Below are 144179 nucleotides of genomic sequence, written 5' to 3'. Positions count from 1 at the left end.
GGGAGAGAGTGTTCTCAAGAATTTGGGGTATAATTCTTGAGGGTTTGTAAGGTTATTCTTTGTCCTCAAAAGAAAGATAAATTAGTGAATTTGTGAAATATCCTTAGTGTGGATAGCTAAGGTAGTGGACTTAGACTTTGGTTGAGAAAGTTGAACCACTCTAAATCGCTGTGCAAATTTCTTTCAATTTTCTGCAAAAGCTTCCACCAAAATTTTTATTGCCAATTCACCCCCTCTTGGCCATATTCGTCAATCGATTAACTCAACAATTGGTATCAGAGCCTAACTCATTTGAATGTTTAATCGCCTCTTGATTCGATTCGGGAAGAGTTACATCGATAATCAAAGTCATCAATGGCCTCTACTTCAAACTTCGACTCTGGTCTCGATTCGATGCCCATCAACAAGCCTCATTTCTTCAATGGGGCTAACTACGCCTACTAGAAAAATAGAATGATATACTTCATTCAAGCAAGTGACATGGGAGCATGGAATGTCGTAGAAGAATGATACTTCAAGCCTCTCACTCATCCAAGATTATGGAGTGAAAGAGACAAAAATGTTCCAGCTCAACTCCAAAGCCATCCATATTATATTTTGTGCTCTTGGACCAGATGAATACGGAAGAGTTTCATCTTATACAACCGCCAAAGAAATATGGGACAAACTTCAAGTCACTCATGAAGGTACCGATGAGGTAAAGAAATCTAAAATTAGTATTCTAACGCATAGCTGTGAAAATTTCAGGATGAAACCAAATGAAGATATCAAAGCTATGACGGATAGATTCTCAACGATTGTCAATGGTCTCAAATCATATGGAGAGATCATTTCAAATGAAAAGCTTGTGAGGAAGTTAGTTTACTCCCTTCCAAAATCATGGCAATCAAAGAAGACGGCAATCATCAAGTCTAAGGATCTAACGTCCTTAACACTTGAAGAGTTAATCGGTTCACTCCTCACTCATGAAATGATGCTTGAATATGAGGTGGACCTCGATAAGATTGAAGAGACACCAAAGGAGAAAGAGAAGAAGAAAAACATTGGAGTTGCTCTCAAATCCACAAAAGATGAGAGTGATTCGGATGAAGATGACGATGACGAGGAAATGGCATTGTTTGCCAAACGGTTTAGAAAAATGATGAGACCTTACCGAGGAAGAAAATTCAAACGAAATGAAGGCCTAAAAAATGAACCAAAAGAGAAGGACCCAATCATTTGCTATGAATGCAAAAAGCTGGGGCATGTCAAATATGATTGCCCACAATTGAAGAGATGAAGAAGGTTCTGATGAAGAGGAACAAGAAGTAGCAAACTTGTGCTTGATGGCAATCGAGGAAGATTTTAAGGTAACCTCTAACTCATCTGATTTTGATGATATATCCTATGATGAGCTATTAGAGGAATATAATGGGTTGGCTTCGGATTATGAGAAATTGTTTTTAGAATATAAAAATGATGTTTCAAAATTGAAAAATGAAAATAAACTCATATCCAAAACCAACAACGATCTTGAAAGTAAAATTAAAGATTTAAAAATCAAACTAGAAGAGTTTGAAAAGAAAAAATTTGGATTTGCAAAATTTACTTTCAAAGGTCAATGATGATCATCAAAAGAAATTTGATGATCTTAAAGCTTCTTTTGATAAAGTTGGAACAAAACGTTTTGAAAATGGAGAAAATTCAAAATCCAACTTTGTTAGAAAAAGTTTTAAAAACTACAATCATAGAGGTCCCCAAAGAACCTCTAATGGAAAAATTATTAGAAGTTATGGGTTCCTAAAGAGCTCATTACTACTAAAGATAAGATATCCTACACAAATGGATACCTATGGGGACTAGGATTTTGGAAACTAATGAATATGGACCCAAAAGAATTTGGGTACCAAAAATTAGAAATTAATCTATGTTTGTAGGAAAAGGAGCATTGCTACAAGACACATGAAACAAATTCAAATTCATGGTACCTTGATAGTGGATGCTCAAGACACATGACCGAGACAAAAGCCGATTCATTGAGCTTAACGCCAAAAATGGAGGAGAAGTGACTTTTGGTGATGATTCAAAAGGTCACATTGAAGGTATTGGTACTATTGGTAATACCTCTTCCATACAAATTAAGAATGTTTTATATGTGAATGGATTAAAGCATAATCTATTGAGTATTAGTCAATTTTGTGATAAGGGATTCAATATCATGATTGATATTAATGGTTGTAAAGTCATTGACATTGCATCTAATCGGATTATGCTTGTTGGTCATAGAATAGGAAACATATACATGGTGCATTTAGATTCTATTGATATGACTAATTTGTGCCTAGTTGCTTATGGCATAGGAGACTAGGACATGCTAGTATGAGTGTTTTGCAACGGCTAATTCAAGGTGATTTAGTTCGAGGGTTGCCTAAGCTTAAATTTGATAATAATAAAATTTGTGATGCTTATGCTAAAGGAAAACAAAAGCGAGTTTCTTTTAAATCCATTAATGACGTATCAACTAGTAGAGTATTACAATTGATCCATATATATCTTTTTGGGCCAACTAGGACTACTAGCTTGGGTGGAAAACAATATGCATTTGTCTTGGTAGATTACTATTCTAGATATACTTGGGTTCTATTCTTAAGTACTAAGATGAAGCATTAGAAAATTTCATCACATTTTCAAAAGTAATCCAAAATGAAAAAGGTTACTCTATCACTAGTGTTAGAAGTGATCATGACACTGAATTTGAAAATCTTGGATTTAATGAGTTTTGTAATTCTAATGGTATTAGCCATAATTTTTCAGTACCTAGAACCCCTCAACAAAATGGAGTTGTTGAGAGGAAAAATCAAACTTTAGAATAAATGGCTAGAACCATGCTTTGTGAAAATAATTTGCCAAAATATTTTTAGGCGGAAGCCACAAATACCGCTTGTTATGTTGTAAATCGAGTAATGATTAGGCCAATTTTAAAGAAAACTCCATATGAAATTTTCAAAAATAAAAAGCCTAACATTAGCTATGTTCATCCTTTTGGATGTAAATTGTTGAAAACATTTTAATATTTCGATATAAAAAATTAAGATAAATGAATTTTAAGATTTTCCAAAAAGATTTTCTAAGTATATTCGACATAATTATTCGAATATCAAAATATTACTCCAAATCTTTCAAAAGTCATTTTTAATCCATACTCAAGTGTAAAATTAAGTTTTAATCTTAAAATTATTTCAAAATAATTTTACAAAGTATTTCGAACCGTTTCAAAGTCAAAAATTCCAGAATGTCTAGAGGGAACCGATTCCCCCCCCAAGGGGGTACCGATTCCCCCCTGAATGGTTTGGCTCCGAGAAAAACAGAATGCTCGGAGGGAACCGATTCCCCCCAGGGGTACCGATTCCCCCCACTATTCAATGGTCGAATATTTGAATTTTACACTTAGGGAACCAATTCCCCATGAGGGGGTACCGATTCCCCCCACGCTCCAAGCTGTTGTATTAATGGTTTTCACACTTAAACGGCTCCATTGACTCCACTAATCATCCCCGACAGAATCAATTGAGGGAGTATTTAAACAAGTTCTGAAGCATTTGAACAACAAGAAAGCATAGAGAAACAAGAGAGAAAGCATCAAACACCAAGTTTGTGCAAATCAAGCCAATTTTCCTTTCAATATTCATTTTGCTTTCAAGAACACCATTTGTGCTCATTTGTAATTATTTTTGAGTGTTCTTTTCTTGTTCTAGAATTGTCCAAACATCTTACCTTGTGAGGTTTTCCTTGTAAGTTTGCAAATTTGTGTATTTCTCTTTGAAGAAAAGTGTGCTCAAGAATTTGGGGTATAATTCTTGAGGGAGTTGTAAGGTTACTCTTTGTCCTCAAAAGAAAGAACAAATTAGTGAATTTGTTGGAAAATCCTTAGTTTGGATAGCTAAGGTAGTGGACATAGACTTTGTTTGAGAAAGTCGAACCACTCTAAATCATTGTGCAAATATTTTCAATTTTCTGCAAAAGCTTCCACCAAAATTTTAATTGCCAATTCACCCCCCTCTTGGCCATTTCCATAAATCGATTAACTCAACAATTGGTATCAGAGCCTCACTCATTTGAAGGTTTAATCACCTCTTGAGTCAATTCGGGAATAGTTAAATCGATAAAGATGTCGTCTACTTCCGGTTCATTCTCCATGGAAGAATCCAGACCTATTGACGTGCCTCCACACTTTAATGGAACAAATTATCGTCATTGGAATAGGTGTATGATGATATTCATCAAAACATTTGATATGGAAGCTTGGATGATAATCAAAAAAGGATATTCCTCTCCTACTAAGAAGGCAAAGAAGTGGAGTGTTCAAGAACAGAAGGAAGCTCAACAAAACTCAAAGGCTATGCACATGTTGTGTTCTGCAATTGATCCTAATGTATATAAAGGAGTTTATTCTTGTTCAAGTGCCAAGGAAATGTGGGATAAGCTTGAGGAGATCTATAGAGACAAGGAAGAAGAAGAACAAAAAAAGTGATGTCTCTATTAGCTCTCACAGAGCCAAAGGTATATTCTAACTCAAATAGATTAAATTCAAAATCTTTTAATGAGTTACAAGGTGCTTATGATGAATTATTTTCGGAGTTTGAGACCATGAACTCCAAATACAATAAAATGATTTCTAAATTTATTGCTAAAAATGATCTTCTTTTGAAAGCTAAAACAGACTTGGGAAATCAAAATGAAATGTTGAGAAAGGAGTTAGAGCTTTCAAAAATAAAATCTGAAAACTTTGAAAAAGAAATTTCAAATTAAACAAACTTCTTCTAGAAACGAAAATGGATTTTGAAAATCAAAATGAAATCTTGAAGAAGAATTTAGAGCTTTCAAAAATGAAATTTGAAAGTATTGAAAAAGAAAATTTTGATTTGAAAGTTAAGCTTGAATGTTTAACAAAAGAAAAAGATATCATTTTAAATAATTCATCTAGTTTAATAATGACAATATGTTCACATTGTCATTATCATGGTCATAAGGAACATACTTGTCCTTTAAAGAAAGGAAAACGATTTAAAATTAGACAAGTATGGGTTCCAAAAGGAACAAGAGGCATTGAAACTAATGTTCAAGGATCCAAAGCAATTTGGATACCAAAATCTACTTAAATGTCTCTTGTAGGTATGTGGGAGCAATGGTGATGAAGATGATGATATTCAAGATGCTCTAGCCACGCATGAAAAAAAGAATGGGTAACCTCTAAACTTAATGTTTTTTTATTTGGTTGCTCATTTAGTTTATGCATGCATGAGGTTTTAAATGTTAAATAATTCTAAATGATTATGTTTTGTCTCATGTATGTTGAAAAATATTGTATGATGAACATAATAATTTTTGGTAATGTTTTATAAACTCTAGTTCATCATATTAATTTTGGTCAAAATTGTTTTTAAAATGTAATTGATATCTCTTTAACAATTGATATCGATTTTTCAAGAACTTTGGTTTTGCAAAATTTTGACCTTAAATTTTTCTTAATGATTATGCATAGATTTTTTTTAATATTATAAAGTTTTAATGCATAACATTTTCAAAAACTTTATGCATGTGCTCTTAATCTCGATTATCAACATTGCATAATGTTTTGTATGTGAATGGATTAAAGCATAATCTGATTAGATGAATTTGACAAAAGATACAATGTCTTATTTTTAAATTAAGTGTCTGCAAAATTGATTGACATTGCATCTACTTTGATTATGCTTGTTGGTCATAGAATAGGAAACATTTACATGGTGCATTTAGATTCTATCAATTTGACTAATTTATGCCTAGTTGCTAAGGATGAGCATGATAGTTGGTTATGACATAGGAGACTAGGACATGCTAGTATGAGTGTTTTGCAACGGTTAATTCAAGGAGACTTAGTAAGAGGGCTGCCTAAACTAAAATTTGATAATGATAAAATTTGTGATGCTTGTGCTAAAGGAAAACAAAAGTGAGTTTCTTTTAAATCCATTAATGACTTATCAACTAGTAGAGTATTATAATTGATCCATATAGATCTTTTTGGGCCAACTAGGACTACTAGCTTGGGTGGAAAACAATATGCATTTGTCTTGGTAGATGACTATTCTAGATATACTTGGGTTCTAATTTTTAAGTACTAAAGATGAAGCATTAGAAAAATTCATCATGTTTTCAAAAGTAATCCAAAATGATAAAGGTTACTCTATAACTAGTGTTAGGAGTGATCATGGCACTGAATTTGAAAATCTTGGATTTACTGAGTTTTGTAATTCTAATGGTATTAGCCACAAATTTTCAGAACCTAGAACCCCTCAACAAAATGGAGTTGTTGAGAGGAAAAATTGAACTTTAGAAGAAATGGCTAGAACCATGCTTTGTGAAAATAATTTGCCAAAATATTTTTGGCCGGAAGCCACAAATACCGCTTATTATGTTGTAAATCGAGTAATAATTAGGCCTATTTTAAAGAAAACTCCATATGAAATTTTCAAAAATAAAAAGCCTAACATTATTTATTTTCATCCTTTTGGATGTAAATGTTTTGTTTTAAACAACGGTAAAGAAAACCTTGGCAAATTTGATGCTAAAAGTGATGAAAGAATTTTTCTGGGTTATTCCTTAAATTTCCAGTATTTAATAAAAGAACTTTAGTTGTAGAAGAGTCTATACATGTTGTTTTCGATGATAATCCCCTTCCGAGGAAGGATTCTTGTGTGAATGATGATGTAGGTGTTATAAATACAAATGACGTTAGACATGATGTTGGAGAACCATCATCAAAGGAAGAAACGAAAAATGAGGAAACTCATGATCCTCTTGAAAATCCAACTATTGAAAAAAGGGAAGTATATTATCCAAGAGAGTACAACTATGTCAAGGATGGTGAGATTATAGGTGATCCATCCAAAGGGGTAACAACTCGATCTTCTCTTAGAATATTTGTAATTATGTTGCATTTATTTCATGCATAGAGCCTAAGAATATTAAAGAAGCATTAAAAGATGAACATTGGATTATGGCTATGCAAGAAGAATTAAATCAATTTGAGAGAAGTAAAGTATGGACATTAGTTGAAAGACCTAGTAATAAATCTACTATAGGTACTAGATGGTATTTAGGAATAAACTTGATGAGAGTGGTAATATAGTGAGAAACAAGGCTAGACTTGTTGCTCAAGGGATACTCAAGAAGAAGGCATAGACTATGATGAAACATATTCTCCCGTAGCTAGGATGGAAGCAATTAGAATGTTATTAGCATGCATGTTTTCATGAATTTAAATTATATCAAATGGATGTTAAAAGTGCATTTTTAAATGGTTTTATAAAAGAAGAAGTGTATGTGGAAAAACCTCCAGGTTTTGAAGATTCAAAATTTACGGATCATGTTCTTAAATTGACAAAAGCACTTTATGGTTTAAAACAAGCTCCTAGAGCTTGGTATGAAAGATTGTCAAATTTTTTAATTGAAAAAGGTTTTTCAAAAGGGAAGGTTGATACTACATTGTTTTTAAAGCATAGAGGTAAAGATTTATTAGTAGTTCAAATTTATGTTGATGATATAATATTTGGTTCTACTAATGATGTTCTTTGCCAAGAAATTTCTAAACTAATACAAAGCGAATTCGAAATGAGCATGATGGGGGAGCTCTCATTTTTCTTGGGACTCCAAATCAAGCAAAGAAAAGATGGCATCTTCATCAATCAAGCTAAGTACGTCAAAGATATGCTCAAGAAGTTTGGACTGGAAAATGGCAAACCTCATGACACTCCAATGAGCTCTTCAACAAAGCTTGACTTAAATAAAGGAGGTAAATGTGTAGATGTTAAATTATATAGGTCAATAATTGGCTCTTTGCTTTATCTAACTGCCAGTAGACTGGACATTATGTTTAGTGTTTGCTTATGTGCTAGATTTCAATCATGTCCTAAGGAATCACATTTACTAGCTGTTAAGAGAATCTTTAGATACCTTAAGGACACTCATAGTTTAGGACTTTGGTATCCTAGAGACTCTAGCTTTAGCTTGCATGTTTTTTCTGATGCGGATTATGGAGGATGCAAATTTTGGAAAAGCACCTCCGATACTTGCCAATTCCTTGGAAATATGTTGATTTCTTGGTTTTCAAAGAAACAAAATTGTGTTGCATTATCTACCACTGAAGTCGAATACATTTCAGCTGGTAGTTGTTGTGCACAAGTTTTATGGATGAACAACAACTTTTTTATTATGGAATTGAAGTAGGTACCATTCCTATCAAGTGTGACAATACTAGTGCTATTTGTCTCACTAAAAATCCCATCCAACACTCTAGAACTAAGCACATTGAAATAAGAAATCACTTCATTAGAGACCATGTCACTAAGGAAGATGTAGTTCTAGAATTTGTTGATACTTTGCACCAATTAGCGGATATTTTTACAAAACCCTTAGATAAGGAAAGATTTTGGACACTTAGGAGAGAATTAGGTTTAACTGACCTACCTTCACTTAGTGTTTAAAAATAATTTTTAGCACTTTTAAGAATAAATGAAAAATGCTTAAAATAATATTTTTGATTGCATTCTTGTTATTAGTTAGGGGGGGTTTATGATTATTAGTGAAAATTAATTGTTTTTTCAAATGATTTTTAATGACAAATTTAATTGTTTGAACATAGTTAATTTTCGAAATATGAGTTGCCAATACCACTAGGATTAATTAATTTAGCACTATTGGATGTTTAAAATACCGTTTTTTAAATATTTGGCAGAGGGAATTGATACCCCCATAAGGGAACGATTCCCCCTTTGAATGGGAACCGATTCCCTCCTTGAGGGAATCGATACCCCCCACAGGTTCTGGATATATCACGACCAGAAAACCCATTCTCTCAAAACCTCTCTTCTTTCTTAAACGTCGTTCATCCTCTCTTTCTCTCTAAATCTCCATTTTTGCCAAAATCATCAAATCCAAGTCGGAATTAGATCGTTCTTCAACTTCTAATCCTTGCAAACAACATCACATTCTCATAAAATCCAAAATTTCAAGGTAATATTTCAAAATCCTCTATTTCATTGATTTTTGAACTTAGGACTAGTTTTGATTTGTTCTAAGATGAACATTACATCGGGCATTGGTTATATGATGATTTTACAACCAATTTCGTCAAAACACTCAATTTTTAAAAACTATATTTAAATTTCGAAATAAAAAAATTGAAAATTGTTGTTTTAATTGATGTTTTTGATTCAATTATGTTTTCATAAAATTATACGTATTATGATTTTCAAACATTATTTTCCAAATAGTTTTTCAAAACATTGGCCTTTAGGATTCGGTTTAGAGAACTTGAAATATTGAGGACTCATTTGAGTTTTGGGTTTGATTATATTGCATACATGTGTTTAAATTTGCAGGTTACATATTCTATTCTGATTCTTAAACCATGTCAAATCCTAAACGACCTAGGACATTGTCTAGTAGCTCAAGTCAAAATCGACCTCTTATTCCTCCACCCAATCCAAATAACCCAAATATGACCATTATGAACTCTTGTTTCAACGTATCTGGTTGTGGACAAGATCTATACCATATGTACCATACTTGTTTTGAGTCATATAAAATCTTGGAAGAGTGTATCCCTTTGATCCAAGCTATAGAAGATATGGACTTCAAATATCTTCCTACTCTTAAATCCTAGAAGTTTGATAAACTCTTTAAACTCAAACCTTTGGTTTATCATCAATTAGTCCACATTTTTCTATTCCAATGTGGTATGTGTCCGATATGAAACTATAGGAATTCGATCCTATCTTTTAGGACAATTCATTTTTATTGACTCCGGCACAATCGCTACCCATTTTGGACTAGATAACTCAGGTTTAATGAAAAAGAGACTATGGATTCACCCTATAAGTCTAAGGATAGTGAGAGTACCCTAAGAACTCATCGTGATAGATTCCTTCATTATTTGATCTCTTGGTGGTTTAGACCATCCGGAGATAGGTACTCCTCCCTTAGAAACATAGATATATGGTGGATATATTGTATCCAACATAAACAGAAGATTAATCTGCCACAGATCATCTTTAGTGAGTTTCCATAAACATTGTTCCTTCCAAGAATATAGAAACCTTGGTTTATGGTTGTCTCCTTAGTAATTTGTTTATCAAACTCGGTCTTTGGGTCAATGGGTTTATCATCCCGAACTCAGAACTTTTAATTGTGAAACATTTTGATGTTCATGGATTGTTTTATTTTGGGTGTTTGAATTTGTTGGATAATTGTATATTTGAACTTACATGCTTATATATTTGGTTTGATTTTCAATATCATTTTGAGCTTAATGTTTATTTTTGCATCATTTACATATTAGTTGCATTATGACCAATTTTTGTCATTTCACATTATTTATGAATATTGGATTATGGAACTAATGGCTAATCTTTCTCTTGATTATGATCTTAGCAGCTTACGCTATATTTAGTTATCAATTGACTAATTGTTTTTCAAAAACTTGTTTAAAATATTTTAAAGGTCTTTTTGATTTAACAAAAAGGGGGAGAAATGTTTATGTTTTTAAAGGGGAGAAGTGTTAGAGTAAGGGGGAGTAATTTCAAAACTTGATTTCAAAATCTTAAAATTACTAAAATGTTTTGTTATATCAAAAAGGGGGAGATTGTTGAAAACATTTTGATATTTCGATATAACAAATTAAGATAAATGAATTTTAAGATTTTCCAAAAAGATTTTCTAAGTATATTCGACATAATTATTCGAATATCAAAATATTACTCCAAATCTTTCAAAAGTTATTTTAAATCCATACTCAAGTGTAAAATTAAGTTTTAATCTTAAAATTATTTCAAAATAATTTTACAAAGTATTTCGAACCGTTTCAAAGCCAAAAATTTCAGAATGTCCAGAGGGAACGATTCCCCCCCAAGGGGGTACCAATTCCCCCTGAATGGTTTGGCTCTGAGAAAAACAGAATGCTCGGAGGGAACCGATTCCCCCCAGGGGTACCGATTCCCCCCATTGTTAAACGGTCGAATATTTGAATTTTACACTTAGGGAACCGATTCCCCATGAGGGGATACCGATTCCCCCCACGCTCCAAGCTGTTGTATTAATGGTTTTCACACTTAAACGGCTCCATTGACTCCACTAATCATCCCCAACGTTCAGAATCAATTGAGGGAGTATTTAAACAAGTTCTGAAGCCTTTGAACAACAAGAAATCATAGAGAAACAAGAGAGAAAGCATCAAACACCAAGTTTGTGCAAATCAAACCAATTTTCCTTTCAATATTTATTTTTCTTTCAAGAACACCATTTGTGCTCATTTGTAATTATTTTTTAGTGTTCTTTTCTTGTTCTAGAATTGTGCAAACATCTTACCTTGTGAGGTTTTCCTTGTAAGTTTGCAAATTTGTGTATTTCTCTTTGAAAAAGACTGTGCTCAAGAATTTGGGGTATAATTCTTGAGGGAGTTGTAAGGTTACTCTTTGTCCTCAAAAGAAATAACAAATTAGTGAATTTGTTTGAAAATCCTTAGTGTGGATAGCTAAGGTAGTGGACATAGACTTTGTTTGAGAAAGTCGAACCACTCTAAATCATTGTGCAAATATTTTCAATTTTCTGCAAAAGCTTCCACCAAAATTTTAATTACCAATCACCCCCCCTCTTGGCCATTTTCATAAATCGATTAACTCAACATAAATGTTTTGTTTTAAATAACGGTAAAGAAAACCTTGGCAAATTTGATGCTAAAAGTGATGAAGGAATTTTTCTGGGTCATTCCTTAAATTCTAAAGCTTATCGAGTATTTAATAAAAGAACTTTAGTTGTAGAAGAGTCTATACATGTTGTTTTCGATGATAATCCCCTTCCGAGGAAGGATTCTTGTGTGAATGATGATGTAGGTATTATAAATACAAATGAAGTTAGACATGACGTTGAAGAACCATCATCAAAGAAGAAACAATAGATGAGGTAACTCATGATCCTCTTGAGAATCCAACCATTAAAGAAATGTAAGTATCTTATCCAAGAGAGTACAACTATGTCAAGGATGGTGAGATTATAGGTGATCCATCCAATGGGGTAACAACTCGATCTTCTCTTAGAAATATTTGTAATTATGTTGCATTTATTTCATGCATAGAGCCTAAGAATATTAAAGAAGCATTAAAAGATGAACATTGGATTATGGTTATACAAGAAGAATTAAATCAATTTGAGAGAAGTAAAGTATGGACATTAGTTGAAAGGCCTAGTAATAAATCTACTGTAGGTACTAGATGGTATTTAGGAATAAGCTTGATGAGAGTGGTAATATAGTGAGAAACAAGGCTAGACTTGTTGCTCAAGGGTATACTCAAGAAGAGGGCATAGACTATGATGAAACATACGCTCCCGTAGCTAGGATGGAAGCAATTAGAATGTTATTAGCATTTGCATGTTTTCATGAATTTAAATTATATCAAATGGATGTTAAAAGTGCAAGGAAGAAGTGTATGTGGAACAACCTCCAGGTTTTGAAGATTCAAAATTTCCGGATCATGTTCTTGAATTGACAAAAGCGCTTTATGGTTTAAAACAAGCTCCTAGAGCTTAGTATGAAAGATTGTCAAATTTTTTAATTGAAAAAGGTTTTTCAAAAAGGGAAGGTTGACACTACATTGTTTTTAAAGCATAAAGGTAAATATTTATTAGTAGTTCAAATTCATGTTGATGATATAATATTTGGTTCTACTAATGATGTTCTTCGCCAAGAATTTTTTAAGCTAATGCAAAGTGAGTTTGAGATGAGCATGATGGGGGAGCTCTCATTTTTCTTGGGACTCCAAATCAAACAAAGAAAAGATGGCATCTTCATCAATCAAGCTAAGTACATCAAAGATATGCTCAAAAAGTTTGGACTGGAAAATAGCAAACCTCATGACACTCCAATGAGCTCTTCAACAAAGCTTGACTTAGATGAAGGAGGTAATTGTGTAGATGTTAAATTATATAGGTCAATGATTGGCTCTTTGCTTTACCTAACTGCAAGTAGACTGGACATTATGTTTATTGTTTTCTTATGTGCTAGATTTCAATCATGTCCTAAGGAATCACATTTACTAGCTGTTAAGAGAATCTTTAGATACCTTAAGGATACTCCTAGTTGAGGACTTTGGTATCCTAGAGACTCTAGCTTTAGCTTGCATTCCTTTTCTGATGCGAATTATGGAGGATGCAAATTAGATAGGAAAAGCACCTCCGGTACTTGCCAAGTCCTTGGAAATATGCTGATTTCTTGGTTTTCAAAGAAACAAAATTATGTTGCATTATCTACCACTGAAGTCGAATACATTTAAGCTGGTAGTTGTTGTGCACAAGTTTTATGGATGAAACAACAACTTTTTGATTATGGAATTGAAGTAGGTACCATTCCTATCAAGTGTGACAATACTAGTGCTATTTATCTCACTAAAAATCCCATCCAACACTCTAGAACTAAGCATATTAGAGACCATGTCATTAAGGAAGATGTAGTTCTAGAATTTGTTGATACTTTGCACCAATTAGCGAATATCTTTACAAAACCTTTAGACAAGGAAAGATTTTGGAAACTTAGGAGAGAATTAGGTTTGACCAACCTATCTTCACTTAGTGTTTAAAATAATTTTAAAACTTTTAAGAATAAATGAAAAATTCTTATAATAAATTTTAATTGCATTCTTTGCTATTAGTTAGGGAGAGTTTATGTTATTTGGTGAAAATTAACTTTATGTTCAAATACAGTTAAAAGAGTATTTTTTATTGAACATAATTAATTGATGTTATATGAGTTGCCAATACCACTTAAGTAGTTTAATTTAGCATTTTGAGTGTTCAAAAACGGATTTTTGACATTTATGTGCATAGAGTATCGATACCCCTGATACAGGTATCGATACACCCTTTGAATAGGTATCGATACCCATTGAATAGGTATCGATACCCTCTTTGAATGAGTATCGATACCCCCTGATGGTATCGATACCCCCTGTCGAGTTTAGGTATTAAATCCCTATTTTCTTCTTCATTCTCTCAAACTCTTTAAACCCTCATACCCGCTGTTTGCTCTCTATCTACCCATACGCTCAAATCTTGCTCAAAATCTTCGTTTCTAGTAGATTTAACTTGTTTCTCAACTCCAAATCCTGCTTGCATCATTAAAACGTGCAAAACATCACTACATTCCACTCAAATCCGATTTTTCAAGGTATTATTCCAAAACTATTACTTTATTGATTTTTGAACTTAGAACTAGTTTAAATTAGTTCTAATTTGAAATAATTACCGGGCATTGATTGTTTAATGATTAGAAACTAGATTTTACAACAAATTTCGTCAAAAACACATAATTTTTTTTCAAGATTTTCTTTGAATTTCGAAATACATAAAAAAATGGAAATCTTTGATTCATTCATATGTTTTTTATTCAATTATGTTGTTTTCATGAACACTATACATTTTATGATTCTCAAACAATATTTTCAAAAGAGTTTCAAAACTTTGCCTATTAGGATTGTTTTAGAGAACCTTGAAATATTGAGGACTCATTTGAATTTTGGGATTGATATATTTGCAAACATGTGTTTTTCAGAAATGCAGGTTATCCTTTTTGTTCCGATTTCAAACCATGTTAAAACGTCCTAGGTCTTCCTCGAGTCGTTCGAGTCGATCTAACCAACCTCCAAACTCTCCTCCAAATCCTCCATCTATTCCTCAAATTCCTAATCCTAATCCTGATGATCCAAATATGACCATTCGTAATTCTTGTTTCAATGAACCCGGTCCTAGGAGAAGTCTTTTCTTTAGGTTCTCTCAATACTTTGAGTCCTACAAAATTTGGGAAAAAAGAATTCCATCTCTTCAAGCCATGTTAGATATCAATTTTCGATATCTTCCTACTCTTATGGAATGGAAATTTGACAAGCTCTTTGAACTAGAACCAATTGTTTACCATCAACTTGTTCGTATATTCTATTCTAATTTCGTTTGTATTAAAAATCAGGATCAATCTCATACTATAGGAATTCGCTCTTACCTTCTAGGGTAATTTATCTCTCTTGATCTGGTTTACATAGCTAATGCATTAGGTCTAGATAATGATGGTTTATCCAATGAAAAACAAACTGTAGGTTCTAGATTCAAAAGAGGGGATAGTGTAAATGTTTTAGATCTTCATGATCGTTTCCTTCATCTTATGATCTCTTGGTGGTTTCGACCATCCGGAGGTAAATACTCTACCCTTCGTGCTTTAGATCTTTGGTGGCTACAGTGTATCCAAACCAAAAAATAATTAACCTTCCTGAAATTATTTTTGCCGAGATTGTTGAGACCGTAAACCTTGCTCCTAATAAGAAACATTGTTCTTCTCTTGTTTACGGTTGTATTCTTAGTAATCACTTTTCTAAAGTCGGTCTTAGAGTTGGACTTGATGCTGCCTTTCCACTCAAAAATCAAATTAATCTCATTTCCTTAACTCGATCGGGATGGACAAAGGATTCGAAAACCGGTGAATGGGTTCGGTCCACTGAACAAACTCCGGAGCTAGCTCTTCACGAGCACCTCTAGCTCATTCTGACGATGAAGATGTACCGGAGTAGCCTGCAAAGCAAGTACAACAAATGGATCAAATGCCTCCTTATTTTCAATCTTTTATGGAGACATTTGATTTCCGATATGCATCCATGGATTCGCGCTTTACTTCTATTGAGACCCATTTATCCATTACGGGAGCTCAACAATTGGAAATTCTCCGGGAGATACGTGCGAACAATGAAGCAACAAACACTCGTATTGATGCACTCTCACATGAAATGGCAGCTATGCGAGCTCATTTCTTTCCTCCCGATCCGCCTACGGATGCTTGAACTTTGCTTTGCTTTAAATGTTTGGATTGAACTTAGGTTTATAGATCTTTGAATTGTTAAAACATTTTGAATACTTTTGGATTGTTTTACTTTGGTTGTTGGATGTTTTATGAATGTTTGAACTTTTGTTTAATTATTATTGTATCATTAGATATATATGACCAATTTCCATTACATATTTATGAATATTGATTATGGAACTAATGGCTAATCTTTCTCTTGATTTTGATCTTAGCAGCTTAAGCTTTATCTAATTAAAATCAATTGGCAAAAACTTGTTTTTTATAAAAAAAATTAGTCTTCTTTTTGATTTAACAAAAAGGGGGAGAAAATATTAAAGTTTTTTTTAAAGGGGAGAAGTGTTAGAGTAAGGGGGAGTAATTTTTAATCTTGATTTTCAAAAATAATTTTCAATTAGAAAATCTTAAAAATACTAAAATGTTTTGTTATATCAAAAAAGGGGAGATTGTTGAAAACTTTTTGATGTTTCGATATAAGTATTAATGAATTTTAAGATTTTAAATTGAAAATTAAAATATATATTCGATTAACTTTTTCGAATATCAAAAATATTACTCCGAGTTTTCAAATGTCTTTTTCAATCCTTACTCAAGTGTAAAATTAAGTTTCAATCTTAAAATAATTTTGAAACAATTTCTACAAAGTATTTCGAGCCATATTCGAGCCAAAAATAAGTTTTATTTAGTATGGTATCGATACCCCCATATAGGGTATCGATACCCCTATGAACATTTTGGTTCCGAGAAATAACATAATGCTCGGATGGTACCGATACCCCCTATAGGGTATCGATACCCCTATGAACATTTTGATTCCGAAAATAACAGAATGCTCGGATGGTACCGATACCGCCTAGTAGGTATCGATACCCCCATGATATGGTATCGATACCCCCTACTTAGGTACAGATACCCTCAGGCATTTAACGGTCGAAATATTTGAATTTTACACTACAGGTACCGATACCCTATGAAGGGGTACTGATTCCCCCCAAGCTCAAAGTAGAAATATTTATTGTTTTCACACTTAAACGGCTACTATAACTTCATTAATGATCTCCAACGTTCAGAAGTGATTCAAGGTGTATTTAAGCAAGCTTAGAAGCCATTGATCAATAACAAGAAACATCAAGCAACTAGAATCAAGAGAGAATCAAAGAGAAAGCATCAAACCTCAAGTTTGAGCATTTCAAGCCTATTTTTCATTCAATATTCATTTTGCTTTCAAGAACACTTATTGTGCTCAATTGTATTCATTCTTGAGTGTTCTTTTCTTTGTTCTAGAATTGTGCAAACAATCTACCTTGTGAGGATTTCCTTGTAAGTTTGCAAATTTGTATTGTTCTCTTTGGGAGAGAGTGTTCTCAAGAATTTGGGGTATAATTCTTGAGGGTTTGTAAGGTTACTCTTTGTCCTCAAAAGAAAGACAAATTAGTGAATTTGTGGAAAATCCTTAGTGTGGATAGCTAAGGTAGTGGACGTAGACTTTGGTTGATAAAGTCGAACCACTCTAAATCGCTGTGCAAATTTCTTTCAATTTTCTGCAAAAGTTTCCACCAAAATTTTTATTGCCAATTCACCCCCTCTTGGCCATATTCGTCAATCGATTAACTCAGCACGCGGTGTAATCCCTGCATTTTCGAGATAAAAACCCAGGGATTACTATGCTTCTTCAAGCATAAGCCTGCACCTCTATCATTGTCGCCGTACAACCATTGTCGCCCATGCAGCGTTCATGCATGCAGTCCGTGAAGCATGGGTCCGTGTAGCACAACTGCCTGCAACATGTCCGTGATGCATGCAAAGTTTATAACACCCCAATTTAAGGGCTAAAATTAAGAAATTATAAAGTGTTGGATTTAATTTGGTATTTTGAAAGAAGCAGTGGGTTAAATTGCAAAATTTTAAAGGTTGCAGACCGTTTTATGAAGTGCAGGAAGTTCAGTGGCTAAACACTTGGTTTAGCCATTTTTAATTATGAGATGTTATAAACCCCCCAATCTTCTGTATGTTTCTGGAAATTTTTCCAGTTTTCCTCTCCCGTCAACCCTTTTTCAACTCCGATCTACTCGTCGTCCGACCTCCGATCAACGAGCCAAAACCAACATCGTGTTCGTTGTCAACCGAGGAACAAAACCCCTCAAACCTTTCGTCGTGAATCGTCGCCGTTCGTCGTTAATTTCAGTCAGAAGTATCGTCGGTAATAACTCGATTTCAGTTGGTTTTTCATCGATTCACGACGATCTGAGCATCCGTTTACGACACCTCCCGCACCATCGTGTTCCTTGCATCGTTCCGAGTTGTCGGTGTAATCCTTGGTCTCCGTCGACGGCAGCGCGTGAGGAGGTGAAGCGGTCAAAGCTTTTGATTTGTTAAAATCGAGCTCTTCGCCGTTCAAAATTATGAACCGAGCTTTGTAAGTATCTCGAAATCGTTCAAAATAATTTTTAGAAAATTTTCCGGGAATTTAGCATTATTCACGCGTCCCCATGCGCCGCCACTGCTCGTGGGGAAGAAAAAATGACGATTTGACCAGTTTTGCAACCCGTTTGACCGGTCACAACCCGACCTGACCCGTTAACCCGGCCTGTTGACTGACGTTGACCATTGTTGACCAAAACTTTGACTATCTTTGACCGGGCATTAAATGACCTTTGACTTTGACCGAGTATACCTATCCTAACATTTTTCGACGTTCCAAATCCGATTCCGCGGTCCGTTTTTCGAAATTCGAACCCGAAGGCCTCAAATTACCGGTCAAACCTGTTGACTTTGATTTTGACCAAAAATTTCAAATTTCCGAAAAGTCAATTTTATGCTTTCGACATACTGAATATGAATTCGAAGTCAATTTTGCCAAATTCGAACCCGGTAAGCTGTTTTTCATTGATTTATCACCCGATTCGATCCGTTTATCGCAATTAAGCTTCGTTTATGATATAATTTATGTTGATATGTATCTGAGGAATTATTGGAAGTTGAATTGAAGATCAAAGGCGTTCGAATGGAAATGTTATGGTCGATCAGTATTGCAAGGAAATCAAGGTAATACTTTACTACCTCTTTATGCTTTATGGAACATGTTGTTATTAGTAAATGCATGAATAAGATAATGTTGGTCACTTTTGTGGAGTTGAATAATTTATTCACTCGATATGAATGTGGAAGAAATTTGTAACTGAATACGGATCGAATAACTAATATAAGAGATTGAAAGATTGTTAGAATTAAATTACAAGTTTGTGATTAGTGATAAATAAATCAGACATGGATTTGTAAATTATATTTTATATCATCAAAGGTTAAATGTTAAAGGTACTTGGATGGGAAATTATGAGAATACTTCAGTAGGGTAAAAATACGAAATTACCCTTATATTGGAAAATGATAAGAATTGTCCCTGGAAGTGGATTAATAAATCTGAAAAGACATTGATCTGATAAATATATTGATGTGCATAAGAAATGTTAGTTGTACTTGGAAATTATGGATAACCGGTTTTTAACCCAAGAGGGCTTATGTAAGATACTAGAAGTCTGTTAAGGGAATTATTTCAAGATCAGAGAGTGTTCAAGAAAGCAATTAATCATAGGATCTCTAAATTATATTATTTTCGTTAAGAGATAATATCGAAATTATCTGGTTAAGAAATTACGGAAATGCCCTTAAGAGGTAGAATAGTCTGAGTTAACCCTAAATGAGAAAATACTTAGAGGATTCATACTTAACTCGATTAAGTACGGATTTGATTGTTAAAATCCTGACTTAGTGCAGGAAAATTCCTGATGTTCCGTTCGTAAAATCTGAGAAGGCACTTGACCCAGAAATATCCGAGTTATGAGTAAATACCTGAAGAACAATTTGTCGGGGGTGTTCTGTTGTCAGAATTGTTCGAAAGGACTGAAATAAACGATAAGATTGAATTTAATAGTAAGATCAGACGGAAGGAAATAATTAAAGTACACTGAATCTGTACAATGACCAAAAATACCCCTGTAATGGAAATGACCCAAGAATATCACCAAGCTTATGAATGATTGGATATCATCGAGCTCTGAAATGAATGGAATAAAACTGAACACAAAAATTACCAAAATACCCTCATGACCTATACCAAGTAAATACGTTGGATTAATTAAGGAATCCAAATAAGCATAGGTATTGGCCTACTTTTAAAAGTAATGGAACATAATTTAAGTGAGTAGATCAACCCTAAAGCTATATCAATACCTGAATAGCATAGATATTACTGGAATGCGTGTTTGTCTTTCTAAGTTTGACTCGATGATAATTTTGGAAGTATTCATCTTAGCTCAACTCTGGATCACATTCAGTACAAAGAATTAGATGTTTGTTCGACAAATCAACCACGAATACCGAACTGAATTGAACGAAAGTATAATATGTATCTAAAATTCAGGAATGCTTGAATTACTCTGGAAAATCCCGAAGTATCTGGAATGGACTTGAATGCTAAATAAATTAAGTAACCACAAGGACTGAGGATTGAATAAGTGAGTTGGATGAATCTGGAAATGTTAATGAACATACATGATGTAATGTTCTTATGGATCATGAACTACAAATCAAGCACGTCAGCATTTCATGATATAGTGAAAGCGTGAACATGAAATAAAGACATTGAAAGATTTATTTAGCGATGATTCCGAAGATGATATATGGACTAGAAATTATGGTATTAAAGAGTAAATATCCTGGAAGAATGATGAATTGACCAATCGATAAGTATTAGTTCTAGGAACTATTCATCTAAGAGTTGTTCGATAATCAGATCAAACGACATATTTTGTATAAAGATTTCTGAACACTTTCATGATTCATATGAATCATATCGGAATTCTAAAGTATCAACCTTAAATGTCGGATTAGATTTGTTAGCAATCGATTCCCTTCAATAGGACCTCATTTTTAGAATCTGATCAAATTACATCAGTTTCATGTTATTCATTCTGATAACTACTAAGTGTCTTGAGAAATACTTGGATATCCTAGTGTGTTCCACATGTACCATATGACGATTTTATATGTTTTTAAATGAGTTTCACTGAAACTATTGATTTACTGGTTTATGAACCATGACAACATGTTATATGTTTTCCGATTTCGGGTTTTACCAAAAAATATGAATTATTCTTGATTTATGACATCATGGAATCTATTGGTTTTATGAACTATGTTTACTTGAAATATGTTATCGGGTTTCCTATTTTCATTGGAAAATATGATCTTGCTAAATCACGTACTGAATATTTTTATGAGACAATACCTGATGTTCTGAATACAGTTTATTTTGATATCTGATTTACCACATATTTTGATATGGTTTCTGGTTACGGTATTTTTGTACATGATTTCTAAATATGGATTAATTACCGTTACAGTTACCCCAGGTCCCTTTGCTGTGTGCAAGGGTAAGCCTTACAGTTCCCCCAGGCCCCTTTGCTGTGTGCAAGGGTAAGCCTTACAGTTTCCCAGGTCCCTTTGCTGTGTGCAAGGGTAAGCCTTACAGTTCCCCCAGGTCCCTTTGCTGTGTGCAAGGGTAAGCCTTATAGTTTCCCCAGGTTCCTTTGTTGTGTGCAAGGGTAAGCCTTACAGTTTCCCAGGTTCTTTTGCTATGTGCAAGGGTAAGCCTTACAGTTTCCCCAGGCTCTTTTGCTATGTGCAAGTATAAGACCTTATCGTTTTTGCATGCTCCTCTACTTTGTGCACAGGGTAAATATGTTTTAAACTGCTACTGTTTTAAAATATATGTATCTTTTCACTGGTTTTACGGGAACACACTAGATAACCTATTCTGATCTCCTGAACTCAGTCATCCGAAATATTTCTCTGAACTGAAAGCTCATTGTCCGTTATCACCTGAAATATCAGTAGGATCTCTGCTCAACATAAAAATCTGTAAATGTTTGGAAACAATAAGGATATATATATTTATCTGTATCTGCACGTTCATCAGCATCATCTGGCAGTTCTGTATTACTGAGCTTTCCAAAGCTCACTCTATTACTCACCTTTTCAGGTTAAAAGAATTGTACCAGTGCATCTATCGACTTCAGTAAGGGAGTTCTTCCGGCGTTGTTGCAAAGTATGGTACATGTGATTAGGGGGTATGTAATTGTATTTTGATTTATATACGAGTCTGGAAATCTGTTTTATTTTTAAATTGTGATAATTGATTTTATAAGTTACATTTAATAAAAGTTTTAAATTTTCCGCTATTTTTACAGTGGGTCACTCCGGTGGCCCTAATGTGACTTCCCAGATCGGATCGATCCTCCGCATCGGTCTGGGGGGTTACAAAGTTGGCACGTGAATGGGAATTAATTGTTTGGTTTTGTTGAGTTGGCGAGGGTTTTAATATCATATATTGGGGTGGGGATAGTTTGTTTACTTACTCGGTAAAGACATAAAAAAAATTGTGTAGTTGAAAAAGAAGAAAAAAGTGGGTGTTGAAGAAACAAGTGAAAGCAAACAAGTGGGATATCAAGCATGTTTATTTAGTTGGCCATTATTGTTTGGTGATCGGTATATTCGTTCAGAATATAGGGTTGTAAGTATAGTTTTTTTAATTTCTTTTATTGTTATGTCTTAATTTATATTTTTTATTCAAATTAATTTTGGTTAAATTTTTTTCTATAGATTTGTTGAAGTATGGCAGCACACAATAATCTTTTGAGACTAGATGATCGACATATTTCTTCTCATTTTGGAGCGTTGGTATTAGTATTTAATAATACATTTTTTAGAATGAGTTATTAAAAACAAAATTTTTTTATGATTAATTCAATGGATTAAAAAATTACATGAAGACGAGTAAGAACACCTTCGGTAACGAATCGATGCTTGTGAAGAGCCACGCGATTTTATTATCCATAATTTGAAAGTGGCTGGATTTTATGATGTCACTATTGTTCGAGGCTTCAGGCTGGTCCCTAGTTTGATCAGTGCATTATTTGAACGATGGAGACCTGAAACTCATAAATTTTACCTACCGTGTGGAGAATGCACAATCACTCTCGAGGATGTGACCCTACAACTCGGGCTCCCAATAAATGGGATGACAGTGGTAAGGAAAAATGAAAGGAACCCGAATTTAGTTTGTGAGAAGTACCTCGGGAAGAAGCAACCACCAAGAATTTAGTTGAGTTAATCGATCGATGGAATCGACTAAGAGGTGGGTGAATTGGCAATAAAAATTTTGGTTGAAGCTTTTGCAGAAAATTGAAAGTAATTGCACAGCGATTTAGAGTGGTTCGACTTTATCAACCAAAGTCTACGTCCACTACCTTAGCTATCCACACTAAGGATTTTCTAACAAATTCACTAATTTGTTCTTTCTTTTGAGGCCAAAGAGATAACCTTAAAACTCCCTCAAGAATATACCCCAATTCTTGAGAACACTCTTTTCTTAAAGAGAAGATTACAAATTTGTAAACTTACAAGAAAAACCTCAAAAGGCAAATATGTTTGCACAATTCTATAACAAAGAAAGAACACTCAAGAATAAATACAATTGAGCACAATAAGTGTTCTTGAAAGCAAGATGAATATTGAATGAAAAATAGGCTTGAAATGCTCAAACTTGAGGTTTGATGCTTTCTCTTTGATTCTCTCTTGATTCTAGTTCCTTGTGGTTTCTTGTTGTTGATCAGTGGCTTCTAAGCTTGTTTAAATACACCTTGAATCACTTCTGAATGTTGGGGATGATTAGTGGAGTCAATAGAGTCGTTTAAGTGTGAAAACAATTAATTAAAGCAGTTGGGAGCCTCAGTGCATCGATGAAATACCCATGGTGCATCAGTGTAAAATTCAAATATTTTGACTGCTGGATCCTTAGTGCATCGGTGCACTAAGAGTGCAGCGATGCATCAAGTACATTCGATGTTTCAAAATAGCCAGAGTGCATCGATACATCAAATGCATTCAATGTTTTCATAAAATCCTCAGTGCATCGGTGCATGGTATGTGCATCGATGAATGAAATGCATTCGATGTTCAATTTAATTCATGGTGCATCGATGCATGGATTGGTGCATCGGTGCATCACTCTGAAAAATTGATTTTAGGGTTGATTTTAGTTCAAAATACTTCGTGAAAATTGTTTCAAAAATATATTAAGTATAAAACACAACTTTTACACATTTAGTAAGGTTTGAAATTGATCTTAAAAGACTTGGAGTAATAATTTGATATTCGATTAATTGAATCGAATATACTTTAGAAAATCATTTGTAAAATCTTAAAATTCATTTAAACTAATTTGTTATATCGAAACAAAAATGTTTTCAACAATCTCCCCCTTTTTGACATAACAAAAAATTTGTGTTAATTTAAGATTTTCTAAAAATTTGAAATCAATTTTGAAAAATTACTCCCCTTGCTATAAAATTTCTCCCTGTTAAAAACATTAACACTTCTCCCTTTTAAAAACCCTTACTATAGCATTTAACACTTTTCCCTTTTAAAAACATTTTTAACACTTAACATTTCTCCCCCTTTTTGTTAAATCAAAAAGACTTAAAAATCGATTTAAACAAGGTCTGCTAAGATCACAATCAAAAGAGAGATTAGCCATTAGTTTCATAATCAATATTAATAATAAAATGTGAAATGGTAAATTGGTCATATTTCAACTAAAAAGTAAATGATGCATATATGGAAACAAAATAAATGTTCACATATCCATCAAACAGACATCCAACAATCAAAGAAAGACAATCCAAAATGTTTTAACAATTTAAATTCAAGTTCAACCCAAAAACAATCAAAGCAAAATAAGTCTATTCATTCATCGAAGGATCGGGAGGAGGAAAAGGTAACGAGCTCTCATTTTAAGCGTGAGTGCATCCAAACGATCATTTATATCTTGTTGTCGAGCTCCCAAGGTAGAGAGCTGGGACTCAATGAATGTGAAGCGTGAATCATGGACGCATACCGTAAATCAAATGTCTCCAACAAAAATATGGAGGTATTTGATATTATTGTGGAGTTGGTTCCGGTGCAGGCTCGTCATAAGGTACGTGGTCATCGATGTCTTGCATAAGTTGTTGAAATTCAGGATCATCATCATCAGCCAGATCCGGAGGAGGAGGAGCACGAGAGGAGCTAGGAGCTGTTCGTGAGGAACTAGCTCTCGGAGTTTGCTTGTCGGGTCTAAAAACCCATTGACCGATTACCCGTCTTGTTTCCAATCCACTTTCTTCAAGGATGTGAGATTGATTTGATTTTGGAGAGGGATAGGATTGTCGAGAGAGACTCTAGACCAAGTTTGATAAAGAGATTACTAAGAAGACATCCATAAATCAATGTTTCAACATGTTTTGAAGGAACAATGTTTACGATGTCCACTAGTTGACTGAATATAATATGGGGCAGATTTATTTTGATTTTATTTTTAATACAATACATCCACCATAAATCCCTAGCACGAAGTGTGGAGTACCTACCTCCGGATGGTCTAAACCACCAAGAGATCATCAAATGGAGAAAACGATCATGATGAGATCGTAGAGTACTAACACTGGAGTTTGGACATAGGGATATTTCACATTTTCATTCTCATTATATACACCACTATCATCTAACCCAAATCGGAAAGCTATAGTCTCGGGGTCAATATTAATATATTGGCCTAAAAGATAGGATCTAATGGCTATAGTTCCACATTGAGTTTCATTTTGAATACACACCGCATTGGAATAGAAAATGCGGACCAATTGTTGATAGACGATAGGTTTAAGCTGAAACAATTTATCAAACTTCCAAGCTTTAAGAGTCGGAAGGTATTCGAAGTCAATGTCAACCATGGTTTGAAGCAAAGGAATATGCTCTTCGCGAATTCTATAAGTTTGGAAAGAATTTCTGTACCTAGAGTACAATTCGTCTCTACGACGCTCAAGCATGTTAAAACAAGATCCTAATAGAGATGAAGGTGGAGGAGGAACGGGATTAGGAGGTTGGTTTGAACGAGAATGGCTCGATGAAGTTCTAGGACGTTTAGGATTTGACATTGTTTAAAGGAAATCAGAATAAGGAATATCACCTGCAATTTGAAACACATGTATGCACAATCAATCCCAAAACTCAAATGAGTCCTCAATAATTCAAGGTTCTCTAAACCATATCCTAATGGGCATGTTTTGAAAAACTATTTGAAAACAATATTTGATTATAAAATAGTTTTTATGACAAAAACAATTAAATCAAAAATATTTCTGATTTTCAAATTTTGATTTTTTTTAATTTCGAAATTCAAATCAATTTTGAAAAATTGTGTGTTTTTGATGAAATTGGTTGTTAAAACTTGTTTAAATCAACAATCAATTAATGCCCGATATAATGTACATTCTAGAACTAATTAAAACTAGTTCTAAAATAAAAAAATTTTAAAATCGAGGTTTTTAGGAAAAATACCTTGAAAATTCGGATTGAGAGGGATGAGGAGTTGTTTTGCACGATTTAATGATTGAAGTAGGTTTGAAAGTTGAAAAGCTTGAAGATTCCGACGAAAAATAATTGATTTTGAGCAAGAATGAATATTTTTAGAGGGATGAACGGCTAGAGAGAATAGTTTTTAGGGTTTGAGATAAATGAAAAAAAAAGCCTTTAAAACCCCAAAACCTGACAGATGCATCGATGCATGACCCTGTGCACCGATGCACATTCAAGGCGTGCATCGGTACATCAACATGATGAATCGATGCACATTCAAAGGGATGCATCGATGCATTGTTAAGTGCATCGGTGCATGAAGCACAAAAAGTCAAAAATCCGTTTTAAATACTCAAAATGCTAAATTAATTAGCTCTAGTGGTATTGGCAACTCATATATTAAAAATTAATCATGTTCAATCAATCAAATTAATATTTATTTGAACATAAAATTAATTTTCATCAAGAATCATAAACTCCCCCTAACTAATAGTAAGAATGCAATCAAAAATATTATTTTAAGCATTTTTCATTTATTCTTAAAAGTGCTAAAAATTATTTTTAAACACTAAGTGAAGATAGGCCAGTTAAACCTATTTCTCTCCTAAGTGTCTAAAATCTTTCCTTATTTAAAGGTTTTGTAAAGATATCCGCTAATTGATGCAAAGTATCAACAAATTCTAGAACTACATCTTCCTTAGTGACAAGGTCTCTAATGAAGTGATGTCTTATTTCAATGTGCTTAGTTCTAGAGTGTTGGATGGGATTTTTAGTGAGACAAATAGAACTAGTATTGTCACACTTGATAGGAATGGTACCTACTTCAATTCCATAATAAAAAATTTGTTGTTTCATCCATAAAACTTGTGTACAACAACTACCAGCTGAAATGTATTCAGCTTCAGTGGTAGATAATGCAACACAATTTTGTTTCTTGAAAACCAAGAAATCAGCATATTTCCAAGGAATTGGCAAGTAGCGAAGGTGCTTTTCCTATCTAATTTGCATCCTCCATAATCCGCATTAGAAAAAGCATGCAAGCTAAAGCTAGAGTCTCTAGGATACCAAATTCCTAAACTAGGAGTGTCCTTAAGGTATCTAAAGATTCTCTTGACAGCTAGTAAATGTGATTCCTTAGGGCATGATTGAAATCTAGCACATAAACAAACACTAAACATAATATCCGGTCTACTTGCAGTTAGATAAAGTAAAGAACCAATCATTGACCTATATAATTTAACATCCACACATTTACCTCCTTCATTCAAGTCAAGCTTTATAGAAGAGCTCATTGGAGTGTCATGAGGTTTCCTATTTTCCAGTCCAAACTTCTTGAGCATATCTTTGACGTACTTAGCTTGATTGATGAAGATGCCATCTTTTCTTTGCTTGATTTGGAGTCCCAAAAAAATGAGAGCTCCCCCATCATGCTCATTTCGAATTCGCTTTGCATTAGCTTAGAAAATTATTGGCAAAGAACATCATTAGTAGAACCAAATATTATATCATCAACATAAATTTGAACTACTAATAAATCTTTACCTTTATGCTTTAAAAACAATGTAGTGTCAACCTTCCCTTTTGAAAAACCTTTTTCAATTAAAAGTTTGACAATCTTTCATACCAAGCTCTAGGAGCTTGTTTTAAACCATAAAGTGCTTTTGTCAATTTAAGAACATGATCCAGAAATTTTGAATCTTCAAAACCTGGAGGTTGTTCCACATACACTTAAAACCATTTAAAAATGCACTTTTAACATCCATTTGATATAGTTTAAATTCATGAAAATATGCAAATGCTAATAACATTCTAATTGCTTCCATCCTAGCTACGGGAGCGTATGTTTCATCATAGTCTATGCCCTCTTCTTGAGTATACCTTGAGCAACAAGTCTAGCCTTGTTTCTCACTATATGACCACTCTCATCAAGCTTATTCCTAAATACCCATCTAGTACCTACAGTAGATTTATTACTAGGTCTTTCAACTAATGTCCATACTTACTTCTCTCAAATTGATTTAACTCTTCTTGCATAACCATAATCCAATGTTCATCATTTAATACTTCTTTAATATTCTTAGGCTCTATGCATGAAATAAATGTAACATAATTACAAATATTTCTAAGAGAAGATCGAGTTATTACCCCTTTGGATGGATCACCTATAATCTCACCATCCTTGACATAGTTGTACTCTCTTGGATAAGATACTTCCCTTTCTTCAATGGTTGGATTCTCAAGAGGATCATGAGTTTCCTTATCTTTCGTTTCTTCCTTTGATGATGATTCTCCAACGTCTTGTCTAACGTCATTTGTATTTATATTACCTACATCATCATTCAAACAAAAATCCTTCCTCGGAATGAGATTATCATCGAAAACAACATGTATAGACTCTTCTACAACCAAAGTTCTTTTATTAAATACTCGATAAGCTTTAGAATTTAAGGAATAACCCAGAAAAATTCCTTCATCACTTTTAGCATCAAATTTGCCAAGGTTTTCTTTACCGTTGTTTAAAACAAAACATTTACATCCAAAAGGATGAAAATAGCTAATGTTAGGCTTTTTATTTTTGAAAATTTCATATGGAGTTTTCTTTAAAATTGGCCTAATCATTACTCGATTTACAACATAACAAGCGGTATTTGTGGCTTCCGCCAAAAATATTTTGGCAAATTATTTTCACAAAGCATGGTTCTAGCCATTTCTTCTAAAGTTTGATGTTTCCTCTCAACAACTCCATTTTGTTGAGGGGTTTTAGGTGCTGAAAAATTATGGCTAATACCATTAGAATTACAAAACTCATTAAATCCAAGGTTTTCAAATTCAGTACCATGATCAATTCTAACACTAGTGATAGAGTAACCTTTTTCGTTTTGTATTACTTTTGAAAATGTGATGAAATTTCCTAATGCTTCATCTTTAGTACTTAAGAATAGAACCCAAGTATATCTAGAATAGTCATCTACCAAGACAAATGCATATTATTTTCCACCCAAGCTAGTAGTCCTAGTTGGCCCAAAATGATCTATATGGATCAATTGTAATACTCTACTAGTTGACACATCGTTAATGGATTTAAAAGAAACTCGCTTTTGTTTTCCTTTAGCACAAGCATCACAGATTTTATCATTATCAAATTTAAGCTTAGGCATCCATCGAACTAAATCACCTTGAATTAGCCGTTGCAAAATACTCATACTAGCATGTCCTAGTCTCCTATGCCATAACCAACTATCATGTTCATCCTTAGCAACTAGGCACAAATTAGTCATATCAATAGAATCTAAATGCACCATGTATATGTTTCCTATTCTATGACCAACAAGCATAATCCGATTAGATGCAATGTCAATGACTTTACAACCACTAATATCAAACATGGCATTGAATCCCTTATCACAAAATTGACTAATACTCAATAGATTATGCTTTAATCCATTCACATATAAAACATTCTTAATTTGTATGGAAGAGGTATTACCAATAGTACCAATACCTTCAATGTGACCTTTTGAATCATCACCAAAAGTTACTTCTCCTCCATTTTTGGCGTTAAGCTCTATGAACCGGCTTTTGTCCAGTCATGGTCTTGAGCATCCACTATCAAGGTACCATGAATTTGAATTTGTTTCCCGTGCCTTGTAGCAATGCTCATTTTCCTACAAACATAGATTAATTTCTAATTTTTGGTACCCAAATTCTTTTGGGTCCATATTCATTAGTTTCTAAAATCCTTGTCCCCTTTGGTATCCATTTATAAAGGACATCCTTATCTTTAGTAGTAATGAATTCTTTAGGAACCCATATACTCCTAGCAATTTTACCATTCAAGGTTCGTTGAGGACTTCTATGATTGTAGCTTCTAAAACTTTTCTTAACAAAGTTGGATTTTGAATTCTCATATTTTTTAAAACTTTTTGTTCCAACCTTATTAAAAGAAGTTTTAAGATCATCAATCTTCTTTTGATGATCATCATGAACTTTTGAAAGTAAGTTATGCAAATCAATATTTTTCTTTTCAAAATCATTAATTTTGATTTGAAATTCTTTGATCTTACTTTCAAGCTCATTGTTGGTCTTGGATACAAGACTATTATCGTTTTTCAATTTTGAAATATCATTTTTGTATTTTGAAAATAGAGTCTTATAATCCAAAGCCAACCCATTATAATCCTCTAATAACTCATCATAAGATAATTCATCCAAATCGAGTGAGTTAGAGGTTACCTTAGAATCTTCCCCGATAGCCATCAAGCACAAGTTTGTAACTTATTGTTTCTCTTCATCGGAACCTTCTTCATCGCTCCATATAGCTACATGAGCCTTGTGCTTCTTTTTGGATTGACCCTTTTTCTTAAATTGTGGGCATTCATATTTGACATGCCCAGGCTTTTTGCATTCATAGCAAATGATCGGGTCTTTCTCATTCGATTCAGTTTTGACGCCTTCATGACGTTTGAATTTTCTTCCTCGGTTGGGCATCATCAACTTTCTGAATCGTTTGGCAAATAATGCATTTCCTCGTCATCATCATCGTCATATGAATCACTCTCATCTTTTGTGGATTTGAGAGCAACTCTAATGTTTTTCTTCTTCTCCTTCTCCTTTGGTATCTCGTCAATCTTATCGAGGTCCACTTCATATTCAAGCATCATTTCATGAGTAAGAAGGGAACCGATTAGTTCTTCAAGAGTAAAGGACGTTAGATCCTTAGACTCGATGATTGTCATCTTCTTTGATTGCCACGATTTTGGAAGGGAGTAGACTAACTTCCTTACAAGCTTTTCATTTGAAATGATTTCTCCATATGATTTGAGACCATTGAAAATCGTTGAAAATCTATCCGTCATAGCTTTGATATCTTTATTTGATTTCATCCTGAAATTTTCATAGCTATGCGTTAGAATACTAATTTTAGATTTTTTACCTCATCGGTACCTTCATGAGTGACTTGAAGTTTGTCCCATATTTTTTTTGCATTTGTACAAGATGAAACTCTTCCGTATTCATCTGGTCCAAGAGCACAAAATATGATATGATGGCTTTGGAGTTGAGCTGAAACATTCTTGTATCTCTTTCACTCCACAATCTTGGATGAGTGAGAGGCTTGATGTATCCTTCTTCTACGGCATTCCATGCTCCCATGTCACTTGCTTGAATGAAGTACATCATCCTATTTTTCTAATAGGCATAGTTAGCCCCATTGAATAAAGGAGGCTTGTTGACAGGCATAGAATCGAGACCGGAGTCGTAATTTGAAGCGAGGCCATTGATGACTTGATAATCGATGTAACTCTTCCCGAATCGACTCAAGAGGCGATTAAACCTTCAAATGAGTGAGGCTCTGATACCAATTATTGAGTTAATCGATCGATGGAATCGGCCAAGAGGGGGTGAATTGGCAATAAAAATTTTGGTGGAAGCTTTTGCAGAAAATTGAAAGTAATTGCACAGCGATTTAGAGTGGTTCGACTTTATCAACCAAAGTCTACGTCCACTACCTTAGCTATCCACACTAGGGATTTTCCAACAAATTCACTAATTTATTCTTTCTTTTGAGGCCAAAGAGATAACCTTACAACTCCCTCAAGAATATACCCCAATTCTTGAGAACCCTCTTTTCTCAAAGAGAAGATTACAAATTTGTAAACTTACAAGAAAAACCTCAAAAGGTAAATATGTTTGCACAATTCTAGAACAAAGAAAGAACACTCATGAATAAATACAATTGAGCACAATAAGTGTTCTTGAAAGCAAGATGAATATTGAATGAAAAATAGGCTTGAAATGCTCAAACTTGAGGTTTGATGCTTTTTCTTTTATTCTCTCTTGATTCTAGTTGCTTGTGGTTTCTTGTTGTTGATCTGTGGCTTTTAAGCTTGTTTAAATACACCTTGAATCACTTCTGAATGTTGGGGATGATTAGTGGAGTCAATAGAGTCGTTTAAGTGTGAAAATAATTAATTAAAGCAATTGGGAGCATCAGTGCATCGATGCATACCCATGGTGCATCGGTGCATCAGTGTAAAATTCAAATATTTTGACTGTTGGATCCTTAGTGCATCGGTGCACTAAGAGTGCATCGATGCATCAAGTGCATTCGATGTTTCAAAATAGCCAGAGTGCATCGATGCATGGCTGGTGCATCGATGCATCAAATGCATTTGTTGTTTTCATAAAATCCTCAGTGCATCGGTGCATGGTATGTGCATCGATGCATGAAATGCATTCGATGTTCAATTTAATTCATGGTGCATCGGTGCATCACTCTGAAAAATTGATTTTAGGCTTGATTTTGGTTCAAAATACTTTGTGAAAATTGTTTAAAAAATATATTAAGTATAAAACACAATTTTACACATTTAGTAAGGCTTGAAATTGATCTTAAAAGACTTTGAGTAATAATTTGATATTCGATTAATTGAATCGAATATACTTTAGAAAATCATTTGTAAAATCTTAAAATTCTTTTTAAACTAATTTGTTATATCGAAACAAAAATGTTTTCAACAATCTCCCCCTTTTTGATATAACAAAACATTTGTGTTAATTTAAGATTTTCTAAAAATTTGAAATCAATTTTGAAAAATTACTCTCCCTTACTATAACATTTATCCCTTTTAAAAACATTAACACTTCTCCCTTTTAAAAACACCTTACTATAACATTTAACACTTCTTTCTTTTAAAAACCATTCATCGTTATCCTGTTTCTGCCAATATGATTCATTTGGAATCTGCATGAACTCATAGTTGTAGACATTTAATATCTTCTGCAAATAGAAGCACTCGTCAACATAGGTGTATGTGTTTGTTCCAATATGCATACATATAGAGACTGCATGAGCACACGGATATCTCTAAGCCTAAAAGCAACCACAATCATATCATCTTTATCGTAAATCAACTATAAATGTTTCTCATTCTCCTCATTCATTATGACGTATGTATAAAATGACAATAAAAGTATGTCTAATTCGATCAAAGTCATGAACAAACATTGATATTGTCAATCGCTCATTCGCTTGCATTATTTCCACCACTGTAGGAGCCCAAACCTAACCTTTATTGATCAGACACTCAATCTATTTCCCTTCATCAGACCAAACTTTAGCCAACCTAAAGTAGGTATCTTTCACCACACTCGCTATTGGGAGATGTCGTGTACCTTTTAGTACTAAATGAAGGCCTCATCAAGGTTTGTTGTCAAGTGTCCATATCGTCGACGGATATCATATGCCTACAACTATTTTTCTCTAGGGATTTCTAAAGCCCACTTCCAAACACACTCATCATGCTCCCACTTCAAATTATCCAACCTCTTATCAAATTTTGGTTAGCGTTGTTCATATCCTGTTTCATAATATATATTGTGTTAACTTCAATTTAAAAAACACATAAATGAGTACAGATGTTGAAAATAAAACTTACCTATACTGACTATCTCGCTACGAATGCGACCGTTATGAAACTTCTCGATGCAGTTCTTACCAATATGGCGAATACAATATGAAGCATATATGTGTGGTAATGTCCATCGACTTCTTGGTCGTTCAATTACCGCCAAAAGCCCTGTTCCTTGATCGGATATCAAGCACACTCCATCTTCTCGAACAACATACTTGCGTAGATTGGTCAAAAAGAAATCCCAAGCCTCTGTCATATCTCCTTCAACAATGGCGAATGCTATTGGAAAGATATTTTGTTGACCATCTTCTGCAACTGTTATCAGTAGTATATACTTATATTACCCGTACAATCACGTACCATTTACTTGGACCAGACGTTTTCAAAATGGAAATCCTTCAATGCATGACTTGAATACCCAAAAGAGTCTATGGAATATTCTCTTCCCTTGAAGAATTTGACCTTCTAGGTTGTATGCAGGCATAGTTTGAGATTTCATTGTGGTTCTTGGGATGAACTGTTTCATAGCTTGGAAAAAATATGGTAGCTCATTGTATGATGTATCCCAATCGTTATATATCAACCTCCTTTCCTTCTCATTCACATACCAAATCGGTTTGTATTTTACGTTGTATCTGAACTAGTCTCGAATAGATGCAACTAAGACTGAACAAGGGATCCTAGGGTTTTGTTCAACCAACATATTCACATATTGGCATTTTACATCGGAAATTAATAGTTGATGGTCTTGTTCAATGAACTCCGTAAACATGTGTGATGACCATTATACCTTGTGATGATCCGAGCATATTGCCTCGACATTTTGGACACTCTGATCAGCCACTTACACTCGTGGTTATATTTAACACACTTCGCATACAAAGTTTTTTGGTTGGATTCTGCAACCTTGTAATCTACATGGTCTTTTATGCAATACTCTTTTATCGCCAATGTAGCTTCATTTTTCCTCTAAATTGTTCCCAATAGATAATTCACATGAGTTTTCCAATGATTCGGTTACATAGCCTGAAGTCAAATGTGACATCTCTGGGAATTCAGGTGTTCTCATCGCATCATAATCTATATCGAACATGTGAGAAGTAGGTTGATACGATGTCGGATGTTCATCATTAGCCAAATCAACTTCACCACCATCGAAAATAGTGTCATCGTTAACCAAATCAGGTTCTTCAGTTTCTTCATCATCTCTGAAATCATCATGTGTTTCTCCCCAACGATTTTCAGCGTCAATATCAACAGTCTATTCCGGAAGATGTATGCTTCTTGCCCCATACTCTGCTGTTGTCGATGTCCCACCGAATTCATTCGCATTTTCCAATATCGCCATAAAATTATTTATCGATCTATATATCGGGTCCTCAAACTCACTTCCGAAAGACATTTTAGATAAATTTCCAACCACATTTCTTGACTACCCAGGAACATCAAATATATTATATACCTCAACAAATAACTCAATAACTGAAATATTTGTTGATTCATATACTTCAATCATGGTTCTAATATCATCATCTTCTTCAAGTGGAATTGCAACATATGTGACTGGATTAGGACATATCATAAATTTGTACCGCAACCCATCAATTGTAGCTTGTATTTTTCTTTCTATCTTTTCCTTCATTTCTATAAATGTGATGTCTCTTTTAAACATCATATTTATAGGTCTTTTATATTGATGATATAATTGTTTTATCATTTAATCTAAATACTAAATCAATACTAACTGTTTTATCACAAGTCAAATAAAAACTACAAAAATTACAAGACTGATATACACATTTAACTAAACAATACGAGGTAAAATATTACTCAACAATATCATTTAGCAAAAAATATCTATAAATGAACTCAACATGATCATTTAATAGAACAATACGATATAAAATATTACACATTTATATAAAGTATTTGAATACTACTTAAGAAAACGAAATAAAATTTCGTTCTTCAAGTAGGCTTTGCAGTGTTCCTATTTCAATCTTTCTATTTTTATCAAGGAGAGATTTCACTCTTTCACTCCTCACTAATTTTGGTTCAATCTAACACCCAACAAGTTCATATATACACCTAAAATTATTTTTTATATACACAATTGATTTGATTATACGGGAGCAGACTTCTGAAGAATTTGAAATCATAACTGATTTGATTTCATGCTTCATAACCATGCTGCACGGACGCATGCAAAGTCAGCATGCATGACTTCACGTGCACGGAGCAGTCTTCACTGAGGCAGCTGCATTGATTTGATTTCATCCTTCACGGCCATGTTGCACTGATTTTATTTCACCTTGCACGGACGATAGCGGTGCAACCTTGCGAGGGTGTATTCATAGCTTGAAGACACCTAGTAATCCTCAAGTCTTCATCTCCAAAACACGAAGATTTCCCCACATCTTCACCATGTCTTCATTGTGGCTCAAAGACGCCTAAAAATCTTGACGCCTGAAAATCTTGGCGCCTTCAAGGGTGGCGCAAAGATTGCAACGCGTCTTCATGGTTCATTATAGAAAATGGCCTATCCTGGGAAATAATTCCCTGGATGCATTATTTGGGTAATTAAAAAAGTGGGATACTTTATCCCAAAACTTTTGCCACTAAAATCAACTTAGATATAATTTGAACACTTATTTTGGCATTAAGCCATTTCTTAATAATAATGAGATGTTTTTGTATCAGGCGAAAATCAAGCCATAAACAAGGTTATAAAATCATAATAGTTAGGGGAGCTCCAGAGCCCATTCCATCAGAGAAAATCATTATCATTAAATATAAGAAAATTCTTGCACTCCAAGCTACCTTCCCATCCGGGAAAAAAACTACAAAAACACATTAAACTACCCCGAAATAACCCAACGGCTAAGGCAAGAGTTGTTACCCAATACAATATTATCGAGGAATTTACATTCCCGTCTTGCGCAATTCTTCGTTCCATGCGCAAAGTGGCACCTCTCACCAAAAGTGCAGGATCCTTTAGAAAAGTTCTCGCAAAGCTTAGTCTTAAAGTTATTCCCTGAGCCGGACCCACTCCTACCTGTGTTCTTCATGCTACTTCCAGAGGCTGAACCTACATTTAATATCAGTTCATGAACCATTGCACTGGCTTGCTTGATCTGATCAAATGTTCCCTCCAGCTCAATGTTCCTTGAACTAGGATCTGACTCGTTGTCCCTTATAGAAAGCTTGGCTCCTGTAACCCGACAGATATGCTTCGAGTTCACACCATTTTTCCCGATAATAGCTCCAGCAAGGGATGCATCAATGCTGATCTTGGCAGTGGCAGATGCTCCAAAGCTGGCTGCAGCACCAAAACCTGGTGAGGGAGGCTCCATTCTGCCAGCCATCCTTCCAGGCATCTCTCCCATGGAACGAGGATCCTCGTACGCAGGACCAGTTCTCTTGCCAAGCTCCCACTCACCATGAGCAAAATGGCATTTATCACCAAACTTGCAACCTTCAGGCGTGCTGAATTTGCTGCACAAACGGGTCTTTAAAGCTGGAGGAGATGAGCCGTCAGGGAAGGATAGCGGGGCTACTGCATTTCTGGTAGCCGCAGGAAAAGCCGAGTTGTTACCAAGCATCTGAGACATTGCTTTGATGCCACCCGGAACATAATGCAAGAAGTGACAGCTCTCACCAAATTGGCACCCAGAAGTGCTGTGAAAAAAACAACTCAAGAATGTCAAGCTAATATCAAGGAAATACTGTTCTGCTGGTGCTATAATTCAAGTACTAGTTCAGTCTTTGAGATACAATTATGAATTCATTGAAGTTCTTCATGCGTACACCAGCAGATGCAATACTATGAAATAAGTGTTACTACAAGTAACATCAGGAATCACAAGGACGATCTTCCGCATTACTAAATTGTATAACAAGCACCAAGAACATGACACAACCTTTTATTATTGTTCAGAACCAAGCATCAGTAATTCTGAACCCAACTATTAACTTCCATTTATAAAGGATTTTCATGCAATAAAAATGTCATTTTCACCCAAAACATACTCGGAGCCTAGAAAACTGTAAATAGGCATTCTCTCTCACCTCAAGAAAAACATAAAAAATCATTCACAGAAAAAAATAAATGCACACAATACCAAGAAAATACTTCCACATAGTATCAATTTTTTGTGTAGAAAAAGAGAACCCATGTTCCATTAGTTTCTCTTAAAACATTGTCGTTCATAGGTATGACTTCTAAAATTCTTGCGAGCCTACAATATGTAAATGATATTGATGTGCGTATTGAAGAGTAAAGAAAAGAAGGCCAAGAAGATTTTACAGAGCATAAATGATAGATTTGGAAGACTATTAATCGATAAAGGCATGAATTTTTTATGACAAGACCCACCATTTTGTCCAGGAATTGGTGAAGTTTTTTATTTACAAGAAGGGAAAAAAACTAAGAGATTCATAACTCAATAAAGTGCAATTACATGTTACCCAAAAGAAACAAATATAGATGACCCTGTACCAAAATTGCTGGTATTAACTCAATATTCAACATAGAGCAGCTATGTTTATTTGAAAAGATTATATAAGTACAATGTAAAATAAAAATGTTCTGAATCCTGTATGGTTTCTTTCTGTTTAAACATAGCCCAGCATGTAGTTAGTCCAAAAATTCACCAAGAAACCAACCATTTTTATCCCATAGTCTTTCTTATCATGATTAGAGCCAAGGCCATTACCTGTATAAGCATCACTTTAGGTGACCAATTAATTAGTCGTAATCACATAAAGTTTACTTGAGAAGGTTGTCGTCAAAGGAAAAGTTTCCTCACCACTTAGAAAAGTTAGAAAATGATGGAAGTGCATTAGGCTATTTATTTTGGATAGGTTAAGATTTGAACCTGAAAAACTTTGTGCATGGCTTTGATTTGCTTCCTATACCAGTTGGAAAGGACTCCATTTCTGTTGCAGAACATTAATTATCTCAGTTACAATTTCAGAGAGTAATTGATTTTTTAAATTTTAACTTTACAAAGTATTCATTACCTTGTTACCATTTCTTATCAGCACTATAAAAGAAAATATGCGTTTTAATAAATATAAATAATTGGTTTAGATCATTTTTAATGAATACAACCATCAAGTTTACAAATAAATTGAATAGTGGGCTCACAATTTTTGTTCCCTGGAAAAAATACAGCTCAACTTAGCGACTTTGAAAGTAAGTTTCCAACTTCTCCAAGAACTAAGTTTCAGATGATTAAAAGAAAACAGAGTTCTCCCCAACCCCACCCACCCCAAATGATTTTCTGCTGAAAAATCAGATTAAGGCACATATCCTTTCACTTCATACATGAATCCCAAAAAGTTATACAGGAATTACCATACCAACTTTTCAAATACAAAAACACATGAGAAATCAAGACTATAAAATTGCAACAATACAATATATACAAGTATAATACTGGATTCACAAACAAAGTAAGGCATCACTGATATCACATAAGAAAAGCTTAACCATAACAACCTAAAAATTGGTGTACTTGACAATGCATACAATCTTTTACCCAAATAATAGAATGATAAAAGGAAAAAGAGATAGAGAATAAACATTCATGACCATCACCAATATAAACCCAGCTCTGCAAACAATGAAACGACACAAATTATCATCATTAAAGCAAAAGAGCAATCACATGCCAAAACTCACTACTGTTTAAGCTCAGGAAATCCAAAATGAGATAATAAACTGGGGGGTGGACAATACCCTACAAATTGGTAAAGGATTCAAATCATCTACAAGCAAGCTTAATTAGTTTCTACAACCCTAAATGTCTACAGCAAATGTTGTTAAACGGATGTAACAATCAACAAGCCAATTGTGGATTACTTAAATTCCATGTTCAAAGTAATAGATAACTGCATCATCCAAAGAAGCGTTTAAACTTCACTGAATGCCGGATAATTTGCTAACTTAAATACTTTTACATTGATTTCTAAAACTCTACCCAGCAAGCATAAAGCTGCTTTCTAGGGTTTTAAAACTCAACAATTGTATGTAAGTGATCGAATGTGACATAAATAAGAAAAATCCGAACTCAAATTTCCTTTTTTACCTTTATTTTTATAAAGCTTCTTTTTTATCCTTTCATGAATTTACATAGTTAAATTAAACTAGAGCATAAATCATTCAATTTATATTTATCCTTATTCATTCCAAGAGTTTTTTTTATCACCAAAAGTATATCAAATATTCAAATCTTCTTTAGCATTTTTCAAGTAATCAAACACTTGAATTTCACAATTTTGAAGCTTGCTACTTTCTCGGCACCTCAATAAAGGAAGTGAAGAGAGATTACAAACGAAGAAAACGGGGGAAGCAAAAAAACCGAAAGGAAAGTTCTTCAAACCCTAGAAATCACCATTCTACCAAAAATATAGCACAGACATTCGTATTAGTGTGTGTGTGTGTGTGTAAACAAGATGGACATATGAGTAGAAGAAAAAATCGCACCTTGCTTGGATTTCTTGAAGCCGCCATTGCCGTTCAAGGCAGCCTCGGGCCTCACTCTCTTGCGTCCACCACCAAAGTCCATTGGGTGAGCAACGAGATCTAAGCGGAAGAAAATGGGAAGCTAGGGTTGGGAGAAGAAGAAAAGGCGCGGGTGGAGGGTAAGGAAAAGGGTCGAAAAGAAACTAGGTTTAAAATAGGTTGATGATGAATGATGTTCTGAAAATTATATGATTTTGATAATCCTAAATGACGGAAATAATACTAGTAGTGTGAAGTGTTGATGATCACGCGACTCCTCACGTACTACGACTGATACCCACATACCGTACTTCACATATTCCTCACAAAAGGAAAGAAAAGAAAACTCAAAAACAATACCTTCAAGTAAAAAATATATATAATAAAATTCATTAACTATATAGGTGGGAGTGAGCATTCAATCTAGCCTACTAGAATAAAATTGAATCGATTCGAATCGAGTCAAAAAATTTCGAATTATTCAAGTTAATAAGTCATATTTTGTGAATTAAATTTAACTTAAATTTTTTTTAAGTCGAGTTGAATTTAAGAAATTTGATTTGAGTTTCTATATAAGTTTTATTATAATTATTTATAGTATTATGATAAGGATTGATTCTAATTTTTCAATTCTCTCTCTCTATATATATCTTCATTTTCTTTTTACATTATAATGTTATCTAATATATCAAATACAATCTAAAATTATAAAATATTTTTATAATATTATATTTTTAAAAAATATTTGAGATAAAGTATTGATAAGAGTATAAAAGAGTCAAAAACTTTGACGGGAATAAAGAAATCACAAACAATTATAGTAAAAAACCAAATTAAATAATATACAAAGTTAAGGGACTATAAAAAAGGATAGTAGATTTTTAATAAAAATATAGAGATTGAAATTACATAGGTATTTATAGTGGTATAGGAGCATGTAATTCAAATTTGACAAAAATGGACTTAAAATGGAGAATAATTGAAGAAATAACGAAATCAAGAAAAGTTGAGAGTCTAAATTGAAAAAAAAAATTGTTATAAAAAATAGGAATTGAAAGCACATGGGTATTCTACGATAGTTTAAGACCATGTAGTTCAAATTTGATAAAAATGTACATAAAATAAAGAAAGAATTGGAGAAATAAGGAAATCAATGAATAAATTGTAAAATTGTCAAAATAATTAGTCGATTTTTTTATTTTTCAAGTAACACAAAATTTCTAAATTTTAACTCGATTCGAACTCGAAAACCGAATTGATAATTCAAATTGACTCGAATAACTCAAATAACTCGAAATTGAAAAAAATTAATTTTTCTAGTTGAGTAAATTTTACTCCTCTAAATATTAGTAGTTAAACAAAATCTATGAGGTCTAATAATTACCGCTCAAGAAATTATTTGACTATCGATATAAATGTCAGTTTATAATATGAAGTTTTAAAAATATCAAATGAAAATAGAAAAAAAGTACATCATGGAAAATACAAATACTGTATTTCGATGGGGGAAAAATAAAATAGTTCGAAGAAAACGCTTCGAATGATTGAAAAATAATTGTTTTAAAATTAATATTTTATAATTATTTTTATTTGAATAATATTTTAATATAAATGATTTAAGTGATTCAAATATTAATAGTAATTGTTTTGGATTTGGAAAGCACATTAAAAACAATGTCAAGTTCACCCGAAATGCCATTCTTACATTTTCAATACATCAAGTAACAGTGGTAAGTTGAAATTCTCAAAAGATTGAAGCCAATATAATACGGTAACCAGAGATTTGACAGAAGCAGACAACTCAAATGTATGGTGAATTACATTAATCAAATAGCTTAAACCCTAAACCCTAGTTTGTCCACTCCAGAATTAGCACAATCAGGGAGATGCATTCACGTATCTAGAATCCAAAAGTGATTCTGCCCCAAGTTAGAAATAGGTCAAAGAAAGTTGGTCCAGGCTCTCATGGCAGAGGAATCTAATACAAAAAAAAGAAAATAGTTGCCGATTCAAGACGGAGCTACAGCTATGTATATAACAACAGTCCAAACAATCGTACACGATGTGTTCTCAAAAGAAAAGCCACTTGGTCAATTGAGCTTGCGCTTGCACCTACGAATGCCAGGGCCTTTGCTAGCATCAATTTCGGGCGAGTCGTCTATGATGGATTCTTGCAAAACCAACCCTCGGTTCCTAGATAATTTTCGGATTGGTGTTGTTGATGTTCCTGAATTGTTTGTTGCTGGTTCTGCCTCGGAAAAAATGGAATGTGAAGCATCCCTGTGAGGCATCAACTCCTCTCCAAGTGGCACCGTGTTCATCATTACCTAAAACCCCATTCATTCAAAATTTCAAATTAGAAGGTCAAACAAATTAGTGTTAACCGTGCTGGCAAAATATATTTTTGTTGTTAAAACAGACAACAGGTAAAGTTTGGTCGACATGAATACTTGCAATATCAAAGACACCTACACACTATTCTCCATAACCTTGCATACGTAGCATTAGCTCCTCACCAACAGGTACCACATTCATCAATAACTGAAAGCCAGTTCATTTTAAAACTGAAGCTTAAAGGAAAGAAATTAACCTAAAAACACTATACTAGACTAATAGTTTATTCTAACAAGTGAGAAACTAAGATAGTTTGGCATACTGATAAAGCCAAAGCACTGAACATAGTACTCAGTAGTACTTGCAATATCTGGATTATACGTTTAATTACAGCACATTCCATACCTTCCAGTCCTTGTAATCGAACCTGAACACAAAATGGCTGTAAGCAGCCTCACCACTTGCCACGGACGAAGCAGCTGGGGCATTTTTTGGTGCTGAAAGAAAACAGTAAACGAGACAATAGCTTATAAAGGTATAATGCTAAGTGAACTCTCTGTTAAGGTACAACTTAATTGTTTTGAAATAAACTTACAAATTAAATGAGAACCGGCTTCATCCACCACTATTTCAGCTCTCCCATCTTTGACTAAGAACGAAAGGGCAAATAAATTCTCAACAGTCTGAGCAAAAGAACTTCTATTCAAGATCAGACTTTCAAGTTTCACTTGTCTACTTCTCCTTAAAATTCCAAACATCACAGCCATATTTTTGTCAGTGTCAGTTTTCTCTTCAGCGCCACCATCATCGACCTGTTGAACAGGATGATAAATCTTTGTAAAAAATGGTTGTAAAAATAGTAGATATATAATATATAAATAATGATTACTAAGCTTATGATATCACATGCTATAACAATCAACCACACAACAACCACTGCACATCAGGATACACACTTCATTTACTCACACATCTATAACCATCAATTAACAGAAACCAACAAGAAAGCAAAGTTCGAATGTCCAACAGAGATCATCTAAGAATAATTCAAAAGGAAAGCATGATATGGGTAGCACCAAGCAACTCACTACCAACTAAATACCATCTTCGCGATCTTGTTTTCTTGTAAAAATCAGTGTATTCAATTTCAAGTCTGCATAATTTTGACAAAGGCTCAGGTTGAATCAAAGAATTGCAGTTTTTAAGGAACAAAACAAATCAAACCAAACTCTAAGCCACACAACAAACTGAATATAGCTGTTTAATTACCCAGGTTTTAGAACTAAAAATAGTTGGAAGTTTTAAAATATATTTTAGTTAGACTAAGAACATATACTAGTTTTGTTTCATAAAAGTAAAATAAAATATAAACTAAGAAAAGTAAAGTTGATTAGGTTAGGTAAAACTTGAACAATTTCAGTTATTAATAACCAAAACCATAAAGTAAACTGAATAATTCCAACATCATTTGAAACAAAATTAAAGATGCAAAAAAAAAGCACAATGAATTTACCGAGGTTTTTCAAATTTCGTAGCTATGTTCTCATAACCCTAAACGATGCTTAAAAACCAAAGACCAGAGAAAACATGACTTCACCTCATCAGGCCGAGCAGTATCAGTTGGTCTAACATTGTGCTTTCTAGTAAGCACAGGCTTCCGTTGCTTTAACTCGTTATTCATAGGTCCGAGCCTAAAGATCAATAACAGAAAACAAAACAATTCAGCAATAATACAACAATCCATATCCCCCAACTTATTAAAGACCCAAAAAAATCTCAAAATGGTATCCAATCTAAAAGAACTAACATGGTGCAAATTCCTTTGCAGGTTCTAAGCAATGGTGAAACAGCCATCCCAATATCTTTCCAATCAATCGATATCTGCTCATTTTCTTGTGTTTCAGGGCTCCTGCTGGATTTCCCAAACTCTCTAATTAAACAATTAACGAAGTCTGCCAGGCTGATTCCCTCACAAGAAATTGACTTAACTGAAGTTGCCAATGTATTGGCCAAGTCCAGCAATGCCTCTGCATCAGCTACTTGTTCACGTGGCTTCGACACTACAACCCCAAAAGAGAAGCATCAAAATTAATTACAATAATACATATATGTTTCTTCACAAGTAAAATGAGTCAATTTGAAACATATTTTGGCAGGTAAAAAAATGAAAAGAAAAGAAAAAGATGAACAGAGACTACTAAGTTAATTAAATTAAAATTTAAAAAAATGGTGAAAAATGAAATATGACAGATTAGTATACAAAAATGGTGAAAAGTAAAATAAAAACAGCTATTCAAGAACATCAAAATGAGACAAAACAAGTAACTGGAAACAAATTCTCTAAACATTTAAAGGAAAAAATACAGGGAAACCTTGTTGATGCAAGTTGTCAACTTCATTAATGATGATGCTGAATTTATTAGAATCCACACTCGATATTTCATCCCTCGCATCTGCACCACCCAAAAATTTAAGTAGAAAGGTTTTAATAAGCTAAAATTAGAAAAGAAAAATAAAGAAATATACAACTTGTAGAAACAACAGTAAGAATATCATTTCAGGAAAAGAACAGAAAAAGGTAACCGTTGATTTTTGTCATCACAGCAAGGTATCTGGAGCGAAGAACCCTCCGATTTTCCGCATCATCTTCACGATTCAGTTGGCTAGACTCAAGATCCGCCGACTCACCCCTGGCCACTCCCGCAACCTTGGTTCGAACACGTTCAGCTGCTGTAGTACCCTTACCCGTTTGTTTCTCTTTCTTCACAGTTCTCCTCATAATTTCAAATAACTTGAATCTTAAAAAATAATGAACAGGCCAAAACCCTAGAGGAAGAAATCAGCGGAGGAAGGTTTTCATTTTCAACAGTACAAAAGAAAGGCAAGGAAAATGACAACCGTGAGAATCATTTCAATTTTCTCCCTCCCATCCTTTCTTTTCGGGGTTCACTTTCCCGCTACTAATTTTTATCCAGATAACTTGGGCTTGGGCTGTTGGCCACCAAAATTTATGAACCAATCACTGATTCATTATAATTTAAAATACTCAAATAATTATATTTGACGAAAAATATAATGTGAAATTGGATTAACTTAAATATAATGATTTAATTTTTTAACTAAAAAATTAATTCAATAAATGAGCATAGGCACATCATTTTAATATTTTAAAATTAATGACATATACCAATTAAAAAATTTATTACGTTTAAGAGCACTTGATTATAAATTTAATAATAAATAAATTGAATTCATCAAATAATTTAAGTGGCAGAAGAGTTTATTATTCTTCGTAGAGATTTTAAATTAAATAATTATGTCTATAGGATCTCTATTCTTTAGAGTGAACAATTTTCTTTTTTACTACTAAATTCACTCAAAAAAATTAATATATTATTATAAATTAAATTAATATATTATATAAATTTTAAGAATTAAAATTATTATTATAACATACTATATTATTATATATAATATTTAACGAGTAAAGAAATATATTTATAATTATTTAATTAAATAATATATTCATATATATATATAATAACTTTCTATTGTCAAAATTATAATTAAATGACTTGTAGTTTACCTTAACTAAATTGATTTCGTGAAATTAATAGATGATATTTTACAACCTGTCAAACAAATTCCACCCAACAAACTGTTGAAAGCATGCACCGAAAGTGCATTTAGCAAGGTTGAAAAAAAAATGAAATTTTCAACAATGGTAGGCACCAAATATAAAATGTCAAAATTAGGTGCAACAATGGTTGAAAACTAAATGGACAAATTACAAACTTTAGTCACTAAACTTTTAGGGTATTTACAAGATTAGTCCTTAAGCTTCAACTATAAATACCCTAACCCATTTAGCTTCAAAACTATCTCAAAGCATTCTAGCTTTCTTCCAATACTAGAGAGAATTTAGAGAGTTTCTTGAGAGTTGTTTTCTCCTTTTTATCAAGAGAGAATTATCATCGTTTTCTCCTTGGTAGATCAAGAGAGGTTGTAATTCCTATTTTCTCATAGTGAAATTCTTCTACCGTTGCCCGTGGTTTTTACCCTATATTATTTAGGGGTTTTCCACGTAAATTTTATGTCTTCTTTATCTTCATTTTTATTTTCTCAAATTATCAGTTACGATTTTGCTCTATCCGATAGCCGTCTTCAGCAACAATTGGTATCTGAGCCAGATTTGAGTGTGTAATATCTGCTTATTGTCTTTGTGGTTGCCACCAAAAGGTGGATCCTCCAACATAAGAAAATAAGAAGTTATTACCCATTTTTTGAAGGTTCCAGAGAACTATTCACGATAGTGAAATAGTGGGAGCTATCCGTAAAAGAAGCTATGGCAACGAAATTTGATATTGAAAAATTAAATGGGAGAAATTTCTCATTGTGGAAATTGAAGATAAAGGTCATCCTGAGGAAAGACGGTTGTCTAGAAGCTATCAGTGAAAGGCTGGTTGATTTCACAGATGACAACAAATGGATCGAAATGGACGGGAATGCTATGGCAAACTTTCATATAGCATTAGCAGATGAAGTATTGTCAAGCATCGAGGAGAAGAAGACAGCTAAGGAGATATGGGATCATCTCACCAAATTATACCAGTCTAGTCTTCGATGACGTTGCAGCTGCTGTTGTACAAGAAGAAAATCGGCGCAAGAATAAGGAAGACAGACAAGTAAATCTGGAACAAGCAGAAGCGTTGACAACGATGAGAGGGAGATCAACAGAACGTGGCCAAAGCAGCAGTCACAAATATGGTATATCGAAGTCAAGAAGCAAGAAGAATTTAAAGTGCTACAACTGTGGAAAGAAGGGTCACTTGAAGAATGATTGTTGGAGTCTAAATAAAAACTCCAATCCATAAGGCAATACTGCAAACACTTCAGATGATGGAGATGCTCTATGTTGTGAAGGGTCAACCACCGTGGAAGGTAGAAAGAGATATGCAGACATATGGTTGATTGATTCGGGAGTAACATATCACATGACCTCAAGAAGAGAATGGTTCCATCATTATGAACCTGTCTCAGGAGGATCTGTGTATAGTTGTAATGATCATGCCTTAGAGATCATTGGCGTGGGAACCATCAAATTGAATATGTATGATGGAACAATTAAAGTTGTTTGAGATATACGGCACGTGAAAGGCCTGAAGAAAAATTTATTATCCTACGGATTGTTGGATAATAATGCAAGCAAGATTGAAACACGTAAAGGAATCATGAAGGTGTTCCGTGGAGCGCTTGTGGTGCTGAAAGGCGAAAAGATAGCAGCAAACTTGTACATGCTGAAGGGAGAGACTTTGCTAGAAGCAGAAGCCTCTGTTGCCTCATGTAGTTCAGATTCTGCAATGCTATGGCATCAGAAACTTGGACACATGTCAGAACAAGGAATGAAAGTCCTTGTGGAGCAAAAGCTGCTTCCAGGCTTAACAAATGTATCACTTACTTTGTGTGAGCATTGCATAACAAGTAAGCAGCACCGGTTAAAATTCAACACGTCAAATTCTAGAGGTAAAAGTGTTCTAGAATTGGTTCACTCTGACGTATGGCAAGCACCAGTTACATCCCTAGGCGGAGCAAAATATTTTGTCTCATTTATTGATGACTACTCTAGGAGATGTTGGGTGTACCCTATTAAGAAGAAGTCAGACGTGTTTTCAACTTTCAAAATCTTTAAAGCACGGGTAGAACTTGATTCTGGAAATAAGATCAAGTGTTTCAGAACAGATAATGGAGGAGAATACATACGCGAATAATTTGATGACTTTTGCAAGAAAGAATGCATCAAAAGACAGTTCACAGTGGCGAACACTCCTCAACAAAATGGAGTGGCAGAGCGGATGAACAGAACCTTGTTAGAAAGAACAAGAGAAATGTTGAGGGACGCAGGCCTAGAAAAATCATTTTGGGTAGAAGCAGTCAATACCGCCTGTTATTTGGTGAATCGAGCTCCATCAACTACAATAGAGCTGAAGACACCAATGGAGATGTGGACTGGTAAACCAGCTGATTATTCAAACCTCCATGTATTTGGAAGTATTGTGTACGTGATGTACAACTCCCAAGAAATTTTAAAGCTGGATCCAAAATCCAAGAAATGCAAATTATTGGGGTATGCTGATGGAGTAAAGGGGTATCGCTTGTGGGATCCCACTGCCCGTAAAGTGATCATCAGCATGGATGTTATGTAACACCCCCAACCCGGATACTAGTCAGAGATATTACATTGACTTTTAAAACACAACTCATTACAAATAATAGTAAAATACTTGAACTTATATTACGAAAAATACAATAATATACATATGGTAATATAAGTTTACCAAAATATTCAGAGCATACACAACTTAACTCTTTAATTACATACCAACATCCATTTTCATAACAAAATGACCTACTGATTAAGTTGCTTATGATCTGATAGTTGCAGGAGTAATGTTGTCCAGCTGTTTAACCTCGATTGTCTACTTTATCGGATCCTACGTGTGAAACACTAACACGCTAAGTCATCAACTTAGTGAGACAATATAATAATAATATCAATAAATATAAAGTAATTGCCAAAATGAGATGGGTTGCAATAATAAGATGTATGTAAACAATGCAATAACCAAAACCATGTTTCTTACACATATACTTATCAAATTCACATTCATAAGTTCATCTTAGTAAGTTCATTAGCCTATGGTACCATACAGAGAACCTAAGGTATGTGAGTATTGTGAGGTTGTGCACTATGCTGTCACCACAGCTCATATAATTGCACCTAAGTGCCACGTAGAATTGCACTGGAGTGCCACGTAGAATTGCACCATAGTGCCATATAATAATGTCCATAAGGACCACATATCATTCCTTAAGAATCATATACATATGCCAAAGACCAAGTATGTGTCTTACCAGACCTCACATATGTTCCAAAGAATACATATATGTCCCGAATGACCACATATCATTCCCTAAGAATCATATACATATGCCAAAGATCAAGTATGTGTCTCACCAGACCTCACACATGTTCCAAAGAATACATATATGTCCCGAAGGACCACATAAACCCTCTACCCTTGGCATGCCAACTATACCTATAGTTCTCATTTACATAACATGGGCTTTCACAATTTATCTTATTTGTATCACGTAGACATATTATTTTCATACCTTTATCACATAACTCATATAACTTTTTCTTGCATATTCATGTCCCATAATGCATATGGTATGGATTCATGTCATATATCATAATATGAAATACTATCATGCATCAAAATATTGAATCTAGACTTATCACAAGTCTAGAACTGAATAAAATACATATTCATACTATGAATATGCACTCACCTAGATTTCTTTGTCTTTCCCTCGATTGATCCTACTTGTTGATGGTTCCGGAACTCGTTTAGGCTCGATATCTACATAGTAATTCATTGATACTTATCAATATACTAATTAATATATTCTAAACTATCATTTCTTAGGCTAAAAGAAAAGTCATTTTCATATTTTAATGGAGGTATGCATCGATGCACTACACCATGCATCGATGCATAAATCCTATTCGATGTTTGTATTTAATGGGGATGCATCGATGCATCCTTATGCATCGATGCATAAATCCTATTCGATGTTTTCTTTTTAAATTAATGCATCGATGCACTGCATGTGCATCGATGCACCTTAAACAATTTCTGGAATTTATCATCGATACATCGGTGCACAATGAATGTGCATCGATGCACATTGCCCAGAATTGTCATTTTAGCACGAAAATCTTCTTAGTCTACTTAACACTTTATATTTCCCCTCTTTATATATCCTTAACTTGCATACTCTTACTTAAACTAATTATTATCCATTCCATACTTTTGAAACTTAAAATCCAATTCTCCATGTAGAATTTAAGAATCTAACCCAAATTCCAACATGTTCTAATTTGAATTCTAACACCTCATACTTCTTAGTCAGCTTTATGACAAGTCAAATTCCACTACTAATTCTTATTAGGAACTCTAATCCAAGATTTTACTTTTCTACTTCCTTTCTTTGATTCTTCATATTCTCCTCATCTTATGGTTTTAAGATAATCTAAGCTTTCCTTAAGCTTAGTTATCAACTAAGGATCAATAAGAAACCTTAAATTCATCAATAATTTAATCAACAAGAAAACTCACCTTTAGCTTGGCTTCACGGCAGAGAAGGAGAAGGAAGAAGAAAGAAATATCCAAAACCTTGTTTCTCTCATTAGCTTTCCATGTGGTTTATTAAATATCCTTAAGAAACATTTAATTATTTCCTTGTCAAAAGACTCATTTGCCCCTTTAGTTCCCCATGCTTTGCTAATTGATCCTACACCAAATATTTCAATCAATTCCCTTAACTTTCAATTTATCAACTTTGATCGCTAAATTATAAAATTTCACAATTTGATCACTAACCCGGTATGGAGGATGTTACAAATCTCACTCCCTTAAAAAAAATCGTCCTCGATTTTTTATTGTACGAACAGATGGGGATATTGAAGTTGCATATCTTCTTCACGTTCCCACGTAGCTTCTTCTACTTTATGATTTCTCCAAAGAACCTTGACCAACGGAACTGTCTTACTTCTTAACTGTTTGACTTCAGAAGCCAATATTCTCACTGGTTCTTCTTTATATGTCAGATCCGATTGGACTTCTACTTGTTCTGGTGCAATAATGTGAGAGGGATCAGACCTATATTTTAACATGAACACATAGAAGACGTTATGGATCTTCTCCATTTCCGGTGGCAAGGATAACTGATATGCCACGGGTCCTATTCTCTTAACAACTTCATATGACCCAATGAATCTATGACTTAACTTTCCTTTCCGACCAAAACGTAATACTTTCTTCCAAGGAGATACTTTAAGGAAAACTTTATCTCCAACCTCGAACTCAATCTCTTTTCTTTTAAGATCAGAATAGGACTTTTGCTGGTCAGAGGCCACTTTAAGGTTATGCTGAATTTCTCGAACTTTTTGTTCTACATCTTGAATTAAATCCGGACCAAGAACACTTTGATCTTTGAGTTCATACCAATTTAATGGAGTGCAACATTTCCTTCCATATAATGCTTCATATGGGGCCATCTTTATACTAGACTGATAACTATTGTTGTAAGCGAACTCTGTCAGCGGTAAATACTTTTCCCATGATCCTTTGAATTCCATTACGCATGCTCTCAACATATCTTCCAATATCTGAATAGTTCTCTCTAATTGCCCGTCAGTCTGAGGATGAAAAGCTGTACTAAGGTTTAAACGAGTCCCCAACGCTCCATGCAAAGATTTCCAGAATCTAGAAGTGAATCGAGGGTCTCGATCAGAGACTATGGAAATAGGCACTCCATGCAATCTAATAACTTCTCTAATATACAGCTCTGCATACTTTTCCATAGAGAAATCTGTTCTAACCGGAAGGAAATGCGCTGACTTAGTTAATCGATCAAAAAATACCCAGATTGATTCTCTTTTGTTCGGAGGAATGACAAGCGGTTGTAATAATCCTGACGGAACTTGATGCTCAACTTTGACTTGTTGACATATCAAACACTTAGACACAAATTCGGTGATGTTTCTTTTCATCCCTGAGCACCAAAATCGATTCTTCAAATCTATATACATCTTGGTTCCACCCGGGTGCATCGTTAATGGACTGCAATGAGCCTCTGTTAATATTTCTTTCTTCAAGTCGTCATTGTCGGGTATTACAATTCTTCCTTTATAATATAGATTTCCATCTGACTTAACCTCAAAGTCTTTAATCTCTTTGCTCTTTACTTGCTCAATTCTTTTCAAACACGTTTCATCTTTACTTTGCAATTCTCCTATTTGTTCCAACCATGCAGACCACCGTCTCCCGTTAAAAATAATCTTACATCCATAGCTCGTAAAGCTGCAAACGTCTTTCTACTTAAAGCATCTGCTACCATGTTAGCCTTTCCGGGATGATAGTCAATTATCACATCATAATCTTTTAAGAACTCTACCCATCTACGTTGCCTCAAATTTAACTCTTTTTGAGTCATCAGGTACTTCAGGCTCTTATGATCCGTATATAAGTAATAACGCTCCCCATAAAGATAATGACACCAAATCTTGAGAGCGAATACTACAGCAGCCATTTCTAAATCATGATTGGGGTAATTCTTTTCATATGGTTTCAACTGTCTCGATACATACGCCACCATATTCCCTTCTTGTATTAATACACACCCCAACCCGTTATGGGATGCGTCACAGTATACTACAAAATTCTTGTCATATTCAAGTTGAACCAATATCGGAGTTTCTATCATAATTCTCTTTAAAGCTTCAAAACTTTCTTGACATTCAGAAGTCCAAACAAACGGTACATTCTTTCTCATCATCTTTGTTAAAGGCAGCACTATCATCGAAAAATTCTTAACGAATCTTCGATAATAACCGGCAAGTCCAAGGAAACTCCAAACTTCAAATACATTCTTTGGATCTTACCAGTCCATTATAGCTTTAACCTTCTGAGGGTCTACTCTAATCCCAACTGCCGAGATCATATGCCCCAAGAAAATTACTTCGTTTAGCCAAAATTCACATTTGGACAATTTCGCATAGAGATTTTTATCCCTGAGAATTTGCAAAACTAGCCTCAGATGTGCGCTGTGCTCTTCAATGGACTTCGAGTAAACCAGTATGTCATCAATAAAGATAACAACAAACTGGTCCAAATATGGCTGAAAAATCTTGTTCATGAGATCATGAAAGCAGCTGGTGCATTCGTTACTCCGAATGGCATTACGATGAATTCATAATGACCATATCTCGTTCTGAAAGTCGTCTTCGGAATATCTTTCTCCTGAATCTTCAATTGATGATAACCTGAAAGTAGATCGATCTTCGAAAATACCGAAGCTCCTTTTAGTTGATCAAACAAGTCATCAATGAGCGGAAGGGATACTTGTTCTTGATGGTCACCTTATTAAGTTGTCGATAATCAATACAGAGACGCATTGATCCATCCTTCTTCTTAACAAATAACACCGGAGCTCCCCAAGGTGACACACTTGGTCCAATAAATCTCTTTCCTAACAACTCTTGCAATTGATTCTTTAACTCTTGCAATTCTATCGGAGTCATCCGATAAGGTGCCATTACAATTGGAGTGGTTACTGACATTACTTCAATTTGAAATTCTACCTCTCTATCTGGAGGTAATCCTGGCAACTATCTGGAGGTAAGCCGGGAAAACTTCAGGGAATTCTTGAACTATTGGAATCTCCTCTAGCCCTTTCTCTATAGCTCTTAAATCTATCACATTTGCAAGAAATCCTTGACATCCCTGTAGCAATAGCTTCTTAGCTGACATTACATTTGCTAAGGGATTAAACTTTTCACTGCTCACACTTATCTCTGTTCCTCCTGGACTTTTCAGGGTTACCTTTTTTCAATCTGCAATTAACAACTCCATAGTAACGAAACAACCAATCCATTCCCAGAATCACTTCAAACTCGTCAAAGGGTAATTCCATCAGATTAGCAGGGAATTCAATTCCCTGAACCTTTATGGGACACCCCTTACAGACTTTATTCACCCGAGCACTATGGCCTAACGGAGTTGTTACTATAATCTCATTACTCGTAGCTTCTAAGGGAATCCTCAATTCCTTTACTAACTTACTTGTAATATAAGAATAATTAGAACCCGGATCAATCAATATCAATACTAATTTATCGTACAACTGAAAAGTACCTGCTATAATATCAGGGTCATCACGGTTCACTTGTTTTTAGATTGTACACCCGTGCGGTTGATCGAACTTCAGGTTGAGCAGAGAATTCAGACGGGTTCCTTCCTCTGCCTCTTCCTCGTCCTCTTTGTGAGGAAGAACCAACTCTTTCAGATGGTGCAGGCTCACCAACCATCAATAGACAATCCCAGATAAAATATACGACATCTCCGTATCGAAAACAAGTCCCAGCAGCCATCCGACAAGCCCCAGAATGGTTTTTCCCACAGTACTGACACTGTCTCGCTTGAATCAGAGTAGACCTCCCAACACCAGATCCCACTGACTACGTCTGTCTAGGTCTTGCCTGACTTGCTCCCCTAGCAGACGATGCAACTGATTCTGATCTAGCTTGTGATCGAAATCCTGAGTCTCTTCCCCTTTTTTGATGGTACTGAGCTAGAAGAAGCACTCGTTCTCTTTGATGTCTGAACTCTAAAATCCCCAATCTCTCATTCTAAGCTCTTTCAAGAGCCTTGGCACGATTGATCACCTCTTGGAACGAGAACAAATTCAATACTATTAGCATCTCCTTCAATCTAGGGCGCAAACCCTCTACAAACCATTCACAAGCCTCTTTTTCAGTAGGCACAAGCTCGGATCCAAACCTACTCAGCTTGTTGAACTCACATTCATACTCATATACAGAGCGGTTCATCTGTTTCAAATTCAAAAACTCCTGCTTCATCTGTTGAATAAATTGATCTCCAATGTACTTATTTTTAAATTCATCTAAGAATAAAGAGCAAGTCAATTGGTCACTGGGCATCCTCATGGTGACGTTCGTCCATCATATTCTCGCCTGACCCCTCAACAATGAGACAGCTCCATCTAACTTCTCCACTTCAGAACAGTGGAGACCATCCAACATGATTTTTAAATCATTTAACCAAAGATCTGCCGCAACCAGACCTTCTTCGATTTCTCCCTTAAATTCGGGAGCTCCTAAACCTCTCAAATCTTTTGCTACATTCATCCTTTGAGTTGGTGGAGCAGGAGGTTGAAGACGTGTTAGAATAGCGTCTAACTTTCTGAAGAACATATCTTGATCTTGCACAGTCACTCCTTGAGATGCCTGTTCTTCACCTTGCCTGGCCAGGGCAGGTGAATTACTACTTTCAGCAGGCCTATCTTCTCCCGCTTCACTTCGGGAGCTATTATGTCCGGACATCTAATAAGAATAAACACATTATTCTATTAGAAAAACAACATACTCATACTATACCAGATCAGAAGTTCTCACTATTTGTTGGCATGTATTCCATTTAAAGACTCTATAGACTCTGGTTTATGCCTAGAATCGGCTAAACCATAGCTCTGATATCATTAAATGTAACACCCCAACCCGAATACTAGTCAGAGATATTACATTGACTTTTAAAACACAACTCATTACAAATAATAGTAAAATACTTGAACTTATATTACAAAAAATACAATAATATACATATGGTAATATAAGTTTACCAAAATATTCAAAGCATACACAACTTAACTCTTTAATTACATGCCAACATCCATTTTCATAACAAAATGACCTACTGATTAAGTTGTTTCTGATCTGATAGTTGCAGGAGTAATGTTGTCCAGCTGCTTAACCTCGATCGTCTACTTTATCGGATCCTACATATGAAACACTCACACGCTAAGTCATCGACTTAGTGAGGCAATATAATAATAATATCAATAAATATAAAGTAATTGGCAAAATGAGATGGGTTGCAATAATAAGATGTATGTAAACAATGCAATAACCAAAACCATGTTTCTTACACATATACTTATCAAATTCACATTCATTAGCCCATGGTACCATACAGAGAACCTAAGGTATGTGAGTATTGTGAGGTTGTGCACTATGCTGTCACCACAGCTCATATAATTGCACCTAAGTGCCACGTAGAATTGCACCGTAGTGCCATATAATAATGTCCATAAGGACCACATATCATTCCTTAAGAATCATATACATATGCCATAGATCAAGTATGTGTCTTACCAGACCTCACACATGTTCCAAAGAATACATATATGTCCCGAATGACCACATATCATTCCTTAAGAATCATATACATATGCCAAAGATCAAGTATGTGTCTCACCAGACCTCACACATGTTCCAAAGAATACATATATGTTCTGAAGGACCACATAGACCCTCTACCCTTGGCATGCCAACTATACATATAGTTCTCATTTACATAACATGGGCTTTCACAATTTATCTTATTTGTATCACGTAAACATATTATTTTCATACCTTTATCACATAACTCATATAACTTTTTCTTGCATATTCATGTCCCATAATGCATATGGTATGGATTCATGTCATATATCATAATATGAAATACTATCATGTATCAAAATATTGAATCTAGACTTATCACAAGTCTAGAACTGAATAAAATACATATTCATGCTATGAATATGCACCACCTAGATTTCTTTGTCTTTCCCTCGATTGATCCTACTTGTTGATGGTTCCGGAACTCGTTTAGGCTCGATATCTACATAGTAATTCATTGATACTTATCAATATATAATTAATATATTCTAAACTATCATTTCTTAGGGTAAAAGAAAAGCCATTTTCATCTTTTAATGGAGGTATGCATCGTTGCACTACACCATGCATCGATGCATAAATCCTATTCTGTAACATCCTCAATACCGGGTTAGTGACCAAATTGTAAAGTTTCAGAATTTGGTGACTAAAGTATAAGAATGAAATAATTCAATGATTATTGGATATATATGATGAAGGTTAATTAGTAATTATTAAAGGAAATTAAGGGTTAAATGGTCATTTGACCAGAAAGATTTTTTATATTCCTTTTAAAGGTAATATAAACGTGGGGAAATATGAGAAACATCCAGAGTTCTCTTCTCCTTTCTTCTTCTTCATACGTGGGAGAGCAAGGCAAAGGTAAGTTTAATTTCAGTTGGTTAATTCTTGAGTTTTAAGCTTAGTTTTGATTCTTTGGGTATTAAATAAGCTTAAGGAAAGCTTATATGAGATTTAAACAATAAGATAAAAGAATTACGAAGGAATTTGCAATATGAGTTTTAAGATGAAATTTTGATATGGTATGGTTGTTGAAGTTTTATGGATGAATTTGACTTGTCATCAATCTAATTAAGAAGTATGAAGTGTTAGAATTGGAATTAGAACACATTGAAAATTTGGTATGATTTTTGAATCTCATATGGAAGATAGGATTTTGAGGTTCAAGATGAAATAAATGAATATAGATTGGTTTAAGTATGTGTACTAGAGTTAAGAATGAAAAATGGGATGATATATGAAGTGTTTGAGAGAAAATGAAGTAATTTTCGGGCTGAAATATGATTTCTGGGCAAGGGGAATCGGTACCCATTAAAGGGGAACCGATACCCCTTCAAATGAACAACATTTCCAGAATGTCATTAGGGAATCGATACCCCCATAGTAGGGAACCGATTCCCCCTAAAGGAAAAATGGGAATATTGGTTTAATAAGTTCGTTTAAGTTGCTAGTATCTAATTAAAAGGTGTAGGTATCTAATGATTGCCTCAAAATGTACATTTATGTAGATTCTGAGCGTAAAGTAGTTCCGGAATCATTGACAAGTAAGATCGATCAAGGGGAAAGATAAGAGATTGGAATTTGACTAGTGAGGCCAGGTGAGTGCATATTCAATAGTATATGATGTGCGATGGGAATAAGACTTGCGATGAGTCTATTTCCTGAAATGTTACACATGAATTCATGATTAAAGGCATGAGTTGAATATGCATGTATGTATGCTTGATTATATGGATTGATCTGTTCTTTTATGTGTTAGGTGATAAAGTATAAGTGATTACATAATAAAGGTTATGAATTATATGAGATATAAACTATGTGATCATAGTAAAATATAATTATATTATTAAATGATAAGTGAAATAAGCTAGATAATATTGATCTATAGGATAATGTGGGAATAGTACACTAACTAGGAGATTTGAACATAAATGATAATATGAGCATATAAGATAAGCTAGATGGGAAAGATTCATATGTTTAAATAAAACTATAACACATGGGTTGTATGATAGAAATTTATGAAGCTATATGAGAAGATTATAAGAGTTATATGAAATTGAATTAAGTAAACAGATTAGATTATATATATATAAAGAAATAATAGAAGTGAGATGTGTTTATAAGTCTGACATAGATGAATATGAATATGAATTATAAGAGTGCTATATGATTTATATTAGGATAAATCTTGAGAATATATATATATATATATAGAATGAAATGAAATGAGTTATATGAATACATAATTATGTGATGAAATGGTGGATTACCTGATATATATATATATATATATATATATATGTCTAAGAGAAGGCATAAGATTAAGATATAAGCAACGTGACTATAAGTATATGTGCTCTAAGTGATATGACTTATAGGTATTTCTATTATAATGTTACATGATATGTTATGTATGTTAAATGAATTATGTGATGATATAAGAAATGATATGAAATATATATGTGAAAACAAGATATGATAAGTATGTTTACCTGAATAAAAGTGATTGGGTGAGAAATGATAGAAATTATCTGAAAGCATGATATATGTGACATGTGAATTATATGGAAATGATCTACGTGTAAGTGAACTATGTGACTATGTGATAATATGAAAAGAAACTATGTGATACATGATATGTGAAAGTGAATTACAAGTTTATGTGAATATTTGAAATGAAATAAATGATAACCCCCATGTTATGTTTCATGAGAGCTAGGGGTATAGTTGGCATGCCAAGAGTCGAGGGTCTACGCGGTCCTTCAGGACATATGTATATTCTTTGGAACATGTGTGAAGTCTTGAAAGACACATACTTGATCCCTAGTATATGTATATGATTCTTAAGGAATAATATGTGGTCCTTATGGACATCATTATATGGCACTACGGTGCAATTCTACGCGGTCCTTCGGGATATATATATATTCTGTGGAACATGTGTGAAGTCTTGAAAGACACATACTTGATCCCTAGTATATGTATATGATTCTTAAGGAATAATATGTGGTCCTTATGGACATTTTTATATGGCACTACGGTGCAATTCTACGCGGCACTTCGGTGCAATTATACGAGCTGTCGTGACAGCATTAGTGCACAACCTCTATAGACTCACATATCGATAGTTCTCACATATGTACATGGGCTAATCCAGAGATATGAACAAATATATGTTAGTGGTATGATAAATGTTATAGAAATGATATGATGTTGTGTGTGTATAGTGTTTGATTGAAAAGGTTAACCATAAAAGTATGTGATTACATGATAAACTGTTAATGATGAATTATGTGTATGTATGGATTTACTGCAATTGATCTGATATGATTTTATATGATACGAAGAATGCATGGAATTGATATAACATGATAGAACAGAACATGCATGTATTGATATATGTTATAAAGTGCATTATAAGTTGTTATGCCTCACTAATTCTTCGACTTAGCGTGTGATTGTTTCACACGTAGGTTTCGAGAAGAGTAAAGAGTAATGCGTAGCAAGACAGGTCAGTTTCCTTACCAAATGTCAGATCAGAAAATATAGGTACTGTATATAGAGTGTAGTTAGCATGTAGTCTAAAGACATAAATTGTATGAACTCTGATATATATATTTTGTAAACATTTTAAAGAAGTTAAATGTTATCAAAGTTTTTAAATTACTCACTATTTTATACGAATAAATGTTTGAAAAGTCAATGTGACACTTCGGACTCGTATCAGGATCGGATACGGGTTGGGGGTGTTACATTTAATGGTATCAGAGCTATGGTTTAGCCGATTCTCGGCATAAACCGAAGTCCAAAGTGTCATAAAAGGTGTACATGCCAACATAGATTGAAAAATTTCTGATCTGATAGTGTAAGGAATATGTTGTCTTGCTAATAGAATAAGAATAGTTTAATACAGTAGAAATCCGATCGTGATAATTTTAAAGTAAGTGAAAGGTGATATTCCTGATTGTGATAGCTATTCACCTGCCCTGGCCAGGCAGGATGAAGAGCGGACACCTCAGGAAATGCCTAGTAAGATCAAAAGTTGATTTCAAAAAAGCTGAAATCATATCTGAATAATGATAGAAAGTTTTCATCGTTTGGAATCGGAAAAAAGATATAGAGTAGTTTTGTTATTATGTGGATAAGATAGAATATGGTGAACAGGTGTCTCCATAAGAAGGTTAAAAAGATCTAAGGACGTGATGAGTACGTATAGAAGAACTCAAGGATAAGTGCATCAGTGACAAGTGTATAAGATGTATAAAGTCAGAGCTTATGAGTTTGAAACGAAGTGATAGTATTGCGCATAAACAAGAGTATGTTTATGATAAGGGTTACAGTTAAGATGAAAAGAGTTAGCATTGGATAACTAGAGTATGTGATAAAAATGTACTGGAAGTATAAGATTATAAGATATTGTCAGGATATGATAACCAGATCTGCAATGGATCTGGATATAGTTGCATATTTGGATCATAGTAATGTGGTATAGTAAAGGAAAAGGAAGTAAGAATTTGTATATTTAAGTAAAGCTGAGGATTGATAAGAAGAGTTTGAGAATGTGTATATCGATGATCAGATTATAGGACACAGGAAGTCAGAATGTTGAGTTTGAGTAAAAGAAATTTCAGGATGTATGAAATAGAGGTGAAATTGATAAGTTGAGTAAGCGAATGTTGAGATAATTTAGATTGGAAAGGATGTATATGATTGGTATAATAGGGCTTGTTCCCTAGATTGAACAAAAGTTATTATTTAGTTGTCAGAGTAAAGGTGCTAGAGTTATAAGATTGGAGGAAAGATAAAGTGGAGTTAATTGATTATGATGTGAATTTGAATATAGTTGTATGTTCTGAGCAGATAGCTATGATGAAGACACTGAGATAAGTATTTGCATGGAACCTTCAGGAAGGAAAATACAAGTATAAGAAATGATAAAGAATGAAGTTATGTATAAGAAATGGGTTATCAGAGTAATGAGGATGCAATGAAGATTGGTACATAAAGATGAGTATAAGTGATAAGACAAGAGTATGGGAACATGAAAGGAAATATATGATTTATGTATAAGGAAGAAGGAATAAAGAAATGAAAGGGATTGATTTAAAGGATCAGATACGATAAATATGGAAGTACAGATGACAATTTTGATATAGAAATAAGACAAGTGTGCAAGGTGATGTGAAAATATTGTTTGACTCCTTAAAGTATATGTTTAATCACATTGAAGAAGATTTAGAGTTGTGTTTTGGTCAAATGATGACGAAATACAAGTTTGGTATGGTTATAAGGTAATTAGAGAGTTATGAAGAAATAGATGGATTTATGATATAGAGATGGATGTTACTGTCAACGTGATGAGTGACATTATATTGAATTTTAGAAAGGTCAAAGGAAAGATGCATAATCGAATAAGAGAAAAGACAACAATGGATTGGTATTACTGGTTATTGTTTATATGATAAGCAACAGAGGATGAATGTATAAACGAAAAAAGATAGTCGGAAAACTTAAGGATGGAAAAGTAAGTTTCTGATGATGACAAGAAAGAATAAGTCAGGGAAGCAACATAAGAACATTAGAAGATATGTTCTTATTAAGATGTGCAGTGAAAATTCGAGGACGAATTTTCTTATAAGGATGGGAGATTTGTAACATCCTCAATACCGGGTTAGTGACCAAATTGTAAAGTTTCAGAATTTGGTGACTAAAGTATAAGAATGAAATAATTCAATGATTATTAGATATATATGATGAAGGTTAATTAGTAATTATTAAAGGAAATTAAGGGTTAAATGGTCATTTGACCAGAAAGATTTTTTATATTCCTTTTAAAGGTAATATAAACGTGGGGAAATATGAGAAACATCCAGAGTTCTCTTCTCCTTTCTTCTTCTTCATATGTGGGAGAGCAAGGCAAAGGTAAGTTTAATTTCAGTTGGTTAATTCTTGAGTTTTAAGCTTAGTTTTGATTCTTTGGGTATTAAATAAGCTTAAGGAAAGCTTATATGGGATTTAAACAATAAGATAAAAGAATTATGAAGGAATTTGCAATATGAGTTTTAAAATGAAATTTTGATATGGTATGGTTGTTGAAGTTTTATGGATGAATTTGACTTGTCATCAATCTAATTAAGAAGTATGAAGTGTTAGAATTGGAATTAGAACACATTGAAAATTTGGTATGATTTTTGAATCTCATATGGAAGATAGGATTTTGAGGTTTAAGATGAAATAAATGAATATAGATTGGTTTAAGTATGTGTACTAGAGTTAAGAATGAAAAAGGGGATGATATATGAAGTGTTTGAGAGAAAATGAAGTAATTTTCGGGCTGAAATATGATTTCTGGGCAAGGGGAATCGGTACCCATTCAAGGGGAACCGATACCCCTTCAAACGAACAACATTTCCAGAATGTCATTAGGGAATCGATACCCCCATAGTAGGGAACCAATTCCCCCTAAAGGAAAATTGGTAATATTGGTTTAATAAGTTCGTTTAAGTTACTAGTATCTAATTAAAAGGTGTAGGTATCTAATGATTGCCTCAAAATGTACATTTATGTAGCGCGTAAAGCAGTTCCAGAATCATTGACAAGTAAGATCGATCAAGGGGAAAGATAAGAGATTGGAATTTGACTAGTGAGGCCAGGTGAGTGCATATTCAATAGTATATGATGTGCGATGGGAATAAGACTTGCGATGAGTCTATTTCCTGAAGTGTTACACATGAATTCATGATTAAAGGCATGAGTTGAATATGCATGTATGTATGCTTGATTATATGGATTGATCTGTTCTTTTATGTGTTAGGTGATAAAGTATAAGTGATTACATAATAAAGGTTATGAATTATATGAGATATAAACTATGTGATCATAGTAAAATATAATTATATTATTAAATGATAAGTGAAATAAGCTAGATAATATTGATCTATAGGATAATGTGGGAATAGTACACTAACTAGGAGATTTGAACATAAATGATAATATGAGCATATAAGATAAGCTAGATGGGAAAGATTCATATGTTTAAATAAAACTATAACACAGGGGTTGTATGATAGAAATTTATGAAGCTATATGAGAAGATTATAAGAGTTATATGAAATTGAATTAAGTAAACAGATTAGATTATATATATATAAAGAAATAATAGAAGTGAGATGGTTTATAAGTCTGACATAGATGAATATGAATATGAATTATAAGAGTGCTATATGATTTATATTAGGATAAATCTTGAGAATATATATATATATATATATAGATATGAAATGAAATGAGTTATATGAATACATAATTATGTGATGAAATGGTGGATTACCTGAACATGTGATATATATATATATATATATATATATATATGTCTAAGAGAAGGCATAAGATTAAGATATAAGCAACGTGACTATAAGTATATGTGCTCTAAGTGATATGACTTATAGGTATTTCTATTATAATGTTACATGATATGTTATGTATGTTAAATGAATTATGTGATGGTATAAGAAATGATATGAAATATATATGTGAAAACAAGATATGATAAGTATGTTTACCTGAATAAAAGTGATTGGGTGAGAAATGATAGAAATTATCTGAAAGCATGATATATGTGACATGTGAATTATATGGAAATGATCTACGTGTAAGTGAACTATGTGACTATGTGATAATATGAAAAGAAGCTATGTGATACGTGATATGTGAAAGTGAATTACAAGTTTATGTGAATATTTGAAATGAAATAAATGATAACCCCCATGTTATGTGTCATGAGAGCTAGGGGTATAGTTGGCATGCCAAGAGTCGAGGGTCTACGCGGTCCTTCGGGACATATGTATATTCTTTGGAACATGTGTGAAGTCTTGAAAGACACATACTTGATCCCTAGTATATGTATATGATTCTTAAGGAATAATATGTGGTCCTTATGGACATCATTATATGGCACTACGGTGCAATTCTACGCGGTCCTTCGGGATATATATATATTCTGTAGAACATGTGTGAAGTCTTGAAAGACACATACTTGATCCCTAGTATATGTATATGATTCTTAAGGAATAATATGTGGTCCTTATGGACATTTTTATATGGCACTACGGTGTAATTCTACGCGGCACTTCGGTGCAATTATACGAGCTGTGGTGACAGCATTAGTGCACAACCTCTATAGACTCACATATCGATAGTTCTCACATATGTACATGGGCTAATCCAGAAATATGAACAAATATATGTTAGTGGTATGATAAATGTTATAGAAATGATATGATGTTGTGTGTGTATAGTGTTTGATTGAAAAGGTTAACCATAAAAGTATGTGATTACATGATAAACTGTTAATGATGAATTATGTGTATGTATGGATTTACTGCAATTGATCTGATATGATTTTATATGATACGAAGAATGCATGGAATTGATATAACATGATAGAACAGAACATGCATGTATTGATATATGTTATAAAGTGCATTATAAGTTGTTATGCCTCACTAAGTCTTCGACTTAGCGTGTGATTGTTTCACACGTAGGTTTCGGGAAGAGTAAAGAGTAATGCGGAGCAAGACAGGTCAGTTTCCTTACCAAATGTCAGATCAGAAAATATAGGTACTGTATATAGAGTGTAGTTGGCATGTAGTCTAAAGACATAAATTGTATGAACTCTGATATATATTTTGTAAACGTTTTAAAGAAGTTAAATGTTATCAAAGTTTTTAAATTACTCACTATTTTATACGAATAAATGTTTGAAAAGTCAATGTGACACTTCGGACTCGTATCAGGATCGGATACGGGTTGGGGGTGTTACATATTCGATGTTTGTATTTAATGGGGATGCATCGATGCACTCCTTATGCATCGATGCATAAATCCTATTCGATGTTTGCTTTTTAAATTAATGCATCGATGCACTGCATGTGCATCGATGCACCTTAAACAATTTCTGGAATTTATCATCGATGCATCGGTGCACAATGAATGTGCATCGATGCACATTGCCCAGAATTGTCATTTTAGCACGAAAATCTCTCTTAGTCTACTTAACACTTTATATTTCCCCTCTTTATATATCCTTAACTTGCATACTCTTACTTAAACTAATTATTATCCATTCATACTTTTGAAACTTAAAAATCCAATTCTCCATGTAGAATTTAAGAATCTAACCCAAATTCCAACATGTTCTAATTTGAATTCTAACACCTCATACTTCTTAGTCAACTTTATGACAAGTCAAATTCCACTTCTAATTCTTATTAGGAACTCTAATCCAAGATTTTACTTTTCTACTTCCTTTCTTTAATTCTTCATATTCTCCTCATCTTATGGTTTTAAGATAATCTAAGCTTTCCTTAAGCTTAGTTATCAACTAATGATCAATAAGAAACCTTAAATTCATCAAGAATTTAATCAACAAGAAAACTCACCTTTAGTTTGGCTTCACGGCAGAGAAGGAGAAGGAAGAAAAAGAAATATCAAGAACCTTGTTTCTCTCATTAGCTTTCCACGTGGTTTATTAAATATCCTTAAGAAACATTTAATTATTTCCTTGTCAAAAGACTCATTTGCCCCTTTAGTTCCCCATGCTTTGTTAATTGATCCTACACCAAATATTTCAATCAATTCCCTTAACTTTCAATTTATCAACTTTGATCGCTAAATTATAAAATTTCACAATTTGATCACTAACCCGGTATGGAGGATGTTACATGTTATCTTTGTAGAAGATTACAAATAAAAGAAGATGATGATAGCGCTGAAAAGTCAGAGACTACACAGATACATGTGGAAAAAGAGTTTGAACAAGGAGATTCTTCTGAAGCACAACTAGCACATGATGAACAAGAACCAGAGAGTTCTGATGCTCCAACAACTCGTCAATCAGATCGTGTGAGAAGACGTCCCAATTGGTACTCAGATTATGTTATAGAAGGTAATATTGCATACTGCCTTTTAACAGAGGACGGTGAGCCATCAACATTCCAGGAGGCAATAAACAACTCAGATGCTTCATTGTGGATGATGGCGATGCAAGAGGAAATTGAATCCCTTCATAAAAATAATACATGGGACCTTGTGCCACTACCACAAGGAAGGAAGCCAATTGGTAACAAATGGGTCTTTAAAATCAAGCGAAATGGTGACGATCAAGTGGAGAGGTATCGTGCAAGACTGGTGGTCAAAGGATATGCTCAAAAAGAAGATATTGATTTTAATGAAATTTTTTCTCATGTGGTTCGACTAACAACAGTTCGAGTAGTCTTGGCAATGTGTGCTACATTGAATTTACATCTAGAGCAGCTAGATGTTAAAACAACTTTTCTTCATGGAAATCTTGAAGAAGAGATTTACATGTTTCAGCCTGAAGATTTTGAAGAAGAAGAAAAGAAGAACTTGGTTTGCAGGTTGAACAAATCTTTGTACGGTCTAAAGCAGGCGTCGAGGTATTGGTATAAGAGATTTGATTCCTTCATTATGTGCCTTGGATACAACAGACTTAATGCAGACCCTTGTGCTTATTTCAAGAGGTCTGGTAATAACGATTTTGTTATATTGCTGTTGTATGTGGATGACATGTTGGTTGCAGGACCCAACAAAGATCATATTGAAGAATTGAAGGCACAACTGGTTAGGGAATTTGAAATGAAGGACTTGGGATCAGCAAACAAGATTCTAGGGATGCAAATTCACCGAGACAGAAATAATAGGAAGATTTGGCTTTCACAAAAGAATTACTTGAAGAAGATCTTGTCACGATTCAGCATGCAAGATTGTAAGCCAATTTCTACCCCTATTCCTATTAACTTCAAATTATCCTCCAGTATGAGTCCTAGCAATGAAGAAGAGAGGATGGAGATGTCTCGAGTGTCGTATGCATCAGCAGTGGGAAGTTTAATGTTCGCTATGATATGCACAAGACCAGACATTGCACAAGCAGTGGGAGTGGTTAGTCGGTACATGGCAAATCCAGGCAAAGAGCATTGGAATACAGTAAAGAGGATCCTGAGATACATCAAAGGGACCTCAAATGTTACATTATATTACGGAGGATCAAACTTACTTATAAATGGTATGTCGATTCTGACTATGCAGGGGATTTGGATAAAAGCAAATCTACTACAGGATATGTGTTCAAAATTACTGGTGGAGCTGTAAGATGGGTTTCAAAATTACAGTCAGTTGTGGCTACATCCACAACAGAGGCAGATTATGTAGCAGCTACACAAGCCAGTAAAGAAGCAATTTGGTTGAAGATGCTATTGGAGGAGCTTGGGCACAACCAAGAGTATGTCTCTATGTTTTGTGACAGTCAAAGTGCCTTGCATCTAGCAAGGAATCCAACATTTCATTCAAGGACAAAACACATACGAGTTCAGTACCATTTTATTTGTGAAAAGGTGGAAGAAGGGACGGTAGATATGCATAAGATCCATACCAAAGACAACATAGCATATTTCATGACGAAGGCAATCAATGCTGATAAATTTACCTGGTGTCGATCCTCTTGTGGACTGTCAGAGACATAAGCAACATGATGGTACAAGGTAGAAAGAATGGTGTGAAGTTATGATTATTCCAATCAAATCTTCAAGTGGGAGATTGTTGAAAGCATGCACCGAAAGTGCATTTAGCAAGGTTGAAAAAAAATGAAATTTTCAACAATGGTAGGCACCAAATATAAAATGTCAAAATTAGGTGCAACAATGGTTGAAAACTAAATGGGCAAATTACAAACTTTAGTCACTAAAATTTTAGGGTATTTACAAGATTAGTCCTTAAGCTTCAACTATAAATACCCTAACCCATTTAGCTTCAAAACCATCCCAAATCATTCTAGCTTTCTTCCAATACCAGAGAAAATTTAGAGAGTTTCTTGAGAGTTGTTTTCTATTTTTTATCAAGAGAGAATTATTATTGTTTTCTCCTTGGTAGACCGAGAGAGTTTGTAATTCCTATTTTCTCATAGTGAAATTCTTCTACCGTTGCCCGTGGTTTTTACCCTATATTATTTAGGGGTTTTCCACGTAAATTTTGTGTCTTCTTTATCTTCATTTTTATTTTCTCAAATTATCAGTTACGATTTTGCTCTATCCGATAGTCGTCTTCAGCAACACAAACATGTAATGTAAAACTTTGAATCATGGACGATGGGTAGTATTACAATTATATATTAGACACGAGTATGGTTAAATTTTTCTAAGTTTCATCATATATGAGATACAATTCTCATATCGAGTCATACCTATGTGTCGAACATGAATGTCGGATTTGTGTAAAATATTAAAAGTTGGAGCATTAAGGGTAGACATAATAACAATGATCAAAGGTTTTGTCCCTCGGATATTTGCAAATATGAATAGAAACATTAAAATTAGATTCATAAGTTTTCTTTTTGCATTTTGTGTTGGGAAGAGCGGGGGTGGATGCCCAAGTTTTTTTTGGGGGCTCAGCCTAAGGCAATGCAAATAACACTGTTTGCCTGAGCCGCCTTGTGACTTGCCTGCATCATTCATTATTTGTTTTGTCAATGCCTTTGGTAGGGGCGCCAATAGCAGGGTCTGCAGTGGATCAAGTAGAGTAAGTTGTGGGCTATGTAAGTCTGGGATACCCTTTTGGGATGATGGCCTCAATCCTTTTTGGAAGACACCACAAAGCCATCCTGCAATCCTTGAAACCCAAACTCTTCGTCATGGGAACTCGGGACGGATTCATGAGCGTCAAACAGCTTGAGAACAAGCTCAAGTCTGCTTCAGGACACAATGAAACACATCTGATAGGAGTTAGCCACTTTGAAATGGAAGGCCCTGCTTATGATGCTGTCATGCTTGAACTTATCCTCAAATTCATCGACTCATTGGGGGACAAGCAGCCTGTTCTTTAAACACCACACCAGTGTTTGATGAATTTCTATGAAATTTGTTTAAACTCTAATTGTTCTGTAGAAAACGATGCTGATTATAAATATGTATTATTTTGTGTAATTTACCGGAACTTAAACCTCTGGTTTCCAGTGAACTTGGCTGCAAACAAAATGAATTAAAATTTTCACACAGCCAAGGAGATTCACAAGTAATATTTTAAAACTTTATACAGAACATTTTCCTAATCTACAGTTAGATTAAAGTTACAATAGCCTGCTAACTAAAGAGGACTAGGAACCAAAGAAATGGCTGTTTACATCAAAGATTACAACAATATTACGAAACGCATTTTGTTCAGTTATATCTGCAACTACAGCTGATGTACATACTAAGCTGGTTAAATATGCTACACAAATTATGGATACCTCCCATCATTTTATTGCGCCATCAGACGCTACCTTTACCCATCTCATCATTGTACGACCTATTTGTCCACGCTCTTTCTTGATCCATTGACTGCCCTTGTGAGAAAGGATGCTCTTCATCTGCTTTGAATCCAATCAAATGAATATAAATATAGAATAAATATAACTCTTTTGGAGTTGAAGGCATTTCCATATGTTACGAGTTTCCTTTTATTTTTGGAACTATAGATTCATCTTGCTAGAGTTGATGTCACACGAACAGCAGTTACTCAACAAGTTAAATAGTGAAACGGGCGCATACCACAAGCTATGCTATACACATTAATTGGAACCCTTGCTTTCTTTCTTATGAGAAGGGGAATGGCGAGGACAAGTGGACAACATTTAATTATAGGAAACTTGTATACCTTTGTGACAGTAAGTTGCACATCCAAAAGCTAAAATTATATTACACAATAAAAGATTATGCATCCATATTTTAACTATCAATCTATGACATAATTATATGTAATTAGCTATTACCACTTTCACCGTCAGATGCACCTTCAAGCCTCGCAATTGCATCAACTAGAGCTTGTTCGTGCTCCTGCAACGAGAAATATCCACAATGATTGCTGCTTCGATAGCTATATAAACCAATGCAACAACATTAGAAGACAATACTTACTTTCAGCGCTTCCTTTGCTTTCTCAATTTCTATGAAATCAGGATGACTTGCACCAAAAACTTACATGTTTGAAAGAAAAAGCATAACCCTATCATTGATGCATAACCCTTGCATGTTTGAAAGAGAATGTTCGTAGTGGGCCAAAATTGTCAAGATATATAGACACAAAACTTGAATTTAGTTTATATATCGATCAACAATTTGGAAATCTATTACTCAATCACATTATTCTTATCATATTAGACATATCAGAGTAAATAGGGAACCTCTTAAATTTAATTATTGTCAGGCATAAACTGCTTGAAAATTCATGATAATCATATTAATCAATGGTTGTGCATGGAACCGTAACCTATGAGATGCAATCCCTATCTAGGGGAAAATATGGTTCAAGATAAGGGATAGACCATGCACATGAATTCTGCAATGTATTATGAATGGCATAAAAGTTGATTTTGTTAAAAATTGTATAAAATATACCAATGGAAGGTAAATCAAGCCGTATAAAGTAAAAATATCATGTATGAAATAGCAGTAAAATTCAACAATTTTACCTCTTTTGAGATTGACCCATTCGCAGGTTCATCAGCTAATTTTTATATCATAAACCAAAGCATGTCGCCCCTATAATATGGGAAACATAGTATTAAAGCTCCAATAATTAACAGCTTATTGTATAATCAACTGAAGAATATACCTCAATTCGGTTATAGTCTGTTATAACGGCCTCATAGAAATGGTTGTCTTCAGGACACCTTGTCCAAACTTTCCTTCCAATTAATGGATCATATGGTGATGCTTCAGCAGGTTCATTTGATGCAAATGCCCCTGAAGAAGTACAGTTAGGAACCTGGGGCCTTCCAGGAAGGCCTCTAGAAGGGTGTTGCATCAACTTCATTTGGAATACAGCAAAACGAACATATATCAGTAAATGTTGAAATAGAATATGAATATCCCATTCATTAAATCTTCTCATGTATCTTCAATGAATTAACTCACAGATTTTGACTTCTTGCCCTTTTCTCCTGATGGAAGGCCACATAGAGGCTGATGAAGATGGTTTTTGCATAGACGGATGCAATGCAGGGGATGGTTCACCCATGGTAAATGAAGCTGATGTTTTTAACTTCTGCTCTTTCTCCTAACGGAATGCCACTTAGAGGCCAGTGGGATACTTATGCTCTTTGCCTCCTTGTCCATCTCGATGTTATTCAACATATTGTAAATGTCAAACCTCCTTACAACATCGATACTAAGGATAAGCTTATGACCAACTGCGAGCAGAGTGAACGCATGCCGACGGACAACCCTGCTTGTCCGTACTGTGGTACTTCTCTTGAAATAGTCCTTCATGTTCTTAGGGAATGCTCTCGGGCTTGGAGCTTATAGAATTGAATGATGCTCCTCCAATGAGGCCTGACTTCTTCTTTAGTGATCTTCGATCGTGGATTCTAAGTAACCTAAAACTACTTCAGCCTCTTGTGAATAGTGACGGGTGACCCATCGTGGTCTTTTCTCTTTGCTTCCACCATATGGCAAACTCGGAAACAACGTAATGATCTCGTCTTCAACAACATCATGCATTCTCATAGAGAACCATAAAATGCAGTAACTGTTGGAAATAAATGAGAACGAGTAATTTCCCTATAACCAGATTAGTGAGAATGCGAAATAAAAGCGGAAAAATAATACCCGAAATTGATAACGGAGTTCAGCCAATTTTGCCTACATCTCCAGACTACTGCAGATATTTTACTAAAGATAAAATTTACAGGTGTTTACAAAACACACTTGAGAGAGAACTAGAAGATTTTGGGATGATTTAGAAGCTAAATGAGCTAGGGTATTTATAGATGAAGCTTGAGGACTAATCTTGTAAATACCCTAAAGTGTGCAGTAGCTAAATGTGTAATTAACCCTATTACAATTTAATTAAAAAATTGGGCAGCCCCCCCATTTTTCAAGCAGTCGACTGCTGCCATTTTCTTTGACCAACAATCTCCCACTTGAAGACTCATTTCAATCTATCTTCACACCTCAATCAATGCAACAGTATTTCTGGTCTTTTATTCTAGCATGCTAACTGAAACTGAACACAACTTCAGTTTGTCCGTAGTCACCGTCTTTGTTAACATGTCTACCAGATTTTGAGCTCCACTGATCTTTTCAAGTTTCAAAATCCCATCTTCAAGAAGAAACCGGATAAAATGATATCGCAATTGTATGTGCTTCGTCCTGGAATGAAAAGACAGATTCTTTGCTAGATGGATAACACTTTGACTATCGCAATATAAGACATTGTTTTCTTGTTTCTTGCCTAACTCTTCCAATAAACTTTGGAGTCAAACCATCTCCTTGCTGGCTTCTATAACAACGACATATTCTGCTTCAGTTGTGGAGAGAGCAACTATCTTCTGTAGTTGAGAAACCCAACTCACTGCGGTTCCTCCTAGAGTATAGATATACCCTGTAGTGCTTCTTCTAATGTCAACATTTTTGGCTAAGTCAGCATCTACATAGCCTGTCAGTATCGTATCTCCACCTTTGAAACAAAGTGTTTTGCTTGTGGTACCCCGCAGATATCTGAGGATCCATTTGATTGCTTCCCAGTGTACCTTGCCCGGATTATTCATATACCTGATAACAGCTCCCACTGTGAGCAATATCTGGTCTAGTACAAACCATGGCATACATCAGACTTCTAATTGCTGAGGCATACGACACCTTCACCATGTGTGCACGTTCTTCCTCCGTCTTTGGTGAATGTTCTTCGGAGAGTCTAAAATGAACACCTAAAGGTGTACTTACTAGTTTAGCATCTTGCATGTTGAACCTGGAGAGTACTTTGTTAATGTACTCAGCCTATGATAATATCAAAGTCCTCGACTTTGTATCTCTCTTGATCCTCATCCCAAGAACTGCTTTTCAGCACCTAGATCTTTCATAGCAAACTGCTTCGACAATTTTTGCTTCAAGTTTATAATCTCTTGCATGTCTGAGCCTGCAACGAGCATGTCATCAACATACAACAATAAAAATAATGAAGTTGTTATCAAACCTCTTGATGTAGCAAAAATGATCTGCTTGGCATATGGTAAAACCACTGCTACTCATGAAACTATCAAACTTCTTGTACCACTGTCTAGAGCTTGTTTTAAACCATACAAACTCTTCTTCAACCTGCATACCAGGTTTTTCTTGCCTACCTCTATGAAGCCTTCTGGTTGCCTCATATAGATTTCTTCCTTCAAATCACCATGAAGGAAAGCTGTCTTTACATCTAACTGCTCAAGATGTAAATTCTTTGCAACTATAATTTTCAGTACCAGTCTGATTGTAGACAGTTTCACGAATGGAGAGAAAATTTCATTGTAGTCAATACCTTCTTTTTGCTGAAAACCTTTGACAACCAATTTCGCTTTGTAGCGTTTGCTCCTATCGTGCTCTTTTTTGATACTGTAAATCCACTTGTTATGGAGTGCTTTCTTGTCTGGTGGTAATTCAGCTAATTCCCACACCTGATTTGACATAAGCGAGTATATCTCATCTTTTATGGAAGACTCCCACTTGACTGAATCCTCCACTTGCATTGCTTCATCATAGTACTCTGGTTCAGCATTGTCAGTCAGCAACAAGTAGTGAAAAGAAGGCGAATAACGCTGGGATGGTTTAGGAATTCTGGAGGAACGTCTCAGTTCTGGTGTGCCTGGTTCTTCTTAAACTACTTCAGGACTGATTTAAACATCATTTCCAAAAATCTCCTCGAACTCATCAAATTCCTTTGTTTCAACTTCGGTATTAGAGCTACTTGATTCTATGGTTGCCCTGTCTTTGTACATCACATTCTCATTGAAAATAACATCTATGCTTCTGATGATCTTCCGATTTTCATAGTCCCAAAATCGGTAACCGAACTCATCACCACCATAACCAACAAAGACACATTTGTTGGACTTGGCATCAAGTTTACTTCTTTCAGCAGAATCTATGCGTACATAATAAATACAACCAAACACTCTTAAGTGTGAAAGGTTTATTTCTTTCTTGCTCCAAACTTCCTCTGGTATTTTGCCATCCAAAGGAACTGAGGGCCCACAGTTGATCAGGTAAGCTATAGTGTTGATAGCTTCAGCCTATAGAAATTTGGGTAATCCGGCATGTATCCTCATGCTTATGCCACGTTCATTCAGAGTTCTGTTTATGCGCTCTGCTACGCCATTCTGTTGCGATGTCATGGGAACTATTGTCTCCATCTTGATCCCATTGTTTGCGCAGAAATCTCTGAATCTACGATTTCTGTACTCTCCTCCATTGTCAGACCTCAACCGCTTGACTTTCAGACCAGTCTCATTTTCCACCATGGCCTTCCATTTTCTGAAGGTATCAAAGACTTCTGATTTCTTCTTCAGAAAATAAACCCACACCTTCCTTGTCGAATCATCGATGAAGGTGACATAATATAGTGAGCCTGCAAGGGATGAAACTGGAGATGGTCCCCATACATCAGTATGAACCAACTCTAACTTTTCTGCCTTGGGTGTCTTATCAATCTTTGCAAAGCTGACTTTCTTTTGTTTGCCAAAAATACAATCCTCACATAGTCCGACATCTACATTCTTTAGATCTGGAAGCTTCCCTTTTGACAAAAGCTTCTTCATCCCTTTCTCGCTCATATGGCCAAGCCTTTGGTGCCATAGGTTTGATTTTCCATTAGCATATGCGGCTGTAATGATATTCTCTAAATTTGTGGTTACATAGAGAGTACCAGTATTCTTACCACGAGCAATGATGAGTGCTCCTTTGGTAATCTTCCATTCACAACCTGAAAAGGTTGTGCTATATCCTTCTCCATCAAGTTGTCCTACAGAAATCAAATTTCTTTTGAGGCTAGAAATATGTCTCACTCCTTTCAGCGTCCAGGTGGTCTGGTTTGGCAACTTTAATCGGATGTCTCCTTTTCCGACGATCTTCAAGGTTTCATCATCAGTTAGATGAACCTTCCCAAAATCACCATTGACATAGTTCTCCATGATTTCTCGGCATGGGGTGGAGTGGAAAGATGCCCCTGAATCCAAGATCCATGATTCAATCGGACTGTTAACGCTTAGAATCATGGCATCACCTGTCTCCTCTGTCACGTTTGCAGATTCCTGTACGTCGGTATTTTTCTTTGGTGCTCGGCAATCTCTTTTAAAATGACCCTTCTTGCCGCAATTATAACAGGTAAAATCTTTCTTTCCCGTTCTTGATTTTCCCCTTCTGGATTTGGATCTGCCACGATTTGAATTTCTTTCTGAAGTTCTCCCTCTAAACTTCGTGTGCAAGGCCGAGGAGGTTGATGCTTCACCTGATTCTCTCCGTCGAATTTCTTCACTCAATACCAGATCTAGTACATCATCGAATTTTAATTTGTTGTTTCTCGACGAGCTGCTGACTGCTGTAACAGTTGCATTCCAACTGTCTAGTAGAGATGATAAGAGAATTAAAGCTCAAACTTAATCATCGAATTCAATTTCTACTGAACTCAACTGAGTTGTGATTGTGTTGAGTTCATTTAGGTGTTGAGCCACCGATGCCCCTTCCGCCATCTGCAAATTGAATAATCGCCTCATCAAATGAACTTTGTTTGAGGCCGATGGCTTCTCGTACATACTGGAGAGAGCCGCCATAAGACCCGCCGTGGTCTTTTCCTTTGCTATGTTGAAAGCAACATTGCGAGATAACGTTAGTCGGATAACTCCGAGGGCTTGTCTATCGAGAATAGCCCAGTCTTCATTCTTCATGCCCTCTGGTTGCTTTCTTGAGAGAGTTTGATATAGATTTTCTGGTACAGAAAATCTTCAATCTGCATATTCCAAAAGCCAAAGTCCGCACCATCGAACTTTTCAATTTTCACATTCCCTTCGTCTGCAGCCATTGCTCCTACTCGAATCTGGCTTCGTTTGAATCGTTTCTGACAATTCTTGCGAACCACCGTGTATTAAAACACCTCCGTCGACAAATTCGTATCACCGACAAAATTTTACTATTCACAAAATTCACTATTTATATAAATAGTAATGAATAGTAACCTCGCAAAAAATTGCAAAATTCACAACCAAAAGCTCTGATTACCAGATGTTGGGAAATAAACGAGAACGGTAATTTCCCTATAACCAGATTAGTGAGAATGCGAAATAAAAGCGGAAAAATAATACCCGAAATTGATAATGGAGTTCAGCCAATTTTGCCTACGTCTCCGGACTGCTTCAGATCTTTTACTAAAGATAATATTTACAGGTATTTACAAAACACATTTGAGAGAGAACTAGAAGATTTTGGGATGATTTAGAAGCTAAATGAGCTAGGGTATTTATAGCTAAAGCTTGAGGACTAATCTTGTAAATATCCTAAAGTGTGTAATGGCTAAATGTATAATTAACCCTATTATAATTTAATAAAAAAATTAGGCACCCCCCATTTTTCAAGTAGCCGGCTGCTGCCATTTTCTTTGACCAACAGTAGCAACTGGGATACTTGGTATGACTATCCTGGTTCTATCTCTTACAGGCATCAGGAGAATCAAATTGTTCGACCCAAGTGGGTCAAACCCCCCATAGGTTGGTCAAGTCCGAAAACTGATGGTGCAACCTCGATAGCTAAGGAAACAGCTCGATTGGAGGAATCCTCTGAGATTTTGATGGCACATGGCTTGTTGGCTTCTGCAAAATATCGGGATAAGCTCCGTCCTTCAAGCCCAATTTTGGGGTATATATGAAGGACTCCTTGTTAGCAGTAGTCTTTTCCAGAAACCAGAATCATTGTTCAATCCGACCACGCATAAGCTATCAAGAAGCTCTCTGCTACCAACCCTGGACACAGTCACCTCTCACTTGTCAGAGCAATTGCTAACTTAAGCCATCGCACATAGGAGATTCAATTCTAATGGATGCCACGAACTAGAAATAAAGTTGCTGATAGACTGGCTAACTTTACCCCTTCTCAGCACTTCAGACTGCTCCATTCTGCTTCTCCCCCAGTGGAAATTATAGACTTGTTTTCTGCTGATGCCCAACCCCTTCACCAAGCCACTGATATGCAATGTTAGCCTAATGTCTTAGGCTCCTTTCAATTGAAAAAACAAGAATATACTTGATTGGGATCGTGGGAGTGTTTTTATTATTGACAATATCATTTTAATTGTTTAATTTATCATAATTATTAAAAACATTAGGGTAAACTACACATTTAGTACCTAAACTCTCAGTTTGGTCCATTTTAATACTTAAACTTTTAATATTTTCAAAACCATACCTATCATTTAGTTTTTTTTCATTTTAGTACCCACCATAAAAAAATTGATGCATTTAGTATCTAAACTATTAGTATTGATTAGTTTTAGTACCTAAATTTTCAAAATTTTCAAAACTTAACGTTAAATTTTGAACAATGTATATAATAAAACAAAAACTAAACTTTAGGTATGGTTTTGAAAAAATTGAAAGTTTAGGTACTAAACTTGTAATTTACCAAAAATTTTCAATCATTCAAAATAGGACAAACTACGCTATCAGTACCTAAACTTTCAGTTTTGATAAGTTTTAGTACCTAAACATTCATTTTTTTTCAAAACTATACCTAACATTTAGTTTTCCTTTCTTTTTAGCACCCGATCATTAAAAACTTAACGTGTTTAGTACCTAAACTATCAGTTTTGGTCTGTTTTAATACCTAAACTTTCAATCTTTTCAAAACTTAACATTAAATTTTGAACATAATACTAAAATGAAACAAAAACTAAATTTAGGTATGGTTTTGAAAAAATTGAAAGTTTATGTATTAAAACGAACAAAAAATGTTAGTTTAGTTATTAAACATGTAATTTACCCTTAAAATATGATGTATTTATAAATTTTTAAAAATTTTATTTTAAAAAATTGAAAATATTATTGGTAAAAAAACTTAAAATTTAAAATAAAATAAAAAACTGAAAAACCTTACTCTCAAAATATCAATTTTATCGTCAATTATCCAATGTTATTGTCATTTCCATCGAACGTATGTTCACCTGTCATCTTTAACGTCAGTCCTCCTTTTATCGTCGTTCAAATCCTTAAATCTTTAAATTATGATACCGAAATTTTAAATTTTAAATTTTAAATTTTAATCAAATTACGATTTTAAGTGTCGATAATATTATTTATAAATCGTGATGCAGTCATCTCATATCTCCTTCTGGTAGAAATTTTGATTAATCATTGCATGAAATTTGAGTTCGTCATTGCCTATAGGTGATTTTACAGCTATAATATTAGTTTTAAATCTTATGTGCAATCACCCTTCATTGATCGCACAAAACATTACATTGATTCTAAGAAGGGGGACTTCATCAAAGAGTGGATGATAATCCACAGGTAAATGGGTGATTGTAGATGACAATGACAAAAATAAATTTTAAGATGACAATTTTAAAAGATATTTTAAGGTTTTAAGAATTTTATTATTAAGATCTTTTTACATTTTATAAAAAATAGTTTTTTATAATAATAGTTTTAAATGTTTTTAAAATATATATATTTTTTAAAATATAAAAATAAAATATATCACATTTTGAGTGTTTGATAATTTTATAATAGTCGGATGGATGGGACCATAAAATAATAATGTAAAAAATATTGAACATCAAATTCATTTAAAATGAACAAAAATATATAAATTAAATATTTACTTTTAATAAGTCTTAAAAGTATGATAAATTACTTGTTTAGTATTTAAATTATCATTTTTAGTTTGTTTTAATACTAAATTTTTAATTTTTTTAAAATCATACAAAAACTTTAGTTTTTGATTCATTTCAGTACTCTCGTTCAATATTGAACGTTAATTTTTTAGGGGGAAAATAAAAATTTAGGTACTAAAACGGACCAAAACTAATAGTTTAAGTACTAAACATGTTAAATTTTTAATTGTGAGCATTAAAACAAAACAAAGCTTAAACAATAAATATTATTTTGAAAAAAACTAAAAATTTAAGTACTAAATTAAATTGATAGTTTACTCTAAAAGTTAAGACAAAACAAATACATAAAATAGAAAAAATAAACAATTATAAAAAAATATAAAAAAATGAAGAATAATAATATTTCTTTTTGAAAATGTTGAAAAAAAGATGATATAAATTCAGAAATGTCCCAAAAACTGATCGACTCGGTTTATGCTTCCCCTTTCGTTCTCTTTGCCTTGCTTCTGCCTCCGCTCTTATTTCTCACCCATTCTTCTCCTCGAAAATCGTTTCTCCCCTGCACGCCGCGTTTAGACCAGTGGCAGCCTTCGTATGGACTCGTTCTCACCCGACCCTCCCTCCTCCCTCTCCCTCGATTCCGTTGCCGACAGTTTGAAAAATCAAAGCTTCAGAGAACAAGGTGACGATCACATAAACAAAGAAAATAAAAATAAAAACGTTAAATTGAGCCTTGAAGATCTCAATTGGGATCATTCATTCGTCAGAGAACTCCCTGGGGACGCTCAAAGCGACTCTATTCCTCGTCAGGTTTAATTTCTTCCGTTTCAAAATTCTTTTTCATGTTCTAGTTTTATTCGTTCGTTTTTGCATTTTCATGTTCTAAAAATGGAATTTAAGCTATACTATTAGATTAGATTTCATTTTTAGAACTTTTAACATATAAGAAATGATATTTATGCGGTTTGAAGATCGAGGAACTAAAATGTATCTTTGATTTGTATAATTTGGAATATACAGTTTTTAAAAAGGTTTTCCGATGATTTTGCAGGTTTTACATGCATGTTATACAAAGGTTTTTCCCTCAGCTGAAGTAGAGAATCCGGAGCTTGTTGTTTGGTCAGATTCAGTGGCTGACTTGCTTGATTTGGACCATAAGGAGTAAGTATTGCCTTACACTGGACTTGTCCTTCAGAAAATACTAGCGAATGAAGGGTGATGGATAGCGGAGTAATCTGTATTAGACTTTCTATAGGTATAGTACTTGATTATAATCAAAACTGTTAGATGTGATTATATAATTTTTTTTGTCAAATATACTATATCATTGGATTATGAAAAATAAGATGAGGGAATTTTGTTATGCATGCACCAAAATAGGAAAAAAATATTATTTACTTATCAACTTTGCCTTGTTATACCAAATATACTATATTATTAAAAAAATGTTTATATGATTATACATTAATTCATTGTCCACAATCTTCAGAATTGTGTCTTTCATGCCTTGGCTTTGATTGTTACTTACTTCCGTTTTCTGTATCCCCTTGTATCATTGTTGTTGCATTGTGTTGTGCAAGTGATTGACCTTACAGCTCTTTGTCGGAGTCGCAGATTTGAAAGACCAGATTTTCCCATTATATTTTCCGGGGCTTCCCCTTTGGCAGGAGCGTAAGCATTTGTCTCGAACTCTTTCTACAAATTACTATCAGACGTCAGTTTCTTTATCATTTATTATCCCTTGGGTCTTCATTGATCTTCCCTCTGACAGGGTGCCATATGCTCAATGTTACGGAGGACATCAGTTTGGCACATGGGCTGGCCAACTGGGTGATGGCCGTGCTATTACTCTTGGGGAGATTCTAAATTCTAGGCTAGAAAGGTGGGAATTGCAGCTTAAAGGAGCTGGGAAGACTCCATACAGTCGATCTGCAGACGGGCTTGCAGTTTTGCGAAGTAGCATCCGTGAATTTCTTTGCAGTGAAGCAATGCATTTTCTAGGAATCCCAACTACTCGTGCTCTTTGCCTTGTGACCACTGGAAAACTTGTTACTCGAGACATGTTTTATGAGTATGTTCACTGGGTTTTTAATTTAAGATAACCATGGGCTAACTAGGCAATATCTACATACGATGTATATGAGGGGTGTGTTCTTCGTTATAATTGTTTACATCTTCTACTGCAGTGGCAATCCAAAGGAAGAGCCTGGTGCAATTGTTTGCAGAGTTGTGCAGTCCTTTCTGCGTTTTGGTTCATTCCAAATACATTCTTCTAGGGGAGAAGAAGACCTTGGTATTGTTCGTGCTTTGGCAGACTATGCCATCAGACATCACTTTCCTCATATTGAGAACATTAGTAAAAGCGAGAGCTTATCTTTTATCACCGGTGATGATGATCAATTGGTTGTGGATTTGACTTCAAATAAATATGCAGGTAAATATAAGGATCCATTATCATTTGTGGTATTAAGGGAAAATGTCATGAGCAATATGAAAGTTGTTTTGGCAAAATTAGATCGTATAGATGAAAACTCACTTTGTGAGCCAAGTCAGTCTCCCTTCTCTTCTCGTGCTTTCTGCATTCTTTTAACGTTTATTACTTCTAGATTTCTTCTTTACTTAGTGGCCCTGAGAACATGATTTCCTACTGCTTTTGTTTTAAGCATTGTGACTATCAGAAACAGTATGTAGATTCCAAAATTTCCATTAGTTCATATAGGGCACAATGCCCAAATCAGCATTCTTGGAGAAGGCTTGTTGCATAGTGCACACTTGTGCATCTAGGCAATGAGCCAATGACATGTTTTCTCCTTTAGAGACATGCTAGCTTCACTCTGCCTGGTTTAAAACATACTTTGGGGTCAATTATGAAACACTTCTTATGTTTAAGCTTTATGTGTTCATAAAATTATACCTCATTGTTACTGACTCAGGGAACATAGATTTAGTTTGAAAGCATGAACCTCAGAAGAATTTGAATTAATTAGTTGCTATTATTATTGTGAATCAGATAGTAGTTTTCTTGTGTATGCCTTATTCGCTGAACGTGTTTGTCCATAAGCTAGTAAATTTCATGATTTTGTTGTAATCGTTCCTAGTTTTCACTTGTTTCTTGTTCATATCCAGCATGGATAGTGGAGATTGCTGAGCGCACTGCTTCTTTGGTTGCTAGATGGCAGGGAGTTGGCTTTACTCATGGTGTGCTAAACACTGACAACATGAGCATTTTAGGTCTCACCATTGATTATGGTCCTTTCGGATTTTTAGATGCTTTTGATCCAAGTTACACACCAAATACTACAGATCTTCCTGGGAGAAGATACTGTTTTGGAAATCAGCCTGATATTTGCTTGTGGAATATTACACAATTTGCCTCCAGTTTGATGGCTGCACGCCTGATTAGTGATAAAGAAGCTAATTACGCCATGGAAAGGTATGTCCTATTCAAGTTATCTTTCCACTGTAATAGTAAGCTATTCCATGATAGATCTTTATTACATTGTTTTGCTGCAGGTATGGGACGAAATTTATGGATGAATATCAAGCTATAATGAGCCGAAAGCTTGGTCTCCAAAAGTACAGTAAACAACTTGTCACTAAACTTCTTAATAATCTGGCTGTTGATAAAGTGGATTACACGAACTTCTTTCGTTCACTTTCCAAAATCAAAGCAGATCCTGACATTCCAGAAGATCAGTTGTTGGTTCCACTAAAGGCTGTTCTGCTAGATATCGGCAAGGAACGTAAGGAGGCATGGGGCAGTTGGGTGCAATTCTACATAAAGGAGGTACAATAGGTATTTGGTCACTAATATCACTAATGTGTATCAACTGCTGAAATCTTAGAAAACGTCTTTCTTTATTCAGCTTGTTTCCAGTGGCATCTCAGATGAGGAGAGGAAAACTTCAATGGACTCGGTGAACCCTAAATATGTTCTGAGGAACTACCTATGCCAGAGTGCGATTGATGCAGCCGAACTTGGTGATTTTGGAGAGGTCCGAAGGCTGCTTAAAGTAATGGAGCGGCCTTATGATGAGCAACCGGGAATGGAAAAATATGCTCGTTTGCCGCCAGCATGGGCTTATCGGCCTGGTGTGTGTATGCTATCTTGTTCTTCGTGAGTATTAATTGGTTTTATGTTACAGAAAACTTTCACAAATAGCAAAATCGGAGGGAAATATTTTTATTTCACAAAGCGTAATAATGTTTTATTTTTATGTTCTACCTTTGTTGCGTCATCCAGTGATGAGGGTTTTTACACGACAAGTATGCATTGTTTATGTTTTGATAATTATCTATTTTCTCATCTGTTGTAATAGAAAGATATATGGTTGAGAAACGAAACGATTGGATGGAAAAAGGAGAGAATTGAGAGAATATATGGCTTATGGCCACTGATATATGGTGGCGGCGAGAGGCTTATGGCTTTTGGTTTATCGGGCTGACAAAGGAAGAAGGAGAGAATTGAGAGAATATTAGTGTTTTTTTTAGTTTAGGGTTTAAAACGAGTTTAAACAAAAAATTATGTTTTATAGCCGTAGTTAGGGTAAAACCACGTTTAAGTCATTCAACTTCTAGCGTGTTTTTATAAAGCCGACCCCCAAATTTCCTTCCGTTTGATTTATTTCAGATTTAGCATCCTCATTCCTTTACTTTTGTTTCTTTTTTATACGTTGAGTTAAAAGTAGAAACTGCAGTAGGGTCCCTCCAACTTTTAGCATAAATTTACACTTTAATCACTAAATCAACTTTTTTTCTTTCTATTTCTAACTTTTCATTTTTCTACATGTTTATTTTGATCCCCATGTGTTTCTTCCTTAGTTAATCGTGCCTTCTAACTTTAATTGATGATTTTCTACATATATATTTACATATATGCATGCGTGGCCTATGCATGAAATGTAGTTAATTATATATATATATAGTTAAATGTTATGTCATAATTATTACCCATATGTAATGTGGTTAATACCATATTATAAATACATATACGTAGTAAGTGCGTTTATGCCTTTTCAATGTCTGTTAACTTTTACATTAATATTTTGTATTAAATATGATATATATTCTCCTAATATGAGTGTTAAGTATACTTAGTGTGTGTATATATATGTCTTGTAATGTATACAAATAAATTGAATTGGCTTTTTATTTTATATGTTTATTTCCTTTTAAATGTAGGTTTCTTGATTTAGAGTAAATTCTTAGTTTCTTAGAATAAATGTAGGTTTGGATTTTTTTTATTTAATTAGGATTAATAACCAGAGCAAGTAATTTATACATATAAATTAAATTAGCTTTTTATTTGATATGTTTATTTTCTTTTAAATGTAGGTTGCTTAATTTAGAGTAAATTCATGATTTCTAAATCATCAAGTCAATATTTGTTTATTGAGATCAATAACGAAGCTTTTGCATAAATGCCCGAGGGTGATCGTTATTGGTCTTGGTAAATTGATGTTATCTTCAAAATTTGAATACATAATGAATTTTAAATTAAATAAAATCTCGAACTCAAAATTTTCATTTTTAAATATAGGGTAATCGACTAGATACCAATTTTTTGGAAGTTGTGGTGTGTTAACCCTTTCCCACGCGTAACTGACTCTCGACGCAGACCAAAACTTGTATTTTTTATAAAGTAAATTGTTTTATTAAAATTACATGATTTTAGGTGTTCTAATCGCACCTTAAAAATGATTGGTCTCTCCTAATTTTTCATAAAAACCATTTTATTTTTTTATAAATGTCGGATCGATTTTTCACCAAAAATCAGTTGCGAAAGACATAAATTAAATGACCAATAATATTACAAGTCACAATGTATTAGAAGTGTCATGAAAATAAAAGTGTAGATACTATTAAAGTTGTATTTATAATTTTATGAGGGGCAGAGTTATAAGTACAAACAATAATTGATTCTTAAATCAATTATATAAAGGGTTATAATCCCCAAGAAATAGATAATCTCGTATTTTTTCTTATCTCCATCAAAGAGTGTATGCTTAAGATAATTATATCTTCTTGGAAGATCACAACCAAAGAAAGATTAAGGATTTCACTTCTGATTTTAAAGTCGTGCCGATTCTACTAAAGCTCGCGCATCCAATTCTAAAGCATCACCATATATTGGAGACAACTCCCTCTCTTTTGCTCTATTCTTCTGTCCCTAATCAATTTTTGGTTGAAATTGTTTTGACTGATGTATATTTTTTTAACCGAATACCTTCCTTTGTTATCTCTGGTCTGTCTCTTTTTGAGAGAAAATTTGCTATTCGCCAGACTATGAAGAGCTTCGAGTCTATCAGGAGATGATGTGGTGGTAACCCCTGCGGCTTTGTCTAGAGTCGGGCGTCCAACTGTGTAGGAAGAATCAACATAGCCACCATAGTATAGCGACCCCGCCCCCAACTTTAACTGAGAAGCACCCTCCATCCACTTTCCCTTTTTCGCGTGCCCAAAAGCTTGCCCACCTGGTTTATGAGCCCCTTTACGATTTCCTCACCCAATCTCATGAGAAGCAAGCCCAACATACCTTTAATGGCCCAAGGGTGATAACTGAGAATGGAATCAAATAATGTCATATTCCTATTCCTTACCATCAAGCAAGGTTTTCGCCAAAAAAGCTTCATGTCCCGTCTCGAAGGTCATCGAGTAAGAACCTTCAAGCTCGTTGACTGACCCGTAAAACTCCGTGGAGCTGTTGTATGTGGGAAGTTTGGGCGAGCTCTTATGCTCATCCCCTATTCAATCGAAAAAAGCGAAGGGAGAATTAGCAGACACAAGCAGATTGACATGAAATACCCCACGAAAACAACATTTATTGAGGTATAAAATTTCAAGCAAAAAGCATTCAACTTCACTTGCAACAATTCTTATCTTAAGATGGAATTGGAAGACTTCTAAGGCTTATCCTACTTTAAATACAGATTTTGATAGGTAGGGTAGGAATTCTTTATCTTCATCCACATTCCCATACGGATTAACAAGCCTTTTTGTACTCTCTTCCTAGCATTAGAAAAGTCGTCTAAACCGAAATGACTCAAACAGACCCCGGTCCGAATGATTCATTTGCAACCTCTACTAGCCATAGTTATAAAGAAAACGTTCGACAGACGTCATGCCACCCTTTTGCCCATGTAAGAAACTTGGGCCAGGCCTGGATTAAGAAAAGAAACCCGGTTTCAAATTATCAACGATCTTTATAAAAAAAAAGGCCTACTAAGATGATTATTAGGTAAATCTCTCTCGGTGTAAAAAATTATTTATTTCAGCATGACAGCCACGATTGATATTATTACGTTTGCATCTGAATATAAATAAATATAAAAAATATAACCTGAAGCTGCTACTTTAATGATTAATGATGTTTAAATTGAATTTGTGATATAATTTACGTGTTGTAGATTTTGTTTTAACTAAAGCTGTTTATATATTTGATTTAAAATAAAAGCAGAGACATCACAAATTGGCTGCATCTTTATGAAAACTTTAAAATAGTAAACAGAAAACCAATTTTTATATATCAAATAATAAATGAAAATCAGTCACTGGGATTTCTTTCTTCATATTAATTATTTAGCAATATAACGAAAATAAAACACAAGTTAAAAATCTTCAGAAGCCAACATTTAGTTTTCAATAAAATATGAAATATTTTTTTATTAATTAATTAGTTTGAGTGGCGCTACCCAGGACCAGGAGAATCTCCGGAAAACCCAACTCCAATTTATCCTCTTTGTCTGTATTTGAGTATGGTTTTGGGATCCAAATTGGTTAATTCAGTATATCCATTTAAATCTTATAATTTTTATCATTTGACTTAAACCGAGTATTTTTCCGATCATTTGAACTTGGCCAAACTCTAGGATTTAATCGAACTCAATCAGTGATTTTGCGCATACCTTCAAAGAGATACCATCTGCCGTTACTATTTGTAAAGTGAAATAATCTACACCTTTAGAACCACACCGTCCCAAGATGTACTTGTTTCCCAGAAATCCTTCAAATTTGATTTTTTTAAAATAAAAAAAAAATTCACATGAACAGGCTCTTATACATATAGTAACGTATAGTAATAGTAACGTCCAATTCGTATTTTTGTCGGTGTTGATGGAGTTTGGTTTAAGCGACGGATTTCCCACACATGAACAGTCATTAAAGATACCGAATATATGAAGCAGGTGGAACATGCTCGGAGCAAACGAGGAGAGCATTGAAAAGTGCGAAGAAGAGTAATCTTGAATGTATATTATGAAGAGTGGGATTTGTCGTGGTGTGGTTTTAAGGAACCGGAGCATATTGGTGTTTAAATTCTAGGTGATTTCACTTGATTTCATGCATGCGGAATCTGCTTCGTCAGCTTTAAATATATAGCTTCTTTGACGCTTTCCTTGTACGCTCTTTTCTCTCATGTCCACCATGTGTTCGCCATTTGGCTCCCAACCCTTTTGCCCACTTCATCTCTAAAGGTTAGATTCTTATTTCTCAACTTATTACCGATTTGCATTTTGGTCTAGTTTCTTATTGTAACATTGAATAAATTAAGTTTTGATCGTTTTTAGACTTTGATAAAAAATCAATTCAATGTTTGATTTTTTTTCTGAATTTAATTATATTTTTAAATTTTAAAAAATAGTTAATATAATTATTTGATCGTTGAAAATCACTGATTATTATGATATTAATGGAACAATTTATGATGTTGGAATGTTGGTCTTATAGTATACGTTAGTCCACGTGCAAATAATAATGTGACAAAGATAATTAATTATTGCTTTTAGAAAGTTCGATAAATCTTTATCATATCATCATTAACATGTAGAGTGTCACACCAACATTAATAACCGTCATATTCATATTATGAATCATCATTTCCGTAGTATAGATTACAATGTCAGTCTTGTAATAATCAACACTAATAATGTTAAACCAGAATTTAAGTCAATAAAAAACTACATTGATTAAATTTCTAGATTCAAATGTTTAATTAGATGAAAAAATCAGAAGCTGAATTAATTTTCTTCAAAATTCAAGGGACTTGGAACCATTAAGCCGTCAATAAATAATAATAATAAAGAAACAATTTCTAGGCTTTTTATTAGTTTTTACAGAGCTAGGAAGAAAAATATTAGTGAATTCGGCTTAACAAAGAAGCATGTATGAGCATGGCGTGTTTTGTGTTAATCTGACATTGGATGTCTGCAAAGTTTTGATTTCTTACCTTGTGGTGGACGGTCATGTCATCTTCATGGCATTACAGGGAAATGTTTCATAGTTCATACTGTGTTTCCATGGAAGTCTTGGTTATTGTTATGTTTGGGGAGTTGAAAAATGTCTTTCTGGTTTCTTAATATACAAAAATGTCGGTTTTCAAAAATCAAACCGGGGGTCGGAGTTTGACTTATTTTTTATATTTTGGTCTTCCAGTTGAAGTTGAGTACCTTATTCGATATTCTCAGTCATTTCTGCACTGTGATTGATTCTCTCCAGAAGTTGGAAGACAGCAATATACAGAAATCTGAGAAGATTGGTCCCCTGAAATTGAACAGTCAGAGGTTGAAGTTCTGAAGTAGTCGAAAATGGAGCAAGCAAAACCTGTAGAAGATCAATTCTCCAAGCTGCATCCGTGCCTTCCTGTAAATACAAGTATTGGGATCATAGGAGCAGGTCCTAGTGGGATATCTGCTGCTTATGCGTTAATCAAGCTTGGTTATAATAATATAACCATATTAGAGAAGCATCACACTGTAGCTGGAATGTGTGAATCCATTGAAATACAAGGTAACAATATGATTTCCATTTTTCCATTCAGTTTAATGCTATGTATGTTATATAATATGTATAAAATTGTAGGAAAGGTGTATGATTTAGGAGGCCAAGTTCTAGCTGCAAACAGTGCTCCAGTCATATTTCACTTGGCCAAAGAGATTGGTGCTGAACTAGAAGAGATGGACTCCCACAAGCTCGCCCTAATTGACAGTTCTACAGGGAAGTATCGGAATATTAAAGTTACCGATGATTATGTCTCTGTGATCGCCCTCACGTTAGAACTTCAGGTCAATTGCTGCTTTCATCGTTGTTTCCTGACCTTTCCAATTGAATCTGCTTTCATCGTTGTTTCCTGAGTGACTTGGCTGCAGATTTGACACCAACCTATCTTGAGGCTCATGGATTTAAATCTGTTCCACAGTCAGTTGCTTATGGATACACTGCTTCTGGTTACGGATTCAGTCAAGACATGCCTTATGCCTACATTCATGAGTTCACTAGAACTTCAATGGCCGGAAAAATACGACGTTTTCGAGGTGGATACACGAGTTTCTGGGAGAAGATCAGTAAACATCTTCGGGTTAAAGTCCTTTGTAACACTGAAGTATTGACGGTAAAGCGTAATGATAATGCCGTCGGTGTCAGCATTAATGTGAAAAACATTAAAGGAGAATCTGAAGTAATGGAGTTCGATAAGATTATAATCTCAGGTGCTTTCCCTTTCAAGAATGGGAAAGCATATAGATCTCCTGTTTCAAATCATACAGGTTTGTCAAATTCTTTAGACTTTGGTAGAAAATTTCTTTCCCAGAAGAGGCTAATACCAGGTAGTTTTGTCTCAGAAAACGAAACTCAAGTGATGGATTTGAATGATGTTGAAAAGGAGCTCTTCAGTAAAGTAATAACAATTGACTACTACACTACAGTCTTAAAAATCAAAGGGCTAGAAAATATGCCTGTTGGTTTTTATTACTTTGGTCAATACATGGACGATCCTGCAACGATTGGACATCCGGTTGCAATGCAGAGATTTTATGCCGATTCCAACATATTCTTGTTCTGGTCATACGGAAACTCCCTGGATATTCAGGGACCAACTGTGCGTGAGCTTGCAATAAAAGTGGTTGAAACCATGGGAGGACAAATCGAGCAACTGGTTTTACAACGACGATTCAAATATTTCCCTCACGTTTCTAGTCAAGGTATGCAAAATCACCTGCTGCTAGATCATTGAACTCACGCCAGATTGATGCTCATATGTTTATTTTACTACAGATATGAAGAATGGATTTTATGAGCGTTTAGAATCTGAACTTCAAGGTAAAAGGGATACTTACTACGTCGGTGGTCTTATGGCATTTGAGCTTACAGAGAGAAATGCTTCTTATTCAATGGCCCTGATCTGCAAGCACTTTGCAAACAACAATTCCTCACCCGTATTTCCTTATGTTAAGGTAATATTTGTTGTTATGGATCACTAAATTTATGTTCTAAAGAGATTTCAACCGATACCTGATCCATAATGTGATTTTCTTTGCAGAGTTTGTTTCCACTTCAATCTTACAATGGGGATAAAAATCTCAACGGACTAGGCGAACACCCTGGAGTTGAATTCCCTGATCTTACTACACTTAACGGCTATTTGAAGCACTGGGGAACTCATGAAGGCACTCGAAGCAAAACGCTGTATACCTGGATTAATGAAGAAGGGGCAGCAGTATGCACGAGGACTTATGCCGAACTTAATGCTAATGTTTCTTTTATCACTCACAAGATCTTGACAAGCGAAAAACCAGTCATCAAGCCCGGTGACAGGGTTCTCTTAGTGTATGTTCCAGGTCTGGACTTCGTGGATGCATTTTTTGGATGCTTAAGAGCAAAGGTGTTGCCAGTTCCAGTTCTCCCTCCAGATCCTATGCAAAGAGGTGGACAGGCACTTTTGAAGATTGAAAATATATCTAAATCATGTGGTGCAGTGGCAATATTATCAACCATCGTCTATCACTCGGCAGTTCGGGCCGGCTTCGTGAAGCAAATGATCTCGTTGACTGGGAAAAATGGAAAATCTTCAGCTAAGTGGCCCAACCTTACTTGGTTGCACACAGATTCATGGACCAAGAACTTCAAGAAAGCTATTCCAGATGCCATAGTTGATCCATCTGAACCGATCCCCAGTGATCTATGCTTTTTGCAGTTCACATCTGGGTCAACTGGTGATGCTAAAGGAGTCATGATTTCTCATGGTGGGCTCGTCCATAATGTGAAGTTGATGCGAAAGAGATACAAGAGCACCTCCGAGACTGTTTTAATCAGTTGGCTTCTCAATACCATGACATGGGGCTAATTGGGGGACTTTTTACTGCTATGGTTAGTGGTGGATCAGCAGTACTGTTTTCCCGATGACATTCATCAGAAATCCCCTCCTGTGGCTTCAAACCATGAGCAAATACAAGGCAACTCATAGTGCAGGGCCTAATTTCGCATTTGAGCTCGTGGTTCGAAGACTGGAGTCTGACAAGGATAAGGCTTGGAACTATGATCTTTCTTCCCTTATTTTCCTAATGATTGCTGCTGAACCAGTAAGGCAACGAACTTTGAAGAGGTTCATTGAACTCACTTATCCATTTGGCCTTTCACAAGGGGTGATGGCACCCGGTTATGGCTTGGCCGAAAACTGTGTGTTTGTAAGTTGTGCATATGGAGAAGGGAAACCCATCTTGGTTGACTGGCAGGGAAGAGTTTGTTGTGGTTATACTGATCTAGATAATCAAGATGTTGACATCAAAATAGTTGATCCAGAGACTAGTGTGGAGCTGGAAGAAGCCGGAAAAGAAGGAGAGATATGGATTAGTAGTCCAAGTGCTGGCATTGGGTATTGGGGTAGAGAAGAACATAGCCAGCAAACTTTCAGAAACGAGCTTAAGAATCACGCTGGAAAAAAGTACACAAGAACTGGAGACTTGGGACGAATCATTGATGGGAAATTCTTCATCACTGGAAGAATCAAGGATCTGATAATTGTAGCAGGAAGGATATTTACTCAGCAGATGTAGAAAAGACAGTTGAAAGCTCATCCGAATTTCTTCGGCCTGGTTGTTGTGCGTCATTGGTGTTCCAGAGGATGTTCTGTCAGAAAAAGGAATCCAAGTTCCAGATGGCACTGACCATATTGGCCTTGTTGTAATTGCAGAAGTTAGAGATGGAAAGCCTGTGAAAAAAGAAGTTATCGAGCAAATTAAAACACGAGTTGCAGAAGAACATGGCGTCAGTGTTGCTGCCATCAAACTGATCAAACCCAAGACCATAAGCAAAACAACATCGGGAAAAATCAAGAGATTCGAGTGCCTTAAACAATTCAGTGAGGGAACTTTGAGATAGTCCCGGATCCAATCTTTTCGAAGAGACCTTTGGTTCGGTCATTCACTACTGGGACTTGCGCTGAAGGAAGAACACCTCGTCAACTTCAGAGTTCTCCTATACCCGGTCCAAGATTGAGAAACAAGGACATTGTAGAATTTCTCAAAGGCCTGGTCTCCGAGCTAACCGGGATCCCTACCAGCAATATTTCTGCTGAGGAGAGCCTTGTCTCATATGGAATTGATTCCATTGGAGTTGTCAGAGCATCTAAAAAATTTCTGATTTTCTAGGCGTGCCTGTTGGCGCAGTGGATATTTTCACTGCAAACTGCATTGCAGACTTGGCAAACTTCTCAGAGAATCTCCTAGTGAAGTCAGAACCTGGTCTTATGACGGCTTCATCATTTCATCCCGAACCTGATCTAGATTACGATGAGCCTTTGGTGGAAATATCCATCCATCGCCAAGTAGGCATCTGGTCTTTACAATTCATGGCTTATCATTGTGTCTATCTTGTTGAGTCTGCCTGCATATTTATCAGTTTCTGCATTCACGATTTTCACCTCACTGAGCCACACCGATAGATGGAAACCAGTGGCTGGCTTATCTAGTATGTTTGACCTTTGCTCCCCTTGTTTGGATTCTCTGTATAGCTTTAACATGTCTGAGTATATATTTTCTTGGAAATCCTTTCTTGAGACTGAACTATGTCCTCGTCCATGATGTCTCCATCTGGTCAGTTGATTTTGTTAAGTGGTGGGCACTTTACAAAGTCCAACAAATAGCCTCGAATGTTCTTGCACAACATTTGAGGGGAACATTGTTCTTAAATTACTGGTTTGGGATGCTTGGAGCAAGAATCCAGTCCTCAGTTACACTCGATACTATCTACATTACAGACCCATCTTTAGTTTCAATTGGAGATGGAGCTGTGATTTCAGAAGGGGCATTAATTCAAAGTCACGAGGTAAAGAATGGAAGGTTAAGCTTCCAAGCCATTAGAATTGGAAAGAATTCAACGGTTGGGCCATATGCAGTGATCCAAAAGGGAAGTGTTTGGCAGAAGAAGCTGAAGTATTGCCATTACAAAGGATTGATGGAAGCACTTCAGTGAATACATCAACCAAGATTAACAGTGTCCAAAAAGTAAGCACTTTCACTTTCAGATCTTCAAAATTATGTTTCTGTTGGTAAACAACATAGCTCATGTATTGTTTACCATTTCAGAGTACAGTGATGTCATATGCTATTCCAGATAAGACCATGTCTCAGTTCATGGGCATCTACTTGGTTGGTTTCCTCAGCAGTTTCTCTGGAGCTATTGTTTACTACCTATACATTTGGCTCTCTGAAAAATCCTCTCTTCAACATTTTGCTTTCGTTTGCATTGCGGGAGCCTTACATTGGATTCCTTTCACGGTTATTGCATATGTTACCATGTTTGCTAGCATCACTTGGAATCCAGCAAGCTTTGCGATCTCACTCGCCGTCGGTTACTTAGCTCATGGCTTGATTCTCAGTTTCCTTACATGCGCTTTGACTCATGTTCTTACTGATAGACAACAGTCAAAACAATCTTATTTCAGGTATTCATCAGACACCGAATTACTATTGCTTGCCACCTTAGATTTGCCAAGCTTCTCTCTGGAACAGAAGCTTTTGCAGTATTTACGGTTTTTGGGTGCAAAAGTTGGCCAACATTGTTCAATCAGAGCAATCAACCCAGTTTCAGATCCAGAGCTAGTGACATCGGTGCCGGCGTACATCTAGGTGACTTTAGCAGAATCATCACACTTTTACTCCGTAGTGGTTTGGTTTGCGGGAAAGTTGAGGTGCAAGATAATGCAGTGTTGGGAGTCAAAGCCTAGTCCTTCCGGGCTCCAGAGTTGAGAGTGATGTAATTCTTGGTGCACTTTCAGTGGCCCCTGCAAACTCACTTCTCCAAAGTGGTGGTGTCTATGTGGGATCTCAAACTCCAATCATGGTCAAGAACATAAGCATGCTTAGATGATCGAATAGAAGAAATGGACACGAAATACAAGAAAATAGTAGGAAATCTTGCCTCAAGCTTAGCCGCTACCACTTTGAAGGTTAAATCAAGATATTTTCATCGAATTGGTGTTGCAGGGAATGGGTGCTTGAAAATATATGACAAGATCGAAGGATTCCCCGATCACAAGATTTTCACCCTGGAAAGTCCTACCGTGTCCTAGTTCGACATAGCAACAGCCTGAGTGCTGATGATGATGCAAGGCTAGATGCTCGAGGTGCTGCAGTAAGAATACATCTAGATGAGAATAATGATGTTAACGCTGGCCCTTGACTTAACACTGAAACAGGCAATGCATTCTATGCTCGAACCATTGCCGATTTCGCATCATGGCTTGTGTGCGGTCTTCTGCAAGAGAGAGCATGTTAAGCGAGTCCACATATCCGAGACGCAGTGTGGATGTCTCGATGTGCTAACTCGTATACTGAGCTGCATTACTACTCAAACTGTTCGGATACTTCGATTCTCAGATGGGGAAGAAAGGTACGTGAAATCAAGTTGAGACCTTCTGATGAAAGTATCAGCGAGGACTCTGGGAAGGTTGAACCCACGGGGATTCTCCCACCAGAAACAGGTGCAATTCCCAGGGTGAAATCCGGCGGTGTTCGATACATATTCCAGCTACAAATCCGGCCTGTTCCAACAGATGAAGCCGCAAGAGACGATGCGCTTGACTGCACTAAACCATGGGACGAGACTGAGTTTCCATACATCAATGTAGGTGAGATTAACCTTGAACAAAACCTCACCCGTGAAGAAGCCGAAGCACTAGAGTTTAATCCATTCCAAAAATGCCATGAGATCGATGTTATCCGAGCTTCCTCGTCCTCTCAGAGTGCTTCTATCGATCATGGCCGCTCTAATATACGAGATTTGCCAGCGCTTGCGAAACAAGGAACCACTTCCCGAGGCATGGAGGATCTTCCTAGAGCAATCTGACGTGAAAGTAGACCTCTCAGGGTGTCCAATGGCAGCAACATTGGAGAAAAAAGACACAGGGACAGTGACCCTGGAAACAAACTGGTCTCAAACCTCATGGTCGATTTTCGTTCAGCCATTGTTACAGACTGTTCTTCCTTATTTCCTCCTGGGACTAGCAATCTTCGCACCTTTAACCGGAGCTCTCCACATGAAGGAAACAAAGAAAATCCCACCGCACTGGCTACTTCCGTTTTTCTGGGTTTCTTCAGGAATCGCAGCTGCGTTAACATGCGTGGTGGCAAAATGGGTTCTCGTGGGAAAAAAGAAGGAAGGTGAAACAGTACAGATATGGAGCAAAAGGGTGTTCATGGACACCATGTGGCAAGCTTTCAGAAACTAGTCGGGGAATATTTCATGGAAATGACGAGCGGATCCGTTTTATTCGTGCTTTGGATGAAGTTATTAGGATCAGACGTTGAACCGGAGCAAGGGGCATACGTGGACAGCATGGGAGCTTTTCTGAATCCAGAAATGGTGGAGATTGAGAGAGGAGGATGCATCGGAAGAGATGCATTGCTATTTGGACACATATATGAAGGTGAAGGTGGCAAAGTGAAGTTCGGCAAAATCAAAATCGGAGAAGGAGGGTTTATCGGAAGTAGAGCGGTGGCAATGCCCGGAGTAAGAGTGGAAAGTGGAGGGAATCTGGCTGCACTCACACTCGCAATGAAAGAAGAGATTGTTAAGTAAAGGTTCGTTATTCTTGGGGCAGACACTGCTGGTTTTGAGCTTATATTATAATTATGTTGTGCAACAAGATTTGCTGGTCTTTCCCAATAAATTACCAGCTCTAGAGAAATGTAGGGATAGTAGTTTATACTTGGGTCGAATAAGTAATATAAACACACTTACACGAGTGCTTTATATTAAAAAAATAGAGCCTGATACCAATTGCGACATATTTGCCAATGGTGTAAGTTTGTACGTCATATATTCAATAAATCTTTTCATTCAAAATAGTTATTTATGGCTTAATATATTTGTATGTATATAAAATATATCTCAAATTGATATTTTATGTTCAAAATTTTTTGATGTCTAATATTTTTCGTTATAATTTAGGCGTCTATCATTAAAAAAACTGTTAAGTGACACGTGTCATGTTTATATATATATTTTTTAAAATAAAATATTGTTTAAAAGCTTTTTTAAAAAAAAAAAATTTAAACATAACGTATGTCACTTAACGATTTTTTTAAAGATATACATATAAAAATACAGAGAAAACATTAACTACTTATTTTTAGAATTAAGCACTAAAAATCAATTTGAGATTTAGTTTAGGACACCTATAAGTGTATGAAGGCTTTATTTATTAATATTTGTATAATAAATAGATATCTTAAGTATTTTTTTTTATCAAAATAAGTATTTAAATTTATTTTTTTGTTAAAACATTTGTGATATAAATATTTATTTATTTGTTAATATTTTGTTTATTTGAAAATTAAATAAATGAATCCCTTATAACTCAAAACCCTGGCCACTGAACAAATTTTAATGTCATTTAATTTCAGACGGAACATAGAAAATATTCTTATTATGCCATATATTTTTCCTGAAGAATCTTATCAAGCAAAAGAATAAATTATATTAAAATATAATTAAGTAAAGCGAACCCTATGATTCATGAACATGATCACAACATTATTCTGGGCATTTCGGCACCAAACCATATTTTTGATAACTTTTTCCACCGACTTTTCTGAATTTTAAAATTCAGAATTTCTCAAGCAACAAAACCCATTTGCCCTTCGATTTTTTTAAGAAAATCCCAAATTCTCCGCTTCAGGCTTCCGATAAAGTCGAATAGATTTCGTACCGGTTTGTTTTGCCAGTCAGAGTTAAATGATTTTTAGTTTTTGACCCTTTTTCCATGGCTGAATTTGAAGATATTGGAGCTGATATCGGGTAAAGCTTAATCCTTTACCCTTCTTTTTCAATATAAAGCGCGCGGTTTTATTTTGGTTTTACTGATCATTTCGTTATTAAATATTGGTCGACTTATGGACTATTGAATTGGGGTTTTGTATGACTTATTATGCATGTAAGAATTAAGGAATTATTAATGAGTAAATTTGTTTATAGCGACTTAAATTATTTGTAGCTATGGAAACAGGCTGTTTTAAGAATAAGAAATTAGTCCTTCAGTGTAGGTGAAGGTTTTCTTTAATGTAGAACAAGAAAGGAAGAAGCAAAAGGTAAGGTTTCAGAATTCGGTTTGGTCTTCTATTTTGTCCTTTCCATCAAAGAAAGCAAGATTTTATTGTTGTTCGAGTTAATGGATCATGTTGTGATGGTTGTGACTTTTTTTGGTTGACAGTTCCGACATTGAAGCTGATGATTAAGGTTTGAAAATATATCAGAGAAAGATGTCAGTGATGAAGAGATTGAAGCAGACGAATTGGAGAGACGAATGTGGAAAGATCATATCAAGCTCAATAGGATTAAGCAAAGACAGAAGATTGCGGCTCAGCAGGCTGCGGGAAAGCAAAAATCAAAGCAGGCATCCGTTCAAGCTCAGAGGAAGAAGATGTCCAGAGCTCAAGATGGGATTCTCAAGTATATGTTGAAGCTAATGGAAGTCTGCAATGCGCGTGGATTTGTCTATGGAATCATTCCGGAGAAGGGCAAGCCTGTAAGTGGTGCATCAGATAATATAAGATCTTGGTGGAAAGAGAAGGTGAAGTTTGATAAGAATGGGCCAGCAGCAATAGCCAAGTATGAGGCAGAGTGTTTAGGTTCAAGTGAGTCTGAAAACAAACAAAATGGAAATCCGCAGTGCAGTCTACAAGACCTGCAAGATGCTACTCTTGGGTCCCTTTTGTCTTCTTTGATGCAACACTGCAAACCCCCTCAGAGGAAGTATCCACTCAGCAGTGATAAAGCATATGTCACTGATATTGCAAAGATCCGGAGGCTCGTACATCAATCAAAATGTTTACAAGATAAGATGACAGCAAAGGAGAGTGCAGTTTGGTTGGGGGTTTTGGGACTAGAGGAAGCTCTGATTCAGCACCTAGTGGTAATGGAATATCCAGCATGGCTGAAATTCCGCGTGGTGGTCGTGATGGTAAGAAACAACCTGCTATCAGTAATGACAGTGATTATGATGTTGACGGTGGGTGACATTGTAGGTTCACCTTCTTCCAGAGAGAGAGGAGAAATCAACTTACAGATGCAGAGCCTAGGCATATATAAGCGAAGATTCCCCAATCCCATCGAAGAAAATGAGCCCATAGAGAAACAGCCTAGGAGGAAGAGACCTTGTATAAGATCAAACCATGGTGATCAACAGCCTCTATCAAACCATTGGGATAAGCAACCTGGATCATCTTGTGATGATCATGTTAACGTGGAGTCAAGAAGCTTGGTTCCTGACATCACCAAACTAATGTATCTTTTCTTGAGTATAATATACCTGCCACTCGGCAGGGAAATGATGCAAGCACATTGATGCATGTGGAGAAATGTTTAGATGTTCAGTCTAATCTACCTACCTGAATTACAGCATTATCCTGCTGTACCTTGTGCTAATGAAATTTCCACTCAGCGAATGCTTGTAGATGGAAGGCCCATGCTCTATCCATTAATACAACATTCTGAGCTGCAGCATGAGGTGCAAATGAATTTTATAATCCATCGGATGAATATAGGCCTCATCATGATGGTCAACAAAGTCAGAGGGGGATGAATGTACCACAGATTACACAGAAAAAGGAGTTGATGCATCAATGCCTGGTGGAATGACATGATTACTGGGGGAGAATTGCACCATATGTAAAAGACATACTGCACAATGAACAAGATAGAGCTGTTCAGAACCCCTTTGGTTCGCCAACAAATGATCCCTTGTTTTATGGTGGCTTTAACAGCCCATTTGAACTTCCGTTTGATGGTACAAGTTCACTAGAGGAACTACTTGATGATGACTTAATACAATGCTTTGCTTAGGCTGAAAATTTGAGATATCAGGTAGACCTTTACTCTTCAACCCACAATGAACAAGATAGAGCTGTTCAGAACCCCTTTGGTTCGCCAACAAATGATCCCTTGTTTTATGGTGGCTTTAACAGCCCATTTGAACTTCCGTTTGATGGTACAAGTTCACTAGAGGAACTACTTGATGATGACTTAATACAATGCTTTGGTGCTTAGGCTGAAAATTTGAGATATCAGGTAGACCTTTACTCTTCAACCCGTTAATTTATGAATGATGATTAATAATTTGGTCTCATTCATTTATTGATGTGAATTTTGCAGGAACTGTGAAAATTATGCATTATAACACCTAGATTAAGGAATTTCGATTATCCATTAGTTTTTCTAGTTATGGTACTTAACTTTTCATTTTTCTTGAAGTATCTGTGTCCAACATATATATGTTGAATATGACCTTCCAAGAATCCTTCAATACATAGCTTTCTAGAACAAGCATTAGCATTTGAACATTCTTAGGCTAAGTCGTGTCTAGTTTTGCTCACCTTTTCACAGAGTAAAAACATATAATTCCAGCTCCCTTAAATGTAAATTGGCATGAAAGGATGCTTGTAAGTGTGTCATCGTAGAAACTGTCCATATGACAAATTTGTGACAAAATAAGAAATCATTGATCAATATATTTCTTGCATTTTAAATCAGTTTCTATCTGTATACAGTTATTATATCCTCAGCTTTTTGTTATTTGTTTTATGCTTTACACTTGTATAAGGCTAGTTTATTGGGGGGGAAGTCCAAACCCTGAACAAGGGGATGCTAATGCCACTTAACCACTAGAGCAATAGGGTATTCGCCGTACTTTGAATTTTGGATTGTTCTGTAGTACTAGAAATACTAGATCAGGGCTTTTTTAAGGTTATATGGAAACGGGTAAAGAAGGATTTGGGACCTTGATGATATTCTACAATTCTTACTGAAAAGAAAGGTCATTTGAGCTCCAAATGGAGATTTTAGTAGATCATCGATTCATGGCTTATTTTCATTATACACTATAACATACATATGTAGATATCAGGTGTTTCCTATCATGTCCTTTGAATCTTCTAATTGAATTAAAGGAAGATCCACCATTGGCAATAGCCTTCCTAGCCATCTCAGCCGTTCCTTCACTTTCTTCCTAACCTCACCTGCATCCATAACCTGTCATACGCCTTTATCTCATCTGCCGTCACGACTTCACTTGTCCTGTCCTAAAATCCAACTTCATCACTACAGCTAATCCAAGCTGCTTCATCATATATGCATTTAGCTGTTGCATACATATAGGCCATGTTACTATAGGCACACCACACCACAAGCTCTCCAGAATTGAGTTCCAACCGCAATGAGACAAGCCCTCCTACTGCCTTGTGCCTGAGATCCTCTACCTGTGGTGCCCATCCGCATATCAACCCCCTCCCTTGGATCCTTTCCAGGAACCCTTCTGGCAACATTTCTTCAGGACTTTTGTAATGAACGTTTCCTGCAGCATCGTCTTGTGATTGCAGTGGTGGTGGCATATGCAAGGACCATAAGAACTTATGCTCACTCTGCTCTAGCCCAAGTGCTATTTCTTTAACTTGGGGTGGTCCATGGCTACCCATGCTTCCGAAGCAGAGATAAACCACTGATGATTCAAGCTGACTATCGAGCCATTTCATGATCCTGTCACGTTGGACCTGGTCCAATTCGACGTGAGGCAAACTGTTGAGGTGATTTACTGGTTGAACTGGATAAGTGGGAGGATTCTGGCCATTGTAAAAACAATTAACAGCATAAGGCTCAAGCTCTTCAAAACGTATTTATCAAGATACCTTGGGCATGCCTGAACTTTTCACCAATCTGGACAAATGCAGTATAGCCTCCATCCTTGTAAACAGAAACGAGGGCAGAACGCGTGAAGGACAGGATTTACAAATCCTGGGATCAAATGTTGAAGATCCATTTCTGGTCTCAGGTTTCGGGTATTCAAATACCAAGCTGTTCTGGCGATGTCAAGTTAGTAGTACATCATGAGGCCAAAGAAGGCTGCGTTTGTGGTTAAGTATATATACAAAGGAAGACCCAATTCTGTAGCGATATCGACCATGGGGGCACAAAGAGATCAAGAACTAATCCCGCAACTCGGGCTGAAGCCGAATCCGAAGTAGATCTCACAGACATAATATCCATGACAGCATTTCTAACGGGCAAAGTAGCTTTGGACCAATTCGTAGATAAAGGCTTCTGTTGATAACTTGAAAAGATCTAACGAGGGAGGTGAATTTGGTGGATTCGATCAGGTTGGCACGTAGCAAGTGATTCGGTGTAGGCGTCGACTATACCCGAAAACCACTTCATGGAAAGAATAGTGACCGAAATTCGGTCATCGGAATGGATAAGATGCTTTGTAAATTCACCAGTTGTGACCAAGTGGCCGACTCCTGGTGTTGGAACGAATATCAGCTCTACTTTCTTCATTACCTCAAATGTTTCGACTTTACTTGATTTAATGTTGGAAATAAATTTAAAAAGTATATATTTTTTATAATTTAAAGCATGGATTTGAAATTTTGATTTACTATATAATTATAGGGATGAAATGCTTACATCTTGACTAAATTAGATAGGATTCAATATTGTAAAATATATAAAAAAATTATGATTTTATATATTTATATAATATTATTTGGTTTAGTGGGATGAGCCATATCCTTAAACAAAGTCAGAGATTCAGATTTTATTGTGAATAGAGTAAATTGATTTAGAGAGTTATCCTTATAATAAACCTTTGTAATATTCGATTAACTTATTAATCTCATTTTTAAGCTAAATTTGCACTTAAACTAATATGAACACCTCTGAATTCAAAAATTAATGAGAAATATTACTTCATATGTATTTTATCACATAATTTATATTAGGATAAACTACATCAAATACTAAACTTTACCGCTGACTCGTTATACCATTGAACTTTTAATTTTGTCAATTATAACAATGCTTTTTAATTTTACATTCAATTATATCACTCTGTCGTTAAGTCGCTAACGAGAAATGACACATTAACAATTTTTATCACTACACTTTTCAGTCGCCACCGACAACTAAGCACCGTTGTTCATTGGTCATATGTTGCGACAAGATCAACATCAAACCGATCATATTTCACCCCTTGTTCTTCTCATAGGATTGGTTTTCCATGAAACCCACTCAAAACCAACAAAAACCATTTAAAAGTTCAACGTATTAATATTCTAATCTCATTCAATGACCGATCGATGAGGCTAGTTTTGAGGAATGTTGTTTGTCTTCTCGAAATAATTTTTCACCGTTTAGACTTTTAACGAACACCCCAAGCCCTGTAAATCTAATAAATCTTCAAACATCTAAAAATAGTAGAATTTTTGTGTTTAATTTCGTCGATTTTGAGTGTATTTCATGAAAAACTAATCATATGAGAAGAATAAAGAGTTGTGAACATTTAGGTACCTTTTGCTTCGAAATATGATCATAAAGTGCGGCGATTGGCTGCCGACAACAATAAAAAAATACAATGGTAAAAAATCAAATTTTAAAAGTTTAGTTGCATAATCTTTACATCAATAAACATTGCTTGCGCTTGGTGGCACACGCTCATGCTTGCATAAGCATCAATTTTGGAACCCAAATAGGCCAAAACAAGATCCAGGAGGAACAGTTTTGGTAAATATGGAGATGTACTAACTTGTCAATGTTATTTGATGTAGTATCCATCTCTTAGTGTACATAAAGTTTGCTGTGCATTCTTCGGGAATCTAGTTTGTCATCAGCAGCAGATTGAAGTGACATCTGCATTAATTTGTACACAACCAACGAATACTTGTCCTGATACATTCTGTTAATCAGTAGGTTGATTTGTTATTAAAAAATAATAATAATAAAATGTAATGTTTAAAACGATATTATTTTAGACATCATAACAATCACAAAAAAATTATTGTTCGAGTGTCATATGTTACATCAACTGTCATTAATCATGTTTTCGCATATTACTTAACAATGAAATGACATAATTAACTGTAAAACTAAAATTTAATAATATAATTAATAAAAATTAAAAGTTTAATTATATAAACAAATCAACCTACAAATCTGTGGTATCTAGGGTGTTTTTCCCGAAAAATTATCTTTTTAATTTAATATTCTCGATCAGGCACCGGTCAGATTATATTTCTCGATCTAACACCTTTGTAGTAAGCGCACCCCCTGTAGCGCGCTATACGCTGATTTGGTGCCACATGGGGTAAGGCGTGCCCCTACGGCGCGCCTTATGCTGACATGGATACACGTGTGTATGGCGCGAGGGAGGTTGGTAATTAAGGGTATAGCGCAGAGCAGGGTCGCCTTACTTGTGATTTGACACGTCAGAAAGGGCGCCCTGCCCGCGCTATACCCTTAATTATCAACCTACCCCGCCCGTTCACACCCATCCCTCCCTATAATACCCCCATTCTCAATCACTTTCACACAAATCCTCACAACTTCTCTCAAATACTCTTATATTCTCTTATTAAGGTATATTTTATTATATTTAGTATTTTTTAGTAATTTATTTAATTATTTTAATTGTTTAATATTTTATTTAATTTTTTTGCAGATATAAAATGGAAGGCGGTCTACTTTTGTTGGATGGAAAATCATATATCTCGACACTTTGCTGATAACGGTAACATTTTAACGTTTAATTTAATTAATTAATTAATTAATTTAATGCATGATTATTAGTTTAAAAATTAATTTGTGTAATTATTATATTTTAGGAGAGAGACCGTATATTAGATCCTTTTATTAGGAACCTTAAGTTAGTTATACCTACTCGTGTAATGTCGTATTTAGTAGAGGCTGGATTCGGTCACCTAGGTATATCAGGGTCACTGTAAGATAGAATCAGACCTTATTTCTGCCTTAGTAGAGCGGTGGAGGCCGGAGACCCACACATTCCATCTTCTGTGCGGAGAGTGCACGATCATGCTTGAGGATGTTTCTATGCACCTGGGGCTTCCGGTGGATGGAGGTGTGATATCAGATAACTTCCAGTTTTGGACTACTTTGTGCCGGGTTAGTCTAGGATGTGTTCCGGAAAATTTTAACGGTGGACGGATACTGTTAAATTGGTTAGATGCAAATTTTTTAGAGTTGAGCGAGGACGCGTCTGACGATGAAGTTAAACATATGCACGGCATGTATACTACAGCTGATAGGAGGGTTGCTGATGCCGAACAAATCGCGCAACCAAGTTCATTGTATGTGGTTGCAACATCTTGGCGACTTTCATCTGGGCCGAATCACTCAGTTGGGGCTCAGCAGTTTTGGCTTGCCTGTACAGGGAGATGTGTCGAGCCATTGACTACAGGCGTAATGCTATCGGCGGATGTCTCATGCTATTACAGTCTTGGGCATGGTATCGATTGCCCTTTTTATGTCCTGTTGTCAAGAACCCATTCGTATTTCCGCTACTCCTAAGGTAATTATAAAACTAATTTTGTATATTAATAATTTTATACAGTGAATAAAAAATTATTTTTCTTGAATAGGTGATCTACTGATAGGAAAAATCATTAGGAACTACCTGATGATTTAGAAAAAATTAGGGTGTTAATCGATCAGAAGGCTGGCACACATGTATGAATTTTAATGTTTAAAAATCGATTTTAGATTATAGTTATATAATTAGATTATTTTGATAAAAATTATATTTGTTTTAGTTTGAATGGGTGACATATTCTACTGATGATGTGAGGGCGGTGATCCCACCTGAGTTGAGGGGCCCATCAGATGTTTGGATGGCGATAGTCCTTTTGATATGTTATGCGACCGTCGAGTGGCACTCCACTGATCGCGTGCTCCAGCAATTTGGTTGTTTTCAACCAATTCCGAAAGCATCTCGCAATATGAACGAGTTGCATATCATAGATAGACGCGGCAAGACAGATACAGATTGGCTGGTGAGGCATCATGCGTGGGTCGTGTTGTGGGAGGATCGACATCGGTGCCTTCCCCGTAGAGAGCCCATTTTACTTGACCTCTTGATGGTTGCTGACGGTTATTACGAGTGATTCAACAGTAATAGGAAATCGTTTCTGCTTCCCGAAGATGCACGAGGGCAGACTTTTCCGCTACGTCGACAGAGACGTTCACCGACACAGCACCATCGTCCCCCGACTCGTGGACAGAGAACAGGTGCTTCCGGTTCATCCTCAACTGCACCATCAGAACCTTCACAGCAGCTACCGTATCCACCGGCTTATATACTGCAGCCATATATGATGCCGCCACCGCCGCCTTCACCTGGTTTTATGACCCCGCCGCCGCCACCGTCACAGAGTTATATGACCCCTCCTGGAGGCTATTATGGGTGTATGTTTGCAGATCTGACTTGGGGTTCATATGCTCACATTTTGGCGGGTTCAGCCTCATCACCCATAGTCGCAACACAGACACCTCATGTACAGTTTTCACACTCAGCGATGTCTGGGTTTTATGAGTTTTTCCAGTTTTCGCAGGACGATCGGATAGTCAGTCATATACCCTCGAGAGTCCTTATTCTATGGAGGTGCTTCATCATCATCAGCTCCTCATCAATAAATGTAGCTGCTCAGGACGACGACAACGACGAAATAATTTAAATAATATATGACCAAAAATATAACACAATAAATTTTTTACACATAAACGTAAATAATTTAAATAATATAATTTTATATTATTACTGCACCGCAAAATATTTCGACGTATGCTCCCACTTTCTAATTCTACAAACACAGAAATTAATTGAAAACAATTAGTATAATTTTTTCAAATAATCATATAACTATAAAATAAATATAACAAAATTACCTTATAACGAAAGATCGAGCAAACTTCTGAATCAAATATAAGATGATTGTCGGATGTTATTTATTGATTCAAAGGATTGTTGGTGAGAGAGTTTATGGAGACGACTATTTATAGCCGAGATAGGATACCTTAAAGCCGAGAAGTTTGAGAAATAATGCAAGTCGTGGTCCTTGCACCGCGCCTTGCATTATGCATGTTTGATAATTGAGATAATTAAATAGCACAGCCCCTGCCCCGCTATCTTACGTGGCGTATGGGCAGCCCCTGCCCCACGCTATACACACATGTATCCATGTCCTGCGGCGCGCCTTACCCCACGTGACGCCAAATCAACGTAGCGCGTTGCAAGGGGTGTGCGCCTTACTGCAAAGGGTGTTAGATCGGGAAATATAGTCTGCCGATGCCTAATCGAGAATATTAATAAAAAGATGATTTTTCGGGGAAAACGCCGGTATCTAGTGTTTACTCTTTAACATTTTTCTAAAAGGTTTCATATATCGGAGTACATATGCAAAAATTTCACTTTAATATGTCTAAATAAATATCGGTTTGGAACATTTCATTCCCACCCCTATTCATTTCCATTTATGAAAGAAACAATTGAAAGAGCAATAAACAACTAATGTAACATGACACGTGTCAATTTACATTATCAATGCCAAGTCAGAAACCGAAAATAAAAGGGTAAACTGCATGTTAGTACCATGACAATCATTTTTCTTCCATTTCATCCACCTAACTATTTTTTATTTCAAAATCATATCTAACATTTAGTTTTGATTTTAGTCTAATCATCGAAGTTTAAAAATTAACAGTGATGTTGATATATCATCATAAGATATTGTCACATCATCATTGTAAAAATAATAAGGGTAAATTATACCACTGAGCACTCAATTATTTAGTTTTTACTTACCACCGATCTTTCAATTTTATAATCATATCACCTAACTATTTAATTGTTACCAATCAAGCCACTAGACATTAACAATTGAAGGAAATGTTGACATGACAGTTAAAAAAATTAGCATAATTCTACATTTAGTCCTCAATGCTTATAAATTCTATCAATTTGATCCTAATTTAAATTTATTTCAATATATTAATCTTACAATCAGGTGGTGACATGTGTCAATTGCCGCATTAACAACTCCATTTTATTAACTATCACACCATCATATATCTTATTATCACTATTGGCACACAAAAAGATATTGAAATCGTTATAAAAAGACTTGAACCCGAGTCATTAAGGTATAGTAAAAATTGTTAGCCACTAGACTAAATAATAAAATGATATTAATTTATGATATTTTATATAGAGAATAACAAAACCACGAAATAATTATAATATAAAAAAACTATTTAAATAAATAATAATATTATAATAATAAATAAATCTAATATAAGATAATAATAATAATAATACATTATTAATAAACAATATGTGGTTTATGTATTATAAAATATTAGATTATATTTTTAAAAACCATATTAAATAATTCACATATAAAATATAATTAATAATTTTAAATAAAATAATATGTGATTTAAATAAATCTAATGAAAAATATTTTAAATCTAATACAAATATTATTTAAATAGATAATATTGTCAATAATTTTGCATTAACTGAAATAATGCCTAATATATTATTTTATAGTTATGTCGTAACACCCGGGTTAGTAGTTTTGGGTTTACCCGAGAGGTAAGTGTTACCTTGTGAAATTTATAAATCAAATTGTTGAGTTTAATTGGGTGGGATTTGGGGCCTAAATAGTCACAAAAAGGGGATTTTTAATTAAGGGACAAAATATGAAGGATTAAAGTGTAATTAGATCATTATTGGTTTTGGAAGATTTGTTGAGGTATTAAAGGGGTTTCAACCGTAGGTTCCTTCCCACTTCTCTTCTCTTCATTCTTCTTCCTTCATCTCCTTCAAATGACTATAGCTTCAAGGTAAGATCTTGAACCTTCTTTTTACTTATCTCTTCCTAAAAACCCCTAACAACCTTATTTTTTAAGAAGATACAAGCTTTGCATTTTGTTTGCATGAAAAAGAGGGGTTTTCTCCATCCAAGCCTTGAGGAGGTTGAATTCTAGCTAAAGGAGGTTATTTCGGGATTCAAGCATAAAGTAGTGTATTTCTAATCATTTGGAGTATTAAAGTTTCATAAATCCATGGTTTTTGCTAAGATTTGATGATTTGAGCATTTTAGGGTTCATATTTGATTTCTCACCAAATCATATTTTTTGTGTTAATAATATGTTTTAATGATGCCTAATGACCCTAAATAACTTACTAAAACTTTAGAGTAAGTTTACAAACCAACTCATGTCATTTGGAGTGATTTTTGAGTGATTCTTATGCTTAAGCAAGTCATTCCCAGAAAAATGATCGATCTCTCAACCAAAGGGATCGATCCCAAAGTTTCTGTCTAGTAAAGGATCGATCCCTTTTCAAAATGATCGATCCCTTAAGAGAAAGGATCGATCCCTTTTTAAAAGGATCGATCTCTTGGAGAAAATGATCAATCTCTCGAAAGAAATTATCGATCCCTTATTTGTTTTGCTCGATGAAAAATGATGGATTTGCATTCATTAGAGGTCCTAAGTGTTGTTGAATGTTCTTTTGACCTGTTTAAGGTCCATAAAATCTAAGGACGATCTGTAATAGTAAGACTTAGTACGTGAGGGAAATGACCCAACATACCTAAAAACACTCGTAGGAGTAGGTTACACCGGGTGTAACCATATTAAGCGTAATACACTAGAGTATCTTCAATAGAGGGGGTATACGAATGGTTGGGATTGAGGATAAGTACATGAGATACCCGATGAGTGGTACGATAAACATGTCAAATTCATTATCGACTAAGACGTGGTGTTTAATGAACGTCAGTGAACCGAAAATGGATAATTTATTCCACTACTTAAAGGGGGTATTGAGAGAAGTAAGATAAGAGTGTTAGGAGTGTTGTTACATCGTAACGAGCCGAGTCAGGTATCGGCTAACCAGTGGATCAGGCAGTGTACTGCAGACACCATAATCACCGGGAAATTGTGAAATGCTTGGAGACCTCTCCGGAGGTAGAAATGAGTAAAATACCTTATGAGTAATAATACCCTCCCATAACGTCATAAATGAGAGGAAGAAGGAGATAGTCTCGGGTGAAGGGGATATTACCTCACCTGACTTCGATAAGTTCAGTATCGAGTGATTGAGCTACCTCGCCTGCTTCGGTGTGGTATCAGTTGACGTGTGTTAAGGCGTAGCTATAGATGAGAGCCTTATAATAATAATGAGATAATAACATTAAGTATGTGATAACCATAAAAGCCTTATGAGGTAAGATTCCATAAGGCTTATGCCCTTGTGTGTCGCTCGGGAAATGAGGACAGTCAAGTAACTTTAGCAATAGGATGATCGTCTTGAGTGCATAGGATATTCAGATATATCCAAGTCAATGCAAGATGCACTTTAGTCACTAGTTCAATGTGATATTGATATGTGACCCAAAAACGTTCCGAGTACTCAAGAGGAGTAGACTAGCCAAACAAGTGTCGATCGATGTGTGTGACCTAGACCTAGCCTAAGGTATTGGGAGGTGACAACGCTATTTGACCCGCACCTCGCCTAAGATACTTGGGAGATTTCGGTGCTATGTGACCCAGATCTTGTCTGAGATACTTGGGAGATGCTGATGCTGTGACCCAGGTCTACCCAAGGTACCTTTATTAAACAAATAGAGGTGTGAGTTCCATGATGCTATGTGACCCCGAGCTACACCACGATGCTCACTTATGGTGAGTGATAGTACCAGGGTCTCTGCGATACTGGGTACCGTCATTGTGTTAGGCATGATGATGCATTATAGGATGATAATGAGGTTAGAGACTTAGTACTTGTATACTCATGGCGGGGCCCTTAGCGAAGACTAAGGGAAGCATGAGGGGTAGATCCGAGAGATAAAACTGGAGGACCTTATGTAGGTAGCAGTGATTGGAATCATGTGTGTACCTACTGCTTATTACTATATCTCTAGCATACTTTCGTTTATGGAATTCTTATGGTGCTCTAGATTAACGATTATACTGTTGAGCTTTGTAAGCTCAATATTCGGATGTTTTCCGTTGGCATGTCCGTAGCTTGAGTAGTTCGTGGAGCATTGTCGCCGTAGGACTTCCAGCATCTCAGACAGAGTATTGTACTAGCTTTAGCAGGCATGTGTATTCGTAGAACCTTACTTGTATTTGAGTTGTAAACTTCAAATGTATTATTTTGATTTAAATCATGTGTCATGGAGCTCCGATTTTGTAAAAAATGTTTTATAACAATTATGTTTTATTATGATACCATTCAATACATTGAAAAGTAAATGAACATGTTTTGAGGATTAGAGGTTGTCTCAGTAGCCTAGTGTGACACTTTAGGCCTAATCGGGTTTAGGGTGTTATATATGTTCTTTACATATATAAAATATTTTGGCTTAACATCAAATTGTGATTTATTCTAGTGGCTAACTAAATTCTATCTTATATTAAAGACTTCCTAGCCATCCCCCCATTTCCTTCACTTTCTTCCTCACCTCACTGCCTTCATCCATGACCTGTCGTACGCCTTCTCTATCTCATCCGCCGTCATGATTTCACTTGTCCCAATCCTATAATCCTACTTCATCTACGCTACCGATTCAAGTTCCTTCATCGTACATGCATTTAGCTGTTGTTCAGCGTACATTGGCCATGTTATATGGGCACACCACACCACAGGCTTTCCAGAATAAAGTTCCAACCGCAATGAGATACAAACCCTCCTATTGTCTTGTGGCTGAGAACCTCTACTTGTGATGCCATCCGCATCCGCATATCAGCCCCCTCTCTTGGATCATTTCCAGGGACCATTCAGGCAACATTTCCTCTGGATTTTTGTAATGATCGCCACCGTCTTATTGCGGCAGCGACATATGCAATGACCATAATCCGAAAGAAAAGATAAGCCACTGATGATTCAAGCTGATTATCGAGCCATTTCATGATCCTGTCGTTTGGACTGGTCCCAACTCAAGGTGAGGCAAACTTGAGGTGAATCACTGGTCCACTGGATAAATTGGAGGTTTTGGCCTTTGTAAAACAATCAACAGCATAAGGCTGAAGCTCTTCATGATACCTTTGGCATGCTAAACTTTTCAGCAAACTTGGAAAAAGCGGTATAACCCCCATCCTTTATAACAAAAACGAGGTATAGAACGCGTGAAGGGACATGATTTACAAATCCAGGGATCAAATGTTGAAGATCCATGTTTCTGGTCTCAGGTTTCGGGTATTCAAATACCGAGCTGTTGTTCCAATGTCGAGTTGGAAGGTACAGCATGAGCCAAAAGGGGCCGCATTTGTGGTTAAGCATATATAAGAAGGAAGACCCAAATCTGATGCGATATCAACCATGGGGGCTCAAAAGAGATCAAGACTAATCCTGCAACTCGGGCAGAACCCGAATCAGAAGTAGATCTCATGGACATAATATCCCTGACAACATTTGTAACGGGAGCAGAGTAGCTTTGGCAAAATTCATAGATAAAGGCTTCTGGTGATAACTTCAAAGAGGTGAATTAGGTGGATTCGATCAGGTTGGCAAGTACAAGCGATTCGGTGTAGTGGTCGACTAAACTAAAAGACCACTTCATGAAAGAATAGTGACAGAAATTCGATCATCGGAATGGATAAGACGCTTTGCAAATTCATCAGTTGTGACCAAGTGGCTGGCTCCTGGTGTTGGGACGAATATCAGCTCTACTTTCTTCATCTCTCACTCTGTTGCTATGCTCAGTGCTGTCTAAAATCTCTCATGCAAATGAATGTGTGCATAAATAATTTTTTTATGTTTCAGAACTTTCTATTTTTCAAAAAAATTATGTTTCAATTTCACTTAATCTAATTTAAAAACAAATTTTAGCTTTACTTTTTTTATTATTTAAAATATAGATTGAAAATTTGATTTATATAATTTATAGGAATGAAATGCTTACATTTGACTAAATTCGATGAGGTTTAATATTATAAAAGAATAAAATGAATTTATCAAAATTTATAAAAATTCATTAAATAGACGTCTAATAATCTATGGGTTTCGGTTATACATGTTTAAAGTTGAATCAATAGAATAGGTTCAAGTTGTAAGTAATTTGATATCATTTAAGTTAGTTTCAAATTTTAGTTTTTGTGTATATAAAAAATCTTCATTAAAAGACTCACTCACAAAACTTGATGCACAACACGAGAATTGGTTAAGACAAAATTCTAAAATCGAAAGTACAAAAAAAAGAAGAAGTAAAGAGCTGAAATTTATTCAAATCGCTACCCAAATTTTAGAATGTAATAAATAAAGTAAACAACTAATGAAACATGACAAGTAACACACATATACATATTAGTTGTTGGCTGTAATATCCTCTATAATCTTCTAATTGAAGTAGAGGAAGATCCACCATTGTAACAGCCTTCCTAGCCATCCCACCCATTTCCTTCACTTTCTTCCTCACCTCACTGCCTTCATCCATGACCTGTCGTACGCCTTTCCTCTATCTCATCCGCCGTCACGATTTCACTTGTCCCCATCCTATAATCCAACTTCATCTCTACTGCCATCCAAGTTCCTTCATCGTATATGCATTTAGCTGTTGTTCAGCATACATCGGCCATGTTACTATGGGCACACCACACCACAAGCTTTCCAGGATGAATTCCAACCGCAATGAGAAACAAACCCTCCTACTGCCTTGTGGCTAAGGACCTCTACCTGTGGTGCCCATCCGCATATCATCCCCCTCTCTTGGATCCTTTCCAGGAACCCTTCGGCAACATTTCCTCTGGATTTTTGTAAAGAACGGCAGCGCTTGTTGTGGTGGCATATGCAATGACCATAAGAACCTATACCCACTCTGCTCTAGCCCAAGTGCAATTTCTTTCACTTGGGGTGGTCCATGGCTACCCTCGCTTCCGAAGCGAAGATAAACCACTGATGAGTCAGGTGATTATCGAGCCATTTCATGATCCTGTCGCGTTGGAACTGGTCCAACTCAGGGTGAGGCAAACTGTTGAGGTGAATCACTGGTCCAACTGGATAAATCCGAGGGTATTGGCCATTGTAAAAACAATCAACAGCATAAGGTTCAAGCTCTTCAAATGTATTTATTATGATGCCATTGACATGCCTGAACCTTTCAGCAATATGGAGAAATGCGGTATAGCCTCCATCCTTGTTAAACAGAAATGAGGGCAGAACGCGTGAAGGGACAGGATTCACGAATCCAGGGATCAAATGTTCAACATCCACGTTTCCAATCTGGGTTTCGGGTATTCAAACACCGAACTGTTTTGGCGATGTCGAGTTGGTAGGTAGAGCATGAGGGCAGAGAAGGCCGCATTTGTGGTTGAGTATATATAAGATGGAAGACCCAATTCTGATGCGATATCAACCATGGGGGCACAAAGAGACAACAAACTAATCCAGCAACTCGGGCTGAACCCGAATCGGAAGTAGATCTCATGGACATAATATCCTGACAGCATTTCTAACGGAGGCAGAGTAGCTTTGGCAACGTTCATAGATAAAGGCTTCTTCTGATAACTTGAAAAGATCTAATGAGGGAGCATCTACCTGAGGGAGCTGAATTAGGTGGATTCGATCGGGTTGGCTCATAACAAGCGATTCGGTGTAGGCTGCAAGCGATTCGGTGTACTCGTCCACTGAACTCGAAGACCAGTTCATGGAAAGAATAGTGATAAAAATTCGATCATCGGAATGGATAAGACACTTTGCAAATTCACCAATGGTGATCAAGTGACCGACGTCTGGTGTTGGAACGAATATCAGCTCTATTTTTCCATCCCTCGTTCACTCCGACTCCTGTTTAATCTTCTTTGCTGTACTGCTCAACGCTGGATAAAATCTCTTAAGCGAAGGAATGTGTGGTAGCAAATAGACAATGCTGATATATATATATATATATATATATATATATATATATATATATATATATATATATATATATATATATATATATATATATATATATATATATATATATATATATGATATATATATATATATATATATATATATATATATATATATATATATATACTTTTACCCAATCCAATAATATTTGAATATTTTAACAATCATACATAATGAATTAATTAATATAAATTTAATTTCTAAATAATATTATTATTTGATTCATAATCGGATGTAAATTATAAATAAACTCATATTTGAAAACAGATTTACTAATACAAATTCAACAAGAGTAAGCATTCGATCAAATCAAGTTTGTGCTTTCCAGCTCGTATCCAATAACTTTAAAAAGTAGGATATTTATCTATTCAAGGGAGAGGATAGCAGAACAGGCCGTAATTGGTAGCAAGCCCAATATTTTAATATTTTAGTTAAACTACACATTTTGTAGTTAAACTATTAGTTTTGATCTATTTTAGTATAAACTTTTAATTTTTTTAATTAAACTTAAAGTTTAGTTTTTATTTTAATTTAGAAGCCCTTCATTAAAAATTTAATGTGTTTAATTTTAGTATATTTAAATACCTAAACTTTTTAAAAAAAATTCAAAATATAACGTTAAATTCTGAACGGAGGTACTAAAATGAAAAAAAAACTATAGTTTTTAACGGCATGATACTAAAATGAAATAAAAACTAAACTTTAGGTATGGTTTTAAAAATTAAAAGTTTAAGTACTAAAACGAAAATAAACCGATAGTTTAGATATTACATATGTAATCTACCCTATTTTGAATCATTATTGTTTTTTAAACCAAGAAATGAGTCCAAACTAGCAAGGAACAAGAGTTGGATGATATCTAATTTGCACCCATTAAAGACATATTATTTCCAACCAAACAATAGTTGAAGGGATAAAGTGCCAAATGGAGTTCTTGGATTTAGATAAACAAGATTGGTGCCAAAGGGACAAGAAAGTAGCAACATCACCTGAAAAATGAACGAAAAATCCCAAAGATTAGAAAAGCGCATCCAAATCCCACAAAATACCTTACGGTGCAAAAAAAAAAAAAAGGTGGGAAGCGACTTCAATTTCAACCTGCAAATGAAGATGATTACGAAGAACAAGCACCCAAAGAGTCATCCTTACAAAAGGAATTTATCACCCCCTTCCACATTCAAGATGGGATTAACATTGTATTTGCAACATAAAACTTTCTTCCGCATACTATCTCTCTCGTTCGAAAAATCTAAATCCAAAATCCCCAGGCCATAACTCGTCAACGGGGAACACACGTCTGACTGTTTAATCTAATGGATCCCCAGAGAAAGGTAGACATCACTCTATTCAGTTTATAAGCCACAACCCTAGGTAGTCTGAAAATAGAAAGATAATATATAGGAAAAGAAGACAATACTGACTTCATGAGAATAACACTTCCCCCAAAAGATAGATTGTTGGATTTTCAACTAGCCAATCTGTTATAGAACCTACTGACCACTGACTGCCACAAAGCACAAGAATTCCATAGAGAATACACTTTCATATTTATTCCGAACGACCTACATTTTCTGAGGTTAAGTTGTAACCCAGAAACCACCTCAAAAAATACATATTACTCGTTTAACATTTCTAACTTCACACAATGAGGTATTGAAGAACATCATCAGCTAATCTACTGTAACGCCCTTGATCCGTGTACGTTTCGATATACGAGTTAAAGATGTCACATCAACTTATAAAACATTCACTAAACTGAAATGCTTAAATTTTTTGTTTCGTTTTAAAATGCTCCTATTTTTAACTTTAAAAACTATTTTATGAATATCTTAAATTATAAATTAATATTTTGTTGTAGAAAAATAAATTTATTTGTCAACCAGTGATTTTACTGTTTAGCGTATTTTTGCAAATCATTTAAAACATAATAATATAAATACAATTTTCATGCATAAATACTGATAAAACTAAACTATGTAAAATAAAATAAAATGACCATAGTTTATTATTACAGACTATTTAAAATAAATCCGATAAATAGTGCTACTGACATAATTATACTTGCCACTAAAAGTTAAAAGTAGCATCGTAGATGTCTTACTGATATTGATGATAGTTATGACTTCCAAAAAGATGCTCGGGAGGCTCCTTATTGCTCGTACTTATCTCTATCAGAACTTACGCATGAAAATCATCACACGCTAAATATAACTTAGTGAGGCAGTAGTAAGCTAAGGTGAGATAGATCATGAAAATATCATAAACATAAATAAAATAATTTTATATAAGATATTAAACTGGCAAACCGACTTATCCAAGTCAATTCCTTCACTTAGACCTGAAATTCATTTTAATTCATAAAGTCATGAAAATTGTGATAAACAATATCTGATAAAATAATCATATCATGATTTCTGTTAACTGGAAATCATTCAAAACTTTCGTATTCATTTTCATAGCCCAATGTATATTTATGAGAACACAAGGTATGTGAGTAAGGTGCACACTATGCACAACATGGTGCCAAATCATAACTGATACTAAGATATGATGCACTTCAGTGCAATCATAACTTGAACACCAATGGTATTGAACATTGGTACACGAATGTACCAAAAGTTGACCTGGTAACTGATAACTGAAAAGTACTCAACTAATGACATGTTAAATGTACCAACAACTCTCAACGTAACATACAATGGGATTGTGTATATAATATAAAATCATTTATTATTCATAGCTGATAATTATTAACGTCTAAACTTTATCATTATGAATATCATGCTTTGGCAGTTTATATCCTAAACCATACTATAAAATATAATGAGGTTGACTTATTGCAAGTCGTCATCGATCGTAATAATTAAATAAATAAACTGCACTCACATTTGCCTCACTACCAAACCTTTAATGCGATATTCTTAATCACGTGCTTTTCTCTTTCCTTTCGGATCGTTTGGATTGCTAGATTTATCAAGATCTGACAATGGGATATAATAACATAACATATTCAAAATATATGTTAGTATTGAACTAACATAATCTAAACTTAAAAATATAAAAGTATAAAATTGAAAATCAGTACTTAATTGATATCAACCTAAATCATACTTCTCAACATGACTTCAAATTTTCCAACATACTTATAAATTCCCAAAGTATTTATCATTATTCATCCTTCAACCTTTACTTATTTCATAATTCAACCACTAAATTGTGAATTCTTTTTAGAATTCATATCAACTTTCCCCTTTAATTCATAATAGCCCTTCACCATTATGATCATTTCATTAATTACATAAAATTTCCAGCAGCTCAATAAATATTCAAATCAACACTTAAGCATTCAAAAGCTTGCAAATTTATCCTAAACACTCTTAAATTTGTCAATTCAACCTCAAATCTCTATAAACTCGTAATTTGATTCAAACTTAATAATTAAACAAAAATTTCAGCAAGCTTCTAGAATTCCAGAATTTTCCTAATTTACCCAAATGATACTTCTACATATAACTTGCAAACAAGTCCCATTTTCTTAGGACCTTTCGAATTCCAACCCAAACTTTTACCAAATTTTCAATTTGGTTCCAAATAAATTTCCAACTTAATTTTCCAGCATCTCAATACTAAATATTATCATTGAATACTCCAAATCTCACATTATACAATAATGTCCCACAATCCTTAAACTTCTAAACTAGCCTTTTTCACTTTCAAGGTTCCAAATCGATCCAAATCAATCTCCAATTCACACGAATACTTTTAATATCATTTCTATACCATAGGAATTTTTCAACATTTTCCCCTTAATATTTTCCCTATGGCCGAATACCCCATGTCACTTTAGGGGGACTTTTTGTTCAATTTCAATCATAAATTCAGCCTCCTTTTATCAATTTCATGCATTTCCAATCATCACAACATTAAATTACGTCAAAATCCCAACATTTCCAAAAATCCTAATTAGGCCAAACCTTATATATGCTTGTACAATAAATTTTAATCATTATACATGCTTTAAAAATAATCACCAACATCAAAAACATAAAAATCATTCATTAATTCTTCAAGATCACCAAACCCTCCTTAAACCCTAATCATCAAATCTCAACACACAAGCATCCTCACCATGCAATATTTGTATCAACTGATAGAGAATTCCATGTAGGTTTCTTTATCTAATAGCTTAATTCAAAAATCAAATATTTATCTTAAAAAATCAAAATAAAAATTCATACCTTGGAGCTTAGTAGGTTTCGACCAATAGAGATAAACAAGCTGGAAATTATGTGTTTGCCTTGACTATTCTAGTATTTAAATGATAATACACATGACATTTATCTAATTTAATTGAATTTAAAATTAATTAATGAGAAATTATAAAAATACCATTAATAAATATTGAAAATTTCCAAATGCCATTGTATTATCTTCCATTAAAATATTCCTTGGCCAAAGATGAATCAACTTGGCTTTGACTTTCTAATTTGGCCATACAATTTTCAAAAAAATACATTTTAGTCACTAAAATTCCTCTTTCTCTTTTCGGTCAAATCTAAAAATTACACTATTCTGAGCAAAATTCATCTGATCTAAAATATGAAAATAATATTTCCAACCATTTTATAACATCCTTCAAAATTTCATGAAATTCCAGTTCGATCTGATTATCCAATTTCAATGCCGAACTTTATCGCTTTATAGCTTTAAACACAAATCCCGTACCGAAAATCTGATTCCCACGAAAATCTTTGTTTTAGGTCAAGTTGTTCATTTACGGGCTAAAATATATAACTTTTTAAAATTATATTTTTGGTCTCTAAACTTTTTAAAGTTTACACTTTGACCACCAAACTTTCAAAACATATATTTTACTCACTAGAAAAAATTTGGGGTATTAAATCTACAGACTATAAATGTGAAAACATAAAAGAATTAGTATACCTGCCAATGGTAACTCCATGAAAAAGGTCGAACTGAACATCTTTAGAAAACATAAAATTAAAATGGAGATAGGGAGCAACCTTGATGAAGATCTCTGACCATAGATTTTTTTAGAGGGAACACCATTGACCAACACTGAAATAGAGACTAAGAAATGCATTTAAAGATGAAACTATACTAGCATTTCCTAAATCCTTTTCTTCATGATTCTAACTATGAAGTGTCAATCCAATGTATGTTAAGCCCGCTTAAAATCAATCTTAAGAACAATTCTTTTCAAGCCCTTCTTAAGATAGTGGTCAATCCCTTCATTAGCAATAAAGGATAAATCTAAAATTTATCTACTTGAAATAAAAGTAAAATGAGATCTACAGATATTGGAGTCGATGCATCCCCTTAGTCTTCTCGATAGAACTTTAAATAAAATTTTATAGATTCCTCTTATCAGACTTATAGGTCTTTAATCATCTAGGGACTCAGAGTTGCTCCTTTTAGGAATCAACATGATGAATGAGTGGTTCACCCCTATAATGCCCCGAATCCTGGGTTAGAAGTATTGGGATAGCCCAAAATGGGCCTTGGTTTAATTCTTTAGCTTGGAGGAAGCCTTGACCCAAATTGAAGATGATTTGGGCTTGAGTTGAGCCCAATAATGAAATAAAAGGGTGTTTTTAATATACAGTCAAAATTGAAGGGACCAAAGAAACAATTTTACCCTTATTCAAAATTAAGGTTAAAATCCTTAATTGCTTAGTGATATCACGTCTGATACACCCTCTTTTCTTAACCCTCCTTTGTCTCTTATTCCTCTTTAAATCTTCATCTTTATAGCTCTTTGTTCTTCTCCAAGAACCAAGTAAAGGTAGAAACTTGGTAGTCTTGCAACCCTAGTTCAGCAACCTAAAGGTAAGAATCATGATCTTTGTATCCCAAGCTTTGTATCAAGCTCTCAAGACACTCATTTCATCATAGTTGCAAGAACGACTTTAAAAGGGTTTTAGGAACTAGATGGTTCCAACCCATTTTTCAGATATTTCTAGCCTTAGAAGTGTTTTAAAACCCTCTTTAATCCCTAGCAATAGTTAGTAACCCTTGCATTTGGTTTGTTTAGTGCAAGAGGTTGGAGAAGGCTCCAAAGCTAAGGGGAAGGAAAATCTTACTTTGGGCTGAGCCTTTGATGTTTCCAAAATATAGCATCAAAGGTAACTCACTCTTGACTCATGTATACCATATGTAAGCCATTTAGATGAAATGTAGTAGGTTTCATAAGCTTGAAGCATTCCCATGGCATATTTCATGTTTTAGAGTTATAAATATGTCTAAGGCCCTATTTATGCCCCTTTGTATCTTCATAAAACATTAATAATGTTTGGGGACCTCACTAAGGTCTTTAGGATAGTATAATGAGTTTTTGTACCTATTTTATGCTCTCTGTAGGTTGAGTTTCGATACTAGAGAGATAGTATCGAAAATTATTCTTCTTCTCGGGCAGACTCATGAGTTTCTTGGCAAGAGTATCAATACTATTTCAAGAGTATCAATACTTTGGGTCATAGCTTCGAAACTCGTATAAAGTTTTGAAACTAGGCAAAATAGAATGTTTAAAAATATATGTACTTATATAAAGTATCGAAACTTTTGTAGGAGTATCGATACTCTTGGGCTAGTATCGATACTTTCAGTTTGTTTTGGACAAAAAATGCCAGTTTTTAATGGAATTAGACTCGAGGTATCACAACACTTTAGTATATCCTCAAATAAGACTTCAAGCGAGAACAATAATTAATATCAAAACAGTAGAAAGAGAAATAACTAGGTGTTAGAGTATGCCCAAAGACCAATCATATGATGATGTAATTTTTATTTACCGATTTTATTGAATAAAGGCATTGCCGCTATTATTTTCAGTTATATATATGTGTTTAACATAAACTGGAAGATAATAAAGTCCATATAATGACATAATTGTTATTATTAAAAGATCCCTAGTCAAGTATTATTATGAGCATGGACAATAATAATATGCTCAAGACTAACATGTTATTGATTGATGACAACGAGTTGTCATTGACATAGAGATGTCAGAATTAATACATGATTATATTGTTAGAGAACAATGTATTGGATTGACCCACCATGAGCATATGTCTTGGATTATTATGTGACAGTCATAACATTACTCATGGTGATGGCTATATGTATGATCCTCAGACTTGAGATCAATACTATCCCAACATATATTGTTGTATGTTTTGATGCAGCTAAACAAGCTCCGTAACTGGTTGCTCTATAAAGATTGTTATTGAATATATCTCAATATATGTAGTGGGTGTATATGATTAAGATAGGATATGTCCTTCCTAAATAATAGGAAATATATCATAGGCCACTTGATTGAGTAAGACTAGAAACGCATGGCCATGCTCGAATAAGTTGATATGAGATATCATAAACTATTCGTTAATTAAAGTCTACTCTAGAAATCAAGAAACAATAGATGGGCTATACAAGTGTGACTATTCCAAGACTTGTGCCTATTCTAGATATAAAGGACATAAGGATATAATACTAAAAGAGTTAATCACCAAGATGATATATCGAATCATGTTTTCTTGTAACTTAGGTGACAATGATATATTGCTAGATGTCACTCATTGTATGTAATATTAGAATTGTTCTAATAATTACTTCTAATGTTACAAGAGCCTACAGGGTTACACCCTAAGATTGAAACGAGCAAAAATGTACAATTTGTTGTACGTTACTAAAATATATCTAGAGTTAATTAAGTATATATATTTTAATAATCCCGAATATTTAATTTCAATTAATTAAATATAGATTTAATTAATTTGAAATAATAAAATCCCTGATATGATTAGGGTAACTTAGATATAAAAGGATTATTAATTCTAATTAATTAAATATAGATTAATTAATTTGAAATAATAAAAACCCTAATATGACTAGGGTGACTTGGCTATAAAAGGATGTGTTAGGTCTAGCAGCCGTTTTGGGGAGAACACACAAACCTTCAGCCACTTTCTCTCAAAACGTTTTGGGGGAAAACAAAATTGCTCTCTCGGGGTGAACTGAGTAGAGGCTAAGACGTGATACCCGCTGTAAGTATTCGCATCTCTTCTCCCGATTTCAGTTTTTTGTACTTGGATCACTGGTGAGACCGTCGAGTTTGTTTCCGCTGTGCCATGGGTTGCGCCGACGGTCCTAGCACTAGGTTTACATAAAACTAGCATTGGTTGCGCTCAGAAACAATCAGGACACCGAGTTCTTTTTAGCAGAAATACGACAGTCATGGATCTAATTCAGTGCCACGACACTACAGCAATGACTGGGCGCAGATGCCCCAAGACTCAACGGAGTAAATCGGTGGGTGTATGTTCCGATACAGAATTCTGGATCTTACCCAGGAGTACCTAATGGTATTTCGACTGTGCTAGAGGGGTGCGTGAGCTTCAAGATATATAATCCCTTAACCACACCATGATGCCAGCCTCATATTAGCAGTCCAGTAGTTGTACACTCAGACTATGCCACTTGTCACTTCATCTAGTGAATGCATATAGTATGGTATAGTTTTCAGTGAGGCACTGAGCTTGTAAGCTCAACATTCAGAATGTGTTTTCATGCGCAGGTTCTTAGAGTACGCCTTGAGTCATCTTTAGAGGGCACATATTATTATGGACCATGTTATGTATTCAGTCGTAACTCTTTTGAAACTCCATATTTTGTATTATTTAGCGGATGTATTTGGGAGCTCCCATTATTTGTAAACTCATATATTATTATTATGTTTTTATATTACTTCATGGATGTCTAAATTTCATAAAGAAATTTTTGGGTCACTATTTCGGTGTCCCGTGTAACATTGTAATCCTGGATCTTCAGGTTTAACTAGACTAAGGTGTTACAACCCCGACTTCCCAATCTCTATCATAATAGAAATCATTAAACAACTTCATTACATAATCCTTGAGATAATCCAGAGTTTTTTTTTTAAATCATGTTGAATCCTTTAAGGCCTGACGTTCAATTACTATCCGCGGAGATAACTTCCCAAACCTCCTCAATTTCAAACTTCGTTTCAAGATCTAGCTTCTTCTCATTAGATGGTTTTGAAAAAGTTAAGGAACATGTCCTCAACTTCGAGAGTATCACAAGTATTGTAGGCAATAGAAAAAAAGTCCTAGACAATGGTTTTTGATCTGATTTGGATCCGACAAACAAGATTCATTATTAGAAAGATTGTAGTGAATTAACTCTTCTCCTGTTTGAAGCAAAACATGAAAGAACCTTGTTTTGTTTCCAACCTTAAACCATTTTAAAAGGGAGTTCTAAAGTCACACTCGTTCGTCCTTCCTCAGCAACTTCCACAACTACTCCTTACACTTGGAGAGAGTAGGCAACACATTAGGATCAATGGAGACTTGTTGCAATTTATTTTCCAATTGCTGAATTTTCTCTCTAGAAACGATATTGAATAAGAAAAGTTGAAGTTTTATCTCAGACCAACTCTTAATCGTCATTTTGGAACCTTTCAGGATACTCATCATACCAACTTGTTTATTTCTTCTTTTCAAATCATGAACAATATCAACAACCATTTCTTCAAAACCCTTCCTCCTCTAATAAAAAAATAGTTGTCCCTTGTTCCCATATGTATGAAGTAAGGGGAGGTAATAGTAGGCTGCCCCCAACACTAGGTTCAGAGCAGCTTCCGTAGGAGACCTCCAAATTATGAAATGCCCTCCATGGGACTCGATTAGGCCTGTAAATGAACTGAACGTTCAACGAACCGTTCATGAACCGTGCGGCGGGAAGTTCGTTTATGTTCGTTTATTTATTAAATGAACGAACATGAACAAGATTTTTTGTTCGTTTAATTAAATGAACAAACATGAACATAGGTCTCGTTCGTTCATTTACGTTCGTGAACGTTCGGTTATGTTCGTTTGGTTATGTTCGTTTATGTTCGTTCGATTATGTTCGTTTATGTTCATTCATTTATGTTTAACACAATCTTCTTAAATCAATTTTGGTGACCAATTTGTAAGTATCTTAAAAATATTAATCTGATATTTTGATGACCAACTCCATAATTACCCAATTTTATTTGGAGATTAAATCCAATATGTTAACCTGTGAGGCACCTCGCACTTATATTCATTTTCCCCTTTTTTTCCCAAACCTTATTGTTCACTGGAGAGTGAGACGATCTCTGAAAGATTCAAAAAAGTTATATTATAGCAATATGAAGTTTACATGTCTGTTTTCATCTCTTTCTGTTTTATTTGACTTAATAGTTGATATGTAAAGTTATTGTGGGTATCTTCACATCTAAAACTCAAGAAACATAATACTTCTTTCTAGAAATAGATGGAAGATAAGGTAAAATCGGAAGTATAGAGCATCAGTAAAAAGAAAAATATAGAATTTGCCAGAAAACAAAACAAAGGTTTCTATGCAATTTCTAAAAAAGAGTGTAATAGCGGAAAATGATTGTTCATATGTATCATGGAACACTAAGATAAATGTTATAGCGTTAAATTAAAGTAATGATCATTTAATATCTTTAAAATAGATTGAAATATTTGATATCTCAAACATTTCATCACTGCTAATAAGCTCTTACGCTATTTATCACTGTAGATTTGATTGATTTGCATTGTCGACTATTTTTTCATGAAAGAACAATGGAAGGTAGGGTCTCCAACGTTTATGTTCGTTTATGTTCGTGTTCATTATGTTCGTTCGTCGTTTATGTTCGTTTTTTATTAAATGAACGAACATGAACAAGTTATATTCCTTAATAAACGAACATGAACAAAAAAAATTTTGTTCGTTTATGTTCGTGTTCGTTTACATGAACAAAAAAATTTTGTTCGTTTATGTTCGTGTTCGTTTATGTTCGTTTATTTTTTAAATGAACGAACATGAACATACATTCGTTCGTGTGCGTTCGGTTCATTTACAGGCCTAGACTCGATCCCACGAACTCAAGGTTAAGAACCCTGTGCTCTACCAACTGAGATGGATGGTCATTATAAAACTTAAACGGCTCGCCCCCCATTACAACACTCTTATTTTCGAGAAGGGTAGTGTTGTGATCAGAAATTGACTTTACTAGCAGCTTTAAGACAATTGAAGAAATATATAATAACTGAACATCAACTAGAAAGCGGTCTAATCTTATAAAAATAGGAAAATCTCTATTATTGTACCAGGTAAAATATCCACCGAGAAGTGATAGATCGACTAAGTTCGCTTCTGAATAAAGTTCCTAAATAATTCAATCGTAGAAAAGATTTACCGGTAGGCTGACTCCAGTCTAGGGTAAGGGCATACTTAAGACTCAATTAGATATACATAGGAATTTACAAATGCTCACCAAAAATGACGGTGATAGGATTCGAATTTGACCATACAAACTCAAATTCCTAAGTCTTAATTACGTTGTACCAACAGTCGTTGACATTACCAGTGACGTGTTAATATAACTATAAATACATTATTACTTTTAAGTATATTAATTTAACTAATCCCTAAACTTAAGGAAAAGGGAAAATATTATTGAATAACGTATGTCCCTTCATTGCATATAGAGATTTAATAGAAACAAAGTAAACTAGTGCTAATTCTTTCACTCGCAACCCCATGCACCATGTTGTATTTTGCGGATTAAAATATTAGTACATAATTTAAAAAACATTAATGGGAGTGGAGTTCATGGGTGTTTAATTAATTAATTGTTCATTCGAACAAGAAGCATGGATCAACAATTATATATATATATATATATATATATATATATATATATATATATATATATATATATATATATATGGGTAAGTACATTGTAGCATCTGTTTAAAGATAACTCTCAATTATTTGATATTAAATACTTACACCCCTAATATTCTTGGTGCTCGAAGTCAAAACTTCAAGAAATAACAATAATTATTTACCATGAAATCACTCGATTCGTGATTATATATTCTTAAATCTCATTGAGCTAGCAACGAATTCTGATTGAATTGAAATCCTCTCCACTTTTAGTTTCATTTGGATTTAAATGTGTTTAATATAATTATGTTATATAATGATTTAAAAGATTAATAGTAAGTATTATATTTAAAATTAATTAAGCACGTCTTTATTTATTAATACAGATGATACAAGTGATAATATTTATCTAAAAGACTCTTAATCATTTGATAATAACATTTAAATATTGCAATCGTAGTACTTGAACACAAAATCTCTAAAAATAACAAATAATTCATTTAACCATTAAAATTACTCAATTTGTGCATTACACATATCTTTGTAGTTATTATATTAAAGTAGAAACTACAATATGTATTATACAGATTTTGATTGCTATAATTTATAAACAAAAATACATCAGATGTCTGTGTACTTTAAAAAAATAATGTGACACTCGTGTCGAAACGGTTTTTTTTCTAGAGGTGAAGTGAGATTTTGAAAACCACGTCATTTTTAATTATTCTCACTTAAAAGTGAATGTGATTTAAAAAAACTTCGTTTCGAAAAATTTGGGATTCCTTTTTAAAATAAAACATACGGTTCGAGGAGTCGCCACCAATATTTGATTAGGGTGTGATTGGGCACCAAAAAACGTTGTCATTTTAAATAAAATTAATTTTAATTAAAACGACAAATTTAGGTATGCGTTATCAAAATTTGAGTTCGGGAGTCGGTTACATGTGGGAAAGGATTAGCACCCCCACAACGCCTTAAATCGGTACCTAGTCAATTAATTAATTGTCTTTGCAATAAAATTTACAAGTTCGAGTCTAATTTAATTTAAGATCCCCTAAAATAACATTTTTCGAAATTTTGGATGAAAGATAATAATATTTAATTATTTTATATTGAGAAACTAGTCTATCATTGTAACCCGTAAACCCGTATTTATACCTATACAGATTACAGATGTCACCCGAATTTTTAAAAACCATTTCCAATTTCTATTGCAATTTAAAATTATTTTCTTAAAATGGTAAGTGATATTATAAAAATATCATGTCATAAAAATTAAGTTTTGTTGTAACGAATTTAATTCAAAAGATTTTTTTATGAATAGTGAACAATGGCGATGAACAGTAGGGGAATCGGTTCCCTGGTGGGGGGAATCGGTACCCCAAAATCATTCTGGAAATTTTGCTTAAAAACATGGTTACTGTTCATGCTACAGTAACTTCCGAAAATACATATAAATTCATAAAAATTAACCTTTCATCACTATAACAATTTCCAAAATTTATTCAACAAAATAAAATTTAACATTATCAAATTACATGCCACTATCTAAAATCAATTCCATCTTAGGATGTCTTACTGATATTAAAATACCTCTCGATGCTTGATATCACTTTGAACTCTTTATTCCGCTTTTTACCTATACGTGAAAATCATCACACGCTAAGTATATACTTAGTGAGGCAATTAAAACATTTAACAGTGCAATACAATTAATGCATGATTTTCAATGTCAAAAATCAATTTCCATAAAATCATTTTTACTAACATATCCAATATTTTACCATGATCAAAATAATATAAAATCTCTTACCATTTATCCCATAAGCTCTTAAGCTTATTTACCAAAATATTTACCATTTAAATTCCATAAGCTCGTAAGCTTATTTTATCAATATAATTGCCATTATTCATAAGCTCATAAGCTTATTTTCATACTTACCATTTATTAACCAATAAACCATAAATCATAGCCCATAATAAACTGTATGAGGAACCCGATATAGGAGTCAAATATTGCACCGAAGTGCCGAGGTCGAGCTTTGCTCACCTAATAATGCACCGTAGTGCTTGTACCGTGTCTTGGCTAGACACTTTGAGGCTTGCACTATGTGTCTTCTCTAGACACTCTAGTACTACCTAATATTGCAGCTAGACTCTATGGCATGCCATTAATACCACTGATCCTCAATAACATACTTGGGCATATAGTCAATTTTATTTGATCATCCATGGCAAAGTATATTATCATAATTAACAATGGGGCAGTTCATATCCAAAAACATTCATGGTAAAATATCACATTTCCATAATCAATGCATTATAATTTCATACAGTGACATCTCAATGTCATGTCAATTTATAAAATGACATAATATCATGTGATATGAACAAGGTCGACTTATCGCAAGTCTTCCTTATGATGTATAAAACATCCATGTATAATTTCATGCATGTATTGCACTCACCTTGACACTTTATAATTTTCCAAATTTGTGCCTTACTATTGTCAAATAAACTCACTTGACTTGCTTCAAATCGCAAATAAATCATAATCTAATATTCACAATTTCATAACGATACATATTTAGTATTATACTAACAAACATATCTCATAATAACTCCATAATATATTTGAAACTCATTATCTATTAAAATACTTCTCTCTTAATAATTCCTTTAACATTGGAATCAACTTTTCCAATTTACACAAAATGGTCCTTCACCATTTTATCACTTAGAATTTCAATACAAAAATTCCAGTATTGAAATTATTCTAAACCAAGTACCCATACCAAGGCTAATTACAATAAACACTCCCAACAATTCGAAATTTGTATTACAATCACCAAACTTTCTAAATTTCCATATTCCGACAACTTGCACTGCCTTTACAGATTCAGTATTCTGTACTGATATACACTGGAATTTAATTTTGTTTCTTCCATTGAAAACTAGACTCGAATAAGAATCTATCCATATAAATAACTTCTTCTAATTCAATCTGTACAATTTATGGTGAATTTTCAAAGTTGACCAACAGAATATGTTTTGCAGAATCTGTTGTCCGAATTTTCTGACATTTCCTTGGTTAAAAATTCATATTTTTTTGTATACACCTTGAAATTGATCCCCATTTGTTTTAAACAAAACTAGATTGATATATGAACACAATATATAAAATAACCTAGAAATTAGTTTTATATAATTTCTGGTGAATTTTCGAACCTACTGCCAAATTCAAAATCCAAAATGTTTTCTTTAACTTCATTCTTAGGTTCTTCATCAATTCTTACAACCAATTCTTTAAAATCACTTAACTCTTAAAAACCCATAAAACACAAGAATCCCTTTTCATCAACTCAAGATAAACTTGAACAACCAACAAGATTATCATGCAATATTAGTACCAAAAGATAGCGTTTTTCCCATATAACAATTTCCTATTTTCTGCATACTCAAAATCCTAAGGAAATTGCTTGAAAATGAAATTAAAGCTTGCTCTTACCTTGGGAGAAGCTCACGTCTGGTTTTGGAGAAGAACATGAGCAAAATTTGTGAAATGTAGAGACATCTCATCTTAATTTACCTTAAATTCCACTTAAATGAATAAATATTCATTTAATTGGATAAGACCAAACACCCTTAATGAATCTTCTTAAATACCATAAAACCATGACAACTCATCCTTATCATTTCAAAGTCAAAGCTGAATTATTTTGACTATTAATTCCGAAATTCCTCTTGAATTTTCAAAATTTGCGTTTTAGTCACTAAATTCCACTGTTTCGATTAAATCTAAAAAAAATTGCACAATTCCAACCCAAATTTCTCTGATCTAAAATATTAACATAATATTTCCAACATTTTATAACATCCTTCAAGTTTTTTATCATTCCAATTCGATTCGAATTTTCGATTCCTTATCGGCTATAACCCTTTTCTAATTTTTCTTTACTAAAATTTCAAATCCATAAATGTGATTTCTATAAAACCCCATAAATGCGATTTCTATAAAACCCCACTCTCAAGAGTAAACCATCTATTTATGGAATAAAATTCTTTTTAGGAAATTTATCACTTAATTCTCTAAACTTTTCCCCAATTTTCTACTTTGACCATCAAACTTTCAAATTTTTCATTTTGGTCATTGTCTAATTTTTTGGGGTACTACAATCATACCTTGAAGCAATCGATTCTTACTCCAATCGAAATAAAGAATATTAGAATTCCATTCTAAATTTCAAAATACCCAAAATAATTTAAGAGTGAAAACAATATATTTAATTGTTTATGATCAAACATTATTATTTGAAAACCCTTTGAAAACACATGCAAAAGTAATAAAAAACATATCAAGCAATTAATTAATTATTTATTTTTACCAATATTTAATGAGAATAAGGTATTCAATTAATTAAATATCTCGAGACGAGACCATAGATTCGATCTAACTGTCTTTTCTCGATGAATTTAATTAAAAGAATACGATCTTTTCCTCAATCCCCGAATTTTATAAAATAAATTCGATTTAATTGGTGTCACTTGACGGGATAAACTTTCATTTTAAAATTATCGAAAGTAACTTTCTTATTCGTTAAGACAGTCACTTTACAACAATATTAAAATGCTCGAATATTACCCTTAATCAATTTATTTTGAATCGAGTCCAGTGTACTGATGAGGGTATTATGCGAAATTAATTAGGACTAATATGAACTAAAATGCAAGCAACATGCAAAAATTTATAAATAAACTTAAAAATAGGACTAAATCATTAATAATCAAATTTCATGCCAAGGTAAAAATAAAACCAAATAAACAAGTGACTAAAAATAAACAATTTCAATATTAAAGGCTAACATTGCAAATAATGAAAATAAATAAAACAGGGCTAAATTTAAATTAATTAAACTCTATGGTCGAAATAAAAACTAAAAACATATATTGGTGCTCAAATATAAATATATCAAAACAGAGGGTTGTAAATAAAATATTCCTAAAAAATAATAATCAGGCCTAAAAAACAAAAATTACAAAACATTCCCTTAAGGGACTAACATGTAAAACGCGTAAACTATGGAGGACTAAACTATCATTTTACTAAATGTTATAAAGCATAAATATAAAAATGGAAAAATAACAAAAACGATCCCCAATGACTAAAACACGCTTAAACAAAGGGGCTTTACGTGTAATTTACCCTAAATTACCTTATATACCATTCATTTGTTTTTTTCATTTTCATCAAGATTCACAAAAAGAGAGAGTTAGGGAGAAACTCTCCCAAAGTGGCTCGCTTGCCGCTCGCTGGCCACCACGAACCACTGTCGGACTCCGATCCGACCACTACACACAGTGGTCGGAATTCCAAAATCACTTTCTCATCTAGATCTAACCTCTTAGGTAGTTATCTTAGATAAAAACGACCATAAACACCCCTAAAACGAGCCTTAAGGTACCCGACCATTCGCTTCTTCCTCCTCCGACCACCGTAAGACTTCCCCGACTATGGTAATTTTCCTTCCCTTTAAACTCTCGGTTTTCTCTCTATTTTACGTGCAAAGTTTCTATTTTTTATCCTTTATTTATTCTTTGTTTTGCTTGAATATAAACACAATAACTAAAAATAAATACATAATAACCTCTCAAATATATGCTTTATGCTTTGTTTCTCTTCTAGAAAATCCAAGGGATCGAACCCCCTCATTACAGATTCTTGTTCGAGTATTTATACCCGAAATATTACACTGTTTATTTTCTTATCTTATGATTAAAATAATTACTTCATTGATTGCCTTGTAGATCCCCTTATGCTTGTCTTGTTGGTGGAGATAGTGCTTGTAGTGGAGCATGGATATTAGTGCAACAAGAATTGGTGTTGTTGCACATGGGTGGTATTTGGCGTGGAGGGAAGGCATGGGTACATGTGGGAATAATAAAAGATGATATGCAAGCACATGAGAATAGTGGGGTTTTAAATAAAAAAATGATATTTAATTGGGGGTGGTGGAGATAATGCTTGTAGTAGAGCATGGTGGAAAAATGAGGTGTCTACAGCTGCCCCTCTTTCCATATTCTGTTAACACAAGAATAGGCAAAGACAAAGAGACAATGCATTTTTCACCCTGTCAACTTCATGGTTTGAAATATGATAAGGGATATGTTCCGCTATTACTCGGGGAATATCAGATCTGGGGATGTTGTTCTTCTGAAGGGAATATCAGATCTGATGAGTTGATCATTCCGCTGTCACTTAGAGAAGATTGAATCATGGTAGACTTGTTCTGCTGTCACTAAGGGAATATCAAATCTTGAAAGAGAGTGATCTATTCCACTTCTTTTGAAGGGAATATCATATATGGATGAGTTGATCATTCCGCTATCAATCAGGGAAGATTGAATCATGGTAGACTTGTTCCGTTGTCACTCAGGGATATCAAATCTTGAAATAGAGTGATATGTTCCACTTCTTCTGAAGGAATAACAGATTATGAATTGATCCATTCCGCTGTTATTCAGGGAAGATCAAATCTTGAAAGAGAATGATTTGTTCCGCTTCTTCTGAAGGGAATATCAGATTTTCAAATTTCATTTTCAGATTTAATATAGAAACCTTTCTCATATTCAAAAGACATATGAAAACATCTTGCCCGAAGGTCTTATGGAGCCGAAGGACTTTCATCTTGCTCGAAAGGCTATAGATGACCGATGGATTTAAAAATCATGCTCGAAAGACTTACTGATGGCCCGAATGACTTATGAATTTTGGAAATAGTTTATTGTAAGAAAGCTTTCTTACTTTTCAAAATTTCAAATTTCAGATTTAATATGAGAAACATTTCTCATATTTGAAAAGACATGTGAAAACATCCTGCCTGAGGTCTTATGGATGGCCCGAAGGATTTGAGCAACATGCTCGAAAAGACTTACTGATGACCCGAAGGATTATAAATTTTGGAAATAGTTTATTGGGTAGAAACCTTTCTTACTTTTCAAAATTTCATTTTCAGATTTAATATGAGAACCTTTCTCATATTTTGATAGACATGTGAAAACATCCTGCCCAAGGTCTTATGGATGACCCGGAGGACTTATAAATTTTGGAAATATTTTACTAGGTAGAAACCTTTCTTACTTTTCAAAAATTTCAATTTTCAATTTGATGGAAACCTTTCTCATTTTTGACTTATAAAAGACTTAATGGTTGGGCACACCACTTCAAAGTAATGTTTCCTCTGTGGATTAGACACATCATGTTCTTCAGGTTTTCCTTAAACATGATAACCTGTATTTGAGGTTTGAATTCTAGCTTCCACTTGTTGGTTTTTTTAATACCATCTTTTTTCCTTGGAAGATCTGTAAAAACCAAATGTTTATGTGTGAAATGCGAATGCGAATGCATGCAATGCATTTTCTTTTATGCAAATGATGCTCTCATGCATGTGTAATGTTGATTCAGTTTTCCTTTGACTCCAAAGTGGGAACCATGCTTTCTCCTATTGATCATTCTTCTCTAGGGTTTATGCAGATATCGATGTAGTAACTTGAAACTTCTGAAGATTTGTCCAATCATCTTGTGGTCTTTTTTTTCTCTTTCTTTTCATCGGTGTTATTAGCCTTAGAAGAAATATTTCATTTCTTGTTGGGGTCAGTAATATGATCTTGATGCCCCTTTCTATCTTTGGCTCAAATGCACTATCAGAGCTGTTTTTTGGGACTCTGCCATTAATTGATGCTTGACTTTAACTTTACAAGGTAAGCTATGCTTAAATTCACAGTCTGCCCCTGACACTTTAAATTGTGAGACTCATTCTCAATGTCTTCTTGGTCTGAATCTTGTTATCTCAACATGATCTGGGTTTCTGGTCATGCTCCAAGTGGGCATTTTCATGGCTCTTCCTGCTTGGGTGCCCAAAATTCTCTTTGTCTAGTCGCATCCTTGCATTCTTTCTATGCACTGGATATGTGCCCTTTTCAAACAAGGCGATCATTTATTTCTTGATGGTTACTGACACGTCACGAGGAAATGTTGTAAGTTTTATCCTCCAGTTCTTCTGGTCTCTCGGACTATTCACTTTCGAGATTGTGAAGTGCTTCCTCATTTGGCATCGCATTCTTTTTCTCAAATAGAGGCATAACAGTCCTCAATTTGCTTCAGAACTTTTCTCATTTGAGACTGTCAGTTTGAAAATATTTTCCTCCTTTCTTTATCAAAGAATGAAGAATTTTGTAAATTATTGTTTCTTACAGGTTCACAATAAATCAAATCATAAGCATGAGTTTAAAGAATATCAAAAGAATTAATAGCTCTATGATGTTTTAAAGTTATAGTTCTTTGACAAATATCAAAATTTATGGGTAAATTTTAGGTTGGCTTTCCTATTTTCTATGGTTACATCTATTGAAGATGTCACTCCTCTATCACTCTTTGTGATATTGCCACATACCTCACTTTCTTGACTTGGTATTTTAACCGGATGCGGAAAATGATGCAACTATCATAGCCAATTACTGGACCTTCTAGAATACCTCTATTTCACTTCTCTGAAATCTTCCATTTAACCAAAGCAATGCGAAAATCGATCTAAAAATGAAATTTTTGTGTGCTCGTGTGTAGTTGACTATAACAAGTGTTCCTTAACTCTCTTACAACAACTTCTTATGTAATAACTTTTTGCCATTTTGGCTAGCTGAATTCACTTTATTGTATAATAATATAATCACTTTTATCAGGCTAGTTGAAACTTATCCATAAAGCCGGGGCTATTAACCAATTGCTTTAGAGGGACAACTCAATCTTTATTGCATATAATAGTATAATAAGCTAGCTGAATTATCCATAAAGCAGGGCTATTAACCAATTGCTCTAGAGGGGCAACTCAAGCTTTATTTATATATAATAAATAACATGGATATATAACTCTTAAGAAGAACTTGTTATAGTCTAGGTGGTTTGGTGGAAATCAGAAAATCTCATCGATAGAGTTTAATTCCAAGCAACTGACTTACCTAATTGTGAAGATTTCATCATCGAACGTCATCAATAGAAAGTAATCTAGATATTTCGCAAAGTCACACAAAAGATGCCCCATGTTGTATGCTCCTATATGTAAATACCAAGCCTTTTATCTAATTCTTGCACCGAAAGGCTATCTCATATTTGTAGAAGGGTACAATATTTGGGTATATTTCATCTGAAGTCAGGTCAAGGTTGTTTTACCAGTTTTCAATCTTGATAATTTGTCAAAGATGTGTAACTCTAATCATAAAGATTTTTAATCTGTTGATATTCAAAGAACTGCAGATTTCAAAATTGATTCAATGCTCATAACCTTAAAAGAAACAAAAATTATTTATTACACAAAAGGCAGAGAAATGAACAAAAACAAGTTCAAACAAGATGCTGAAAATAAAAAGTACTACAGTGGTAATAACAACTTCCACTTATTTATCTATCATGCCCCATACTCCTATAATGTTGGGTGTATAATCGGCCCAGGGTCCTTGTCCTCATTTGCCCCCATTTCTTGATCATCTTTTGTGTCACATATTTGGATAAACCTCCAGATGCACAAATCTCTTTCCTCCGAGCAGTCTCTCATCATCTTTTTTATTCTCCGACTGGAAATTAGGCTCAATTTTAGATCCAGAACAAATTTCCTTAGTAATGACAGTTTTGTCTTGGTTCTGAATGTATTGCAGCTACTACGATTGGGGTTGTATTCACCAAACTCCTTAAATTGCCCCCTACCTCACTTGTTTTCAGAAAATCTGATATATGTGTTTAAGGTATCTTCTAGGTTACATCTACCCCATTTCTTCTTAGACCTATGGGCTAATCTCGAATTACATTTCCTTTTATTTCTTCATTTCTCATCTCTTTCTCATTCTTTAGCATCAGAGAAGTATCGAGAGTTAAATTGCCATACATACTTCACATTCCTTAGTTTTTCCCTTTTCCCTTTTAATGTCCCCTGTTGTATGAACTTTACTTGTTTTGATACTATCAACTTCATTTTGGGGGTTGAATACCAATTATCTAATCACATGGATTGACTGCTAACATCCACTTCTATGATTTATGAACCAAAAGGTCTTAAACTCGTCATTTGAAATTACCGCAATTCTCGATGGAGTCCTCGGATTCCAACATGATTCACAAAAGACTTTCTCATTATACCATCTTGGGTAAGGAGGCAATAAAGGCTTGGCCTGACATGGGGCAATAAGTTGGGCTTTGAGTAACTCAGGATATAACTTGCTGTATGAAATTGAAGGAAATTTGGGTATTTCCCTTGACATCACTGTCTCCTTACAATTGTTTCTTTGCTTTCTTGAAGAACTTATGACTGATGACCAAAATGTTTGCTTTGAATGTTTAATTCTTGACCAACATCATGAGAAAGACAATAATTGAAAATTTCTCTTTCTCGACCAGTTTTGAATTTTTGAGGAGCTTAGGTTTCCCATGTTCAAACATAACAAATTTGTTATATGATCTTGGACTTTTAATCTCAGAATTATGCAATTTTCTGTAGTGTGACTAAAATCTCCATAATGATAATTGCATAAATCTTTGACATCTTGCCAATCTGGACGCAGATAAGTACTAGGAGGAATAGGTGTTACAAGACCACTTTCAAAGAGAAAGGGTAACAAATCTGAATATAAGATTAGAATTGGAATCAGAGGTATCATCTTCTCCTTTCTATTCTTTTTTGCCTTCTTTACTGGCATTTGAACTCCTATGCCTCTTTTCTTTGAGTCTGGCTCCACTTTCGTATTAGAAGTTTCACCCTTATCTTCCGCTTTTCCAGTATGATCTTTGTAGCATTTTCTGGAATCATACTTGATTTTTGGAGTTGACTTGAATTACCATATCCCCTAACAGGTTCTTGATCATTTTCTGGCATCGCATTGGCTGCACCACTATCATTCAGATTATCATTCGAAGTCTTCATCTTTTCTTGCACAATAGGGTTCTCTGATGATTTCTCCCCCTATATTACAATAACCATAATGCTCATCAACTTAGACATTTGTTCCCTGGATTCAACTTGGAACTTCCTTGCTTCATCAATCATTTCATGTTGAATCTTGATAAGTTGTTCCTGAATTCTTTCAATTTACTAACTCGTGCTAATATCTCATTCATTGATTTCTATTTCTCCAGAAACACACGAGTAACTTCAACTTGCTTTCAGAGCTTCAGTCACAGTATCTCTCATGAATTACTCTCACATTTTCATGATTGATGTATGTAAAAATGCTTAAATTAAAGTAATACAAATGTGGATGCCAAATGCAAAAAGTGTTAATTCCCAAAGTGACCACTTACAGAACAACCTTCATTTAGACAACAAGAATTCAGTAAGTACACCATGTAGTCAAAATACAATTGTGATTCTTCATCTCTTCATTTTCTTGAACCGTACTCTTCATGGAATCTAACATTGCACCCCAAAGTTGTCGGCATATTTTATCACATTTGATGATGTCGGATGTCCTTAAATTGAATCTTGAAATCTCCATTCTTACCTCCAACGCAAAGTGGTCTTCGTGTATTTGTGGAGAGTATTCTCATCCTTGGTATGACTATATCTATCTTCTGAGAGAACATCTTGGTCTTGGTGCCTTTAAAGGTAGTATTCAATCAACTTTAAAACTCTTCATTCATCGGATCTCCTTCTTCATAGGTCTGTCTTCAATCAATTTTAGATTCTTCAGTCATCGGATGTCCTTCTTAATGAATTGTTTAAACATCTTCGGATCTCCCGGTTTTGAGTACATGGATGAGAATTTCTTGTTTCATTGTGACTAGCCTTCTTTAGTCAATCACTTGCGAATTAACACATTTGAATTATATGAAGATGTGAATGCAATAAAATCAAAAAAATAGACATAGAACAAAAATGGGTTAGTGCATAAGATAAACAACAAGATAAAAATATCGTAATCATTAATAAAACTTACCCTCACATATTGGCTACCCAATCATGCTTTAGTAGATCCTACCCAAAACAGGATTTCTACCCACATGCTTTGTTTATTTTCTAACCTCATGACATCTAGTTCGCATGCTTATTCGAAAAATTAAAATTACACTAAAGAATGCTCAAATAAACTTTCCTTGTGTACTCTCCTACAGGATCATAAGGTCTGGGTAAGGCCGTATCTGGGTTCTAAGTTTACTACATGCTGAGTTCAGTTCTAAAGTAAGAGGTCCTCGAATTATCCTTTGTCGGTGCCCCATTGGGCTACCGAACCCTCAATCTTGGCCTATCACAGGCTTTCAAATCGAGTTCAATTTGAGGGGACACACTTCCTTATGTCATTGCGGAGGTGAAAACCTCATGAGGATCATAAGGCGTGAGCCCAAGATTGTTTCACTATCCCACACGGAGGTGAAAACCACACGAGGGAGTAGTTACTTACTCCTACTTAAATAGGACAGAGCGGGTTTAGCTCATGTTATGCAAATGCAGTTGTGCAGTGTGTGAGGAAAAACGAAAACAAAGAAAACACACTGAACAGAAAACTCAAGACCCTGAACAATATTTTAGTCTGAAAACATTAGCAAACAGATCAATACAACTATTTAGTGGTTAAGCAAATTAAGAGTCAAAATGCAAACACAACTTATTTAAAACCAAATAAGGGATCAAAAACCAAATTAGAATGAACTTTTAATTTTTTGCAAAGACAATTTATTAATCGACTAATGGCCTGACTCTCTAAAAAAAGTCCCCAGCGGAGTCGCCAAGCTATCGAAACGGTTTTTTTTTCTAGAGGTGTGAAGTGAGATTTTGAAAACAACGCCATTTTTAATTATTCTCACTTAAAAGTGAATGTGATTTTAAAAAACTTTGTTTCAAAAATTTTGGGATTCCTTTTTAAAATAAAACATACGGTTCGAGGAGTCACCACCAATCTTTGATTAGGGTGTGATTGGGCACCCAAAAACGTTGTAGTTTTAAATAAAAATTAATTTTAATTAAAACGACAAATTTAGGTGTGTTATCAAAATTTGAGTTCGGGAGTCGGTTACATATGGGGAAGGATTAGCACCCCCATAACGCCCTAAATCGGTACCTAGTCGATTAATTAATTTTTGCAATAAAATTTACAAGTTCGAGTCTAATTTAATTTAAGATCCCCTAATAAAATTTTTTGAAATTTGGATGAAAAGAATAATATTTAATTATTTTCTATCGAGAAGAACCGACCTATCATACCTTGAAGCAATCGATTCTTACTCCAATCGAAATAAAGAAATATTAAAATTCCATTCTAAATTTCAAAATAATACCCAAAATAATTTTAAGAGTGAAAACAATAATATTTAATTGTTTATGATCAAACATTATTATTTTGAAAACCCTTTGAAAACACATGCAAAGTAATAAAAAAATATATCAAGCAATTAATTAATTATTTATTTTTTCCAATATTTAATGAGAATAAGGGTATTCAATTAATTAATATCTTAGATGAGACCATAGATTCGATCTAATTGTCTTTTCTCGATGAATTAATTAAAAGAATACGATCTTTTCCTCAATCCCCGAATTTTATAAAATGAATTCGATTTAATTGGTGTCACTTGACGAGATAAACTTTCATTTTAAAATTATCGAAAGTAACTTTCGTATTCGTTAAGACATCACTTTACAACAATATTAAATTGCTCGAATATTACCCTTAATCAATTTATTTTGAATCGAGTCCAGTGAAGCTGATGAGGGTATCATGCGAAATTAATTAGGACTAATATGAACTGAAATGCAAGCAACATGCAAAAATTTATAAATAAACTTAAAATAGGACTAAATCACAAAATCAAATTTCATGCCAAGGTAAAAATAAAACTAAATAAACAAGTGACTAAAAATAAACAATTTCAATATTAAAGGCTAACATTGCAAATAATGAAAATAAATAAAACATAGGGCTAAATTTAAATTAATTAAAACTCTTTGGTCGAAATAAAAGAACTAAAAACATATATTGGTGCTCAAAATATAAATATATCAAAATACAAAGGGTTGTAAATAAAATATTCCTAAAAAATAATAATCAGGCCTAAAAAACAAAAATTACAAAAACAATCCCTTAAGGGACTAACATGTAAAACACGAGTAAACTATGGAGGACTAAACTGTTATTTTACTAAATGTTATAAAGCATAAATATAAAAATGGAAAAATAACAAAAACAATCCCCAGTGACCATTTTGTAAAACACACTTAAACATAGGGGCTTTACGATGTAATTTTACCCTAAATTACCTCTATATATACCATTCATTTTGTTTTTTTTCATTTTCATCAAGATTTCACAAAAAAAAGAGCTAGGGAGAAACTCTCCCAACGTGGCTCGGCTTGCCGCTCGCTGGCCACCACGAACCACCGCCAGACTCTGATCTGGCCACCTATTCGGTCACCACACACGGTGGTCGGAATTCCCAAAATCACTCTCTCATCTAGATCTAACCGCTTAGGTAGTTATCTTAGACAAAAACGACCCTAAACACCCCTAAAACGAGCCTCAAAGGTACCCGACCGTTCGCCTTCTTCCTCCTCCAACCACCGTGAAGACTTCCCCGACTATGGTAATTTTCCTTCCCTTTTAAACTCTCTGTTTTCTCTCTATTTTACATGCAAAGTTTCTGTTTTTTTATCCTTTATTTATGCTTTGTTTTGCTTCGAATATAACACATAATAACTAAAAATAAATACATAATATACCTCTCAAATATATGCTTTATTGCTTTGTTTCTCTTCTGGAAAATCCAAGGGATCGAACCCCCTCATTACAGATTCTTGTTCGAGTATTTATACCCGAAATATTACACTGCTTATTTTCTTATCTTATGATTAAAATAATTACTTCATTGCTTGCCTTGTAGATCCCCTTATGCTTGCCTTGTTAGTGGAGATAGTGCTTGTAGTGGAGCATGGATATATTAGTGGAGCATGAATTGGTGTTGCTGCACATGGGTAGTATTTGGCGTGGAGGGAAGGCATGGGTACATGGGGGATAATAAACGATGATATGCAAGCACATGAGATAATGGTGGGGTTTTAAATAAAAAAATGGTATTTAATTGGGGGTGGTGGAGATAATGCTTGTAGTGGAGCATGGTAGAAAAATGAAGTTTCTACAGCTCGTATTATTATTTCTCTCAATGTGATATCCAACTCAGAAAATAAATTCAATGTGACCTTTTGACTAACATTTTTCATTGTTGACTGTTATGGTTCTGACGTGACAGTTCATGGTGCTTACATGGCAGTCCACGGTGCTAACGAGACTGTCCACGGTGGTAGATTAACGTGGTGGATGACATGTTAGAAGGGCTAAATTGGTAACTCAAACATAGTAGATGAACTACCTCACCAGCACTGTAGACTGTCATATCTGCACCGTGAACAAACATACCGATATTGTAATAGTCAACAATAAAAAACGTTGGCAAAAGGGCCACATTTGATTTGTTTACTGAGTTTGAGGATTATATTGAAAGAAAAGATACGAGTGCCACATTGATTTTTTTTAAAGTACAAGGACCTCGTATACCTTTTGCCTAATTATATTGAATTGATTATTATAAAATTTGAATTTTAATTGAATTTATATTTAAAAGAATCCGTCATAGCATGATCTAAAATAATTATGAAAGTATCATTTTCATATACAAATTTAATTACGACAATGCTTCAAATTCAAATAAAAAATTGACCTTGACGGGTTTTTTTTAGAGTAAAGGACAAATTCAGATAAACTACAATTTAATAAATTTCTTTCAGAAAGAGAAATCTATTTTTATTTTTTTAATAGAAACCATTAGTATTCTTAAAAAATTGAAAATATCTGAAATTACAATAATAATTTACAATTATCATCGTAAACTAAATACATAATTTGAACTTTTCCTATAACATTAAAACTAGTCACTTTAGATCATAAGGACCATACATGGAAAATGTTAAAAACCCAACTAAAAGACTTCAACAAAAATATATATGAATAAATCTGATTGCATCGGCAAACAAACCACAAAAGGGAATTAAGCTATCGAAAGACTACCGAGAACTGCATATCAAAGCCGAGCGTCGTGAGAAATTATCCACAAAAGCAAAATCACGCATCTAAATTCAATCTAAATGTCCATAGCATGAAAAATCAACAAGGTTTCAAATAAGCACTATCTTGATCAATCGTGGCATCGTCAAATCCAACCCTGAAAAACATAAAAAAAATAACGAACAAACGACCGATATAAAAAATTGAAAAACGCACCATACAGAACAATTCTTATTAAAAAAAATAAAGAAAAATACACTCTAATATATGATAATCAAAAACGATCGGTAATTAATATCAAACTCATTACTGCCGCCGTCTAAAGAAAATCAAAGAATAACAAGTTGATCTTATCTATGAAAAATCATACAAACTTTAAGACGAAAAAAAAGGAAGAAAGAGACAATCATGCCATTAAAATAATTATTTAATATAAAGGCAATTTTGCCATTAAAATACACTCTGAGCAAAGAATATAAAAGAGTTGTTGGATGGCAATCTATTAAACAACAAATTTCCCCAAAAGATAAGATAGTTTTGATTACAAAACAAATCTCATAATAAGCTCACCACTTATATATTTAAATGGATTTTTGATTAGATATGTTGATCTTTGTGCTTGTTAATCATGATAGGGGATATCTCCTTGTACAATTATAACATGAAGCGATGAGTTGCAACCTTAATCCTTCAAATATTAGTTGAACAGCCTCACCTACTACATCAGTAAAGTATTTAGCTTTATACAAAAAAATGTTTAATTCTATATCCATTTAATCAATTACAAATATTGTAAATAATAAACGATGATGGACTACGGTTGACTAACAATGATGATTGAAATAATTGAAGGATCAAAATGATACTTGAATTAAAATATAATACCTAAAAATAAAACATTTTAAAATCTAATGACAAAATTGCTTTCATTGTTGTTTATTGTACTCTAAAATTTTAAGTTTATTTATTCTTGACATATAATTTAAAAGTCAAGGGGAATAAGACAATACATCATCACACCATTTATAATTAAATGACTCAGTATTATAATTATATTTATAACAAAAAATTAATGTTAAAATTAAAAACTTTAAAATTCAATGATACAATTAATACCGATCTTAAATTTCAATAATATATGAAGTAGTTTATTCTAAATATAAATATATTTAAAATAAAATAAATATTATATTATATTAAAATCTAAAAATATGTTAAGTTAAACTCAATTTTAAATATTAAAATTCAATTATTCGTAAGACATTTAAAGGAACCTAATTTATTTTATTTAACCTCATTTTATGAATCTATTTTCCCATGCTATCTCGTGCATCATACGTGTAAGGACTGTTGTAAAAAAACAAAACTTTACCTACCAACTGACCATCTCCAATACTAGGACACATGAGAAAGGTATTTCAACCCCTTTCACCCCCACCTAGGGATCCACATGGTCGGGTCACGTTGGTTTTCAGTTCACCTGATTTGATTTGAAAATTTTAAATCTTTCATCGACTTGAATTTGACTAAAAAATATATCATTTTTATTCGATCTGATTTTTAAGATAAAATTTGAATTCGACCTGATCTGAAATAATATATTTATTAAAAAATATTTTTATTCAATAAAAATAGAGATTTAATTAAAAGAAAATAATATATAGAGAGATATTATTACAATTAACCCTAAATATATAAGGTAAAATTATAACTTTTTTGAGTAGGATTGAGTATTTTTCACCCAAACCTAACCCCGATTCCACCCAAACATAACTTAAAAATACCCCGACCCAACCCAACTCGAACTGATTTTTTTTTTTAAATCTGACATGATCGAGTTTGATCGGATTGAAACTCGTCTGATTCGGGTCTCATGCCACCCCCACCCTCACCCTCATCCTCTTCTTTTTCGCCGATAAAAGATATTTTTTATAGCAAAAAGACATAAGAGCCCATGTACTCTAAAAACATTAATATGGTCATCGTATTTTTTCACCTAGTATGGTCCTCCAATTAAAAACAAATCCAATATCTCATTGATCAACATTTTTGTCATTGATATTATGATGCTAATATGATAGTTCACAATGCTGACTTGACGATCTACGGTGTTAACGTGAGAGTTTACGATAACTGATGACATGACGAATGACATGTCA

At 34.5% G+C, this 144179-nt stretch overlaps 4 protein-coding genes, 1 long non-coding RNA gene and 5 pseudogenes across 6 annotated transcripts; 3 read left to right on the top strand and 7 right to left on the bottom strand.

Annotated features, from left to right (window-relative positions):
* Positions 1-36498: 36498 nt before the first annotated feature.
* LOC120150251 (zinc finger CCCH domain-containing protein 14-like) lies at positions 36499-40450 on the bottom strand. The gene is made up of 4 exons (XM_039162947.1): positions 40265-40450; positions 38652-38712; positions 36674-37452; positions 36499-36630 (listed from the first exon to the last, which is right to left on the bottom strand). Exons 1-4 carry the CDS (start codon positions 40344-40346, stop codon positions 36542-36544), a joined length of 1011 nt encoding a protein of 336 aa, XP_039018878.1. The 5' UTR covers positions 40347-40450; the 3' UTR covers positions 36499-36541.
* A 1761-nt stretch (positions 40451-42211) lies between these two features.
* On the bottom strand, positions 42212-45540 carry LOC120150243 (non-structural maintenance of chromosomes element 4 homolog A). The gene is made up of 7 exons (XM_039162935.1): positions 45200-45540; positions 44989-45069; positions 44424-44676; positions 44214-44307; positions 43212-43428; positions 43022-43113; positions 42212-42609 (listed from the first exon to the last, which is right to left on the bottom strand). Exons 1-7 carry the CDS (start codon positions 45393-45395, stop codon positions 42373-42375), a joined length of 1170 nt encoding a protein of 389 aa, XP_039018866.1. The 5' UTR covers positions 45396-45540; the 3' UTR covers positions 42212-42372.
* A 7022-nt stretch (positions 45541-52562) lies between these two features.
* LOC120149055 lies at positions 52563-70507 on the bottom strand. 2 transcript variants are annotated; one of them, XR_005518428.1, is made up of 4 exons: positions 70454-70507; positions 70309-70372; positions 69815-70024; positions 52563-52572 (listed from the first exon to the last, which is right to left on the bottom strand). It is a non-coding gene; the product is annotated as an uncharacterized LOC120149055 (long non-coding RNA). The 2 variants fall into 2 exon arrangements; XR_005518427.1 differs by lacking the exon at positions 52563-52572 and having other exon boundaries at positions 69522-70024.
* Positions 70508-71007: 500 nt separating this feature from the next.
* Positions 71008-71573, bottom strand: LOC120149044 (protein EMSY-LIKE 3-like). The gene is made up of 3 exons (XM_039161968.1): positions 71453-71573; positions 71151-71345; positions 71008-71077 (listed from the first exon to the last, which is right to left on the bottom strand). Exons 2-3 carry the CDS (start codon positions 71340-71342, stop codon positions 71039-71041), a joined length of 231 nt encoding a protein of 76 aa, XP_039017899.1. The 5' UTR covers positions 71343-71345; positions 71453-71573; the 3' UTR covers positions 71008-71038.
* Positions 71574-79645: 8072 nt separating this feature from the next.
* LOC120150233 (protein adenylyltransferase SelO-like) lies at positions 79646-83511 on the top strand. The gene is made up of 8 exons (XM_039162924.1): positions 79646-79982; positions 80224-80333; positions 80787-80843; positions 80944-81243; positions 81359-81606; positions 82299-82605; positions 82686-82959; positions 83039-83511. Exons 1-8 carry the CDS (start codon positions 79767-79769, stop codon positions 83291-83293), a joined length of 1767 nt encoding a protein of 588 aa, XP_039018855.1. The 5' UTR covers positions 79646-79766; the 3' UTR covers positions 83294-83511.
* Positions 83512-93535: 10024 nt separating this feature from the next.
* LOC120149484 lies at positions 93536-96194 on the top strand (annotated as a pseudogene).
* A 787-nt stretch (positions 96195-96981) lies between these two features.
* On the top strand, positions 96982-99299 carry LOC120150224 (annotated as a pseudogene).
* A 1041-nt stretch (positions 99300-100340) lies between these two features.
* LOC120149474 lies at positions 100341-101769 on the bottom strand (annotated as a pseudogene).
* Positions 101770-111256: 9487 nt separating this feature from the next.
* LOC120149466 lies at positions 111257-111972 on the bottom strand (annotated as a pseudogene).
* Positions 111973-112552: 580 nt separating this feature from the next.
* LOC120149456 lies at positions 112553-115329 on the bottom strand (annotated as a pseudogene).
* Positions 115330-144179: the final 28850 nt, after the last annotated feature.

The sequence above is a fragment of the Hibiscus syriacus genome, unplaced genomic scaffold (assembly GCF_006381635.1).
Source record: "Hibiscus syriacus cultivar Baekdansim isolate YM2019G1 unplaced genomic scaffold, ASM638163v2 tig00002793_pilon, whole genome shotgun sequence".
NCBI lineage: Eukaryota > Viridiplantae > Streptophyta > Magnoliopsida > Malvales > Malvaceae > Hibiscus > Hibiscus syriacus.
Note: the sequence above shows the minus strand (reverse complement) of the source record. Positions and strands in the feature narration are given on the sequence as shown.

What these genes read in the sequence shown, in the direction of transcription:
- LOC120150233 (XM_039162924.1), top strand. Translation starts at nt 79,767, where the DNA reads ATGGACTCGTTCTCACCCGACCCTCCCTCCTCCCTCTCCCTCGATTCC. An exon ending in GCGACTCTATTCCTCGTCAG is followed by an intron (nt 79,983 to 80,223) that starts GTTTAATTTCTT and finishes ATGATTTTGCAG; the next exon opens with GTTTTACATGCATGTTATAC. An exon ending in GCTAATTACGCCATGGAAAG is followed by an intron (nt 82,606 to 82,685) that starts GTATGTCCTATT and finishes GTTTTGCTGCAG; the next exon opens with GTATGGGACGAAATTTATGG.
- LOC120149044 (XM_039161968.1), bottom strand. Translation starts at nt 71,342, where the DNA reads ATGCAACACCCTTCTAGAGGCCTTCCTGGAAGGCCCCAGGTTCCTAAC. An exon ending in CAGACTATAACCGAATTGAG is followed by an intron (nt 71,078 to 71,150) that starts GTATATTCTTCA and finishes CCCATATTATAG; the next exon opens with GGGCGACATGCTTTGGTTTA.
- LOC120150251 (XM_039162947.1), bottom strand. Translation starts at nt 40,346, where the DNA reads ATGGACTTTGGTGGTGGACGCAAGAGAGTGAGGCCCGAGGCTGCCTTG. An exon ending in CCATGCACAAAGTTTTTCAG is followed by an intron (nt 37,453 to 38,651) that starts GTTCAAATCTTA and finishes TTTTTTTCACAG; the next exon opens with CACTTCTGGGTGCCAATTTG. An exon ending in CCTCGATAATATTGTATTGG is followed by an intron (nt 36,631 to 36,673) that starts GTAACAACTCTT and finishes TTCGGGGTAGTT; the next exon opens with TAATGTGTTTTTGTAGTTTT.
- LOC120150243 (XM_039162935.1), bottom strand. Translation starts at nt 45,395, where the DNA reads ATGAGGAGAACTGTGAAGAAAGAGAAACAAACGGGTAAGGGTACTACA. An exon ending in ATACTGCTCGGCCTGATGAG is followed by an intron (nt 43,429 to 44,213) that starts GTGAAGTCATGT and finishes CCTGTTCAACAG; the next exon opens with GTCGATGATGGTGGCGCTGA. An exon ending in AGCCGGTTCTCATTTAATTT is followed by an intron (nt 43,114 to 43,211) that starts GTAAGTTTATTT and finishes GTTTTCTTTCAG; the next exon opens with CACCAAAAAATGCCCCAGCT.